General features: G+C 41.9%; 3 protein-coding genes across 8 annotated transcripts; all 3 read left to right on the top strand.

The window, feature by feature from the left end:
* The first annotated feature begins 10169 nt into the window (after nucleotides 1-10169).
* On the top strand, nucleotides 10170-14408 carry LOC117044603 (protein scribble homolog). Its single transcript, XM_033145412.1, has 4 exons — nucleotides 10170-10366; nucleotides 10995-11072; nucleotides 13374-13469; nucleotides 14238-14408. Exons 1-4 carry the CDS (start codon nucleotides 10301-10303, stop codon nucleotides 14388-14390), a joined length of 393 nt encoding a protein of 130 aa, XP_033001303.1. The 5' UTR covers nucleotides 10170-10300; the 3' UTR covers nucleotides 14391-14408.
* A 9339-nt stretch (nucleotides 14409-23747) lies between these two features.
* Nucleotides 23748-71734, top strand: MLIP (muscular LMNA interacting protein). Of its 5 annotated transcripts, XM_033143159.1 has the most exons (16): nucleotides 23749-23973; nucleotides 40986-41129; nucleotides 43006-43356; nucleotides 48012-49598; nucleotides 53360-53431; nucleotides 54643-54708; nucleotides 56287-56370; nucleotides 56475-56534; nucleotides 57732-57776; nucleotides 60335-60379; nucleotides 62656-62784; nucleotides 63499-63687; nucleotides 67593-67646; nucleotides 68738-68885; nucleotides 70034-70074; nucleotides 71407-71734. In XM_033143159.1, exons 1-14 carry the CDS (start codon nucleotides 23908-23910, stop codon nucleotides 68882-68884), a joined length of 3039 nt encoding a protein of 1012 aa, XP_032999050.1. In that variant the 5' UTR covers nucleotides 23749-23907; the 3' UTR covers nucleotide 68885; nucleotides 70034-70074; nucleotides 71407-71734. The 5 variants fall into 5 exon arrangements, with proteins under 5 accessions (XP_032999053.1, XP_032999050.1, XP_032999051.1 ...); XM_033143162.1 differs by lacking the exon at nucleotides 63499-63687 and having other exon boundaries at nucleotides 23748-23973; XM_033143160.1 differs by lacking the exon at nucleotides 70034-70074.
* A 4485-nt stretch (nucleotides 71735-76219) lies between these two features.
* On the top strand, nucleotides 76220-104378 carry TINAG (tubulointerstitial nephritis antigen). Of its 2 annotated transcripts, none has more exons than XM_033143164.1 (11): nucleotides 76220-76634; nucleotides 80045-80108; nucleotides 83352-83441; nucleotides 85847-85961; nucleotides 87146-87269; nucleotides 89429-89579; nucleotides 98148-98325; nucleotides 99378-99423; nucleotides 100163-100286; nucleotides 102617-102662; nucleotides 104047-104378. In XM_033143164.1, the coding sequence occupies exons 1-11, from the start codon at nucleotides 76304-76306 to the stop codon at nucleotides 104161-104163; spliced, it is 1386 nt and encodes a 461-aa protein (XP_032999055.1). In that variant the 5' UTR covers nucleotides 76220-76303; the 3' UTR covers nucleotides 104164-104378. The 2 variants fall into 2 exon arrangements, with proteins under 2 accessions (XP_032999055.1, XP_032999057.1); XM_033143166.1 differs by having other exon boundaries at nucleotides 83352-83430; nucleotides 85842-85961.
* The last annotated feature ends 13704 nt before the right edge of the window (nucleotides 104379-118082 follow it).

Here is a 118082-nt window from a genome sequence, read left to right on the forward strand (position 1 = left end):
CTAATTAGCTGTGACATGATTACAATCCTAGCTATGCCTCCCAGAAATAAGTCCTACTGAAATCAATTAAACTTACTCCCAGGTAAGTGGCGTTCAGATTGCGCCCTGATTCAGTAGTGAACAAGGGCATGGCCAATGCAGTGTAAACAATGTGCAAGAATATTATTGATCAGTGCAAAACTTGGGTTGGCATAGCATCTAAACAAGGTTGTTCCACTCCGGAGGGCAATTGCATTAAGGCCCTGTCTCTGGGCTTTCTGGATGCATCTGATTGGCCAATGTGTACTGAGATTGAGTGTAGGCTGGCAAGATGTAGTGTGCTGTGTGGTCCCTCCACTGAAAAAAATGGTAATACCCTTTCAGATCTGTTACAGGTCGGGGTTGAGGAAGCTATTGATGTGAAGACAGATGTGAAGACGGCATTTGCAGGTTAGAACATCTCTTCTCTTCTGCTCCTTTGCCTTTACTTATATAGGTATTGGTATTTAGGCCACTGATGCCATGTCATCCATGATGTAACAGAGGAACAGGATGGTGTAAACTCTGCCTTGCTTGGTTCATTTTCTCTCTGACTACGGTATATTTTCAATACATCACTATTTTGGCCAGAGTGTGCCCCCCCCCATTTCTGTAGCTACTTATCTTCAAGGTGCACTTAAAACTGTCTTCTAGGGAAGCACAGCTATCCTGGTGTACTTATTAACTCCACACTCTGCAATTTTGGGGCTTGTGCCAGCATTCCTCGCTTTTTACTATCCTAATTCTTCCCCGTTTTAATTTCTTTGCAGACCAAGATCCGAAGGAGTTCCTGATGCAGAGTTCCCTGGTTGTTCTTGTAAAAATGTTAATGTCTATTAACTGGGTGTTTGTAAAAAAAACAAAAACAAAAAAACATCGTAGTAGAATAGCACTAGAAATAATATTTAAAGCTCAATACATTTTTTTTAAATAATGGCTAATAAAGTTGTTGAAATAAAGTGTGCTTGTTTGCATGGTGGTGGTGGCACTGGGCGAGGCAAGCTCCTTTTGGACTGCTTTTTTTTGTTTTTGCTAGCTGAGAGAAGTAGCGTTTATCTCTTACACGCTCTGACAAAAGTGGAATATGAGGTAGCTGCACACGCCCTGTCCTGATTCTTTCTTTGTCATTGAAGCAGGGAGAGAAAGGCCAAATGGGGCTTCAAATTGAATCTTCTATGGGTGTTAGTTTGAGGGCGAGGGGCGAACCAAACCAGGACAAGAAAGGGTGAGAGATGTTATATAGCTACCTCCTTGCATTTTTGGCAGCTGTCCAACAACGCCACTCATTTCCCCCACATATCACGTAAGCGGGAGTGTGGGGTTGAGCTTGTGGGACCTTGTCCCCCTCTTGCATATCTCTTTCTTAAAATCATGTGTTAAAATCATGCGTCACTGGATGGCTGATGCTTTTGCTCGTGGTTCCTTCTCCTTCTACTCCACCATCTGCTGCACTAAGCTGTCACCCTCTGCTTGTAGATTCCATTGTCTGCTTCAAGGTACGACTCTCCTGATGTACATTTAGGTGACATTCTGGCCTTTATGGAAAAAATGCTCAGTGGGCAGAACACAAGCAGAAGGTCCTCGGTTCAGTCCCCAGAAACCCCATGCTGGGCTTGGAAATAACCCTATTGGAGGCTCCGGAGAGTTGGTGTTAGCCAGTGTAGATGATATTGAACTAGATGGACCTAAGAGCCTGACTCTGCTTCCTACCCTGAAGCCCTCTTTGGGATTCACAGCCCTGAAGGAGTTGCAGGGGTGTGCCTTATTTCTGCTCCTCATGCTGCATGGCTCCCTCTAGCTCGCTTGTGCTCTTCTGTAGCTTCTGCGGCAGGGAGCCTTTGCTACGCATGGAGGCTCCCTGCACTGTTGGGAACCCCGGGAGATCGGGGTTGTCGATTGCAGCCCTCGTTTTGTGCTTCCATGGCTATAAGACGTCTGTGGGGGACCTCAGGCCTGAGAGTCAAATGCAGCCCTTCAAGCCTTTTATCTGGTGCTTGGAACTTGCTTCCTGCTTCACAACCTGGATTTTCTGCTTGGCTGGAATGTGCATCTGATTATGCCTCTTGCTTCTCTGGGTGTGTGTGGGTGTGTGTGGTTGCAGAAATGACACTACTGCACAAAGGTAAAATAGCCATCAGTTGCTCCACGCACTTTTCCACCTGCCCCTCCCCCTGGAATGTGAACCTCAGAATGTTGCCCAGAAGGGAATGTGGCCCTCAGGCTGAAAAATGTTCCCCACTCCTGCTGTAATGTCTGAAGGTTCACATCAGTCTTGGTTGCAGTCTCTCCCTAATACCTAGTTACAGGTAGGTAGCTGTGTTGGTCTGCCGTAGTCGAAACAAAATAAAAAATAAAAAAAATTCCTTCCAGTAGCACTTTAGAGACCAACTAAGTTTGTTATTGGTATGAGCTTTCATGTGCATGGTATCTGAAGAAGTGTGCATGCACACGAAAGCTCATACCAATAACAAACTTAGTTGGTTTCTAAGGTGCTACTGGAAGGATTTTTTTATTTATTTTTTGTTTCCCTAATACCTGCTAGCTAAACAACTTTCCACAGTGTTTAGTTAAAGCACTTGGCGCTGATCATCTGTGTTTGTCTCGGCAATAATGAGGAGGCTCCTTACCCACCTCCTGCTTCCATAGATCTCTAAGCTGGTATGGCAACATACTTTCTTTACCAGTTGGTCTGATGATACAGATCATGGGCTTGCCAATTGGTTCCATGCATACTGTGGAACATGGCTTGCTTGCCAGATGGCTTGTTTCTCTGCACTGGGAAGCAAAGGGCAACCGTTTGCCCTGATGAAGGATAAACACCCTGTAGCTCAGTGTCTACCCATCGCAGGGCTTCTCCCTCGCCTTGTGTAAGGGGAAAGAAAACTCTGCTTGGCTGGCTCAACAGCTGGTTGGCTTGCTTCCAGGTTTCTCATCATGGTGATTTCTGTTGTCACTGTGAGATGACTATATGTTCTGGTCAGGTCCTGAACAACAGCTCACCTTAGGCTTGAAGTTACTGGTTCCTTTGAGTCTCTCCTTGTTCTGTCAGCAGGCATGCTTAGGCACCCTGTCTGTCGGGGCTCCTGCCTTGCTGGTGAGGATGGCGGTGGAGGAGGAATTAGGCTACACCTGCTAAATCATAGTTGTAGGCCTGATGGTATTTCCTCCCTTTGTAACCAGCGTAGGTTTCTGAAACAGCTGTGTCTTGTGCTTGAACCCATCTCTTCACTGGTGTCATTTTGGAGCATCCCATTTGGTTTTCCCCAACTCAAACTTGAGTTTAATTCATAAATGGATTACTTCAACCAGCTCCAAAGTTCCTTGAGCGCCACTCCTTGATCATACATTTCCTCTTATCCTGACACAATCTGATGCCACAACACAGGGATGGCTCTGTTGCTCCCATCATCCCCAAAAGATTTTGCATGTCTCTGCCCCAACCCTGTTCCTCTCTCTCTCAGCTATATCTCATAATAATCAAAATATTTATTACTGTCAACCAACCATTAATGAAAATATAATAATCCAGAGAGGGTTCTTCAAAGATTTTGCATTGCTATCAGTTTTGTGAATGCTATTAGAAGTGTAAATTACTTATTACTGAACAGAGCTGCCGAAGAACTAGATTTTACATGAATTGTGTGAATCTCTTAAACACTTAAAGAGGTACTCAGATCAACAGAAAAATATTCCTCAAATCCCTTTTTATGTATTTTGTGTGTTTAAACTAAATGTTCTGTTATGTCAGCCCATTTGGCTTGAATTGCTGTGGGCAAACGGTCAATTTTCTTTAGAAGACATTGGCTAGAGACAAATTCCTTTGACTTGCACTGGAGTCTTCTTACCTAGTGGGAAGTGTGTCATTGTGCCACTGTCTTCGGAGATAATAAATGTTTCATAGGATCCAGCAACTGGAGATGAACTAGGGAAATCTGTTGTGTTTCTTGCAACAGAATCCACTAGATGGTGCCATAACAGACACATTGCTGGAAGTTCCATTCATTGTTTGTATATCACACAATTACACACCTCATATGTGTGTATATGTGTTTGTGTGTGGAAGTTGCATAAATATGTAATTTGCATAAATTAAAGATATTTAATGATCTGATCCAATGCTCAGTGAAGATAATGGAAGGGCTATTGCTTTGGATATGCTTGCCATTTTTTTTGTCTTGTCACAAGTCTGGAGATTTCCTGAGTGTTTGCCTTATTTATAGAGATTAAGACCACCTAAATACTGCTTGTTGTTACCAAATATCCTAGATTTATTCTATAGCCCACCCATTCGCAAGAACTATGAGTGGATAAAAAGAAAGAAATGTTACATGCTGAATTTATCTGCTGTTTGAACAAGTCATGTATTGTTAAGACAGAGGTCTTAACTCAGTCTCAGGAAGACAAAATGAGGCATAAGTTTGTTTGTTTGTTTGTTTGTTTGTTTGTTGTTTTTTATTTTCACCAAAGCAAAATACACACACACAACAAAAACTTTCAAACATCTAACATTCCTCTTATTTTTCCAACACATATCCAAACTTAATGCTACACCCAATAAATCCCCTCTTCTCCCGCACTCCCCCTCACCCGTGTGTGATCTCAATTTTCTTTCTTTTTTCCTTCTCTTTGTTGTGTTATTACCCTTTGATACATAATTCTCTTAGTTTATTATTCTAGTCTTACTCATCCCTGCACGTTTCACATATTATCAATTAATACAACAATTCCGGAACCATGCTTTTTCATGTATTCCCTCATTCCCTCCCATTCTTCAATTATTCTTTGATTTGTGTGGCCCCTAATAATTGCTGTCAGCTTCACCATTTCTAAAAACTCACAGAGCTTGTTTTGCCATTCTGGTATCGATGGTATACTTTCCTCTTTCCATTTTTTTTTTTTGCAATTAATATTGTGGCCGCCGCTGTCACATATAGGAATACATTTTTCTTTTCTTTGGGGATGTCGTTATGTAATATGCCTAACAAAAAGGCCTCTGGTTTTTTACTAAACGAAATCTTTAAAAAAAAATTAAGCTCTTCATAAACCTCATTCCAAAATTGTTTTATAAACTTACACCACCAGATATGGTAAAAAGTTCCTACTTCCTTCTTGCATCTCCAGTATATTTTGGATTGATTTTTATAAATCTTAGCCAATTTTTCTGGGGTGATGTACCAATGGTAAAACATCTTTAACATATTCTCTTTTATCACATAGCAAGCCGTAAAATTCCAGTCCACCTTCCATAACCTTTCCCAGCTTTCTAGTTGGATTGGATGAAAAATGAGGCATAAGTTATGGGTCCAAAGTGTACAGGAGCTTTATAGGAGGAGAAACAAATGAATGCTCCTGAAATATGCTGTTCTTCCTTAGTCTTTATCATCTGGATGTTTTAGGCAGTCATCAAGAATGGCACCAGATATGGCCCAGTAGACTATTATGTCTACCATAGTTCATAAACCCCTTGATAGCAGGTGTTTCTTATGAATTTCCAAGCACATTTGTCTTCAGAAGCAAAAGTAACTTAGAAGTTATTTTTTCAACTCTTTTTGATCTAATCAGTCTTGTAAGGCTAATAAAGGTTCAAGAGGCTTGTGAAGAAGCTGAGCTTTGTTGCAAAGTCCATAGCTCTTGTACAGTTTGATTGCCGAAAGTATCAAAACATTTAAGACGAAATTTGGTAGGTAGATCAGGTGTCTCCTTGGGGACAGGAAGACTGACATATCTGCATCTGGGAAGGTGTGATGTAGTTCTCTTGAGCTCACCCATGCCACTGCAACCCCCCCCCCCTTTTCACATATTACAGAGGTGTGGATGGAAACATCCAAACTGATGTTTCCATTTATGCATTGTGTGAATGATGGGGAGAGGTAGGGCACATGGGAAGGGTAGGGTAAACAAGCCTTGAGATGGGGCAGATAGCCCAAGTTACTGGCTAGGCTCATCTCTGCGTGGCATCTCTCTGTCCAACAAAATAAGAGTTTACCAATAGCTACTTATGAAAGTGCATGTCTCTGTGTGTCCCCCTGCCTCCAGTGGTCCTCTTGTTCTGGCAGGCAACAGCGTCTTCTAATTTGCTCACTATTGTCCAACCTTTTTGTCATCAGATAGTGACTCCATTCATTTCCCACAGCCAATGACTGTCTGACTCCGCAACGCACCTGATAAGCCTGTGCTTGATTGGATGCCTGGCAAACTTGAAGTCATCTATTCTAGCTTGTGTCCAATTAGCAGGCATCCTTTTTGAGTACCTGCATTCTGTGCTGAATTAAACTGTTGTGCTTTTGCTCTTCCATGCAGGACTCTGTTAAATGGCTTCCCAAGTCTCCTAAGCTACATGGCAGTCATAACTGGAATTCCCAGGGTTCTCGCTGGGGCTCTCTGAAGGGAAAGGAGAATGTCCAAGGGTGCAGTCTGTACAAATTCAACTCGTCCAACGAAAAATGGAAGGGAGGGCGGATCAGCCCTGAACAAGAAGCCGAGGAGCTAGAGGATCCTGATGAGGATGTAAGTGCCAATCCAGCAAAAGACCTGCTGCACCCTCCTGCAGCCATATTCAGGCTTGAGGAAATAAAAGAAAAGAACCAAGGAGAGAGAAAAGAAATTATGCCAGCTAATATTGTGGATTCTGAATGTTATTAGGAAGTAATAACATTCACAGATTTTCTAGCAGTATGGTGCCCCTTGAACTCATTGAAATTAGTCCAATACTCATTTACATGATCGCTGCATATCAGAAGTAGCTGAAAAAAATAATGAGTAATTTGAAAGGCAGAAGAGCAAGAGATTCTGGAACAGGAAATAGAGCTTTTGGTGTGAGAGAGAAACTGGGTGGTATTCATCTGAATTTTAAACATTGAAATTAATGGACCTAACTTATGTTCATAATTTCAATGGGTCTGTGCTGAGTAAAATTCACTAGTTTAATTTGACATATATCAACTATCCCTATTGTATGTCCAAAACAGGCAATTTTGTTCTTCAGATTTTCACAGGATGAATTGTACAATACCAATCCTCACTGTTGACTGATAATCTTGGGATTTTCAAGGCAATATAAATTTACCTATAGACATCTGAGTTACTGTCAGAAACTGTTAATTTCAGAGCTTGAGCTGAGATTCTCTGGATTTGTGGAAAACATACAATCCTGGCTGTACCTTCAGAAGTGAGGGTGAAGCTACACAAGCAGCTCTGTCTACCTTTCATGACTTTTCACATTTACTGTGGTCTGGTTCACACATAAAGCTAAGCCATGGCTTGTTTGTTTGTTTAAATTTGCACAGGAGCCTATATCCAAATTCTCTGGGAGTCTCTTTGACACTGGAGACAACCTTCGAGATCAAAGAAATGCTAGAGTCACTTTTCAACAGGAAAGGCAAAAAGTGGCAACCAAGTCGAAACCCTTCCCAGTGGCCAACAGCAAACCACAGGTTCCGGTTGCAGCTGCAAACAGCTTCCCAACGGATGGCAACAGGTTTTCAAAGGAAAGCAAGGAGCAGATCCCAGAAGCTGCAGATACGACGCAGACACCCCTGAAGGTAACTCATGAGCATGAAAAAGCATTTACCTCTTGGTTCTGCTTTCTAGAATGGAATGCTAATAAATGGAACAGTCCGTGTTCATTAGCTCCATTCTACCTTCCTAGGTCGCTAAAGTAGGCCCACACTCTCTGTTACTTTTATACAAGGCAATGTGCGTGAGAGGAAGGCACTCTTTCTAAGTGGAGGTAAAGAAGAATAAGACTGAGGACCCAAAGTTGGTGAATAACTTTGGATAAGCTTATAAACAATAGTTTCCTGTTGTATGTGTTTTCGAACTGGCTTAAAATTTATCAGTGGCTTGATCTGAACGAATTGGAAGATGAACTGTTCAGGGCACAGAGAGATGGCATGCCTATCTTGCTTATGTCTGGGAGGACTTTTCTGCTTCTGTTCTTGCAGCTGGTAAAGACCCAACATTGCTTCTTGAATTAGTAGTTGCAAATCTTAGATTATGAAGGTCAGACCAAATTCCCCCCAGGGATTCCTTGTTGTATTCACCATACTACATATTATAGGCAAACCTTGATTGAACACCCCATCTTCAGAGCTTACTGTTCTAGAGTGATTGTTCTGAGGTAGCACCTTTCTGCATGGGTCCCATGTATAGGACCTTTCTTGCCAAAGTCACATGTTTTAGCATCCTGTGTTCTTAATTTTTTTTTTTGTAGGGAGCTTGCCATTCTACAGCATAGTAATGTTCTGTAGCCTAGTTTGCACACCATAGTAAGCTTAGAAACTCACCCAAACCTGGGAACATGGTTAAGGTCTCTCCTCCTTAATCACAGCCTGTAACCACAAGACAAACCCAAACTGTGGTTAAAGAAAAGAGACCTTAAGCTCAATCCTGGGTTTGAACAATACATTAAGCAAACCTTAGCTTGGCAAAGGAGCAGTAAAATGGCCTCAATCTCCTCCTTGGGGGTCAGCACATTACTGTGTTCATGCTAAGCCCTGGTTTGGCTTAGCACAATGTGTGAACACAGCCTATATATGACATTTATTACAATGAAAGTGAGCTGGATCAATCTCTGACCTTAGACTTGTCAAACTCGACCCACTTGCACTTTTGATTAATCTCTTGGAAGTAATAAATCAATAAATACTGCTTTGGCAGGAGAGGTACGATATAAATTCGATATATAAAATGAACAACAGAAAGTTGATAAATAAAAAATTAACACAAGCCTTCCTCCAGTGTTGCAAAATGTTGTTGTTCAGTCGTTCAGTCGTGTCCGACTCTTCGTGACCCCATGGACCAGAGCACGCCAGGCACGCCTATCCTTCACGTTGCAAAATACAGGGAAATAAAGATGTGAAGTGCGGGGCTGGTAGTTGAAGAGCCTGGTTTTCCAGAGTACTAAAGTGAATGGACAACCTCACAGATAGAAGAAGCCTTTGCCCACTTTAAGACAGTTGCCTTAAGTGTTGGTGGTGGAGGGCAGAGCTAGTGTGCTCATCCCACCCCTATGTCTTTACTTCCCTGCATTTGTAATACCTGGAGAGATCTTCCATTAATTTCTGATGTTGCTTTGTTTCCTCTTGAGTGTTTGCAATGCTTCCCAGTGGATGGGCATCATCCTCAGAAGAAAAAAACCCAGATGTGTTTGTGGGAGTGTTGGGACAGCTTTGGGCATGCAGACCTTACTAGCTTATTTTAAGCTGCATCCTATAGCCACATCCCTTGAAGCAAGCCCCACTGGGACTTATTTGGTGTAGATCTGTAGAGGATTGTGTTGTTGACTAAATTAAGGGGAAATATTCATGGATTAACCTCCCAGAAATTGTGACTTGTGTTACGTTTTCACTGATTACATTTTCTAAATAGACGAGACAGATGTAAGCCATTAAAAATAATTGTTAGAGACGTGAGTGCTAGAAATCTGTGCTTTAGACTTATGCAAAGGAATAATTTGGTAGCTTCTTGGTCAAAGATTGCATTTTTTAAAAATTGAAGCTGGCTTTGATCATTAAAAGGATTTTTTTTTAACGTTAGTCTTGAGTAAATGTGTTTTGAGCACCTAATGGTATACTACTTTGTACTGCCTAATGACATAATTCATTTTTCCTTATTGTTAAATTAAGAGGCTATCTAATAATATGGGGTTGGATCCAGACTGCCCTGCTTGAGGCAGAACCATTGAAATCCATAGTCCTGATGACTAATTCTGAATCTAGACTGCCATCATATACTGCCTACATTCCTTATGCCATCCCAAAATTAAGCTGTCAGATTGCAATCTGTGTCTTTGTGTTGACAGTTGATACAAGTTCCATTGCCTTGCACCCCAGCTCACAAGATGGAGGAAACTGGAGGGAGAACAGGTGGGAGGGTCAATGCTGGAGGGTTTGGGTGAATCTGCTGGGGTTGTCTCCAATTCCTTGGCACTTCCTCCATGACTTGCGTCTTCCAGGAGTCATAAACAAATATATCTTAGAATTGATTTAATGGGGCTGCCATTTATGTTGCATAAGTATTCTTCCGGTTCTGTGCCACCGTGATTGAAAAAGTAATTACTGCAGCACAGGCACTGCTGAGATCTCTGTTCATTTAGAACGAAACAACATTGTCCGTGTGTGTGTGTGTGCGCGCGCGCGTGTGCACTTGTGTGTGTCGTGCATGAGTTTCATTACTTGTTGCTTGTCTAATAAGAATGAATAAGTGCTGTGTTTGCTTGTTAACTGCCTATTCAATATGAACTACAATTCTCTTCCAGATAACGATTACTGTGTGCAGTCAAATGGGGAGTCTTGGTATTAGCATTGCTGGTGGAAAGGGCTCATCTTCATGTAAAGAAAATGATGAGGTGCATTTCATTACTCACACATTTTCCAACTACTAATCCTTTGTTGTGAGAGACCAAAACAGTCGCCCTCCTGTCTTGCCATTGACTCGTTGGAAGTCATTACACGGCAGTCTGTCTTAATAAGAAGAGCAGAAGGATTAGCTTGTGCTGAGCCCCAGAATAATCGCATGAATTGCAACTTCTTGAGAGATGACTAAAATAATTTTTGTTTGTATACAAAGCCCATATGTTGTAAATGCCATTACCAGTATCATTTCCCACCTTGATTCAAGGTGACTCTACTTGCTTCTGTGCTAATGCAAGTATCACACCTGTTCATTTCACAATTTCTCCTTGCTCTTGGGTCAGTGTCTCTGTGTGATCATGCCACAAAAAAAATTTCTGTTCACGTTCTCAAATCTCATCCCAACCCAGCACACCTGATTCTGGCCCTCTTCTCTCCCGAGTGAATTTTTGGTTTAATCTTACTAGCCCGGGGAGGCTGGCTTCAATTTTTGTTGTTGTGCCCACCAAAATAACTGGTGTCCGTATAATTTTTAAGGCAGTTCCCCCCCCTCTCCCTGTGCACTTAGTAATGCGTAGCTAGCAAAATAAACTCCCAGGTCTGAAATGTCTTATTTCTCCCCAGGGAATCCTAATAGCACATGTGTCCAAAGATGGCCCACTTGACTTGGCTGGGGTACAATCCGAAGACAAAGTTGCGGAGGTATAGAGTCTTTGCTTTCATATTTCACTTTATGAAATGTTCTCCTGCACTGCAAAGTACCTTAGGTGGGTTATTAAAGGTCACTTAATACTGAATTAAGCTCATTATGAGTGCCAGAACCCCAGAGTCATCCACGACTGGACCTAATGGTCAGGGGTCTCTTTACCTTTACCTTCTTTCAGCAGTGTATTTTAGCAGATGGCCTGTACTGAAAGAAAATTTCTCTCTTTTCCTGTGAGAAAATTTTCAATGTTGTAAGTTGCTCTTGGTTACTTTTAGTAAACAAAAATGGTGACTAAAATGCTAATGCTAATAATAATATTATGAACCTAAGTCCAGAAGCAGAAGACATCAAGAAGAGGTGGCAAGAATACACAGAGGAATTATACCAGAAAGATATGGAGGTCTCATACACCCCAGGTAATGTGGTTGCTGACCTTGAGCCAGACATCCTGGAGAGTGAAGTCAAATGGGCCTTAGAAAGCCTTGCTAACAACAAGGCCAGTGGAAGTGATGATATTCCAGCTGAACTATTTAAAATTTTAAAAGAGGATGCTGTTAAGGTGCTACACTCAATATGCCAGCAAGTTTGGAAAACTCAGCAGTGGCCAGAGGATTGGAGAAGATCAGTCTACATCCCAATCCCAAAGAAGGGCAGTGCCAAAGAATGCTCCAACTACCGCACAATTGCACTCATTTCACACGCTAGCAAGGTCATGCTTAAAATTCTACAAGGCAGGCTTAAGCAGTATGTGGACCGAGAACTCCCAGAAGTGCAAGCTGGATTTCGAAGGGGCAGAGGAACCAGAGACCAAATTGCAAACATGCGCTGGATTATGGAGAAAGCCAGAGAATTCCAGAAAAACATCTACTTCTGCTTCATTGACTATGCAAAAGCATTTGACTGTGTCGACCACAGCAAACTATGGCAAGTTCTTAAAGAAATGGGAGTGCCGGATCACCTCATTTGTCTCCTGAGAAATCTCTATGTGGGACAAGAAGCTACAGTTAGAACTGGATATGGAACAACTGATTGGTTCAAAATTGGGAAAGGAGTACGACAAGGCTGTATATTGTCTCCCTGCTTATTTAACTTATATGCAGAATTCATCATGCGAAAGGCTGGACTGGATGAATCCCCAACCGGAATTAAGATTGCCGGAAAAAATATCAACAACCTCAGATATGCTGATGATACTACCTTGATGGCAGAAAGTGAGGAAGAATTAAAGAACCTTTTAATGAGGGTGAAAGAAGAGAGTGCAAAATATGGTCTGAAGCTCAACATCAAAAAAACTAAGCTCATGGCCACTGGTCCCATCACCTCCTGGCAAATAGAAGGGGAAGAAATGGAGGCAGTGAGAGATTTCACTTTCTTGGGTTCCATGATCACTGTAGATGGTGACAGCAGTCACGAAATTAGAAGACGCCTGCTTCTTGGGAGAAAAGCAATGACAAACCTAGACAGCATCTTAAAAAGCAAAGACATCACCTTGCCAACAAAGGTCCGTATAGTTAAAGCTATGGTTTTCCCAGTAGTAATGTATGGAAGTGAGAGCTGGACCATAAAGAAGGCTGATCGCCGTAGAATTGATGCTTTTGAATTATGGTGCTGGAGGAGACTCTTGAGAGTCCCATGGACTGCAAGAAGATCAAACCTATCCATTCTCAAAGAAATCAGCCCTGAGTACTCACTAGAAGGACAGATCCTGAAGTTGAGGCTCCAGTACTTTGGTCACCTCATGAGAAGAGAAGAATCCCTAGAAAAGACCCTGATGTTGGGAAAGATGGAGGGCACAAGGAAAAGGGGACGACAGAGGATGAGATGGTTGGACAGTGTTCTCGAAGCTACTAACATGAGTTTGGCCAAACTGCGAGAGGCAGTGAAGGATAGGTGTGCCTGGCGTGCTCTGGTCCATGGGGTCACGAAGAGTCGGACACGACTGAACGACTGAACAACAACAAAGTCCAGTGCTGCTGAAGACTTAACTTTTCACCCAGGCCTTTAAATGAATCTGGTGGCATGCTTCAGTTGTTAGTAGTTAGGTTGTACTTCTGTTTATTTTGTCCTTTCATGACGTCTCTGGTCTGTAACATTTCTACTGTAACTTATTCTGGGGTGACTTTTAATAATGAAGAGTGGGTAAGAAATTATTTGAGTAAATAATGGCCGAGAGAGAGAGAGAGAGAGAGAGGTGCTTTTTTCACTTTTTGAAGAAACATTATGGTTCCAAGTTTCCTCACCTCTTTTAAGAATGCCTGAAAAGTGAATTGGCTATTTTTCTTATTTTTCTTTTTAAGGATGCTCTTATATCAGAACCCAGCACACCTGATTCTGGCCCTGTTGAGACGCCACCCAAAAGTGGACCATTCCAGACAGTAAATCATGTTATAACAGTAAGTGATGATGGAGGAAGATATTTATGCATTAATAGTGCCTGAAGAGGTGTTACTATTATCTTTTTGGTAAAATATAGCTTAATCTCCCCTCCCCAGAAAAAAAAATCCCTGTTCTTTTTATTTATACCCACCTATCCCTGAATGGTAAGTTATCTGTCTGGTTCTTGTACTGAATTAAAAACAACCCACCAGATGTCAGTGTTAGCCTGGGCTCTTATCAGATGGTTTCAAATACATCATCGACTTCCCCCTGTAACTTCACTTCTTGTGCTGAGGGATCCACCAGAAGGCCCTCGGAGCTGGACCTTAGTGTCTGGGCTGAACGATGGGTGTGGAGACGCTCCTTCAGGTATACTGGGCCAAGGGTATTTAGGGCTTTAAAGGTCAGCACCAACACTTTGAATTGTGATCGAAAGCATACATTCTAAAAAATAGAATGAAAAAACCCCAGCAATAGAAAACCATCCACCAAAACCCCATATATAATCTGAGCACAGACCACAGCCATATTTCCACTGTAGATGGGCCTCTCCTTCTAATCTGAGGAAGAAGGATATGAGAATAGACTAGTCCTAAGCTATCCAAGATTTGGGGAACAGTTAAGCATTCAAAGAATATCTGGAAAATGCATGACATTAAAATTTGCAAAGGAGATCTGCGTCAGAGGAGAGTTCTTGGCAGCAAACGAATGTTAGCTTCTTGATTCTCTTGTGCAATTCACTTCTCTTCCCTACCCCCTTCCCTGCATTCTTTTCTGTATCCAAGATACCTCGAATCATCCTAACACGCCCTTCCACTTCAGACGAAGACACGGACCAGTTAGCGCAAGACCCTGATGACTTTGAGCCCGAGGAGACGGACAGTTCAGAAGGCCATCTCTATTCAGACTGTTTAAACAATGCTTTTTACCCCCCTTAATAAATTATTCTTTTTAGAAAAAAACCCACAAACGTTTTCCTGCTGCATTGAATGTGGTTCGTGAACTGCTCAGGTTTATTCATAGTTTTAAAGGGTGGAGCTGGTTAGAATGGGATGGCTTAGGGAGCTAGCTGGGAGTACATTCAGAGGCTTGATGGGCTAGATTACGTTGCAGGCCAGAGGTTCTCCATCTTTGATTTAAGGCAATACAATGGAATTGAATTTCAGCAGCCCAAAATCTACTGGTATGCTCAATTAATATGCCTTGACTGGGATTTATAAAAACTGAAATACTCATAGAATTGTAGGGTTGGAAGGGACCATGAGGACCATCTAATCCAGGCATAGGCAAACTCGGCCTTCCAAATGTTTTGGGACTACAACTCCCATCATCCCTGACCACTGGTCCTGTTAGCTAGGGATGATGAGAGTTGTAGTCCCAAAACATCTGAAGGGCCGAGTTTGCTTATGCCTGATCTAATCCAACCCCCTGCAATGCAGGAATCTCAACTAAAGCATCCATGACTGATGGGCATCCAACCTCTGCTGAAAAACCTCAAAGGAAGGCGAGTCTACCATCTCTTGTGGGAATCTTTTCCATTGTTGAGCAGCTCTTACCATCAGAAAGTTCTTCCTGGTGTTTAGTCAGAATCTCTTTTCTTTTAACTTGAATCCATTGGTTTGGGTCCTACCCTCCAGAGCAGGAGGAAACAAGCACGCACCATCTTCCATCTGACAGCCCTTGAAATACTTGAAGATGGCTCACATATTCACATTCTCCTCTTCTCCAGGCTAAACATGCACAACTTTGCTTCAAAATTCAGCTTCAAGTATAGCTTCAAGTGCATTTTAAAATGAGATATGCTGTCATACAAAAACTTATTTCAAAGGTGATTGCGAAATAACTGGAGAAAAGGCCAACAGATTTTTCTTTCAGTCATTTTACACAAACTCTCATTGATTTTCATGTCATCTTTTTATGGTAAGTTTTTATCTTACCAAAATGTTGGCTATATTCTGGCAGGATTCTAGTATAGGAAAGATAACTGTGAATGCAGAAGACAGAGCCCCCGACATTCTTAAGAAGATTTACTTACACAACAATCTCTCTTCATTTTTTCCAAACCAAAGGGAGATGTTCAGAGAGCTTCACGAAACACAAAAATTTAATTAGCCAATTTAACCACTAAAATGACTAGATAAATACCAACATAATTCAATACTGAAAGCTGCATTAAAAAAAAACATAGCCCAGAGACGTGACATTAGCAATGAAATTGCACAGCAACAGAATTAAAGGCGCATTTTAAAGGGAAATGGTCTTAAAACTCTGGTGGAACTGAGCTAAAGAGAAAAGTGATCTAGACTCTGAGGACCTGGAGTTCCACATATGCGATGCTGTCCCAATGAAAGTGTCAGAAGACAATGGTACATGCAGGAGAGGCTCCATCAGATGGATGGGTGGATTCACAAAGGTCTTTCAAACCCTCATGGTCTTCATACCTGGCTGGAGGCTCCTTCTCATCAACCCTCTATCCTGATTACAGGTACACAGGGTTAAAAACTGGGGTTGTCCCCTGTGAAAATTTATGATCTCTGGAATATCATGAGCAGTCCTTGCTCCTCGCAAGTAAGTTTGAGACACTTAAGATTGCCTGCTGTAAGCTTCTTTAGAGAATAAACTATTTTCTTTTTTATGCTAGCTGTTTCCCCCCTCAGTTCTTTTCCTCTATCCCTAATCTTAAAAACAAAGTCCATAATTTGGAAGCTGGGGTTCTTAAGTGTATTCTTTTGATGATGAACAGAGCATCTCTACATCCTGCACTATAACAAACTTGATTGTTCTAATGCCTCTTCTCAAATGACGCAGCCATTAGGTGAAGCGAGGCCCCGTGGCGCCTCGTCTGTCCTGCCACTTCTGCGTTGATTTCAGGTGATATCTCGCCCAAAGATCAGTGCTGATCTGGGGGCTGTGCTTCTCTGCTAGCATCAAAGGTGGTGGAGTTGGTGGCAATGGTGGTAGGGCAAGGCAGCACTTCCCATGTCGCCTCCAGCAGCAAAGCGGGACATGTGCCGCTCCTGCCTCAAAAAGGATTTTGTGGAGCTGGAAAGGGTTCGGAGAAATAATCAAGGTAGCGAGGACCACCAGCTTGGATGCCTTTAAAAGAGAATCAGGCAAATTCAATGAGGCTATCAATGGATACTAGTCATGACAGCTAGGTTGTACCTCCACCGTAAGAGGCAATATGCTGGGAATCGCAGGTGGGAAGAGTGCTGTTGCACTTAAGTTCAGTTTCTGGACTTCTCGTGGGCCTCTGGTTGACCATTGCATGGAACAGGATGATGCCTTGGCCAGTGGGGCTCATCTTATGTTGATATGCTGTCATCCATTGGAAGCTGACTGGAGAAGGCTGACCCAGCCCAGAGCTCTGATGCTTGCTTAACTCTTTATCTTTAGCATTTCAAGTGAGTATTAGAAGTGGGAAATACTTTGTCTCCTGAAGATTTTTCCAGAGTCGTCAAGAGGCTTGTGGCAGAGACAGAACTGTAGTTCCAAACAGAAGGAAAGGATGTTGCATACATTGGGGGGGGGGGAGGTCTGTGGCTGGGGGGGGGCATACCTCTGCTCTTTGTATTGATAGAATTAAACACTCAAGGTTGATGGTTGACCCATATGAAAGGACACCAGTAATGACAGTGCCAGCTGCTGTGGAAATATTCCTGTACCTCAAGTGGCCGGAAAATGACGCTCCAGATTGAAAACAAGACTTGTAGAGAAACAAATGCATTTTTGTGTACGCTGTTGGACTCTTTTTAGAACAAAACATTTCCTGCAGGCAAATGACTTTTCCTAATTATGAAGACCCACTGAAATTAATGAACATGACTAAATTAGGCCCATTAATTTCAATTTCAATGGGTTTCCTCTGAGTAAAACTTAGTTGATTAGTTGAAACTAAGTTTCTCTATGTCACTAAGAGCTATATTTCCTGTTCTGGAATATCCTCCTGTTTTGCCCTTCAACTTCTTCATTATTTTTCAACTACTTCTGATGTGTAGTGATCACGGAAATGAATATCAGACTGATTTTAATTAGTTCAAGGGCCATACTACTGCGAGAAAATCCATGAATGTTATCGCCTCCTAATTTCATTCGGATTCCGAAACATTAGCTGGCAAAAAATAAAGCTGAGCAGTGCTTTTCTCTTCCCTCTTCCCCCCAGCCTGCCTCCTCCAGTTCCCAGGAGTGGCAGTAAAGAAGGTGGCAGAGGAGGAAGGGAAGGCGGCCTCAGTCGGCAACCCCCCCTCTCTCTGCTTCCCCCAACATGAAGCCATTTCTGGTTACCATACCACAGCAAAGATGGGAATTTGGGACTGTACGTGACAAAGTGAGAAGCTGTGATGATTTAAGGGTTTTTATGATGGTTCTGGCATTTTGGGGCCAGTTGGAGACTATGAAAATGATACGGTACATATGACTTAAGCACTTTCCACCTTTTAATTGGACTTCCCTTAATATACAATATCATGCAGCACAGAATTGCATTATAAACTATGGGTGGAATTCAATATTGTGCTATTTTTGCATGTTCCATCTGCACAAACATATCAGCTTGCCAGATGGAACAATCTTCCTTTCCCCCCCTTTTCTCCCCCCCCCATGAAATGTTCTGGGGGTTCTCCCAATGTCCTTGCACAGGATTTGGGGTACATTAGGTGAATGCTTCCCAAGAGAGAGACAGCATTGCATTACATACAGTGTCTTCCCTGAGCGAGTGAAAGGAGCAACAGTGTGTATTTCACCTATATGTGTTTATAAATGACTGTTTTAGCCTATTTCCAAACTTTTGAACTCACACTATGCAGTATTGTACTGGAACAGTGGAACATGGGTTAGCTGATACTTTTTTGTTCTTCTTTGCTTCATTGTTTTGTACCAGTTCTGTCTTGTACAGGGCCGGATTTAGGTTTGATGAGGCCCTAAGCTACTGAAGGAAATGGGGCCCTTTGTATGTCCAGCTGTCCTTTGTCAACAACAAATTGACACTGTTTCTTGTGTTGAATATATGCTATATGGTAATTTATGCACCTAATAGGTATCTAAAGCCATTTGCACATAACAAATAGGAGCCTACACACCACAAAACACTGTTGCTGTATCTAAGTTTTATTTTATTGGTTTTTTATCTTATATTTTGGAAATGTACATCCAGGTTTTTTTTTTTCTTTAAATTTTTTTGGGCCCCCAAGAGAGTGGGGCCCTAAGTTATAGCTTGTTTAGCTTATACATAAATCTGGCACTGGCCTTGTAGCTGCACAACCATCAATAAAAGAAGCTGAGTCATCCATCCATCAGTCCTCTGAGACGGTGCTTTTGGCTCCACAGTTTTTCTTGTTTTGACCTTGTCAGCTACTCCAACTGAGAACACCCCGGGCATGCACAGCTAATTATTTTTGAATTCCTCTGTTTGGCCCTCATATTTCTACAAGCATAGCCAGACTTCTTCCTTTGCATACTCTTCTGCCTTCTAACCCCAAGGTGGTTACAGATGCATACATTTTCCATACTTGAAGCCTGTTGTTGATAAAATAAGGCTTGGCATAAAGCCGATGGTCAAGTGGTTCCTCTCTGAAAAACATATTATGGATGTTTAGCACTCAAGGTTCCTGTGTTTCTACTCCTTAGAGGCAGACGTAGTATTAGTTAGTATAAGGCATGTGACACTATTTCCCCCCACCCATTTCCCATGGCTGGTTATCTCGCCCTCCTCTGCCGTATTTACAAAGCAAGCAGTATTGTCTGCAGAGTGATGGCAGCAGGTGCTGCTGTCAGAATGTGGCCTGTGATCCCTCACAAGATTAGCTTCCCCCTCGTCCTCCAATTCCACGCCAGCTGAAAGGTAAGAACTGTGACGAAGGCAGCAGGCTCTCCGAGTGCATTTCATTTCCAGTGGGATACTTCTCTGCGCAGAGTTTAATTTCAGCCAAGGGGTCACCGTGCCTCTGCTCAGAAACATGTTTTTATGTCCGAACCATGTGATGCAACGATACATAAACGGGTCTTTGAGCATGTTCAGAGTGCATTCCCCAAACCATCCCTGGTGCTTTCAGGATTATGGAAGAGTGCTTCTTAGACACGGGATGTTTCTAGTCATTCTGAGCTTTGGCATTGCCCACTTTAGAAAATTACCACTTGCTATACTTAAAATGTCCACAAGAAAAACACGAATCGTCAACTCGGCTATTGGGTTTCTGAGATGTTCGTAAGGATGAGAACATCCACCCAGAGTTAAGGGTGGGGAAGAAATCAAACCAATATTTGCAGAGAAATCCATCTGCCCTTCAAAAATCCTCAAGCTCCAAATTTCACAGTGCTGTTCTCGCCCCCACCCCCAGCAAAAAAATAATTATACAAACTTGTGGCTATTCCAAAAAGATGAACACAAAATGGATATGTTTAATGTACCAAGAACAATATCTGTGAGTGTACCCATCTCAGGTACTCAGTAGACACCGACACACACTCCCTCAACTCAGCTTCCCATTCTTCAGTTAAAGCTTTGGAGAAGAGGTAAATTCTCCCATGGGGAGTTTTCAGAGCAGGAAGTGGAGGCAGCCAGGGAGGCTGCACAGTATTGGAGAATGTTTAATGGGAATAAGGACACAGTCACTGCTCACAGGCACCTCGCAAGAATAAGGTAAGCTCAACTGTGAGCCCACCAAAATTCTTAAGTGCCCCAAGAAAAAGGAAAAATAAAAATAAAACGGAAGACTCTTTGGCAGGGGAAGAAAGGTTTTGAGCAATTGGAGGACAGGATTCACCACAGCATTAAGGGATTATTATTATTATTATTATTATTATTATTATTATTATTATTATTATCATTTATTGCTTTTTGTGATAGTACTCACCAGTACAGAGTATGCACAAACTTTATTTTGGCAGCCCAGAACAAACAAATTGTGCCAGCATCACAGTCCAGTGGTCAATATACGAGTACTGGCACACCATTTTCCACTGAAAAACCTGTTCCTCCTCTTCTTCAGATGCATTAGGCACTTGCCACCTAAAAGGTCTCCAAGCAGCTGACTTTGCAAAGGTATAATGTAGCTATCTTTTTAAAATTCATAGAAAACATGAACACGTTCATAGAGATACCCACAATCCAAATATATGCCCCAAAACCAAACACTGCCAGGTTGGGTTTTGCAAGAAATAGCAGGGAAGTGACCTACCCAAAAAAAGGGGGGGGGTGAATTATTTCAATGAAAGCATGTAGTTTACTGCACATAAATAATTCAAGGCATCATATTATCTGGAGTGAAGCTATGGGGGATTAAAAACAAAAACAAAAAAAACCATACACCACAATTTTATTTTATTTATTTTTGAATTGGCATCTAGTAGGCTAGAACGCACGTTTGGTTTAAATATGACACTGTTCACTTTTCACTGCCCTGTTAATAGCATTCATAAGTGTACAGAAATAGGGCATGAGAGACTCGCAGGCGCTTTTAGTGCGATGTGTGAAAACACCCTCAGACAAGTTGTTCCTGCTACTGGGCATGGTCTCCTACTGCTGGCTGGTAGCTGTTGCCCAAATGGCTCTGAGCCGCTTCCAAGGCAGCCCTGCTTTCGTTGGTGTAGCAACCAAAGGGTGTGTTGTTGTTGTGAACCTAGGAATCCCGCTCTGTGTGCCAGGGAATGGTCCCCCTCCCAGCAGAGTTACTAATATTGGACTGCTGACTTTTATCAGCTATGAACTGTTGCCAGGTTATTCTTCTACAGCTAACTAGACATCAGAGCCTGCATCCCATGCTATGCAAAAGGCTTTGCGTGTGTGTCTGTACATATTCAATAAAATACTACTAAACCAGATGTTTTATTATAGGTTGTCCAAATACAAAGGGAGATGTTTTGTAATGATGAAGTGACCTTTGAAAGATTTGAGAATGGTTTTCCAAGATTTAAACTCCTGTTTTTTTAATGTAATTAAATCTTGTTTATTTATTTATTTATATAGCACCATTGATGTGCCACAGAATGAGAAGTCCTTGCCTTGAGCTGCTTACAGTCTAACATTCATTAATAAGGAGGTCAAGAGTGAGAGGGAAGCACTTTGGATATTAGGATAATGGAAGGAAGAATATTCTTTTCATTTCAGTTAAATGGACTTCTGCTTGGGTTGCCTGCATCTTACAGCTTGCTAGCAATTCTGAGGCATTGCTCTTCTCAAGCATCTAAAAGCAGAGTTTAAAAGGTGGTGCTTAAAATACAGACAAGGGACGCGGGTGGCGCTGTGGTCTAAACCACTGAGCCCCTTGGGCTTGCCAACCAGAAGGTTGGCGGTTTGAGTCCGTGTAATGGTGGTGAGCTCCCGTTGCTCTGTCCCAGTTGTTGCCAACCTAGCAGTTTGGAAGCATGCCAGTGCAAGTAGATAAATAGGTACCGCTGAGGCGGGAAGGTAAACGGCATTTCCGTGCACTCTGGTTTCTGTCCCATTGCACCAGAAGTGGTTTATTCATGTTGGCCACATGACCCAGAAAGCTGTCTGTGGACAAATGCCGGCTCCCTCAGCCTGAAAAGCGAGATGAGTGCTGCACCCCATAGTTGCCTTTGACTGGACTTAACCATCCAGGGGTCCTTTACTTAAAATACTACTATATTCTTATTAAATATCCAGCAGTGCCCAACCCCACAAACAAGGTCCTGATATAGGTTTGCTCAGAAGTAACTCATATTCAAAGGTCTACTTCTCTCTGCAGTTGGCCTTTTAATTAGTATTGTCCTCCGTTCACCTTACTTTGAAATAGCTTCTGCTTCTCATCTTCTAACTGGCAGGTTTCCATTTTCATTGTGTTCCTGAAATTTATTCATCTATTTCTATTCCCTGTAAGTAAGTGTGTGTGTGTGTGTGTGTGTGTGTGTGTGTGTGTGTACATGAGCCTTTAATTAATAATTTCCTCTTTACAAGAGAGTGATTGCTCATTATTTTATCTTTCAGACTGCCATTTTGCAACGAGTACTCTGCTCTTTCAGTACAGTTAAAAGACACCTGAAATGAAAATTCTGAAAGTTGTGGGTACTTTTAAGAAATTGTACATGCTTCTCCTTTTACGTATTGCACTGGTATCATGCAGCTGCAATGAATAATGGGACATTTCAATTAGCTAATTTGTTTGTGAGCGAATGAATGAATAGCATATCTGCCTATCTAGCCAAAAAATCAAATATAAGACACTTTGGGGCTAGAACTTACTCCCATGTCTGGGAAGTTTCAATTAATTTGGTTTAGTTCTCCATCACTTTTATATCCACTTCAAATGACTCTTTTGATAGCTGCCTTACTTGAAGTTGTAATCAATATATTTGCATAGATTTCACGCAACTTCCAAAAAGAGAGAGGGGAAAGTTTTGCATATTGCTTGATTGTAATAATGCCTGAGTGCACTTGCTTGCATCGTACTGTAAGATGTGGAGCGAACTTTACCATCTACCTCACTGAGCAATGTAGTCATAACACAGCTTTGGAAATTATCAAAAAATATTCCCACATGTTCTGTGGTGTCAAGTGTTATGGGGAACCTGCTGTTAGGAAAGGAGTCAGAAGCAGGCAGCTCTTTGGATCATGCCCTGTGGATGTTGATGGTGCCAACTTGAATAAAATATGGGGGGGGGGAGAAACAGGTAAGCCCCACCCTGCATAATTGATCACATGATATAGCGTGCACACACTATTTGAATGACAATGCCCATCAACTTTGGGGGGCCCTAGCCCCCTCAAATATTTTATTGGGGGCCCCAAAGGGGCCTCAGCTCCTATGTGTTTGAATATGCATGCGTGTGTGTGTGTGCATCTGAATTTGTTTGCTTTTTAGAAGCTGCCCTCGAGGACAGCACCAAATCCCAAACTCACATTCAAAACATAGTTTGGAAGTTTGAACAATTTAAGTGAAGAACTGCTGCTGAATGCTCTTTTCCCTTAACAAAGCTCCTAAGCAAAATCCCCAAACTAGATTTCGAGCTTTAAATAACAATTCTGGATGTTCTTCTAGGAAAATAATGTCTTAGGTGTTTGATGTCCCTCTGGGCTGCAGCCAACGATTACCCAGGGAGGATGCTATGAGGTGGCATTTTGTTGTCTGGACTTCTATCTCAGACTTGTATCTCTGAGGTCCTTCCTGTTTCATCAGGGAATCCTTAAGCAGAGTTTATTTCACGATCCCCAGGTAATCAAAATTGTGTAGTGCTAATAGTGCCGAATGCTAACCAGCTTCTTTGATGCCAGCCTGGCATTTATTGTTATCTGAAGCTAGTCGCTTGCCTTCCCTCCAGGGTTCTATTTGTGAATTTTCTACGTCTATAAATGGAAACCCTAGCTAACAAGAAATTATCGCCTGGGCAGCCTGATACAGTTCTGTCTCACAACTTGAGTATGTGATGTGGTAGGGTGTCTAACATGTAGCCGGCTAAGGCGCTGCTTTGTGGGATCTGAATCCCTTCTCTTCCTTGGAAATGGAGTTAGGAAAGCACAGACCAGAAGCTTCAGCAAGAAACACTTTGTGGAATCAGAAGCTAAAGGTAACAAGTGGTTTAAAATAATGGGGTAGCTTGGAGTTGTTGAGGACATGGAAGAAATGCAAAGTAGCTCTTGCATGGCTGAGACGTTCCAGTTACTATTTTGATACTTCCTCGAGTCAGTGACCTTGAAGATTAACAGGTTCAATAACAGTGTGTAGAAATTAATTCTGCTGTTATCTCTCAGAAGGGATGATGGGGGTGGTGTTACAGATGCTTCGGTACTTTGGAGTTGCCTGTTAAAATGATAAGGCTATAGATCTGCTCCTGCATTTTGTGAAGTATTCTTTATATGTTTTAGCAAGTCTTTCAACACAGTGCATGCCATCCACAATGTGTCCAATACTGCGTAAGGTAGAGAGGAATCCCAAATGCCCCAGATTTGCTTTTGTTTACGCCATATGTTGACTTAGACTCCGGGGTGATAAATGGAATTTGCTTGTGCCAAATTTGTTTTCCCGGTGGCATGAAAGGGCTGCTTTATTCTTGACCCTGGGAATGGGTAAGCTGTGTTGCCTGTTGCTTCCACCGAATGATGAATTAGAAATTGCACCGCGTCCTTGAGAAGGAAGGCAATACAATTGAGGGATCAGTTTTGTCCCCTTCTCCTATTTCACTGTGAGAATTGCTAGTTTTTACTTTGCTGGCTTTGACTTGGAACTTCCCCCAAACTCCAGTGAAGTAAATGAAATCATTTGTGGACAACGATGCAAACATTTTATTCTACTCGAGGAGTCTTTGTCTGTTAGTCTCAACCCTTCACCTACAGATTATTTTCTCCATTATCGGGGTTTTTTTGTGCTACATTATTTCAGTTCTGACACAGAGATGTGTTCACCTAGTAACCTAGGGACAAGGCCGCTGCCACCCTCAGGCTGAACCTAGAATCCTTCTTTAGAATTAGTGTTTACTTGATGTAGGTGTACTTGTCAATACCTGGACCTATTGGTATGCTGCAGGAAATTGTATGCATAGAGTTCCATATTATATATACAAATTTATCAGGTCATTTTCTCTATCTCTTATACAAAAATACTATACATCATTATGAACATACATAAAATACTGTTACCTATATTTTACTATGTCATGTTATATAATTCTCTTTCTGACATATTAAAAATGCAGCTCTATATGTAAGTCCACCTATTTTTCCAACCTTGCAATAATATCTTTAATACTTTCATTCTAAATTTTAAAGCAAAAATAGGGCTTTAAGCTGTTCAACGAAGTCCAACATTTATTTTCCCATTTTGCTGCAGTAGGTACTTCCATTTTTATTTTCAATTTAAGGGCTAGCAACCTATTTGCCACTGGAAGCAAAAATGAAACACTACATCAACTGCCTCTTTACTTCCAACTTTTTAAATAACAACAACAACAACAACCTAATTCTATTACTGTAGGAATGAAGCTGCTTTAAGATGTAATTTCTCCTTATTCCAAAATAGTGGCCCGTTCTCCCAAAAGCAATATTTGTAATTTGACAGCAGTAACTATCGCCAACAGGCATCCTTTAAATTAGTAATAATATATTGGTGATTTGTTGACAAAGGGTATTTTTGCTGCTGGGTCCATAAATAACCACTGTACATGTCTGGCAGACTTAGGGCTGACAGACCTCCAGGTTTGACCTGATGTTTTCATGTTTGCCTGGCCTCCTCCAGGTGACAGGTAAATGGCTTGACTCTCTAGATGAGCTAGGGTACCTTTAATAATAACAATAAAAAATTCAGACTGTGCATGTAGTTTATTTTATTGCACATTTCCAATATTTGCACATTTATTGCACATTCTCCAGTGCGACATCTGGTTAAAAATATTTCAATATTTATAAGGGAATATATAGATGGATAGTATATTATATGACAGATTGATGCATTTGCTAGATGGTGGTATTGTATGGTGAGGAAAAGTAAGAAATGTTAAAACGTAGAGGGAAACGATATACAAATGATGGGGAGTCATTGTTTTTATTTTATTTTTTTGGTTTTTTGGGGGGGTTATTGGTTATCTTTTTTGTGATTGTGTTTGTATTGTATGATTTGCATTTTTCTTTGTTGTATATTTGTGTGTGAATGTATTCTTTTAAAATATTTTGAAATAAAGTTTATTTAAAAATTCAAAAATAAAGTAAAAAAATACTTCAATATTTTTAAACATAGGGAAGGTTTGTATCACTATTAGAAAATCCAAAATCTTCTCAGATACATGTCCCACCCAAAGGAATCACATCCATTGGAAACAGCTACTTTTTATCTACTATTAATTTCTTTAAAAATTCAGAAGGATAGCAGATAGTTTCTTGCAAAATGGTTCCGTGCCCCGCTAGAAGCAAATACTTAGCAATTAGCATCTACCTGCCACTGTAAATGGTTAAAGGTGTGCTTATTTAACATATATCTGAGCTCTAATTATTGTGGACTGCCATTTTTGCATCTCATTGACATTCAGCTTCACCTTACAATATTCTCTTTCGTATACCTGCTACTTCATTTGTACCCCTCAACTGTCCCAATTTAAGTGGGACATCCCATATTTTTTGGGGGGCCGTGCTCTCATGCAAGTCACTTGGCTTCCACGAGATCTGGCCCTGAAAGACACACATCCCAGTTTTATTCTGGGGCATGTTGAAGGGTATGCTTCATGTATCTAAAAAAGTGGCCTTGAATTGGTTGTCTTTAAGGTACCTAGGATATAAACCTTACCACACACAATGAGACGTACTTCTGGGTAAGACTGCAAAAGAATGTACTGTGAAAGGCCTAGGAAATGAATGTTCATTTGAGGCCTCCTTCCCATTTCTCCTCAGTTGTACTGTTCTCCAGGACCTCTTCCAGGCCAGTTGCGATTGCCCCCCTTTCTCCCTCTTTAAAATAAGCTCCCTCACAGCTTATTTGATGCTGCGAATGAAGACATGAAGTAGCAATGGGATTAGCAACTTGCCCCTTTGTCTGTAGTGTGTCAAAATTTGTTTTCGGAAGACCAGGCACAGATCCACTACAGCTCTGTGCGCAAGAATGAAAATGTAATGGGGGGCCTCAGTGCTTTAGCGGGTTTTCTTCAGGACTGTGGCTGCAAGTCTCTCGTTCTTTCTCTTCTCAGGAAGGAGAGGCAGGCAGGCAGAATGCCCAGTTTGGTAAGGGGCATTAGCCATAGCACTGCTTGTATTTTCCTCCCCAAAGACTTTCTTGCCTTTTAATGTGCCCTTTCGTTTAAAAGTACTCTATGTTACCGCTGCAGCTGCTGCGTCAGTGCTTCAGCTTTGCCCTACCTGAATATTTTGTCATTTCCCTGGCCCAGCGAGAGGTGGGAGATGATTGATACGAAAGGGTAGGATCAAAGGCAAAAGGACTTGCAAGCCCCGCATCTTTAGTGTGACATTTGTTACATACAGTACATGCAGTAAACATATTTTCCATCTTCGCTTTGCACTGAATTTCATGTACCTAAATATGTCAGGCTCCCTTTGCCAATATAATATCCACAGGGAGAAATTGAAATAGATTCTTGCGGGAGATAAGATTACCGTCTGGCACCTCTGTCCAAAACATTTTCACGATGGCATGAGATGTTGGGTGTCCCCACAACACGTGGCTAGCTTCATGTTTTGAGATGTTGCGCTGGTGTGAGAGATTATCAATGAATTTCCTTCCCATTTCTTTATTCGCTTTTACTTGAAAGAACATTTATAAGCTGCCAATTCATTAAGAATCATGGCTATGTACATGAAGATGTTGTAAGAGTATAAAATGCAGAACCAAATGACCACTGGATCCTATCAATTCTCTTTAAAAATTGTCGGCGAAATGTTTGTGACAGGTGTCAGGATGACAGAATTGTAGGTGCCCGACTTCAATATTACTTGATGCCCCTGTGCTAAGAAGCCCTAGTTCGTGTAGAAACCAATGGAGTCTCACTTACTGTAACTGCAAGACAGTCAGAAGAGCTTCTCCAGAAGATTTCAATGATGAGAACGGAAGTCTGCTATAGCGCAAGGATTTCCAAGCTGTGGTCTATGGGCCACCAGTGGCCTGTGAGCTTCATTCAGGCATGTCAGTGGATTTGTGACTGAAGATGGGAGGTGGCACATTTATTGCATTAGATATTTATATCCATTTTTAATTGTATTCCTTGGCCATAGATTCATAGAATTGTAGCGTTGGAAGGGACCACAAGGGTCATCCAGTCCAACTCCTTTATCACTTCTTTTATTTATTATATTATATTGTATTACAATTTGAATCTGAACACACTCAAATGCAATCTTTAAGAAACGATCTATGAAACACACTTAAAACTCACACACCTAGTTCAGCACATTGCAATTGCTACAAGAGGCAGAAAAATCAATCAGTGGTCCACCAATACTGTACCACCAGCAATTTCAGGTGGTCCATGGGGCAAAACCTTTGGAAGCTGCTTTAATAACTGTATTCTAGCCACATAGCTGGTGCAGCAAATCTGTGGACTGGTGTGATTTTACTCTTGAATCTTTGCAGAATATCAGACCCATGGATTAAGTCATAAGAACTTATAATTTGTGGCACGTGGATGGCTTTTCTCATCACAGGTGATTAGGTGTGTAGCTACTTATGAGTCTGCAGTATGTAGTCTAATTTCAGACTGAATTTCAAGCTGCAGTGCAGTACTTCTGAGATCAGGACTGAGCAATAGAGTTGAATTCAGAGTACTTCACAATCTGGATCTTATTCTATAATACAACTTTATACGGTGATCCCTGACTGTTTCCACTTGATGGATCTTGAAGCATTACAGAGTCATCTGAATGAGAGACTGACACTAGATAAAGGCTCTTAATGCCAGTCTCTGATTATCAGTAGCCTACAGCAACAATGATGTTGACTTTCAATACAGAAAGATGTTTCAGAATGCCATAGACACTCCTGGCTTGCTTTGATTAATCATTCTCTTACTATCTGTTGGCAGCTTAGTCAACTTCTGTTGGCAGCTTAGTCAACTTCACTGATCGATGTGTCACAACTTGATTCATTAAGGGCCAGAGGCAAATGTATCTTATTTCTTTCTGGTAGTTGGGTAGGACGAACTACACTGACCTCAAGTAGCACCACACTCCTTGGCTGAAGGAGAAGTCAAAGTTCACTGCCTTTCATTTCAAACTGAACATTACCAGGTGGCACAGATGATAGATAGGAGTGAATGCTGTTTATTTTAGACCAGGGTGTCTATCACAAGGTGCTCTGCTAAGCGGGAAACTCACAATGAAAGTCAACTGAGACATCTTAATAGCATTCCCTGCTAAAAATGCAACTTGCAGCCCAAGATGGACTGGATTTTTTGATGCTTTCTCAGGAAGAGATGGGCAACTCCATCTTTACATCTGAACATTAGCTGACTGATGAAAAGGAAAAGGAGGAGCCAGGGGAATGAGGTTATGGAAAAGTCTGGAATATGTGGCGATAAGTGAATTCTGGAAACCAGCCCTGTTGCTGTAAAATGCTGGTAATTTCAAAAACTGCCTCATGCACCTGAGACTTTTGCTTCCAGTGTCTTATCCAAGGAGGGAAATCACGTAGGCATGGGCATCAAATTCACATGGAGCACACATCATTCTCAACTCTTTGGACTTCACCCTGGAAGAGGAAAAACTTTACACATACCCTCCACCCTCCAAAGCTGCTTGTTAATTACTTATATAACTGAGTTCCTTCAAAGCAACGCATTTTTACAAAAGCAAATGAAATTAGCAAGGCAGAAGCCTATCACTGCCTTGATGTCATCTGTATGACTCACCAACAGGATAGCATGTTAACCCTCCACCGTAGGGTGTGGTACTCTAAGAATAGTGACAGAACTTGACTCCAGCAACAACAGCTATTACATGACTCTCTCTAGTTGACTGAACTGTCACAGTGGCAGCACTGAGGAGAGAAAGAAGAAGACAAGACTCACATATCAATAGTGTGTGTGTGGGGGGCCTTGCATGAATCTCAGTTTAAATCCCTCCCAAAAGGAAATACAAAACAGAGCTCTTCCTGTCCTCAGTGGATAACATTATAATGTTAACTCTATGGCAGTATCCACAAAGGATCGTGCCCTGTTCCTAGGAGATCCTGGGAATTCTGCACAGAGGGCAAGGAATCTTTAACAGAATTCTTGACATCCTTAGCATTCTGTAAAAAAGTGAAAGTCGATGAGCTTTTTTGGGGGGGCCAAGTTATTGAGCCTTTTAAAAGTTTTGCCTGTTTTTAAGGAAATTCACCAAAATCTAGACTTGCGACATCAGTTGCCATACGTCCAGATTTCCCTGGACATTTCAGCAATTTCTGCCCGGACACTGCTTCTGATTACAGTATTCCAGCTATATCTGGGAAATTCCGGACATAGGGCAACCCTAGTTAAGTGAAAGATGCCAGAAGAGAAAGCAAGCAGCCAGTGGCTGCTGTCTGGCCAGACAATCCATCACCACTGGGATCTGGCTAGGCTAGCAGTTGGCTAGAGTGCTAGGCCTAGTTTTAGCCACCCACTGACTGAAGCTGGACCTCTGTCACTGGATCACAAGACATTGCTACAGGCTCAGTAAAATCTCCCAGGACTTGAGGGTGCTTCTCTGTGGTGCCAGCAATTAAGGACAGACTGCTGCAAGTTCTGGGGGAGGGTGGTAGCAGGTGCCCCTGCTGCTCCTGGCAAATTGGTTTGCCATGACCCTAAGAACGCTCCTTTTGCTAAAGAGAGAAATTTAGATATGAAGCAGGGATTTTAAGTAGGTGGGGGGAGAAACTGAGGACAGAGTGGTGGAGAACTGCAACCAACTTTTGGAGTGTGACTCGCTCCTCTGCAGAATACTCCATTCCACCCCAGACCCTGTGATCATCACCTGAGGACCTTCTTTGTTTGCCTCCTCTGAGAGACGTCTGGAGGGTGGAAACACGAGAGACTTTTCTGAGGTGGTTCCCCACTTGTGGAACACTTCCCCCTCAGGAGGCTCACCTGGCGCCTTCATTACATATATATTTAGGTGCCAGGCAGAAACATTACACTTCTCGTCCTTTGGCTAATTAAACAATCTATGGCCTTTAAAACTGAGTTTGTGAGGGGTGTTGTTTTTGTTTGCTACTATGTTATGCATTTGTGTGTTCGTATATTGTAATTGACTATGTGATCTTTGGATGAAAGGTGGAAGAGAAACAAACAAACAAACAAACAAAGCATATATAAGGAACAAGCAGGGATTAAAGATCTACATTGGGAACTACTGTCCCTATAGATTTTGCTGCCTGAGGCGGTTACCTCACCTTGCTTCATAGATGGGGCGGCCCCGAGTCTAGTTGCCTTTTATACATGGAATAGGCATCATATTATCCATTACCAGCAAAATATATTGGAGATGCTTACTTCATTTAGGACCTAGGGTGCCTCCAAGCATGTGCTCAGCTCCAGAATTCGTTTTTAGGACCAAAACTTATCTTGCTCCATCCTGGTTTCCCTTTCAGTTGTCTTACCTTTTAGCAAACTTTTATTTATTTGTTTATTTTTCTGAGGCTTTTGATGTTGTTAAATGGATATGAGTAAAAATAAAAATCCACCTCTTGGTGATCTACTGCAAATTACCTCCAAGATCTACCGGCAGACCACAATTTTCCTTCTTCTGAGCCCTGGGAAAGCAGACTGGCTGTTAGAATTTGCATCTGAAATGTATTCAGAAACTGAGCGTGGCTTCATGTGAAAATAATGTTTCCTTGTATATTGATTATCCCTTGAGTACAGCTGGGTTGACTCTAAGCCTGCATGTGAGACAATTACAAAGCCCCCAACCTTGCCTCCATTTTCAGATGTTAATACCTTACTTCTTAAGTTACTCCCTTCCATTTTAATAACTTTTATTAGTTATTAAACTATGCTGGATTCCAAATTCCTCCTCATCGAATTACAGATTTTATAGTGGCCTATTAAACACAAGGGCACAAGGAGAAGGGGACGACAGAGGATGAGATGGTTGGACAGTGTTCTTGAAGCTACTAACATGAGTTTGGCCAAACTGCGAGAGGCAGTGAAGGATAGGCGTGCCTGGCGTACTCTGGTCCATGGGGTCACGAAGAGTCGGACACGACTGAACGACTGAACAACAAATTAAACACCACTGACACAGCTCGCATGATTTTAGAAAATGGCCAAACTGGGATAGCAAAGAGTAAACAATCTCCAGCAACTCAGCCGTAGAATAATAATAATAATAATGTTTTAAATTAGAATCAGTTGGCTACTTTAAACTGAGGAATAGAATGGGCATATGCTTTCCTTACGGTGCTGGAGGAGACTCTTGAGAGTCCCATGGACTGCAAAAAGATCAAACTTATGCATCCTTAAAGAAATCAGCCCTGAGTGCTCACTGGAAGGGCAGATCCTGAAGTTGAGGCTCCAGTACTTTGGCCACCTCATGAGAAGAGAAGACTCCCTGGAAAAGACCCTGATGTTGGGAAAGATGGAGGGCACAAGGAGAAGGGGACGACAGAGGATGAGATGGTTAGACAGTGTTCTCGAAGCGACTGGCATGAGTTTGAATTTTTCAAAATGTGTTGTTACTCTCTTGCCTCTTGTAAATGAAATAAAAGATCTACAAAAAGCAAAGGAAAATTTAACATTGTCTCGGTTCAGGGATGCTTTACAGACTAAGTCTCTGATGTACAGTGTCCCTTATTTACAAGACTACAGTCATACCTCAGAAGTCAAACGCTTTGCAAGTCGAACATTTCAGCTCCTCAATGCTGCAAACCCGGAAATGAGTGTGAACGTTCTTTGGAACCCGAACGTCTGACGCGGGTTCCGCAGCTCCTGATTGGCTGAAAAATGTTTGCTGACTTCTGATCTAATATATTGGAAAATTTGTACCTATTTTTTTTTTAATGGCTGTGCAGAGAAATACCTGCATGCATGTTCACAATAACTGCTTACCCAGTCCTGGGGAGGGTGACAGTTGTGGCCTGTCACAACAGATCATGGCCTCCAGGAAAAACGGTGGGATGGGTGATGGAATATACTCGGAGTCGAGTGTGAATTTCATGCTCTTTATTCAGCTCGTAGTAACAATGAATGAAACTTTCCCCCAAATGTCTGCTATATATACATTATTTACACAATGGGCCCTGTGTGATTGGCTAATTCCAGGCTGCTCCTGTAGGCCAATCAGGTCGCTGATTCACTTCCACCTGGAGCTGGATTGGGTGGCTCCTGCGGACCAATCAGACTGCTGCATTCTGGATCCTATTGTTCTAGGATTCAGCTCAGGTGAACAACAGTTTGGAAATCCTCGTGCCGGATGCAGAGTAGGATGATAGTTCTTGCCAGTCCCAATTTTAAATTCTGTGCCTTGGGGGCGGGCCTTGGTCCCATGATCAACCCTGTCATGCCTGCCTCCACCAGGAGGCTAAGGAAGGATACACACCCAATGCTTAAGCCAAATCCTACCTACATCTGGAATCAATAAAGGTATGGCCAATTTCAAATCCCAGGACGTTGTCCTTGTCCAATTTGCTCAGCTTAGACCAGCCTTGTTCCCAGGGGAGGGGTCACTGCGAGTGGGACCACAATGGGGCATGGAAATGCTAATGAGGGGAGGGAGCAGAGAAAACCGCGGCTTGCTACTTGCAAAGTGATATGGACAATGCGAAGCAACGTGTCCAGCAGCATTGTAAGAAACCCTGAGCCCCAAGTGTGCTCAGTAAGGACAACAGAATGCTGAATGGTTGTTCAGAGGGGGAAAGTGGAAAACTGAGGAGTGGAGGAAATGATACTTCTGATAGGGTGAAAAGGAGGACAGAGTTCCCACCCTTTTAATGGCTGTATTTAAAAAAGGGAATTTCAGCTGGAGTAGCTTACTTGATAAGCTGCTGGAATTGCACCGCAAAGGTGGAGGAGCCCTGCCTTCTTCCCTGGGGAGAATGCCGAATGGGTGAGCCCAGTGAAGAGGGCAGGTGGCGGTGATGCCGCTGCGATTGTTAAAGGTGATGGCTCTTTCTAGCACCCAGGATAAACACTGAGCTAAAGCTGTGTGACATTTTCAGCTGAAAATGTTTGTGGTTTCCCACTAAGGCAGTTGTCAATTATTTGTGCTAAGTGGATCTATCCCAAAGGGACTAATTACATCGCTCTTTTCTCAGACATAACTGGTAAATGCAGAACAAAATAAAAAATAAAAATAAAATCCTTCCAGTAGCACCTTAGAGACCAACTAAGTTTGTTCTTGGTATGAGCTTTCGTGTGCATGCACACTTCTTCAGATACCAAATGCAGGTGGTAAATGCAGGTTCGTGGTATTCCTTGTTAGATGTGTAAAAAAGGGGGGGGGGAAGAGATGTTAAAAAAAAAAAAAACTTCGGGAAATAGAAAACAAGCCTGGATTGCCTTGGAAAGTTAAGTGGCAGCTCTCCTGTTGATCTTTCTCTTGTTTATAAAAGCTCCTTCTGATTTGATGTAGGTACCGTGCTGTTAACACAGGTCATTAAGATAAAGGTCCTCTTCACATGTTCAACCAGCTGTGTGGGAAATGCTTGCCTCTGGTGCTGTCCCACACAGCTGTGTAGAACCAACCACATAACTCTCTTCCACCTGATTGGCAGCCCTCCAGAAGGGAAGTTGCTGATCGGCTAGGAAAACCATATGTGAGCTGCTCTTCCCACATGGATGATTTACACACAGAGACACACAGGAGCAATACTATGATAGCACTGGTGGAAATAAGCTCCCTCAAGGCTGGGTGAGTGCATGAAGCAGAACAACAAGGTCTCAAAACCTTGGGTTCTCAGCTCCCCTAAAAGAGGAATAGAGAATCTATGGCCCTCCAGATGTTGTTGGACAGTAAACTCATATCTGAGGGCACTCTACTCATGGCACCAGACCCTACAGAATATCACAGGGTGGTGATCTGAAAATAGGCTTTTTCTGCTTTTGTTCCTGTACTATGGAATACTCTTCTCTCAGCCATATATAAAATGGCAACCACCAATTGCTTCAGACATCTTGTAGAGATATATCTGTTTGCTCAGGCTTTTCCTGACCTAGAAGATTGAACCATGTTTGAATCCCTTGAATTCCTAATTTGTTTTTATATGCTGTTATGCTGCTGTTTTATTGGTTTTGGGTTGTATTTTTGTTCTAACGATGCCAGTGGTTTTTATATGGCACAATGCTTAGAGATTTGTAAAACATGAAGCAGTTTATCAATGCTTTTAAGTAAAATAAGCATCAGACCATTCACCATACTGGTTGGGGCTGGTGGGAGTTAGAGTCCAACAACATCTGGGCAACCAGATGTTCCTTATCCAGGTCCTGAAGGGAGCATTAGCATCCTGTAATCAGCTCCTCATCTCCCACACCATTTGCTTGTCTGACTGGAACCAGTAACCTTTGACCAATTGGCTCCGGGACACAGCTATTATTTATGATGTTTTTGAAAAGCAGGTAAAACATGGATTTCTAATAAGCGATAGAGCATTAGTCCTTGGTCCAATCCCTGACAGCATCACCAGGTAGGGTTGGGAAACAATTTTGGCCTAAAAAAAAACCTTCTTCCATAAGTGTACTGTAGTCAATACTGTACTAGGTAGACCAACAGTCCGAATCAGTATAAGGCATTTTCATGTTTTCCTAAGTAGAGACCTGAGTGAGAACTGTCTCAGTGCATTTGAATCAGAGATCTTGTTATAAAGCATTTTAAATTGTCTTTGCAATTATGTTATCATAATGGCAATTTAATAAATATATCATGAAGAATAAGATAATTTATTATAGCGTCTTACATTACTTTCAAAACGGCATTTTCCTCTTGCGCAGATTCCTTGAAGCCAGCTTTAGGGCCATAATTTTAACCGTCAGCTTATTGGTGGGGGGGGGGGTCTGATACACTGTAGCATAATCTTTGTGTTTCGATTTGGAGCAATTTTCTTTAAAAAACACCAAGATTGCTTTGATAGGCACTTTTTTTTTTTTTTACTTTACAGTCACTTGAGTTTTGTTACAGCAAAGCAGCTTTTGTGGCTGACTTCCATTCTGAAGGCCATTGACTTCTCAAACAGTCGGTGCCAGCACCATACGCCTACACATGAATTTTTCAAACTGTTGTTATTCATGCTGTACACAAAAAGTTTTATAGGTCCGAACCAGCAAAGTAAGAATTCTGTGTCTTAAAAGAAGCAATGTTCACTTGCGTTGTCTCCATCCCTTTTCCCATTATAGGTAAAATTAAACGCATCCTTTGTAATTCCATATGATCAGTGCTACAGACTGGTGATGTTCCAAGTAGTCAATTAGGCAAAGCTGTGTGCCTTTTCTAGGTAACACGCTAATCTGTGTCATGATCTGTAGAGCTGTCATCAGGTGCAAGCAACGAGCAGGTGGCACTTGAATCCTTCAGTGGAATAAAAGAAAATAATAGAATAGGTTTTTAAGACAATGAATCCACTTAGTCCTAGAGGTCTAATGTGGCTTTGGTTATGATGTGCCTCCTGGTGTTGCTGAACTACAACTCCCATCAGCCCCAGACCACAGGCCACAATGGCTGGGATTGATGGATGCTGGAGTCCCAACACATAGGAAAGGCCACAGGGCCACCATCTCTGTCTTAGGAGTAAGTTTAAGAGTTAAACATTGTGGCCTGTTTTATAGGGTTGCCATACGTCTGGGATATCCCAAGCATGTCCTTGGGGGGGATATAACCATGGGGGGCTTTTAAATTTTAAAGGGAATGTCAGGATTTTGGGGTTTTTTATTCATTTATTTTGGATTTTTTTGGGGGGGGCTTGGGCTTGGTGGCTCAGGTGTGGGTGGCGTGGGCTGCTCTGCATGGCACAGCCGCTGCCAACCCGAGCGTGGGTTCAGTGGCCCCGTGTGCCCTTTTCCCTGGCTTGGGCCGGCAGTGCCTCAGGCTGTAATCTTTTTTGCTCTTCAAGATACGGCAACCCTACTGTTCGAGCATCAGTATAGGATTTTACCATTTGCAATAAAGTGCTTCTGATCTTCTTTGAAAATCAATGCATCCATCATTTTCTTTTAAACTGTCGCCTCTTAAATTATATCCCATTGAATGACAATAACTTATTTTCCCCAGTTAAATGTTCAGAAATCTATCTACCTCATCTCATAGAATGCTTAAGTGCTTTTACAAAATTATCCATAAAACTTTATGGTTGAACAAACAAATAAATGAATTTCTGTTCAATTTCTGCATTGTGAAAGTTCTAACATCTATTCTATTCTGTCATTTTGCTATTCTGAAATATTTTCCATTATAGGTAAAATGCATTCTTAGTAGTTCAGCATGATAAATGACTTTTTGATGTTTCAAATAGTCACTTAGGCAAAGCGTCCAGCTTCTTTAGGTAACGCAATATTCTGTCTCATTGTAGAGCTGCTACTTGCAAGCAGTGAGCAGGTATAACTTTAATACTTCAAAGAAATGAAAGAAAATAAAAGGATAGATTTTAAAACTTTCACAATACAGAACATTCAAGTGCTGTTTAAGTATGTTTCATTCAATTTACTTGAAATTTTTAATGGATAACTCTGTGAAAGCCCTTCTATGGGCTGAAATATGTCAATTCCTGAATATTTAAACCAAGAAAGAGAGGTTAGCATCATTCAATGGGATACAATTTAAGTGGTGATACTTAAAAAAGAAAAGCATTTTTGCACTATCATGCAAAGATAATCATCAGCTCCTTATTGCAAATGTTAAATGAGAGGTCTACAAATTACTGGGATCAAAGCAGGCCACAGCTTTCATTTGACACCAAAACTTACTACTGTGGCTCTCTAGATATTATTGTCTCCAACTCCAATCACTCCCTGCTATCATGGCCTGTGGTCTGGGATGATAGGAATTCAACAACATCAGGAGGGACACCATAACCAAAGCCATATCAAACCTCCAGGAATAAGTGGATTCATTGTATTTTATATAATGAATCCAGCATATTAAATACTGGGAAAATAAAAGTTTTAATTATCTTAACAGTTTCATATAAATATCTTGCCCAGTGAAAATCTTTTGCTGACACCTCTGGCCCATGACATTAGGAAAGCAGCCATTTTGCCTTTAACAATGTCACATTTTAGCAACTGGATGTAGCTGAACAAGCTGAGCCTTTGTGTCCCAAATTCTTCCTATGCCCACACAAGCTGCCTACTCCTGGAATATCCCATTAATGGAATCTCTGGCTAGAAATATATTTATTCCCTAAGACACAGGCATACATCTACTGTGTTATTTTGTCTGGTTTTTTTCTACATGGCAACCCATACAACATGGAGAACAGACTGAGGCAAGAAATGTGAGAGACAGCGCTTCCTTTAATTTCCTTTAGAGAGAACAGGTATGAAGTCTTTTTAGATGTAATGGCCTATTGTATGTTTTAAAAACATTCTAGGGCTTGAACACTGCTGTAGGTATAATGCTGTTCTGCTAGGATGTTAAATTTTTAAATCATTGTATTGGTAGGTAAAGGTAAAGGGACCCTTGACCATTAGGTCCAGTCGTGTCTGGCTCTGGGGTTGCGGTGCTCATCTCACATTACTGGCCGAGGGAGCCGGTGTACAGCTTCCAGGTCATGTGGCCAGCATGACTAAGCCGCTTCTGGTGAACCAGAGCAGCGCTCGGAAACTCCTGGTATAAATGTTTCATGTTTAAGATAGAAATCCCCATAACATAGCCAGAGGAAGCAAGCCCTTTTTGAACTCACAGTGGCTCGCTTCCAGGTAGATAGGCTTAAGATGAGGCTTTAAATATTGTGCTGGTTTTATGCAGTCAAAAGAGGTGGGTTCTGAAACTTAATAAAGTTGTGGCCAATTTTAATCCCATAGCATGTTGTCTTGAGTCATTATTCCGCTCGGGGGTTTCGGGGGTTGCCTGGGATTGGGGGGACTCTGCCTGTTCCACACAATAATAAATTTTTATTTATATGCTGCCCATCTGACTGAGTTGCCCTGACCACTCTGGGTGGCTTCCAACAAATTATAAAACCACAGTAAAGATCAAAACTAGTTATTGTTTTTTTTTTTGGGGGGTGGATACATCAAAGTGCAGTATTTCATAAAAAAACAACAGGATAGATATAGATTGTGGCTAAAACTCGTGTACACCACTTCCCAAACCACACTTGGATGCAGAGTAAGCAAGTATGTTCACGGCCTATATCTCAAGAAATGTGGTGTTCTCTAATTTACCACAAGACTGCTATTGAGTTCCCCTGTATTTACAAATTTGTGATAGTCTGTTGCCACACATGTCCTGCCCCATATTTTTTTTTACCAGTTGCTACAGAGGCCAAGCATTTTTATTGCTTTCTGTACACATTCAAGCAAACACAAGAATTATATAATATCTGTGGGACAACTCTCTCCACATAATTAGTGCTTAGAAGGACTCAGTTTTGGTATAACACATCTTGAAAGTCTGTGGGTGTTCTATAACCAGCAGTTCTTTTCATGAAAAGTTGCTCGATCATGTTGAGTATTTTAAAAAAATAATAATCAGTTTTGGGCCATAGAGTATTCTTCTGCTAAACAGCCTAGGAATGTTGCATTGGCTCTGGCTATGTAGCCTCAACTGTAAAACTGCATTCTTTTTACAAGGTAATGAAAGCAGCTAACCGAAGGCTTTATTTGCTGGGGAGAGCTTGGCTTAACATTTTCCAATATGCCGGTGGTTAAACTGATGAGATACTTTAAAATGAGTCATATGTCTCTCTTGTAAAATGGTGCTGCTAATTGCAAAAGCATGGAGCGGATCCTTTCTATCTGTTTAGTGTGCTTATAAAACGGAGTATTCCCACTGGATTATGGGATTATGGGATCTGATTATGGCATCACCCCCACAACTGAAACTTTAGATTGACTAGTAAAATCCTGGGGTGTGGGCTGCAGGAAAAGTGGTTGGGGAGGGGGAGAAAAAGAAAGTATTGTGGATTGCTTGAACTGTTCCATCTCCATTTACTTGCTTTTCTACCCATGCTTCTAAAAGACAGACAAACAACAACAAAAACAAACAATTGCTTTACTATCTCACAGTAACATGGCAGGAGCCTGAGGAAAACATAGTTTCCCAGGCAAGGTGTTCCTACAACAAGAGTATAAGAAGGATATTGACAAGCTAGAACATGCGCAAAGGAGGGCAACCAAGATGATCTAGGGCATGGAAACCAAGCCTTATGAGGAATGGTTGAGGGATCTGGGTATGCTTAATTTGGAAAAGAGGAGGCTGAGAGGAGATATGACATCTATCTTTAAATATCTCAAGGGCTGTCACATGGAAGATGGAACAAACTTGTTTTCTCCTGCTCCAGAGAGTAGGACTTGAATCTATGGATTCAAGTTACAAGAAAGAGATTCCAAATAAACATCAGGAAAAGCATTCTGATGGGAAGAGCTGTTCGACAGTGGAATGGAATCCCTCTTAATTTTTGTGGGCTTGTTTGCAAGGCTGGCTTTTTGAAACCCTGAATCTAACTTTTTAAAACACTGAGGGCTTATCCACAGTTACCTTTTCCCCACTCTTTCCAGGCAGAGGTCTGCACTAACACTCCATGTCCAAGCCTTTGTCCTGTATTGTTTTGCTTTTGCCATGAGCTTTGCCCCACTCTTTTAAGCTGAATTAGAGCAAACATCAAATCAGGTTTTCCAAGGGTTGTCATTTGCTCCGATTGAGCTTTAAAGAGCAGGTTTTCAAAAGGGGAGGGCTTGAACATGGACTTCTAAATTGTGGACCATGCCTGGAAAGAGCAGAGGAAAAGTGTGGATAAGGCCCGAGTCAGCAAGGGCAAATTCAGCCTGGGTTGACTAGGGAAAGCTGATACAGATGAGAAAATATGAACAGTAAAGTAGTCAGAAGAGATGATCCTCACTCCAGTTCGTCAGAGAAAATATTCACCTGAAGTTAGGTCCAGTGAAATGACTGCAAGGTGGTTCAGACATGGTAATGCAGCGTTACTATATGTTCTTTGTTAAATATCCTCTTCACATGCATATATATATATATATTGTAGGTTCCTTCTGAATCTGAATTTCTGAGGTTCACTTTTGTTCCTTCGTTTGGAAGGCTTCCAACTCAGTTCTACATTGCTGATACCACAACATTTCTTGCAAACGGAACCGTGGATATAAACTCTCAAGAAATTACTGGGCACAAGGTAGGCCCCCCCTTTTATATTTTCATGCTGATTTATGTTTGTGTAGTCACAGTCTTTCAAGCTGTCTTGAAATAGGTTGGCTGCCATCTGCATAGGCTCTCTTTGCTTGTAATCTTTACTGTTTAGAAGCAATATCTACTGTTGTTATTTTGAGGTTGGATTCAATCACATGCCAGCAAACCTGGTTTCATAATTAAAGTTTATTTTGTGCTGTAGTGCAACAGGCCCACTTTCTGACCCCCCCCCCAAAAAACCCTGGGCATTTTGTGAAAAGCAAGCAGGTGGGGGAAATGTACTGGAAAGTGTAGGATAACTGTGATTGATTTAATGTCAAACAGCATCTCCATAATCAAATCAGATGAATGCTCAATAAATCATGGAAGTCATCTAACCCCACAAACTTTGTGCAAACAAATTATGACAAAATGCTCAACTTGTGGGTTTCCTGGAAGTGATCTTTATTTCAGCATTGCATTAATGTTTCAACCTTCTTCAAAAAATTTTTTAGTTTTGGCTGCATTATAGCTGTCCTTTGTTCTTCATCACACCTTGATGACATCACAACCAGCCAGGAGGGATAGGGAAGGCCTGCCCATTTCAGCCCACCTTTGAGAAGCATATTCATCTTGTAAATTCTTTGGCAACCAGTCACCTGTACTCTCTTTAGTCTTGCAAAGAGACGCTTAACAGACTTGGCTAGAGCCACTAACTCAACAGAGACAGGTTTCACCATTTGGGCACCCTCATTTTCTACAGAACCCTGTTTTACAGATATAAAACCACAGGCTTGGAGGGGACCCCTAAAATGATATCCATACTAATCCCAATCCTAGAGCAATGTTCTGTTAAGTATGCTCTGCTGGATTAAGCAGAATGTCTTTCCAATCATGCCTTCGGTTGTGCTCTTTAAATCCCCAAAGGAGGTAACCTTAAGGAGTGCCGACTCTGTTTCCCCAAGCCAATGTGTTTACACAAGAAGTTCCTAGGAGGTATTCCTGAACGAGCACAATGTGTACTAGGGTTAAGTGTACAGTACATAAGAGCTATTCCCTTGTGGAGTCCTACCTTGTGAAACAAGCCAAGACCTTGTATTTGTTGTTTAAAATATATGGCGCCTTGTTGCACACAGCCTCCAGTCTCTAATTCAGGAGCCACACCAAAGCTGTTTCTGGCATTTGAGGGGTTAATGGCCAAAATCTGCAGGACCACTGAATGGGTCCCTGTCACAGAACAATGATGCTTTGTACTAAAATGCCCACCCTTAACAAGTACAGTCAAGTTCCCTGACTGCAAATCCTTTTGTTTTGTCTGCTCTGTGAATGTCCTGGTTTTGAAGTCCTTTTGTAGCTTCAATGTGTATATGGGGCTTTGCCCCAGATTTTCCCCTCTGAGGAGCGTGGGAGCCAGTCTTTTGGTTTCGTGCAGCCCACAGCCAGAACCCAGTCTCCGTTGTGTCTGCTTTAAAGGGGTCTCGTAGTCCATTCTGCTCGACTGCACCTGCCTCCACCCCAGTTCCTTTATTGCTCCTAATAAAATGTGAACGATTTCTTCTGGAGTCTCCCCACCCCCTGTTTTGGTGCTGCTTGAGAGCGGCAAGTGTCTTCCCTTGTATCAGGCCACATTTATTGGAAAGACAGTGTGTTGAGGGAAGTCGCCAACAGCGGAAAGCTCATTATGTCAACAATACAAGCCCTACTTCATTTGTCTGTGCCGTTCCCCATCTTTTCTGGTGCCTGAGACATTGGACATGTTTTCCAATGCACTGTAACATTAGCTTGTAGTACAAATTCTTAATTCTTTGGCTGGTAAGGAAAACGAGCTATTGAAAGTAAAACAATTGACCCAAGTGTGGTTTGTTTTTGTTATTTTACAATAGGCCGGAGCAGTTCCTGGAGGTCAGGCCGTAGGAAGTGGAAACGAGGGAAACGGCGGCTCTGCCTGTTGCACAAACAGTCGCCACAAACTTTTCCAAGCCAAAGATCACAAGGCAAGCAGAGGGGAAATGGAAGGGGATGACATTTTCAAAGCTGAATTTGTCTTCATTACGGACTCGGATGAGGACAAAAACACTCCACTAGGCAACGGATATGGACATGGAAGGTCTAAGGGTCTGGATGCATCCTGTTTATCTCCGAGTGGCGAATCCAGAGGACATCCGACAGCCCCACAGTTACCACTGCACACTGAGATCTCTTACAGTTCTGTCAGCCAACAGAAACAGTCTCAGGTATCTTGTTTTCCTAATTGTGAGCATGCATGGGATAGGAAATATTGCCATCTCTATGGAAACCTGTCTATTTGTACTATTCTTGGTTAGCCTTGCTGTTTATTCGTTAACCTGCTCAGTTATGAATTAGTCCCTCGTGTATTTTATTGCCTTCCATGGCTGAGAGAAGCTGCTTGTCTAATGGTGTGGTGGTGGAAAAAGCACATGGCACTGCAACATTTTTTTTTGTACCTTCAATGGCACTTTGCTGTTATGACAAATGGGAGTGGTCCAGCCTTCCCCAAGCTGGCATCCTTCAGGTGTTTCAGACTCCCATCAGCCCCTGCCAGCCTGTTCAGTGGCCAGAGATGGTGGGATTTATAGTCCATAATATCTGGAAATCACCACTTTGGAGAAGGCTGGTGTAGACTGTTACTATACTGCTTCACCTAATGATGGCTGAAACAACACTTAACCTGAGTCAGCATTCTACTTAGGACTACTTTACCCATGACAAAAATCCATTCTCTCTCTATATATATTTTGGGGTAGGAGCCATTAAGGAAATAAAGGAAGGGAAGGGATTTTACTAGGAGCACAGCACAGGCTTTATATCCCAAAGATCCCAGGCTCAGTCTCTGCCATTTCTAGGAAACTCTGGTAAAGATTCCTATCTGAAACACTCCAGACTATGCTTGATGGACCAATATAAGGCAGCTTCATAATTCATTTTGATGTAGGACATTGCAACTCTCTTGCATGTGGATCATCATGTGTAAATTGCTTCCCAGTGCATGCAAACAAAAAATTCACATGGCTTATTTGAATATGAGATTTGCAGGCTTTCTGTGTAGGCCTTGAGTGAAGTGCAAAGCATCCTACATATCATTGAACAACTGTGACTGCTTATAGTCTCACAGTACAGTGGTACCTCGGGTTACAGACGCTTCAGGTTACAGACACTTCAGGTTACAGACTCTGCTAACCCAGAAATAGTACCTTGGGTTAAGAACTTTGCTTCAGGATGAAAACAGAAATCGTGCAGCAGCGGGAGACCCCATTAGCTAAAGTGGTACCTCAGGTTAAGAACAGTTTCAGGTTAAGAACGGACCTTCGGAACGAATTAAGTTCTTAACCCAAGGTACCACTGTATTAATCTGAAGCAGCCATAACTATTCACTGGACCAAGCAGTCTGGGAATGCAATGAACGAAACTAACTTTTGCTAATAATCATAGGCTGGATCCAGCGGCTCCCTTCCTCTAGTGGAAGAAGCTGGATCCAATACCAAATCTGCAGGCTTCTTCACATGTTATGTTTTTTAGATGGCTGTACACCTACGTTTATTTTTAACTGTACACATGAAATGGTAAAGGACAAATGTGGCAAGCATTCACGGGGACAGTATTAACCATACACACTAGTTTCAGAGCTGAGATTGGCTGCAGATCTGTCTCAAATCCATTTTGGGGGGCTGCCTAACTTGTGGCACTATAACTTGCAAAATAAGGATTCTGAGGGGGTGGGGAATGTTTCAAATGTAGTTAGTAGACTTGTACCTTATCTGCTTTGAGATATATGTGTAAGGATTGCTTCCTATAGACCAGGGTTTGTTCTTACATCTTGTGTCTACTTTGTTGTTGTTGTTTTTGCTGGAAACCTGAGGTTCATCATTGAGAGCTGGGAGCAAAACTGGGGCTCAGCTGAGCAGACATATAGTAAGAATTAAAGGACAGGGTGCTTCTGGACACATGTTCAAGCCAGGATTTGTGATCAGCACCAGAACCAAGTGTACAATCTCTCTCTCTCTCCCTCCCCTCTCACACACACACCATTCCTGGTTGCCCCTTAAAAATTCATTTTTCAACAACATAATTTAGGAGCAGAAGAGCTTTGTGGTTGTTCCTAATGTAAAAAAAAACTCTTGCTGATCTACTGAAAATCACCCAGAGATGTACCAGTAAAGCTTGACTGATTGACATTCTGCCCATGCTTACTTCAGACAAGCTACTACTCTCAAATGGAACTATATTTTTGACACTTAGTTGCTTGATGTCGACTGCATAAGGCCCCCAGAAATTAATAATTAGTACTGCGATGAATTTGATGATGAATTAGTACTGCGATGAGTTTGGCCAAACTGCGAGAGGCAGTGAAGGATAGGCGTGCCTGCTGTGCTCTGGTCCATTGGGTCACGAAGAGTCTGACACGACTGAACAACTGAACAACAACAACCACAACTGCGATGAATACAGTGTGATAGATCAAACCCCCTACTGGCTTGAATTGCATTCTGGACACTTTTCTGAATTCACTTATGCTTTCTCGACTCCACTTCTACATCTTGGATTTTGCCCCCTGCTACTTGTTCCTAACGGTTTTCAGAACAGTTCAGTGTGTGATGAGACCAAAGCACATTGCGGTGCTCGAAAGATCAGTTTTACTATGTCAAAGACTGTAGGGAAGGGAGTGAAGAAGCTTCTCACCAATTAGCTCTAAAACAATTGGGATTTTGGAAACCAAGAGAATGGTAACAGCAACCTTTTTTAAAAAGGGCAAGAGATCATGATGGCAAATCCCCTGTGTCACTCCCAGGTGCACCTGTCTCTTACTCATATTATAAAACATTATTATTATTATTATTATTATTATTATTATTATTATTATTATTAAATTTGTATACCACCCTTCATCCAAAGATCACAGGGCAGTTTACAACATAAAAACACAAAAATGTATAACATAGTTTAGCCCCAGTTAAAGGCCATAGGTTGTTCAATTAATTAAAGGCCTGGTAGAAGATAAATGTTTTTGCCAGGTGCCTAAAGATATGCAATGAAGGCACAAGGTGAGACTCCCTGGGGAGAGCATTCCACAAGTGGGGACCACCACAGGCCACTCGTGGAGGAGGCACACAAAGAAGGGCCTCCGGTGATGATCGCAGGGTCCAAGGTTGGTTGATATGGGAAGAGGTGGTCCTTAAGGTGTTATGGTCCTGAGCTGTTTAAGACTTTCTATTTCAAAAACAGCACTTTGAATTGGGCCCAGAAATTAATTGGCAGCCAGTGCAGTCGGGCCAGGATAGGGGTAATATGCTCAAATCGTCTTTCAACAGTGAGCAACCTGCCCACTGAATTCTGCACCAAACTATCTTCAGATGCAACCCCACATTTAACACAGTAATCTAGCCTATAGCAGAGCATAGATGACAATAGGTAGGCTGTCCCTGTCCCGATAGGGATGCAGCTGGGCCACCAACCAAAGCTGATGGAAGGCACTCTGCACCACTGAGGCCACTGGAGCCGCAAGCAACACAAATGGATCCAGGCATACCCCCAAGCTGCGCACCCCCTCTTTTTAGTATTATTCAGCTGCACTTTACCTGGAGTCATTCTTAAAGATATAAAATGCTGCTTATATTATTAGTGCTCAGCCAACCAAGAAGAACCTTACTCCTTTAGAGAAATTATCTTTATGGAAGAAACTGGAAACTCGGTATATATGGAATTCCATATGTATATACTGTAATAGGTACTAGTTTGCATCCCATGCCAGTGGGTTAGTCATGATTAATAATAAACAAACAAACAAACAAACAAACAAACAAACAAACAAACAGTTTTTTTTAAATTTATACCCTGCCCATCTGGTTTCCCCAGCCACTCTGGGCAGCTTCCAATAGAGTTGCCGTAAAGGTAAAGGGACCCCTGACCATTAGGTCCAGTCGTGGACGACTCAGGGGTTGCGGTGCTCATCTTGCTTTATTGGCCGAGGGAGCCGGCGTACAGCTTCCGGGTCATGTGGCCAGCATGACCAAGCCGCTTCTGGCGAATCAGAGTAGCGCACGGAAACGCCGTTTACCTTTCCGCAGATGCGGTACCTATTTATCTACTTGCACTTTGATGTGCTTTTGAACTGCTAGGTGGGCAGGAGCTGGGACCAAACAATGGGAGCTCATCCCATCGCAGGGATTTGAACCGCCGACCTCCTGATCAGCAAACCCACAGCGCCACCCGCGTCCCTATATAAAACATAGTAAAACATGTTATATATGCATGTGATATATATTCTGATTTGTATGCTGTTAGAGAATCCCTTAAGCAGTACTTGTTTTCATGGGAAAAGTGCGAAAACATCAGCCAGATGGTGCTAAAGAATGTGCTTGGTGTCCTCAAGTCAGGACACAGCAAAGCTTATGTCTTCACATCAACTTCTTGGGGAGATGTGTATGTATAACTGTGAGCCCATTTGCAGCCATTAGGTCGCTTTGCAATTCCACATAACACCAAGGTGTCTGCTAATATAATCCTTTCTGGGTTTGCATTTTAAAAACCTGAAGCTTTTTACATCTTCTGTTTACAGCCCACAGTTGCAAATATTGTTATTATTATTATTTGTGGGAAAGTGGGAAACAAATTAGTATTGAATCTAGAACACTGATATCTTTCTTTTATGTAAATAAAGCAAAGTGCCAACAAATTATGTGCATGGATTATTTAATATTAAATAGCAATCACTTAGCAATGCAGCACACAGTTATAATCACTGATAATTAAAGGAGGTGTTATGCTGTTAAAGCACATGGCAGACGTAGTGAATGGAAATAGGATGCATAATTTGAAGAACATCACGGTTGCTGCTCTGTATTAACATTTCTTTTCCTTTTCCCTTCTCCAGTTAACTTCTCCTCTGTCTACCTCTGATCATCCTTCTTATAAGCCACTTGTTGCTCATTTGCTTTCTCCAACTAACCTGATGGTAGAACAGGATCCATCTTCCGCTGTCCACCAAGCCTCTTCTCTTCAAGAATCCCACAGCCAATGGCAGTCTGCAAATGGGTCCTCCGTACGCCAGACATCTACCTATTTACAGTCTACTGCTTCTTACAGTCTCCCTTCTCCCATATTGCAAAGACCTTCTTTCCCAAGTCAAAGCCTTTCAGATGGGGCTCAGTTTCCCAGTGGTCTCCAGGCTAGGAATCCTCCCCAGAAATATGAGCCCACCTCATCCCCTTTATCAAGCAAAGACTCGTGCCCTTCTTCCTCACAGGCTCACAGTTCAGCAGACACGCTTCAGAGCTCATCCCCTCCAGCCGCTTCTCCTCTCCCACCCAAGAGGTTTGCCCCCTTGTCTGTGGTTCCCATCTATATCACGACACACTTATTATCCCCTAGTCCAAAGCCTCTGTCTTCTCCTCTTCATGGTTCCTCCTCCACCATCTACAGTGTGAACAACCCTGGCAGCCAAATGTCTTCTAGTGGGAACCTTCTGAAATCTGGGACTAAGTCGCCACTACCAACCAGGCTCTCTCTTCTGACTGCTATTTTGAAGTCAGGCTCCGCTCCGAAAAGACCCTTTTCTCCTGCCTCTTGCCCTGCTACGTTTTCTCCCAATTCCTTGGGATCTTCAATGCTGGCAATAGACCAAAAGTTTAAAATGACCCCTCCGACCCCTAAGAAAGCTGCCTCAGAGTATTCAATTAGGTCCGCCTCTCCAAGCCAAGAGGAATTTCGTCTTTCGGTGTTTTCTACCATGCCCAATCGCATGGCCTCATTTTCAAAGTCCAGCCCTGCTCTTAGAACTAGGTCCCCATCTCCTAAAAGGCACCTTGACACCAGGGCACTTTCCCCTGACAAATTGTGCCCTTTGTCGCCCACCATTTCTTCCTATAGAAAAACAGTTGTGTCTCCTCTGTTACAGTCGAAACCTCCCACTTTCTCCTTGCCTCCCCACGCCCCTAGGAAAGGGGCCCACTCTCCTGCCCACAAAGCCCAAGGGCCTGAAAAGTCTAAGAAGGTGCATACCTATTCCCCCACTTTTACCGCTAAGTCCTATCCACTGTCTCCTCCTGCTGTTAGCCAAAGGGACGCCATTTCCCCCACTGCAGAAAAGTGCTCTCTCTCTCCAACCTTAACGCATTCTAGCTGCCGGTCAAACGGATGTTTACCGCAAGCCATTGTTAAGGACCCAGCTGCCTATCCGCCAGCTCTTTCACCTCATTGGCAAGCTTCTCGTACAGATTCGGCTTCACCCACTCCTCCAGGCTATCACATTAAAGCCCCTTCCCCACAGAGAGAGTCCAACTCTGTTCATTCAAACTTCCGAGCTTGCCCTCCATCTTCAAGACTCAGGACCCCAACAGTACCACAGCACAGATCTCCTGCCACGGTGCACTCACCTTGTTCATTGTTGTCAGGATCCAGGGAGGTGACTTCACCGCTGTCTTTCTCTCTGCCTTCTGCCTCTGAGAATAAGAAGCCCCAGGTATTCAATATTTGCTTGCTTGCCTGCTTTCAGGGATGTCCATCCAGTTTGGTTGTTTGGGTGTCTCATTTTCCTGTTATACACAATATGCAACAATTAGCATAATAATAATAATAATAATAATAATAATAATAATAATAATAATAATAATAATAAATAATGGAAATCACCAGCATTTTAGTGCTAATTTCTTCTAATAATCACATGTAGTTTGACACATTTTTGCAAGCAATTTATTCTAATGCTTCTTTGCATGTTATTTTACTAATACTAATACTAATGTTTAGGGAAGTTTTTAAATCTGTGACATTTTTATGTATTTAATATTTGTTGGAAGCCGCCCAGAGTGGCTGGGGGGACCCAGCCAGATGGGCGAGGTACAAATAAAATAATAATAATAATAATAATAATAATAATACCTCCAGTTTTATGCCTACTTTCCACTAATAGATGTGTTTTTGTAAACACTGGATGGAGAACAGCAATGCAAAAATTGTAGAAGTGTGACATACCTGTGCGTGGCGTACCTGTGTTTCGGTTTGCATGTGGCTTGGAAGAAATGGAAATTTGATAGATTTGGCTTTAAATGTGCACTGAGTCGAACTTCTCCTCCATCCCTACTTGCTTCCCTGCTGGTCTTCCCTTTCTTCCCCACTGCGGGAAAATGGTGCCCAAAGAAAGAAAAAGAGCAAAATTCTGAGCAATATGAATTACTGTATATCTTTGATAATTGAGATAATCCTCATCCAGCAATGTTTTCCAAGCACCTTGAGCCCAAAGTATAGAAAAACTTTGCATATAGGAGCAGTGAGGGGGCCAAGCTAACTGCTGGTGTCAAATTTGTTCAAGGTGTTTAAAACAAAAAAGATATTGTGAGGGGCTCCTAAAGGTTCTCTCGAAACTTTGTGCGAAACTGATGAAGGAATGGTATATGCATCCGAGTACCCATGAATTTCTGCATCATAGGATAACTGTATTTGTAGTTTTGACACCACATGTCATTAGCAGGGTGTGACAGATTGCTCAGCAACTACTTTTAAGGCTTTGTTTCAAAATCCCTTCAGGTGAGCCGGTGACCATTTGACACGCACGAAATCTTTTGGCACTATTAAACCCACACATTGCAGCTTGTTAAAAAGAGAACTTTCCCCCCTTTCTGCATGATAGAATGACAGTTCTAATCTGTGCTCATCAGTAAGTGGAAATAACCATGAGCTGCTCTGGATTAATTAATTTTGGAATTGAATGTTTTTGGTGTGATGCACCCTGTTTTCTGAAGCAAGTAGGGCATTGTCTTCAATCCCACTTTTCAGTCCAATCTATCACAGCGCGATTCAAACTTGCATCAACAATAGGCTGATTTGCACATGCTGTTGATGGATATTATAATTATTGTTGGCAGGAACTAACTTTGTGGCTGGTTCCATAGAAATAGCTTTAATTCAATTCAATTAAAAATGCAGCAGTTGTATTACTGGATACAAATATTTATAAACCATTGTCCATATAAATTTCAAGCATGGTTCATTTTGTGAGGAAGTGTTTCCCCACACAAAAGCAGAACATGCCTCCTTAAAGGCTGCTAATAATTCATGACCTGCTATTAATGCAGTCATCTCACTGTGCAAGGGATCGAAAAGCATGTGATTGTATGCAGCTTGCACAAAATGCTTGAATAGATTTTGCAGACATACGGGACAGAAATCTTTCTGCCACATTCATGTGCATGCACACACAGACACACACTTGTGGCAACCTGCAAAATAAATATATGTGCCACCCACAATTCTCTCACACATCTTATGTGCATTCCAGAAATCACTTTAGTGCATGAACATGCACAGTGGGGTAGTGGGCAGGTGAGGGCAGTTGCCCCATGCATGGTTTAACTGTAATTCCCAGATTCCCAGATTTTCTTTTTTTTAAGAGAGGGAGTAAATTTTTGCATTTGTAGAACCTGATATATGAGGCAAAATAGACAGGTATCATTCATATTTTTTGTGAGGAATTAGCATGTCTTAACACATGGACTTAGGTTTCATGAATAAACAGCATCTCTCATAGGACTGGTATTTTGAGAGTATGGAACTGCTCTCCATTGTGCCTTCAGAACTTCTAATGAGAGTCACGGTTTCAGGGGAACAACTTATTGGGAGGAACACAGGGGAAATCCTCATCAAATAAAACATTTATTCATACGGTAGAAAGAAAAATAATAAGGGGGAAAACAAGCACAATTTGATGCCAGCTTTATTGTTATGAGTCACTAACAACTTATACAGTGCAAATTCATGAGCTGTTGAATCCAGTTTGTCCCTTAAGAGTTTCTCTAATCTGACTCTGATAACTATGCATCCCATGATGCTAGGGAAAAGATACTGGGGAAGGAGAATCAGGGGGGAAGGAATGGACTATGAGGGATTAAGAAAATGAAACTTTTAATCCTTCCTGGTGTGTCAGAAAGAACTTCCAAAGCAGTGATTTGGAAGGAAAAGTGCTTTCTTGTGCATTGTAACACCGACTGTTTGGACCATTACAGGTAGGTAGCCCTGTTGGTCTGCCATAGTCAAAACAAAACAAAAAATTAAAAAAAAATCCTTCCAGTAGCACCTTAGAGACCAACTAAGTTTGTTCTTGGTATGAGCTTTCGTGTACATGTGTATCTGAAGAAGTGTGCATGCACACGAAAGCTCATACCAAGAACAAACTTAGTTGGTCTCTAAGGTGCTACTGGAAGGAATTTTTTTATTTTTTATTTTGTTTTGTTTGGACCATGTGTGTCACATGCTAAGAAAAGCACAGGAACTTACAGCAAGGTGGACTTCCTCAAAAAGCAATGCTTTTTAGTTTTGTTTCAGGGCACTTCCAGACTGTCACTATTTTGGGGTGGGATTCAGTCACATACTGGCAAATTCGGGTTCACCAAATAATGCTGATTTGGACCCCTTACGCAGCAAACCTGTTTCCTTAAGAGATCAGAGTTTTGCACCAAGGAAAATGATGGGGAGATGCACTGGAATGTAGAAGGTAACTCTTGTTGTGACACAAAGTCATACGGACTCCCCACAAACAAATCGGAATGGATGCTCATTAAATAGTTATCTAAGCTCCCTGCAAACCAGTCATGATGAGTGCTCAATATACAGGTTGTCTGGAAAAGCGTTGCTAGTGTGTTTACCTTTTCCTTGGGAGTGAAATTGATTAGATGAAAAGGCCCTTGCCATCTGGTCCAAGGGACTTCACCACCTTCATTGTCTAGCAAACATAGCTAAGGAAGGCAACTGTGAGTCAGAATGGAGAAAGTCACAAACTGGCCTCTCCGACCTCCACCTCCACTTCAGTGGTTGTGTGTCTCAGCTCCATTATATTTGTATTGCTATCAAACTACCAGTGTTGGCTCTCTTTGCAAAGCAAAGAGTTATCGCTATTGCTCTGTGAAAGTGGTCACCTGTCTCTATCTGGGGCAGTCTTCACTGACCCTGTCAGCTAAAGAGCATCCTTTCACACCTGTGGGCTGCATGGATTGTATTTGCAGCAAAGCACAAAATGAATATTGTGTGCACCCTAATAGACAAATGAATGCATGCCAATGAATAGTGAAATGAATGTGTGAGCTACTGTTCTATAAAAGTCAGAACAACATATTCATGTAGCACGTAAGCCCCCTTAATGTTGACAATATTTATAGTTGAGATTTTAATGTATAATGTGTTTTCTATTTCCATTCTCACCGCCCGCCCCCTTTTGTTTACGATTTGTAGTCACACAAGATCAAGACAAGCTACAAGGCTTTTGCAGCAATCCCTACAAACACACTGCTTCTCGAACAGAAGGTTAGTTTGTTCAAAAACCTATTCTAGTGATAGTGGTAATTTTATAATTAGGAGTAGATAAAATCAGTGTTTTAGAAACAATACAGATAATTTTGTGTGTGTGTGTGTGTGTGTGTGTGTGTGTGTGTTTAAACAAACTTATTTGGGGTACCAAAACGTGTGACCAATGCTCTGCTGTTTGTGGTGGATGATTGCCAGCTGTTTAGCCCTAAGTGGAGATAGTCACTCTAAACTACTGGCTACATTTACAGAGCATCCCTCCGCAGGGATACTTGCCACCATTTGTGTGTGCTGTCTTGAAGAACTGGAGATCCGGATTGGTTTCTGTTAGCCTTTCTAAGGAGTTTATCATTACAATATTCCAGGTTCCCCACCATAAGAATTCTTTTTGAAACCCTGGACAGAGGCAAATTTGGGAGAGCGGAGCCGGTTCACTTGAGCACTGGGTGCCATGCCATTGCCACAACAATGACAAACAACAGAATGTCAGAGGAAGTGGAGCACCACATTTTGGCAGCTCACAGGGTGCTGCTGAAACGTTAAAGCCCAAAGTCTTCCACTGCCCTGGGGAGCCAATGCCATTCAGCATAGACAGTGTTGTGCTAGATGGGCAGGATGACTAGGTTCAGAGCAAAAGCAGCTTCGAATGTTCCTATGGGAGAAAGTAAACATCAGTGTGCATGCTCCCTCTAGAGGACAGGTGGGCATAGTGCATCAGAACTGCAGCATGACTAAGAACCAGAAGTCACACTGCCTGTGCCCAGGCCCTCGGATCTCTCTCTTCTTCATTGTGGAAACTGGTTGGGAGAAATTAGCTTAAAGTAACAAGGGAATCTTAAAAAAACACAAAAATAATTTAGGGGAAACTCTTGTTTCCCTAAATTTACTCCTTAGATTCTACTGCTTCTACAAATGTGTGCATGGAGATTAAGATTATAATACTACAAGTGTGGTTTATTTATTTTTTGTTGTTGTTCCCCTGTGGTACTTTGCAAAATGAGTTGGGGTTACGGTAACAGCTGATTTGATGGAATTATTTTCTTTGGGACTTTGTATGCATGTTGCTTTGGGTGCTTGGACAGATGGATGCAATATCAACAAAAGAAAGAAATAGGTTAACAAGTGAATAAAATTCGCATTGTAGTTCTGCCTTTGTTTTTTTATTTTTCCAATGCTGCCTTGATCTCAGAATAATTTGAATTAATCCGTAGGCACTCGATGAACCAGCGAAAGCAGAAGAAGTGGCGGAAAACAAAGCTTTGGATACACATTCAGAGGTGACTCTATTCTTCTCTCTAAATTCCACCCATCCCTATGAAAAATCCCTTTATTTCTGGTCATATCTCTGTTTGACTGATCCTGTCCACAGTGAATAAACGTTAGAATTTGCACTTTTAGTTCGCATCCACACCATTTTACAATTCCCAGTCGCCTTAACAAATTATAGTTCCCAGGATCTTGGGTGGGGGGGAAGCAATACGTTTTAAATGTGCTTTAGATGTATGATGTGGGTGTGATAGTTGTGGTTCCCAAAAGATGCAGGCTATTCCAAAAAGCTGGTAGCTATGTTTTTGCCCACTTCTAATGGAAACTTTGTCATGGTAATAGCTGTCCGCCAGTGGAAACCGATAGCCATGGGAGGTGGCAGATTCTCCTTCACCTGATGGCATTTAAGGAGATGCTGGATGGTCATTTGCCAAGGATGCTATGGTCCAAGGGAAACTAGTGCTCTCCATATATTTTTGGGGGGGCTATAACTCCCATCATTCCTAACCATTAGCCAAGCTGGTTGGGAGTTGTAGTCCACATTGGACCCCTCTGCTGTAGTTGCATTTTGCATTATAGTTCTTGCATTGAGCAGGAAGCTGGCCTAGATACCCCCAATGCCCCCTTTAAGCTCTCTGATTCTAGAATTACAAGGGCATTTCAGATATTTGTGTGACATTTGTCGAAAGACCTAAAAGGGGGTGGGAGATACATGCATGATTTGGGTGGCGTTTGTGTCATGATACATCTTTGGGAGCTTCAAGTGTTGTGTTTTTGTATTCAAGACAAACAAACAAATAACCCAAACACTTAGTAGTGTTGAACTTGAGCATTCTTGCTTGCACTCTTCCTGGAGAAAAATGGAGGTGAAGAGATGGAATAGATAACAGGATGTAACAAGAGGAAAGATAGTGAAGGAGCAGAAAATGAATGGAGGGTGAAAAGCCATTCATTGGGCTTCGCAAGCACACTGCAATTGATAACACAATGCAGTTTGCCCTTGGTAAAGTCAAGAGAAGGGGACCTATTGTTGTTGATTATAATGTGTTCTAAACTACTGAGCCTCTTGGGCTTGCCGATCAGGAGGTCGGTGGTTCGAATCCCTGCCACGGGGTGAGCTCCTGTTGCTCGGTCCCTGCTCCTGCCAACCTAGCAGTTTGAAAGCATGTCAAAGTGCAAGTAGATAAATAGGTACCACTCTGGCGGGAAGGTAAACAGTGTTTCCGTGCGCTGCTCTGGTTTCGCCAGAAGCGGCTTAGTCATGCTGGCCACATGACCCGGAAAAACTGTCTGCGAACAAACATCAGCTCCCTTGGCCAGTAAAGCGAGATGAGCGCCGCAACCCCAGAGTCGTTTGCGACTGGACTTAACTGTCAGGGGTCCTTTACCTTTTTTATAGAAGAGATGCAAGTTGTGAAACAGGACTTGGACAAGATAAGGACAAATTATGCAGTATTCACAGGACAAGCTAATCCCAGTAATAAAAGCAGGAGATTGTATGAAAAGGGGATGGTGAGCTGCAAATACATACTTGGGGTGAAGTTGAGAATCATGATGTAGGTAACCGTCTCTCTTTTAAAATCTTCTAGATGTGCTCCCCTGCTCAGCTCAGGCAACAAACTGAAGAGCTGTGTGCTGCTATTGATCAAGTCTTACAGGACCCCCTGTCTATGGTAACCAGATATTTAAAGCATCTTTTTTTGTCTATATGCTTTCTCCCCAACCCTTTTTGGTTTCTGCAACTGAGCACTTGCCATTTTCAACTCATCCTTTCTAGCGCCGTTGTGATTCGTCTCCTGGCTCCCTGCAGAACATATTGGATTCAGATGCAGGCAAAGTAAGTGGGCATTATTCCCCATGGATACCAGAATGCACGCTGTCTTACCCAGATGTCCACAGCAAAACATTTCTTCCCTGAAAACATGAACAAAACAAGCTAAGGATGTTCAAATTCAAGTTAATATGAAACTGTACTTTTCCATCTGACAAATGCGCAATAGTCTGGGGTCGTTAATACACCCCGTGCTTCATCTTTGACTCCAGTTCAGGGATGGGGGAGGGACTTGTGACCCTTCAGAGGTGGTTGGGCTGCTGCTCTCATCAGCCCTCGACCAGCATGGCCAATTGCCTGGGATAATGATGGGATCTGTAGTCCAACAACAATGGGAGGGTTACAAGTTCTTGCTCTGGTGCGAAATACCCAGAAGGTTTTTCACTCTGTGGGTGGAACTACATACACATAAGAAGTGACTAACCACTAATTGGGGGGGGGCTCATCTGCCCCTCCCCCAAATTTTTCAGGGCCCCATAGATACTCCCCTGATTTTGAAGATGATGATGATGATGATGATGATCATCATCATCATCGGAGGGAGGAGGAGGAGGTAGGTACAGTGCTGTGGTGGACTGATAGGGATGCAATTCTTTCCTCTACCTTGCATTCAATGCCCTTTTAAAATGTGTTATTGGGTTATTCTTGTTTTTATTTTGATTATGTATTTTGTGTTTCTATATTGTGGTTTTATCATGTGAACCACCCAATTTGTTCTGTCTACATTTACCAAATGGGGATAATTATGTGGTCCTATCTAGTTCCTCACGATGGGAGCAATGTGCTAACTAATTCCCAGAAGGAAAAATAAACATATTCCAGTGTAGGGTTAAATAATGTTCTGGATGGTTGACCGTGAATCACTTGCTACAGTGATTGACTACAATGGTCTCATTCAACATAGTCATAATATCTTAACAAGACACCCTTTTTCATGTTCAAATCCTGTGTGTATCTTAAGCAATAATCTTATATTCACCTGGGAGCAAGCCTCCCTGAATTCAGTCAGACTTAGCCTACTTCTGAATAGATGTGCATAAGATTGTGTTGTTACTTGTCTGCATTGCTGTTTGGTGATAACAACAGCAGCAGAAAATTGCCTGAATGTTACAATTTGGCACAAAACTTCTCAGCACAATGCACACAGAACTAGCCAACCTATGTTGCAATTACAATATTAGGCTGATTAATTTTTACCTACAGACATTGATGTCTTCACAGAGACCAGCTGGACGGGAAACAAGATTTGTAAGTAATGTCATAAATGGACTTTAAATTTCTAGCCTGCACTCAGCCTTTGTATCTATTGGCAAGAGCATAGCACAGCCTTGGAACATATAACCGCAGAGTGCGTTTTCTCATCACAGACTGGATACAGCAAGTCGCTACAGATTAGGAAGAACAACTTGGACCTGGGAAAGGTGTTTCTAAAGAGATCTAAACTCTGGCATCTCTTCTCTCTCTCTCTCTCTCTCTCTCTCTCACTCTCTCTCTCTCTCTCTCTCTCTCACACACACACACATTAAGCACTGATCATAATACCTTTACAATAATGCCATGTTCAAAATCACATTATTCGCTGTAATCTTAATTATCTTTGGTCTATCAAATTGAATGACAGAAGCCCATCTCCGGGGAACTGAAAATAAGTGGCTTGAAGGCATTAGCATTTAATGGCATTTTCCACCTCGTCTCCTAGCAGCAGCTCCTTACAGAACAGGCACCTGGAACAGAAATCTTGAAGCCTACTTGGAATTTTTTCATTAGATCCTACGAGGAGCTGTAACAGCTGTAACTGTATTTTTGCTTGTGATGATGATGGTAGTTATAAAATTGCCCCAGCCACTCTGGGTGGCTTCCAACATATATATGTCATTCTGGGATCAAATTAAAATTTGAGACATCTTTTGTAAATCCAGAGCTGCCCCTGGAAAATAGAGAAACTTGGAGGGTCTGATATTGTGCCTAATAGCCACTGGTGGCCTTTTTCTAATCCTCTTTTAAAGCCATCACTTCCTCTTGCAGGGACAAATTTAATAGTTTAACTATTTTCCTCTGTGTAAAGTTGTTGATGTTGCTTACAATTTCAGGTTTGGGGTGTATTGCAAATCTTGCTCTTCTGTGTGTGTGTATATTTTGGAATGAACGAACCACATACAGACATAGACTCTGCTTGGATAAATATGACAATATTTGGAATGAATTTGTACAAAAGGTAGTAGGCTATTAATATTCATATTAGTATTAATAATAATAATAATATCAAATTTACAAAAGAATGTATGGATTAGTGTATTTTTCATACATATTCATAGTGTTTCCACTCCCTTTACATAATTGTGTGCCTTTTATTTCTTTTTCCTTCTGTATCGCTTTATTTGCTTTATACTTGAAAACTTTTCAATAAAATATCTATATCTATCTATCTATCTATCTATCTATCTATCATCTATCTATCTATATATTTCAATAGGAGGGAAATTGATAGGAGGGAAATTAGTAGTAGACTGAATAAAAGCTGGAAATAAGAAATGTTATATGAATTAATAAGTAAATATCTGATGATATTTGGAAACATTGTAATTTTGTCAAGAATTTGTAATCATGAACGATTCCAACTAAGATGTTACTTTCTCACTGCAAATTGTATCCATTTCTCCTGTCATACCATGGCTATTTTGTTAGAATGTGGTGGTGAAGTGCAGAGGTTTTGATGAAAACATAAGTGGGTTTTTCCTTCTATGCATAATTAACTGAGGGAGGGAGGAAGGGAGGGAGGAAGAGAACATCTATTATCCAGGGAAAGGTACTTATTTCAAGACAGGTTGATGTTGCAATTTTAGTCTACATGAGAAAACATATTCATGGTTACTCCTACAATTTGTTTTATTTTCTGGCTCTGATAATAGACTCAGAAGGCTCACTGTAAGAGCTGAAGGAATAAAAATTCCCAGTTCATTTTTTATTTATATTTCTAAGTCCGTGCAATAGATAGCTAGAGAGGTGATGGGGGATTTTATCATTTGCTGGCCTATAATGATTTGAAAAGGGAGTAGAAGTGATCATTCACTCTTCTGAAATTGTCAAACATGTTAAACTACGTTTGGGGCATTGGTCCAGTGGTAACTGCCTGGGGGCTTTCCAAAAGATCAGTTAGTGCAACAAATATGCAGTTGATATTCATTTGCCACAAGTGCTAATAATGCAGTGTTGAAACAGGACTCAAATATAACATGCCTACAATTAGGGAGAGTAGAATCCGTCAGTTTTTGTTCCTCTCAGTTTCTCATTTGTCTAGTCTTCAGTCATCATGAAAATTCACCAGCATTTGCTTGCAAATCCCTCCTAATATTCACATTTTATACAATTTTCCAAATATACACATTTATGCAAGCAATTTTCCCCAATATAATGCATTGTTGAGAATTGCAAAATTTAAAATATAGCTGTGTTTTGGTTCACATATTAATTAAGTTCATTTTTAAAGGTGAACTGAAGTGAACTTTCCCATCCCCCTCTCCCTGGATAAGCTGCTGCTATGAGCATTTTGATTTTTGTGCAATTCATTTTGTTACTTGTAGAAACAGATTTCATTTGGGCTCCCTTTCTCCTTTCCTTAGTTCTTCAATTATTATGCACTGTTGTGGTGCTTATTCTCATAAAAAAAATTCTGACACATCATTTGTTTTCAGGTTGTAAAGCCTCATATGTTCATACTTTTTCCAAAGAAAAACAACGCACTCTTAACATGTCAGAAAGCAATATATGCTTCTAGTTGAACTGATATTGCATGTATTTTATTTCAGGCTAACCTTCATTCATTGCAATATGCAGCACCTGAGAAGCAAAAGGTATGTTTCATGTCTAAACTAACACTCCCCACTACAATAAAATAAAATAGGTTATGGAGCTGAAAATGATTGCATTAAAAACACATAACCGGAGTTAAGGTATTTTTATTTATTTATAGTTATAGTTTCATGGCTTTTAAATCTAAATATGTGACCAACAAATTAAATACAGTCACACCTCAGGTTACGTACGCTTCGGGTTGCGTACTTTTTGGGTTACGAACTCCTGTAACCTGGAAGTGTAACCCACCACACGCGCAATCCGTGCATGCACAGAAGCATTCCGTGTGCTTCGTGCATGCACAAAGCGTGTTTTTTGGGTTATGTACGTTTCGGGTTACGTACAGCCACCCGGAACCAATTAAGTATGTAACCCAAGGTACGACTGTAATAAAAATGCAGCGTCAGAGCAACCCATCGTTCAAGATGAAATTAAGTTGCAGGGGTCTAAACCAAACCTACATGCATGGAATTATTCTACCTAAGGCCAAACTGCATGTTGCATATAGCAGAGCTGTAGCTTCAGGGGGACTAACTGGTTGTGTTTTTTTCACCTGGGTGAAGCCTCCAGAGGGGGCACCATTGAGGCTCCCAGCCTTTGTGAGTGTATGATGCAAATGCGCATGGATGTGTGTGCCAAAATGGTCTTTGACCTGGGTGAAATAAAGATTAGTTTCACTCCTTCATATAGTGCACCTTAAAAAAAAACTGCTAGTGGGTAGATCAACTTATGTTTGCATGTGCAAAACAAAATCTTGGAAGTGCCTCTTCCTAGAAGTGAAAATGGAGTGATAATAAATTTAATGCCTAAACATTTGCTGCCCTGTCTCCCTGCCTGTGGGAGATGGAGCTATGCACCTGAGAGAGTTTCGCAGAACAGTGCCCAGCATTCGGAATAGATCTGAGTGTTGCTTGAAGCTGGGATGTGATTTGTCAAGCAAAATAACTTTGGCCAAGTGGCTTACAAAGAGGCATGCCAAATATATTGCTTCGTTAGGAACAATGTCAATGCAGCAGATTGCTATCATTGTATTTGAAGCTGCTTTGCAGTTACATTCCATTGAATAAATCAGACACTTGAGATCTCATGTTTTCAGTCTGGTGCTGAGCCTTAGGGCTTCATCATTTTATTAACTGCAAAGCAATATTCGGCAGGCTGCTTATTATGTCAATAAAGTGACGTGCTTATTTGTAACTCGAAAACAGGGATTCCTCGCTATTTTTTTAAATGCCTTGCTTTCATTTACAGATCATGAGTATTAAGTAACAACTTGAACTTTGTAGTACTGTTGGACAGGAAGGGGTTTTGGAAAACCTAGTCCCATAGCCCTGTCTAGCCATTCACATGCAATGTAGCCTGCAAGCCTAGAAACTGATAGTAGGCATAGCATTCAGTATCCTGAGAATCTCAGCTTTCTTTTCCTTCGACATCAAGTTTCTAGTCCTTATGGTTATGAAAATGGGCTTTGACAGTATGAGGGCAAATTGTCCCCTGGAAAAGCTTTCGTGGTCCTCTTCTTCAATATGAGTGATGAATTGTTGTGCCACCCACAAAGACTCCTGTGATGTGTTGGGAATAATGGGAGTGATCAGCAATAAGAGACTCCTTTGGGTAGTGATAAAGCGGGATATCAAATCCAAACTCTTCTTCTTCTTCTGATCTTCCACTGAGGCCCTGCTCCTGGTGCCTTCCTTTTTTGGGTTGTGATGCTACAGAGCTTTTCGGGGGGTGACACGCTGGTGCCTACTTTGCAAGCCTTTATATTCCAGGTTAAGACATTTTTATTTACCCGGAAGTGTGTGTGCGTGTGTAAATAAAAAGAATAAATAAATAAATCATGCCTCAGCACACCTTGTGGGTTTTATACACGATCTTTTTTAATAATAATAATAATAATAATAATAATAATAATAATAATAATAATAATAATAATAATAGGTTTTGACTCTCCAGTTGCTGCAGCAACTGCTCAGGGATGATGGGGGTTGTAGTCCAACAATGTCTTTTTGTGCCAAAGGTGGTTTTCAGCTATGATTTATACTGGTTGTGCCAGAAATGCATCAGGGTGGACGAGTGCAGCAGTCTCCCTTTCATACTTAAACGTTTTTAGCTTATGCAAGAAGGGATGCTCATTGAGAAGTAACAAATGTCTCTTTCTAACATGTAAGGGGGGCAAGTTAATATCTAAAAATGTATGCCATTTTCCAAGACATACACACACACACACACACACACACACAAACGTATCTCTCTACTTCTCTTTCCTGAAAACTAGACAAAGCCTGGTGTCATTCGTCCAACAATGGTGAAAGCAAAAATAATAGCGTTAAAGGAAGAGGAACCTGCTCAACCAAACCCGTTCAGAAAGTACCTAGAAGAAACTTTTGGCCTCCAAACTGAACAGGTAAAACTTCTTTCTTTTCCTAATTCGGCGTCAGTGCTGAGATTTTCTTACTGGAACACTGTAGCTGAATTCGTCTTAAGTGGACATTTTTAACAGCCGAAATAACAACCATCGCTGAACCAAACCCTCTTCCCACTCACCCCCAATATCTAATAAGAACTGCCCCCCTCCTATGCTGTCATTGTCACTGTGTGCCTCCCCACTGTTGTTTCATGGGTTGGTAAGAATGGGGAGAATTGGGCCCCAAACCCCACTCAGCCACCAGGCTCCTGGGTAACTCTGGGAGAATATTTGCTATCTCTCAGATGAACCTGCCTCACAGGGTTGCTATGAGGATAGCATGGGAAGGTATCCATTTATGCCACCCTCGGATGAAGCAAATTATCAGACATTCGCCAGCTACTCCTTGTCCTGCTACATTAAGTATTTCTTTCTTTCTTATCCAAACAACTTGTGAACAATTGTGTCCAATCCAACAGGAGCATGAGGCAACATAGTAGATTCTCCCTTGCTGATATAAGCCCATCTTTCATTTTATAATAAACTGCAGCCCTTTACTGTATCTGCTGCAGTAACCGTATTAACATCCATGGAACCATACAGAAATAACAAGTGAATTCTTAATCATACAAAGTCAAGCGAACTGGGCATCCCCTCTGGTCCTCTTGAGTTGTCCAATAACCAATCTCTTTGTCTGCTTCTCTTTCTTTCCAGGATTCATCTCTTTCCCATCTATATTTATATACTAAACCGAGCTCTCCTACTAAGTCCCCATTGCACCCACAGGGGCTCCCTCATGCTGACTTGCTAACTCCTGGTCCATTCAATCATTTGGGTTCCATCTTTGGCGACATCCATGACAGTTCTTATAATCCTTACCGCCGCAATACTTTGTATAACAAGGTGAGAAATGTCTCTTCTCATGGTTTCTGTTGTGTTAATGAAGGGCAAAGTTTTTTGAGACAGCAATTCTAAAAACAAAGTAATTCTATATACTGTGCAAATACTTTGATATAGTGCCCTTTGGCCAAATGGTTTCATAAGAGCATAAAAGTAGCTCGACTGGACCAGACCAAAGTATTTCTAGGGCACCAGGAAAGGTTGGTTTGGAGTGTTTTCATTATGTTTTACTACATTCATACACTTTAAAGTACATTTATCCTATTTTTCCCCTTCACAATATTCCTACCCTGTGCTTGTGGCAGTTCTGATCTGCACTAGTGACTGTGGGCATGGAGTGGCTAAGATTGAAGGTAGACTAAAAAGAGCTTGACACAGGGTCTTCTTGGTAGTGGCACCCACCCTGTGGAATTCCCTCCCATCAGATGTTAAAGAAATGAGTCATTATATAACATTTAGGAAACATCTGAAGGCAGCACTGTATAGGGAAGCTTTTTAAGGGTTGATGTTTTACTATGTTTTCATATATGCTGGAAGCTGTCCAGAGTGGCTGGGGCAACCCAGTCAGGTGGGCGGGGTGGCACATATGTTGTTGTTGTTGTGAGATGTAACAGTAACACACATTGTCGTAGAGGTACAAAGGACTAATTTAAAAGTTCAGATTTACAGCGGAAAGCACATTTGATCCATTCACCCCAACATCTTTATGTCGGTCAGAACCACTTCACAAAATGCACATTTCTACACTGAAACAAGTTATACATTTGCCTAGTTTGGACGTCACATTGAATAAGCTGGGTATGTTTAGCTTGGAGTAGAGTTATTCTCTGTTGCTGCAGGACTTGGAACCAAACAGAGGGATCTGCAGGGAAGCAGATTTAAACATTACACCTATTTGTTGCGGGCTTTGTTCTTTTTTAAAGCATTGTATTATTTGACCGATGGATTGTTTAGTTGATTGTTCTTGAGCCTGCTGTGTGACCCTCTGTGGTGAAAAACAATCTAACTGCTCTATTTTTAAAACATACTTTTAGATCATTTTTTCACCAGAGATGGTGGTCTGTTAAATCTACTAAAACATACTTAAAATATTATATCTATTAAAACACACTTTTAGATCCATAGTAGATCTGCCCCCGCTCCCAGGGTTTTGTGTGGGTGGGTGGGTGGGTGGGTATGGGTGTGCTGTAAATGTCTGGTGTGTAGTGAGACGGAAGTTGCTTTCATGTAAGAATTAAATAGCCTGCATATTGTTGTTGTTGTTGTTGTTGTTGTTGTTGTTGTTGTTTTGTTGTTGTTTTGTTGTTTGCAGATTCTTGAAAGAGCAGATGATGTAAAAGAGCAGCGCCAGGTTTTAATGCAGATGTGGGGGAATCTTTGGCTTTTCTGATGATGCTGGACTGCAAATCCCATCATCCTGAGCCATGCTCACTGGGGCTGACGGGAGGAGGAAAAGTTCAGCAACATCTGGAGGGTCAAAGGTTCCCCACACCTGCTTGCGTGTGTGGAGTGGCACCATTTTCTGCATATGGCATTTTTGTTTTAGTATTGGTTAAAAAGCAGACACAGGCAAAACATCAGGAGAAATCTAGAAATGAATACAGTAGCACCTCGGCTTACGCTACCTTTGGGTAACGTAAACTTCGGGTTGCCAAAGCGGCAAACCCAGAAGTGTTTTGCCACGCACGCATGTGCAGAAGCGGTCTACCGCTGCTCGCGGATGCACAGAAGAAGTCTACCGCTTCTCCTCTGGTTGTGAAAACCTCAGGATCCGGCCGGACCTCCGGAATGGATCCTGTTCATAACTGGCAGTACCACTGTACTATAATGTAAAAAGAAGTGCTTCTCCTAATCATGATTACCGCTAAGTCTATGACCTCCTGACCAGGTCGTATGGACTGTTGATGGGCAGCTTCAAAGTCTCCTTTAGGTTGGTTCTTTATTTTGAAAAGGACTTGAACCAGACAGCTTTCAAACATAAGGACTGCTTTCTGTAAGTCAGGACACACAGCCTGAAATAATTGGGGTGGTGGGGTGGGGCGGGGGTGGTGGTGGTGGTGGTTTACCTTAGAAATAAATTGGATATGCCTTTAGAATTTGTGTGTAAACTTGAAGCGCTTCTTTATGTTTTTGCATTCCTTTCATATCAGGACAAAACAGATGTGCATGTCTTAAATGCCTAGGGAGAATGAAAGTTTGAAAGAGATGTTAGCCTCACTAAATAGCACGGAAAATATGTTGGAAACAGTCTTGTTGCTATGGCATTTGCCAGTTGCCAGCTGGTAGAATTTGATGTCAAGGGCACACAGTTCCTATTGGGAATGAAAAAAAACCTCCCATAGCTAAAAAGACCCACACTCGTACTGTGAGCGATAGCAGGTGATCTACCATACCATTAAAAATATGGAAAGTAAACATGACTCATTCTCTCATTGCAAGAAGAATAAAGGTTTAATTAATCTATTTTGCAATCTTCTGGCATTGCGGCTTAAGTGTCAAGTGTTTTGACATGGAATTGCTGGTCTAGCAAGAACACCGTCAGAAAGCCTTTTTCAATGCCCAAAGAGGAATAGCAACACTTGGGTTTATTGGGGCAAGCGAGGGAGGTCAGGGAGAGAGGAGCCACTGATGGCATACCTACACTCATATTACTCTCAGCACTATCCTTATCTGCATACAAATATTATGTTTATAGGTTCTACTCTAAATTAAAGTTGATTTGGCATTCTTGCAAGCACACCCCCTCCCCTCCCCTTCCGCTCCAAAATCAGACCTTAGTGAAAAGGAAAAGGCACTGGAAAGTGTGGGTCAATTTTTCCTTGATGGAACACCATCTAATCTCCCTGGAAACAAATGAGGATAAGTGCTCAATAAATGGGTTGTTTGCATATGAATAAAAACTAAGTATTTCAAGCCGCATTTTCTGGATGTGGGGTTTCGTTCTTTGGGGGTGGGGAATTGCAACTAAACTTCATCTAAATTAGCATCCTATTTCTAGCAGGGGACAAAACAGCTGGTTATCGAAAGCCCCCAAATCGAAAGCTTTAAACATGAGGATTCCATATAGACAAGAAGACCCTCAACTACAGACCAGCCTTCCCCATCCTTGGGTCCTCCAGATGTTGCTGAGCTACAGCTCTCATCATCTTTGTTCATTGACCATGTTGGTTGATGGTAGTTGATACCCAACAACATCCAGAGACACCCTAAGCCTAGGGAAGGCTGTTATAGACAGAGGAGCTGATCTAATTCCCTTTTAAATTAATCTAAGTTAGTGGCGATCACTATACTGTCTTCCACCGCCTCCCGCAGTTTGGTCAGACTCATGTTGGTAGCTTCAAGAACACTGTCCAACCATCTTGTCCTGTCGTCCCCTTCTCCTTGTGCCTTCAGTCTTTCCCAACATCAGGGTCTTTTCCAGGGAGTCTTCTCAAGTGAATATTTTCCTTTATTTAATCCTGTGGAAAGGGTGAAGAACAACTTTTAAGGCTACTGTTGCAGTGGGGAAGGGGGGGGGGCGCACCTTCACCACCACCCCAAGCAACATTTGGAAGATTGTCCACCACTGATGGGAACCTTGCAAAGTATTGGGGTGTGTCTGAGTGCCTGCACACAGTGCACATTGAGATGCGCTGCAGACACACACTTTCAAAATCTTCGAAGCACACAAACCTGCACATGCATGCTGTCTGTCTTAATGATGGGCATTCTGCTAACAATGCAGCGAGAGGAGTTTTTCAGACATCAAGCTGTCATGCAGGGTTCATGGGCAGACCTCTTTGCAAACGCTGAACATTTATCTTCAGTGAATTGGTGTCCCATTTGCAATATGCCGGGTGTTTTCTCCCCATGATATGCCATTGCAGTGTCTGCTTTGTAACGCTCTTGACATTTCCTCTCTTTTGCAGCCCACTCATCCGATAGTGCCCATTCCAGAAAATGAAGCACTCAGCTCCAAAGAGGTAATGGTAAAGCACTTTGCATTTTTAAATGCATGCAAGGTTATGAGCGCTCACTCAGATTTGTTCTTGTTGAAATCAGGAGAGGATGTAGATGGGAAATGGTTGTTTTGTATGACAGGTTCACATGCATGGGTTAAATCCTTTAATCTCTTTATTTATTTATTTTACTTCTTTATAAAGGCATTCAAATACTTCCTATGACAATCGAGCTCAAGGAAGTGTACATATTTAAATATATAAACGAACACAACAGGGAAACTGCAATGGTATAAGTAAAACGCAACTTATAACCCGAATGACACCATTAATTAATTTTTAGTAATAAACACTGGGAAATGCTTTAGTGCACAGGTATGTTTTTAACAAGTGCTGTGTTTAACAAGTGTTGGCACTTGTTGGAGCTGCAAGGGAGGCGATTCTATATAGAAAGGGGGCCACCACCAAGAAGGCCCTTCCCCTGGTTTTCTCTAACCAAGATAGTGACACAGCCAAGAGTGCAATGCTTGGACAGGACAGTAGGGGCAGAGGCACTCCTCCAGGTATCCTGGTCACATGTTGTTTTATAGGTTAAAGTCAAAACCTTGACTTTCACCCATTATTGGAAACCAGTGGAGTAGCTTCAGGAACTGTGCAATATGTGTGAAAGAGAGCACTAAATGACATACAAATTACACACTTGTGCCTACAAATGAAAAAAAAAAAAATAGTGGTCACAGCATGGCAATAGGTGGGATAGAATTAATCATATAGAAAGGGAAGGGGAAATCCTGCCTGTACCTTTTTTGTGGCAGAACAAGGAGACTGCAGCCAACTCTCTTGTTGCTGAGTGGATGGTTGGCCTGATGTGGACAGAGGCCAACCATGGCTGCCAGGAGTTGTTTAACCTACCAAATTTCTTCCTCAGCTATGACTGGTGTGGGGGCAGGAGGGGGAAGCTTTTTCTAGAGTGAAGCCTTTATTCTTCTTTCCCAAATTGACTTCTAAAACTTCTAAAAGCTATGTTGTTTTTTTGGAAAGGAAAAAGAGAGAGGCAAGCATACCTGTATTGTGTTCAGAATAGCAATATTCTTTCTAACTGGAAAATTTTACAGCTTTGTTCTGCTAGAGCACAGAACAAGCTGGATTTGCTGCCCTACCAGGAAAGCAAAGATCTAAGCAGAGGAAACACTCCAGGCAGTGGCAGAGCTCACTGTCTACCCAGAGGAGACTTCGAGAACGTTTTTGCAAAAACCACCTAAGGTAGATTTGTTTCTTATCCTACCTTCCCCCAAGGAGCTCAAGGTGGCATGCATGGTACTCCCCATCTCCAGTTCATCCTCACAGTGGTCTGTGATGTAGATGAGGCTGAGCATGACTTACCCCAAGGTCACCTAGTGTGCTTTGTGGCTAAGTGGGGATTTGAACCCTGATCCCCCAGGATCTAGACCAGTGTTTCCCAAACTTGGGTCTCTAGCTGCGTTTGGACTACAATTCCCACCATCCCTGACCTCTGGTCCTGCTAGCTAGGGATGATGGCAGTTGTAGTCCAAAAACAGCTAGAGACCCAAGTTTGGGAAACACTGTTCTAGACCAACACTTTATCCCAGCCTTTCTCAACCCTGGTCTCTAGGTGTTCTTGAACAACAACTCCCATCATCATTGACCACTGGTCATGCTGGCTAGGAATGATGGGAGTTGTAGTCCAACAGCATCTAGGGACTCAATGTTGCTAAAACCTTCTATGACCACTGCAATATACTGCTATTTCCTTTTCATGACCCACCTTTTTGATATGTAAAGCATGCAAGGCAAATGGCAGGAGGTCCAGCAGTATGGTCTAGCCATCTCGCTCTTTGCACTCAGAACAGAAACATTGATGACCCTCCAAATGGGTTGCAGAAGTTGCCTAATAAAGACATGATTCTGATTCTGACAGTTGGGATAGCTCAGTCAGTAGAGCATGAGACTCTTAATCTCAGGGTTGTGGGTTCAAGCCCCATGCTAGGCGAAAGATTCCTGCATTGCAGGGGGTTGGACTAGATGACCCTCACGGTCCCTTCCGACTCTATAGTTCTATGATCCACTACAATTTGACTTCCACTGAAAGCTATGTTGTTTCTTCTCACTATCCACGATGGCCAAAAGTAATGAAAGGGAAACAATGAAGAAAACAATGTCAATGGCAGACTAAAAAACCTATGCCTAATGCTGCTCATATTCATTTGCTCCATCTCTGTTCCTGACCTCAGATTAGCATGTGAATTGCAGCCATTTCCACTCCTGATTCCAGTTGAATTCCCTGACATCCCTGCTCATCAGCCATCATAGCATCCTACAGCAGTAAATTCCACAAGGACAATTAGGCATTGTGTACATAGGTCTTTTTATTGTCTTCTCTTTCCTACCAGGGCTGTCACTTGAGGGATGTTCTGTCTGGGAGCTGAAACAGGTATTATCTTTTCCTCCTTAAGCTCATAATTGCCCTTTTATCACTTCTATGTCTAATGAGTACAACAGCGAATTTAATACTACTGAATGCATGCCATGTAGTATCTATTAAGCTTCAAAGTCACCAGCTACTGTAAATTTTTATTTATTTATTAAAAATATTTGTATGATGCTAGTTCATTAAAAGAAACCCAAAGTGGTGTACAGCAATATTGTAGATAATCAGCTATTACAGAAAGGTGATTCCTTAACTTCCTGCATTATCTCGACAGCCTGGGAAAGTTTTCATCAGACATTTAAAGGTTAAAACAGAAGTTGCCTCCTGAATTTCCATTGGACTGAGCCAATGATATGAAAGTCTGAGATTCTTGTCACTGTCAAATGAGTCTCACCAACTTGATCTCAGTGATAAAGCTGTGCTGTAAACTGCCCTGTGATCTTTGGATGAAGGGCTGTACAGCCGTACCTTGGTTTTTGAACAGCTTAGTTCTTGAACGTTTTGGCTCCCAAATGCCTCAAACCCAGAAGTGACCGTTCCGGTTTGCAAACTATTTTTGGAAGCCAAACATCCAACGGGGCTTCCGATTGGCTGCAGGGGCTTCTTGCAGCCAATTCGAAGCCGCGCTTTGGTTTCTGAACGTTTTGGAAGTTGAACGGACTTCCGGAACGGATTCCTTTCGACATCCAAGGTACGACTGTATATAAAGTTCAAATACAATAATTAATAATACAATTAAGCTGGGATATAAGGGTTCAGGTGGTCCCTAAGGTACGTGGGACCTGAGTTGTATTAATTTACAAAGCCCTGAATAAGGACTTTGAAAATGAGCATAAGATGCTCTCAGGCGCACAATTTTAGGATGAAGACAGGTATATTCTTACTTCAGACTAAGCCCAATTAATTCCATTGGACTTACATCTGAGCAAATATATGCACAGAGAATTATGGTGCCTAAATGATGGGATTTATTTGAACACACATTTGAAGCATTCCAATACATTATTTTTTAGGGTAGCAAATATATACTGTATATTCTGGCGTATTCAGATCTCTTTCCACTACACTTAAAATGTTAATGCGCCTTCAATTTCAGGTTCTTATAGTGAATTTAACATCCTTTTCACAAATATCCAATAGCTTGTGTACAGGACCATCTGTATGTTAGTGGCTTAGTAAAATCTTAAGTGGTAATCCAATTCTAATTGTTTATAAATTGGAACATCAATTGATGGAGATTATTAGATATAAATTCAGTCTATGGCATTTATCTCTCTCTCTCTCTCTCTCTCTCTCTCTCTCTCTCTCTCTCTCTCTCTCTCTCTCTCTTTTCAGACATGATTTAGGATTAGAAGTTAATTGTAGGGAATGCTACTTACCAGTCTGCTGCGATGCTGACATGAGATCTATGCTGAAGTGAACTGAAGTGTTGCAGCTTAAAAAATGGCCTCTCTCTGTATACATTGTAAAATATCGGTAGCATACCACAAGTAATCAGGAACTTGGCACCACAAGAATATACAGTGAAATGATTGTTGAAAAATTCTGTATAACTTCCTGAAATGTTTTTAATGCATGTTGCCAAGAAAATCAGCTTCAGCTGATCAGAAAACGATTTACATTTTGAAATGAAATAAAGTTGAGTTGTATATTGTACAAAGCATTTTTTGTGACTCATTTATGTCTGCTGAAGGATTTGTCAGTTGTGTTACTCTATTTAGTATTATTCATTAAATTTATACACTGCCTTTCATCCAAAGATCTCAGGTAGGTTCACAACATAAAAATACAAAATGAGAACACCAAATACATAATAAAACAAAAATAAATCAGTAACCCCTTCCCCACAAACACATTTAAAAAGCTTTAGAATGTTCAATCAACCAAAGGCCTAGTTATTGAGAAACGTTTCTGCCTGGTGCCTGAAGATATGTAATGAAGGTACCAGGCAAGCCTCCTTGGGGAGAGCATTCCACAAGTGGGGAGCCACTGCAGAAAAGGCCCGTTCTTGTGCTGCCACCCTCCTAGCTGCTTAAGAAACATCCAGATGGTGACAAGGTTTGTACACAATAATTTCTGCAAGCAGATTCAGGTGCCCAACCTTTTCATTCAAGGACTGTTTTTTTCCTGACAGTATCAGAAAAGGGAGAGAGAGGGGGGGGGGTTGTTAAGCTTCTAAAGACATGTAAGCCTTTAATTTTATGATTTTCTTTCATTTATATCCCTGCACCTTTCATCTGACATGGGGTCCAAGGCATCATCCATGTTGTTCCAGGCACTAACCTGCTGACATTCAGGAAAGCGCTACACTCACCTGCTTTCAGACTATACCTTTGGAAGCTGATTATTACAGTATGTCACAAATAATTTCTTAATTTTCAGACAGCTCTAAGCCTACACAAACCTGATTGAGCAATATGAAATGGTACAGGGCAAGAGAATCCCAAGACAGGTGACTGTCAAAACTACTGTATGATGGAAAATGAGAAATGTGTAGTAGTCTGACCTCAGTTGGAAAATGTTAAACAGAGGATTGCATTCGGTGACGTTCTACTCAGCATAGGCCCATTGAAATGAATGGACCTGGGTTAGTCATAATCACTGGACGCAACCTAGAATGTCCCAGTCATTTGAGAGAGGCTTCAATAGGCCCAACGAACAAGGTTTTCTTGCATTGTACCTATTTACAGGTCTATTTCTGAATGTATCCCAAGGATAGGTGGAGAATTCATGAAAGCAAAAACCTTCCTGCACGTGGAAAAATACTGGTTGATCCTTACTGTGCCAGTTTTGTATATCCCCTGCCAAAAAAAAAGACATTTAATGGGCTAGTACCTGACATAGTACTGCCTAGGAAAATCATTATCACTTGTTTTCATTGAATGTACAAAGTAAGCAGTGCAAGACAGATTCTGGGAGCAAACTGTCAAGGTGATAAGATGTGTAGCCCATCATCAACCTAACACCCATTGTATGCTCAGAGGAACTGATGAAATCCAGGCTCTGTACACGACACATGTTTAAAGCACACCTCCTCCTTCCAGAGAATGCTGGGGACTGTAGTTTATCCATCACAAAACTATAATTCCCAGCATCCTTAAACTACAGTTTACAAGATTCTTTGGGGTGGAAATGTGCTTTAAATGAATGGTGTTTATGTAGAGCAGAGACAATGGGATTGTTGAAGGGGATAAACATATTGGATATTTTGAGGTCCGAATTCATTGTCGGTTGGACTTGATTAATCATGGCAGTCTAGCCCAGTTGTAGGAGTCTTTATTTATGCAAACAGCCCTCCAACGGTCAGTATTCTGAAAAAAAAGCACCACTGGAAATGAGGAATATTGTGAAGGTTATGTTTGGTGTATCAATGTGCAGGTGCTTTAGTAGCTAATAGGTGCTTCGTTAACTGCTGAAAAATGTAGAAATATGTGTCATTACATTTTATGGCAATTGCTTAAGCGGTAAAGTCTCAGTGAGAATCCATGTAATATACTCCTGTTGCTAATTTTAAAATGATGAGGCTTCAATTAAACTACATGTGATTTTAATGGGCATTTAGCATGCTTAATTAGGTTGTGGCACAATGTTTGCAACGACTTGCATTTTCGGCTGCTGGCTGGCACATCTGAAAGTCCTTATTTGCACTAGAGCATTTGTATGATATAAAATTTATGGTTGTTTTCTTTTTACTGGATTTATGGAGCTGTGCCATTACATAAGTTCCCTGGGCAGATCACAAAACAAAATGCAGTGCAGAATGAGGTAGGCGCACATTCACAGTCTTCTTTGAGGAGGAAAAACTGCTTACCACGAGACGAGGTAATGAATCACTTCTTGCTGCCTGTCACTTCTCCACTCAGTGTTGCTGAGTGTATCAGAATTGTGAAGAAATGCTGTACAACGTATGAGATGCTCTGTCAGGGATGGGGAACTGATGGACTACCAGATGTTGTTGGACTCTAACTCCCATCATTCCCAGCCAGCATGTTAATGGATGGTGGGCTTTGTAGTATACACACGGTGCAGGTTCCTCATCCCCACATTGCAGCACTAACCTTGGGCAGTGCAGTAGTTCCTCGAGGGCCCTCCAAATATGCAAAAATGCCAAGTGGGAGGCTGCTGGATAGACTAGATAAGGGGCAGGTTTTCTCTGTTTTGATTGACCCAACCTGAGGTATTTGCTCTGCAAAAGAGGAGTTCATGTTTCCTTCACCCACCCTTCTGCATGCACCCAGGGACAACAAATATGCTTAGGGTGTTCTCATACACGGCTTGCATTCTTGGCTTGCGTTGCTGCTGTGAGAAAAAGAAGCCGTTTGCCAAGAGAGGCACTTCAGAATGTCCCCATTCTGGCTGCTCCATGAGAGTTTGAACAAAAACTGGATAAATTTTGTGTTTGTGATATGAGGATTCGAAGCTGATCCCATGATGACACAACCTTCTCAGCCTGAATGTGGCTTTATCTCTCTCAGAATGGCTATGGGCCTAGAGTTGCATGCATTTGTGTGTAATATGTAGTTTGGCCAGTAAGGAAGAGGAGGAGGAGGAGGAGGAGGAGGAGGAGGAGGAGGAGGAGGAGGAGGAGGAGTTTGGATTTGATATCCCACTTTATCACTACCCAAAGGAGTCTCAAAGCGGCTAACATTCTCCTTTCCCTTCCTCCCCCACAACAAACACTCTGTGAAGTGAGTGAGGCTGAGAGACTTCAGAGAAGTGTGACTAGCCCAAGGTCACCCAGCAGCTGCATGTGGAGGAGTGTAGACGCGAATCCGGTTCACCAGATTACAAGTCTACCGCTCTTAACCACTACACCACACTGGCTCTCACTCTCAAGTTACACTGGTGGGATATTAAGCTAGAAGTATACTAACCAAGTGCTATTTTTCTAGAAAAAGAGGTGCTGGAACTCATTCTCTTACAATAGCAGTGGCGCCCACCTGAGAGGTGCCGGAACTGAGTTCCGGCGAGTTCCTGCTGAAAAAAAGCCCTGGCAGTATCTAAGAATAGTAGGCTTTAGAACCTCAGGTCCATCCAACATAAGAGTGCATGTATTGCGCTACTGGTGTTGACTGTGATTAAGACTGGGTTATAATTGCCAGCCTTGAGGGTGACAGTAATCTGAGAAGTGTGCCTCAAAGTCAATAGGTTCACGGTAGGTATTCCTCTCCCTTTGGCAGGTTGTTGCCAATATAGCAATAATGATCAACATTAAAATGGTGATGGATACGCAGGACTGCCACATATTAGTAGCAGATCTTATTCTGTGTTCATGTAGCTTTGCTTTAAGCTCTAAAACAGTTAACTTCTATGTTCTTGGGCAAAAAGGATTATTGTGAAAAATCAACAGTATCTGGGTTTGGTGGCTAAAAATAATGTTGTCTGACGTGATGAAATGCTCTTCAATCAATTTTTGTTTCCTGTGCTTTCCCAGACACAGTTTTTCCCCCTGACTCATACAGCCATGTGAAATTTCAATTTCCATTGAATCTTTGCATGCCTTGAGAAGACTGCTTTCCTCCTGCTATATTTGAAGTTGCCTCAGGCAACTGATTCTGGGGTGTTCTAAAAGGGCAAGATATTAGTTATTTAATTGGTTGTATTTTTACTCCTGGGGAGGGGAGGGGTATGTGTGAGAGATTTTCTGCCTCAACTGTCAAAACATTTAGGCCAGCCTTGGGTAGTATCCACCTTGATTTGTTGTTGTGTGTAGAGATTTCCTAACCTACCTCAGGCATAAAAAAATGTATTGAACTAGCCCGGTGAGTAGGAGTATTTTCATGTATTTCAAGATGTCAGCATTTAATCTTGCCAGAGATAGACCCATAAACTGTCAAATATACTTTATACATAACAATGGTGCGATCAGATGTAGTTTTCTAGAAAAGTATTTTACAACTCAGCTCTATTGATGTGCCCAGTTGTTTATTGTTCCAATTATCTGAAAGGATTTCTGTTTATTTCTTCGGACCTTGTGTCCAGCATTTATATGATACTCAATGGCTTGTGTAAAAATCTTGTGTAAACAGGGCATTTTATAACATCTCTGACTAACGGTTAAAGTCCAAATGTTTTCCACATCACAAAGAACATAATTTTCCAAGCTTCTGTTTGGACTTCTTGCTCTCCTTTTTTTTCTTTTTGACCTGCACACTTGATAGAGAACCATTCTGAAAGAGTCCTGCTCAGGAAGACCTATAAAATCTACCATTGGGAAACAAACACCCCCCAAATGGAGATCTATACCTGGCTTTTTGTTTCTTGTTGCTTTGCAGTCATGCTTTGCATGGACAAACTATATGCCTCCAAGAATAATTTTCTGCTGAAAGACCATTCGACGGAAAACAGAGCCAAAAGGACACTATCCAGGGGAAGTTACTGTAGGCTACGAGGCTGCTGTCCAGGCAGAGATGATGGCTGCACCTTTCTGTACTATGCCAGGAATGCAACATGTTACTGCGATGCTTTCTGTTCCTCAGGCTCTCCTGGCTCTGTAGACTGCTGCCCTGATTTCTGGACTGTTTGCCAGGGCCACCCTATTACAGCTTCACCAGTGCTAGCGGGTGAGTTTTAAATATATCTCCAGCTGCATTTGGTGTAAAACCTATGTGTCCCCCTGAATGTATATTGGCCAAATGCTACAACTCCCCCCACCACCACCTTTTTATGAAACTGTTATTAGCAAGTTAGGAGGTGTGTCCTCTACTTGGAGATGCCAGAGATTGAATCTGGGATCTTCTGCATCAAAAGCAGATGCTCCACGACTGAGCCTAAGGACCTTCCCCAAAGATAGAATCTGTGAGCTTCCAAAATTACATTTGGTAGCATTGCTCATTTTAAACATATTTTAATAGAAAACGAAATGTATTGCAAATGACGTTTTTCAAATTTCATCAGAAGTTGTTAACAAAACAGGCTCTTGATTTCACACACTGCGCTGTGACAGATATCGTAAAGTAATTTAGCACGCAAAATTATGTTATGCTTTTACCCCCTGTAATCATAGAGGCCAACGTAAACCCTAACTCAGATTAGATCAGCTGAAATCAATGGACCTCAGTTAGTCATAGATTTGAAGATGAATTCAAAAAATGTTTGGAAAGCCGATACCTGTTTCAGACAAAAAATATTTAAAGGCACCCCCTGAGATCTAATACGGACAAGCTCCCTAGCAAATCTGGCTTCACCCTCCCATCTCTGAAGATGAGTCAGGGCTCTAGATCTATAGAAAGGAATGTCCATCAAAGCAGCAACAAACAAGTGACTTTGCTCCTGTTTAGATGGAATCTGATCCTCCTTTTTTCATTTGTCTTTTTGGTTCTGGCCCTGGTATTTTGGTTTCTAGATTCTAAAACCCTTGTGTAATTCATGGGAACAACAGTGTAGGGAGCTGTCAGTCAGGCCATTGGTCCATCAAGTTCAGTACTGCACACACTACATACTGCATACACTGATGCGGGTGGTGCTGTGGGCTAAACCACTGAGCCTCTTGGGCTTGCCGATCAGAAGGTTGGGGTTTCGAATCCCCACAACGGAATGAGCTCCTGTTGCTCTGTCCCAGCTCCTGCCAACCTAGCAGTTCAAAAGCACGCCAGTACAAGTAGATAAATAGGTACCGCTGCAGCGGGAAGGTAAATAGCATTTCCGTGCACTCTGGTTTCCGTCACGGTGTTCCATTGCACCAGAAGCGGTTTAGTTATGCTTGGTACATGATCCGGAAAGCTGTCTGCGGACAAACACAGGCTCCCTCAGCCTGAAAGAAAGATGTGTGCTGCAACCCCATAGTCGCTTTTGACTGGACTTAAGCATCCAGGGGTCCTTTACCTTTACCTTTTTTTTGTACACTGACTGGCAGAAGTGCTCCAAGGATTTCAGATATCTGGAGATGCTTGGAATTGAACCAGGGACCTTCTGCGTGCAAAGCCGATGTTCTACCACTGAGCTAAGGCCCAAAACCACTGGTAGACTTTAAGAGAGCTATACCAATTTTACACCAGCTGCTTCTCCTCTCCTACTCCAAACCAAACCAGACTCAAATAATATTAAGGACTATAGCAGCAAGTGTATCACCAGAACATGGATTACACATGCGACCAAAGGTCTACAAATTTCTGATACTGCATGTAGTCTTCATGGAATCCATTTCCAATTAGGCTGGGAGAGGGGGAACCAATGTCCCTCTTGGTATTGCTGGACTACAACTCCCTTCATCCCTGACCATTGACCATACTGGCTGAGACTGATGGACGTTGGAGTCCAACAACATCACTAGCCCTGAATTAAGCAAGGCTATCAAAGGAAATAATGCAAGCTCTAACCTGGCTCTAGCAGAATAGTATGAAAAGGAAATGCCGAAAGGGACAGGGCTCCGTTCTCCCACACACCTCTGAAAGAAAAGAGAATCTCTGCTGAGTACCAATAGCAAGTTGGCTCCTTTCAGTTAAATTGCCGGCAATCAATTGAGCCTCATTTCTTCCACCTGGTGTGGAGCTGTATTTGCCAAGGAAACCCCATGGAGGAGAATATCTAATCTCTGCTAATGATGACAGAGGCTCTCTCATTTGAGGCAGCACAGATCAGAAGGACTTTCTGTGAAGTGGCTGTGAAGAGCGGAATTCAGGGAGGCTTGTTCCTCCAGGAAGCTGGAGGAAGAGAAAGACACTTGGCACCTTCCCACCTCAGGCCGCCCACTCTTTGCGGCAATGAGTTGTGTACGTCAGCCCATTAAAGCCTGTTGCTGCCTCTACAAACTGAAAAAATAATACTATGGCAGACCAACACGGCTACCTACCTGTAACTTGAAAAATAATACTAAATCTGTCTCCTACTTAAAAAGGAAAGGGGTGATTGTCTCCTGATCACAAAAAGGTCTGTATAATTTTTTCACCTGGCCGATTGGAGGCACTTTATTAACTATTAGTGGCCTCGATTCAGCAATATTATCTAAAGCTGCAAGTCTCTGCAGTTCTATTGATTCAGTATCCATCGGTTGTATATGGCACTTTAGAGAATACAAGATGACAGGTCCCTGCCCTGATGAGCTTACAATCTAAAATGAAAACTTGGGGGAACAACGGAAGATTGGTAGAAACATGGAGTTGGGGTAAACATGGTTACATGTGAGAAGGGCTGTAGCTCAGGGGCTTAGCTGATGCACCAAGCTGAACTATAAAAAGACCAGGGAGGAGCAAAATGGCCATGATCCTTTCCTCAGGAACCTGTGTATTTGTGTGTTAATGCCAAGCCAAGCCCTGGTTTGGCTTAGCGTTACTTCCAAAAGTGGCCACGGAGTTAGAGAAGATGACTCTGAAATAACAGAGATATGCCACTGGAGATGTTCCCTGGGAGTAAGCCCTACCAAGCAGACTTGCTCCTGAGTAAACATGCACAGGATTGGCCTACACAACAAACAGAGGACGTTAGTTATGACTAGCATAAGTCTGTTGCTCTCAACAGGACTATATCACACAATTATCTTTAGTAGGGTTTTGGTTAATATTCATGACTTCTTCTTCTTCTTCTTTTGGAGACATTCCAGTTCCATTAGTTTTTCAAGTATACTGTGTTCAGAATTAGCTGATAGGAAAATGCATGTTTCATTCCATGTTTATATGGATCTAATGATGCTTGTGTACTCTGCTTAAAGTGAGTACACAGCATAAATTTTTCAGACAGGGGAAACAAAAGAATGATCATTAAACCTTTTTTAGGAATGTGAATAATTATGCTGGAAGCAGAGGGATATGTAAACAGCATTACAAGAATATATTATGAAATCTTTTCTCAATTTGTATGGGCATGATTCACTTATTCATTGAGTTCACTGATGCAGAAAATTAAAATGTCTACTTGGCAGAAACTGGGCAGGGGGATAGAATGCCATCCTCTGCCTTTAAGCAAATTATGTACAATAAATTACCTCGCTGGCATTTGGCTAATTATGGCCTCCTTTTTCTATGTACTGCATTGGCAGGATGCTTCAAAGGTGGTCGGTATTATGAAGAAGGAGCAACGATTCAAGACAACTGCAATTCCTGGTAATTGAGAGAAACAAATGGAATGTCTTCACTCTTGAGATCAGCCTTAGGAAACCAGCTGAAATCTTGTCCATCTCGCAAACTCACTAGCTGGTTTTAGGCAACCCATTCATCTCCTACCTGCAATATAGACAGAATGTGTGGCAAGGATTCCAACAAGATAATGGATGTGAAAAAAACTTCATGCATTTTAAGTCGCTGTATACTGAGAGTATTTGAAATAGGGTTTGGTCATTATTGCACCCATGTTGTTTGGCTGATAGGTGGTTCACCAAATTTATTAATTAGAGACTGTGAAGTAGGAGATCACAGGCTCCAGTTGCCCTTTCAAATTCAGCTAAGGAATTTAGATGGTGTGGGGGTTTCTTCTTGAAAGGGGAAAGAATATTGGACTCTCTGTCAGAAAAACTGCTGGTGCATTAAAATCCATAATTAAAAGCTTGCTTAGTTCTTAGTCATTGATCTTAGACAGATCAACGTGATTGAAGGGGAGTAAAAAAGAAAGAGATCTGAAAAATTGTCGCTTCCCTGCCCCTTAAATGTAATTCTTGATTACATCTTAAGTTAGGGCAACTAACAGGGTGAGCCTATCCATGTCTAAGTAGAAGTAAGTCCTATTGAGTTCAGTGGGGCTGATTACCAGGCAAGTGGGTTTAGAATTGCAGCCTGAGGCAGCAGGAGCATATTTAAACTAAAATCCCACAGCATTTGCCAAGCAATAACCGGACAGACAGAGGGAGAGAGTGAGCGAGAGAGAGAGAGCACATCTACACCTTATTTTGAATGCATTGAAAAGTCCATTAACCTCTCTTTCAAATGGATATTAATTGGGCAATTTTCAATGCATGACAGCATGCATTACAGAGAGAGCAAAGCACTAACATGACTAATTTCTTTATTAGATAAAATGGTCTGTTGTATCTGAGGACCCAGCTGCTGGTCTTGGCTAGATTCCATTCCCAAATCCATCCTAACAATTCAGCAGCAGCATTTGGACTGTGAATGGTTTGGAAAGCAGAATGTACAACCCTAGAATGAATTCCATTTCTATCTGGGGAACAGGTCTGCAGGCATGTGACAGTTTATGATTCTTCACTTTAAGGACATTGTCACAAAGGTGAAAAGGGTAAAGGACAAATTCAACTATAGGTTGCGGCGCTCATCTCCACTTTCAGGACACCACGACAGAAGCCAGAGATCACAGAAATGCTGTTTATCTTCCTGCCACAGTGGTACCTATTTATCTACTCCTGCTGGTATGCTTTCAAACTGCTAGATTGGTAGGAGCTGAGACAAAGCAACAGGAGCTCACCCCTTCGTGCGGAATTGAACTGCTGACCTTACGATCAGCAAGCTCAAGAGGCTCGGTGGGTTCAGACCCTAGCACCATCCATATCCCTAATTCTAACAGGTCTCCCTCAACATAGTGCTTTTTATTAAGAAGCTCTGATGAAAGTGGTGTGGAAGATTTTTCTGAGATAGGGCTGGCATCTGTTCCAAAGAACAGCTATATTCTGGGGGGCAACTGTAAATAATAAACTAGATTTAGAAGAACCCATTCTTTTGTGGGACCCATAAGAGTTACTGAATACCCACTAATCTTGATTATTGATTAAAAAAAACCACCTGTCACCAAGCAGATAAAACAAAGAAGGAATATATGACAGAAGCCCAAATGTTCTCTAGCAGATACACACACACAGAGGGAGAGAGGGAGAAATGAAAAGAGGATTATAAATCGGAATTGCAGGATGGTAAGGCCCAAGGCTAATCCAGTTGCAGGTAGTTCCAAAGGTGGAACGGGTGATACAGGGGTATACTGTGTGTATGACATCTGTATGTTTGTTGCAGTTATACTGATGACTGCAACACAGTTCATGAATCAAGGGAGGATGTTGGAGATTCATTCCCCGTGTCTGCAGTCATGGGATTGTTATCTATCACACGACGGTGTATGTTTTCATTCCACAGAGTGGGAAGTGACGGAGACAAGATGTTTGTGTTACTATGTTCCATGAAGTGGGACTATTGTCCTTTGTCCTTTCTCTTTGCTGTTTGATGCTAGAGAGAGAGGGAACCATGTTGAAGTGCTCCGTGTGTGTTTATATGTAAATAAAGTAGATTAGCCAAGATGCTGAGTTGCTGAGGTCTGTTACGCAAGCTGAGAAGACTCTGCAGATCCCTGGGTGTGCTAATGCTTTTTGGCATTAGTCGCTGTGATGTTCAGGCAGAAGAAAGCTTTTTTATAATAATTTTTATTATATTTTTCAATTAAACAAATTATCTCAAACAAACACATACAAATCCACCTATATCCTAGCTCTGCCGAGCTAAGACTTCCCTCCCTCACGTCAGCAGGTTTTCTAGTCCAATCTAATTGCACAGTTTCTTACTTAAATCCTTCAAACTATGTCATAGGGTTATTTCAGTCCTGCTAGTGTCTTCAAACTTCCACAGTTCAATCTTATGTAGTCAATGAATTTACTCCAATCCCTTTGGAATTTTGAGTCATCATGGTTTCGAACCTTGCCAGTCAGTTTTGCAAGTTCAGCATAGTCCATCATCTTCGTCTGCCACCCCTCAATCATTGGTAATTCCTGTAATTTCCACTTTGGGGCTAATAGTATCCTCGCTGTGGTTGTTGCATACATAAACAATCTTTGGTCCTTTTTTGCAATCTCTTCACCCATCAAGCCTTGCAAGAAAGCTTCTGGCTTTTTGGGGAAGGTGTATTTAAACATCTTTTTCAATTCATTATAAATCAACTCCCAAAACGATTTTGTTTTCTCGCATGTCCACCACATATGATAAAATTCACCATCTTTCTTTCCACATTTCCAACATAATTTGTCACTCATCCTATACATTTTTGCTAGCTTAACCGGTGTTAAATACCATCTATACATCATTTTATATACATTCTCTTTCAAGGTGACACATGCCATAAATTTCATATTTTCATTCCATAATTTCAACCACGCTTCATAGTCAATATTGTACCCAAAATCCATTGCCCATTTTATCATAACCTCTTTCGTTTGTTCATCTTTAGTATACCACTCTAACAGAAGAAAGCTTTTGAAGCTCCCGAACGATCGACCAGGAGGGAGAGAACATGCCAGTCGGGCATGTGTCTCTGCCAGGGTCCTACATAGTACTCCTGCTAACAGTACTATGAGTTTGTAATTATTCTCCACAAACTTTTCCTATGTAAGTCTTACTCTCTCCTTTTATTCCTTTCAGCAAATGCATAAGCAGCAAGTGGAACTGCATAGAAGAAACGTGCCTCGTGGAGCCCAACTTAATTAAGCAAATCAACGATGCCAACTATGGGTGAGAAAAGTCCTGTTCTGCAGCACTAAGATGGAAATAGCTCCCATTTTATTCTCAGAGAAAAAGATCACTTGAGCCTTATGCAATTGCCTTGATATCTCCCCCCCCCCCAGCACCATGTCAACAGATGTGTGTGTATGCATTTATTATTTTCTTCTTTTGTAATAACTCTATGCAGTTATTCCTCTACACAGCATAGAGAAGCAATTTCTCTCCAAAGCTCCGAACATTAGTCCCCTGACGATTTAGATACCGAGAGTGACAGCTTCACACACACAAATTGAATGCTGAGTGCCCCTATGAAGTTAGTTTCCGTTTTCAAGAAGGAGCGCATTGATTTTTTAAATAACTTTATGATTTGATGACTCTTTATATTGAACATATAGGCCACTTATTCCACTAGGGATTTCTGCTCTGTGCAGTGCATCCTTGATATAGCAAAGTGCACTGAGACATGTTACCAAGATTTTTTAATCTTAACTGATCTCATGGGAGACAAAATGCAGAAACAGTATTACATTCTGCTGCAATTCCCGTATCTTGCTGCCTGTGCCTGGCAGGTCTATACATCACAAGCAGCAGATATGTCACAATTAAAAGGTGACTGAATTGAAATCCTGGTTTCACTTTGTAACAACTCCCCCTGCTCCCAAAATGTATGTTTATATCCATGAATGCACACACACTACAGGAGGATAGCCATGCATAAAGTAGGCCCTGTCTCAGGATAACATTTGTTAATGTAAAAGGACTCTTTCTTAAGATAGGAGGAACCTTGGATGGTTAAGTCCAGTCAAAGGCGACTATGGGGTGTGACACTCACCTCACTTCAGGTTGAAGGAGATGGCGTTTGTCCACAGAAAGCTTTACGGGTCATGTGGTCAGCATGACTAAATCTATTCTGTGATGAGTGCCAGAGTGCATAGAAACACTGTTTACCTTCCCGCTGCAGCGTTACCTATTTATCTACTTGCACTGGTGTGCTTTTGAACTGCTAGGTTGGGAGGAGCTGGGACAGAGCAACGGGAGCTCACCACCGTTACACAGACTCAAATTGCTGACCTTCCAATGGGCAACCCCAAGAGGCTTGCAGGTTTAGACCACAGTGTCATCCGCTCACAGTAGATAAGACAAAAAAGGGATGTGTGTGTCTCACCCTATGTATCGTCTGTATGTGTAAGTGCTGTTGCAGCAAAAGATGGCCCCTTGCATTTCAACTGTGAGATTACCATGATCACCGTCCCACCACCATTTTCATGTCAGCAAAGGTTCATGTGATAAACATGATCTTGGAAATCTAAATCATCGTGGTTCCTGGATGTGGGTTTGCTGTGGGTGATACCTAGTGTTAGCTGTAGAGTAGACCCATTGAAACAAATGGACTTTGATTTCAATAGGTCTGCTGTGAATATGGCTAACCTTGGATATCATCACATATGGATCAGGCATTTCAACACTACAGGAAAAAAAATCCTATGGTGGATGCAAGGGGAGCATTTTAAACAAACAAACAAACAAACGAGAAGTAAACCTTCAAGATAAATTCTGAGTGATATATCTTGAGACCGGATGCACAGAAATAAATCTTGTGGTTGTGCATATCTATAGCAAAGCTCAATCTTCTGTGATTAACTCACTGCAATTTTGCACAGAGTACTGGCTGATATAAGCAATATGACTAAGCTATAGCATGATAGTGCACTGAATGATGTGAATTTGTGTGAATGATGAAACTCGGAATACCATATTTATGTTGAAAGCAGGGAAATTGCCTAGAATTATCAAGGTTGTTGTTGTTCAGTCGTTCAGTCGTGTCCGACTCTTCGTGACCCCATGGACCAGAGCACGCCAGGCACGCCTATCCTTCACTGCCTCCCGCAGTTTGGCCAAACTCATGTTAGTAGCTTCGAGAACACTGTCCAACCATCTCATCCTCTGTCGTCCCCTTCTCCTTGTGCCCTCCATCTTTCCCAACATCAGGGTCTTTTCTAGGGAGTCTTCTCTTCTCATGAGGTGGCCAAAGTACTGGAGCCTCAACTTCAGGATCTGTCCTTCTAGTGAGCACTCAGGGCTGATTTCTTTGAGAATGGATAGGTTTGATCTTCTTGCAGTCCATGGGACTCTCAAGAGTCTCCTCCAGCACCATAATTCAAAAGCATCAATTCTTCGGCGACAATTATCAAGGTATATTATCTTAAAAGGGATGGGCAATGCATTCCTTTTTATTGTATGAATGCAGACCCTGAATGGCAAGTTGAAATGCTACCATTTCCCACATCAGTGGAAGATTGTTTCCTATGAAGGTAAATCTTATGAAGGCTTCATTCAAAATCTATGATGAACTGCCCATAGAGCTAAACATGCATGACTAACACACTATTTTTATTTATTTATTTCTGAGGCAGATGGAAAGCCAAGAACTACAGTCAGTTCTGGGGAATGAGTTTGAAAGAAGGTTTCTATTATCGTCTTGGCACATTTCCCCCATCTGCCACCCTGCTGGACACAAGACAAGTCACGGTAGGTTTTTATTTTCTCTCCTCTCTTCAAACAGCAAACTTCAATGAAGCCTTTCCCCACAGTTGTCCTCAAGCTATGCTTCAGATGGATTTGTCCATCATCCTGGGCACGACACTGAAAGAATGTGTCAAGCACAGGCAATTGGCTAACTAGGTGAAAGCCATGATTCTATTATATGTGAAAATGAAATCTTCCTCTGAGGGAAAGCTGCTTACTCAGATTAGCACAAAGAACCACAGAATCATAAAACTGTAGAATTGGAAGGAACCCTGAGGATCATCTGGTCCAACCTCCTGCAATGCAGGAATCTCAACTAAAGCATCCATGACAGATGGCCATCCAACCTCTGCTTCAATACCTCCAAGGAAGGAGAATTCACCACCTTCCAAGGGAGTATGTTCAATTGTCAAACAACAATTGTCATCAGAAAGTTTTTCTCGATGTTTAGTCAGAATCTCCTTTCTTGTAACCTGAATCTATTCGTTCAGGTCATACATGTGACAGCGCTTTAGATATTTGAAGATAGCTACCGATTCTCCTCTTTTCTAGGCTAAGCATACCAAACTCCCTCAACCATTCCTCATAAGGCTTGGTTTCCAGAGCCTTGATCATTTCAGTTGCCTTCCTCTGCACAGCTTGTCAATTATTATTTATTTATTTATTTATTTATTTATTTATTTATTTATACCCCGCCCATCTGGCTGGGCCTCCCCAGCCACTCTGGGTGGCTTCCAACACAATACTAAAATACAATGAATCATCAGACATTAAAAGCTTCCCTAAACAGCTTCAATGTCCTTAAATTGTGGCACCCAGAACTGGACACAATATTCCAGGTGGTCCTATGCTAGAGTGGTCCTATGACTTCCCTTGATCTGACACTAGACTTCTGTTGATGCAGCCTAGAATAGCATTAGCCTAAAATAACATGTAACAATTAGAAAACATACAACACTTGGAAAAAGTGGTCCTTAGAAATCCACTCATACGGGGTCAAATGGGGAAAGGCTGTGGCTCAGTGGCAAAGCATCTCCTTTGCATGAAGAAGGTCCCCAGGTTCAGTCCCCAGCATCTCTAGGTTGGTCTGGGAGATCCTGCCATCTGAAACCCCAGAGAGTCACTATCTGTCATAATATGTATGTTTGAATATAGTTATCCAGTCAAATGCCTTGGGTTTCTTGTAGGAAAACCTGATCACAGAAACAGATTTCCCTGAATTTTTTGTGGCCTCGTATGAATGGCCTGGTTGGATTCATGACCCACTGGATCAGAGAAACTGTGCAGCATCCTGGGCCTTTTCAACTGCAAGTAATGTGTCCCCCACACACTCCTTTTCTTGCACCCTAAATGTATGGGAGAGTCTGTCCATGCTTGCAATAAAATATTTCAGTTAGTAGTTCACTGCTTGCTAGAGAAGGTGTATGTATCTCTTTATTACAGAAGGTTTATTCATCTCTTTACTTTTCCAAAAGTTTCAAAAGGGTTTGTTATTTTATCTGTTTAGGGTAGTCTTTTTCCCTTTGGGACTCTGCTTCTCTTATTTATTGCCTCCCCTCTAATGCCCCCTAAGTGGGGAGGTGGATAGTAAGATACAGTGCTTTGTTCTTTAAAAAAATGTTTAGGGGTACTCTCATTTTGACTCAAGAAAATCACCATTTTATAGTTCAAATCGGGGGAAATAAATACAGTAAATGGACAAAAGTTCAAAGATTTGCAAAATGTTTAGGGGTATGCGTACCCCTGTGTTCCCCCCAGAAAAAAGCACTGGTAAGATAGACTAAAAGACAAACCCAGTCTGGACTTTGGGGTGCAGAGTAACATGCAAATGTAATCTTCCCTAATGACATCAATAGAGTAAACAGCATGCCTATCCCTTTCAGATAAAAAGGATGTACACAGGCGCCCATGCAAGAGATCAGCATAAGACAGGGGTCAGTCAACCCTTTAGAAATCTGTGGGCACATCTGCAACATCTGCTGTGGGCGCCACACACATGCCGCAACCAAACACACACTGAAACCTATTCTGTTGGCGAAAGTAGGATACTTCTTTCAAGCCTAATTTCAATGGGGAGAGGGGAACCCTGTGGGGGCCAGGGAAGGGATCTGTGGATACATGTGACCCTTGTTGGAAGGGAATGGACTACTCTTCTGATCTACAGCAAGTTGTGGATTTTTACACACCAATGGCCTAAGGCCTGGTTGATTTGGATAACACAGCAGAATAGAAATCAGTAGGGGTGGGAAGAGAGAATTCGATGAAAAGATGCTTAGAGGTCTCTTTCCCTCATCAGCAACAGAAAGCGGAAGAGCAGCTTGGCCCTAGCCATTGGCTGGAGACCAACCATGCACTGGAGTTTTCTGCTTTTCCTTCCCATTTACTTCTCTAGGAAAAACCTATCTGTAGCCATGATTAGTTGCCCTCTGGCAGCAAAAAAGGAGTGGCAGGATGCTCTGGGTGGAATCCAGTGTTGCCATTCCGCTTGCTTCATGGCTTTTGAACCAGCAGATGGCTCTGACTGTATGAGAGGAGGAGAGAGGAGTGTTGACCATTTTATCTTCCCTCTAGTGCCCCCTGTACCTCTGTCTCTCTCACACACAAAAATTGTCCCAGACCCTCCACAACACCATGGAAGTTGGCTCGGGGGCCTCCAGCACGAAGGGTGGAATTGGGGGCAATTCCATCTCCTCCTCTTCCATTAGTGGAGGAATCTGATGGATCAAAGGTTGTTATGAGAGTGGAATAGCAGCCCTGGAGCTTCTCTTTGGCTCCAGTCACCATCCAAAGCAACCCAGGTACTAACCTAGAGAAGGGCTTCTCCCACAAAGTCACCAATGGAAGCTCTGGCAGTGGTGGGACACAGAGAAGGAGAAAGGTCATAGCTCAGTGGTAGAGCATCTGCTTTGCATACAGAAGGTCCCAGTTTCAATCCCCGGCATCTCCAGGTATAACTGGGAATGCCTCATATCTGAAACCCTGGAATGTGGCTGCAGGTTAATGTGGGGGATTCAGAGCTAGATGGACCAACTGTCCGACTAGATATGGAGCAGCTTCCTGTGTTCCTAAGGGTCACTCTCAGAAGTGGATGCACATGTTTGTGTGGGAAGAAATCCCAGATCCTAAGCCATACAGGGACTTCTCAGGTACGCTTTAGGTAGGATATACCCTCTAGGCAACCAAATTGGGGCATCTTGAGTTTCTCAACTTCCGTTCCAGGTGGCCAAAGGGATTGATCACATTTGAAGATGCAACCTATCAAAGTCCTAGGAGGCGCATCTCCAATTATGTGGGAATGTGAAACCTTAAAGTTGAGGGCATTCCCTCATAACAATTTGCTAGAATTAAAGGGCACTCTGTGGTTCCATATATATTCTGTGACACAGATTTATTATGTTTGGCACAGAGAAAATTCTAACCATCCAAACAATATAGATTACTTAGTAATCCGACTGCTTCCCATAAAACAGGTGTTGCGGCAGACAGAATAGCAATTGGGTCCAAAGGCCGTTTCACAGACAACCTTTCCCCTCAAAATTTGATCTCTTGTGACACCAGGAGCCAGCTTGGATGCAGAGGAGGAAGCATAAATGGGGCTTGGTCTTACATCAAAAAATATGGGTAAATAAATCATTTACTTACTGTGCTTTTAGAGTTTAAAATAATCCAACAGCAATAATGTTTTAAGAAAAGCAACTTACCGATATATGCCAGGTATGTGAACACCCTGAAGCAAAACAAAAACAAAGTCACCAAACTGACATATTTTAAATTAATGCAAAGCATAAATGCAAACCTGATAAGGTTTCCCATTAACTTACTCAGCATCAATGAAAAGCGCCATATGAATTGCAGATCTATTGTCCAGAGAGTGCAATGTTAATGTATTCACATACTTAAGCCATGCCATTCATATGCAATAAATTGTACGCAGGATATGTGAGTGCAAATATGACTTCCCTCATTGACTCACTGATGGCCTTAGGACCCAGCTACATTAGTAAAGAAACAGCAATCTGAATGTGCTATAAACATGCAACACCAGATGGCACCAGAGAGCAGGAAATTTTAAAACGTTATTTTCCATAGAGATTTTTCCCTCCTTTTGTTAAAACAATCCAATTTCTGACTTATTTATAGAAGTTTTTTCCTGTGTTTAGATCCACCCACAGTTTCTTGGACCAGTTACAGTGCACCATCTGTAACGTTAAAAAAGTAGCAACCTCCTTAGATTGTTACAAAGATGAACGCTATAAAGAAATACTGACGTCACCCAGGCTGAGCCTTAGAAATAGGACTGGTGCAAATATAATAGGATTGATTCCTGGGACGTGTTATGGTCATCAAGCTCTCTAATAACTGTCATAAGCAAATTTCAAAACTGATTTTGAATCAAATTTGACATTTGACCAACAATTCCTTGATTGTCAGGGTCTGTTTATTTGAATGTAGTAGCTAAATCCAGAGGGGAAGTTGTACTGACCTGTTGCCACAAGGTGTTTGCCTCACCTTGCCTCATGGGTGGGCCAGTCCTGATTGTACTGTAAGTTGCTGAAACAACAGTGAGGTCTGTAGCACCTTAAAGGCGAGCAAATATATTAAAACATACATTTTCATGGACTAGAGTTTACCTCAACTCTATGATTCTGTGATTCATTGGATATGTCAGCTACAGTGGTCCAACACTGAGGGCCTTCTGGCAGTTCCCTCATGGTGAGAACGGAAGCTACAGGCAGCCAGGCAGAAGGCCTTTTCAGTAGTCACACCTGCCTTGTGGAATGCCCTCCTGACAGATGTCAAAGAGCAACTCTCTCTCTCTCTATATATATATTAATTATAAAATTTATAGACATATGAAGACAGCCCTATTTCAGGAAGCTTTTCTATTATTGTTGTTGTTCAAAGTTTTACTAACCTCAACTTCTTCAAAAACAATTCCTAAATGTTCAAAATGATACATTGAAATAATTCCATAAGACATATGCCTGTCCAAGACATAGGCTCATCTTCTTAGAAATAAAATGACTTATAATTAGAGCTGATAAGCATGGCGCTATCTCTATCTATATCTATCTCTCTCTCTCTCTCTCTCTCTCTCTCTCTCTCTCTCTCTCTCTCTCTCTCAGTTTTCATTATGATGGTGATGATTTTATTTATTTTATTTTGACAAAGTAATGATCATAAATAAATAAGAACAAAAATGTGCACCTCACCACCGAGACCATTCCATTGTAACTATCCAAACCTCCCAAAATTTCAAAACCTCTTGCAATGGTTTGACCCCTTTCCATTTTAACAGTACAAATTCTACAAACACCTTCCATATTTCCTCAAAATCATTTCTCCTGCATGTTCCCCATTGGGAAGCTTTTAATGTTTGTTGCTTTGTTATTCCTGCATTTTTGTTGGAAGCCACCCAGGTGGATGGGGCAACCCAGTCAAATGAGTGTGTTGTTGTTGTTGTTGTTGTTGCTGCTGCTGCTAAACAATGTAGACCCTAGTCCACAAAAGCTTTGTCAGAATAAATTTGTTAGTTATTTAGATGCCACTGGATTCTTTGTCATCTTAGCAAATTAAAGCACAATCCTATATACCCCGCCCCCATTCAGAAGTAAGCCCTGTGAGGTTCAGTGAAATTTAATGCCCAGATTAAGTGCATCCTACACTTACTTAATTGGGAGAAAGCCCAGTTGACCTCAGCGAGACTTACTTCTGTGTAGACATGTATTGTTTAATAAATGGCTCCTTGCTTATTCATACATCAAAACCAGAATGTCACACGAAGGTTACTTTTACCTGTAGCATATTGTTTTTGGAATTAAGGGTGTGATGGTTTCCTCAGGGCCTACCATGGAGACTTCTTTGCATTAGGTGCGTCTGTCACCTCTCAGCCTATTCTGCCCAGGCATGCTCCCTTCAAGTTTGAGGTTATGCATCTCCACTCTGGAGGCAGCAGCACAGTGCAGAAATGAACTTCTCATGTTCCTAAGGCACACCCTAGTCTCTTAAAGGGAAGAGCCATAGCTCAGTGGCAGAGCATCTCCTTTGTACACAGAAGCTCCAGTCAGGTATAATCCCTGGTATCTCCAGGCAGGAGTAGGAGAGACCCTCATCTGAAACCCTGTAGAGCTGCTCTCAGTCACTGTAGATGGCGCTGATCAGGATCTGAAATCCTTAAAGGTGGCTAAGTAATAGCTCAAATAACATTCATTCTACGCCTTCCTTGTTCCCTAATGCAGTGTTTTTCAACCACTGTTCCGCGGCACACTAGTGTGCCGCGAGATGTTGCCTGGTGTGCCGTGGGAAAAATTGAAAAAATACTTTATATATAGTCAATATAGGCACAGAGTTAATTTTTTTAACATTTTCTAATGGTGGTGTGCCTCGTGATTTTTTTCATGAAACAAGTGTGCCTTTGCCCAAAAAAGGTTGAAAAACACTGCCCTAATGAGCCCGAAATGACAGCTAAAACGGTGTTGCCAGTTTTCTTAAATAAAGGATTTGCTTAAGCACAAGTTCTTTGATCACTCACAGCTCAATATGAGTGGATTGTAGTCACCAAAAGTCATTCTCCTTGAGAAAAAAGAGAGTATGAAAGCTCAGTCTGTGGTGGATGTTTCTGAACATACAAATCATCACTTGCCATTATAGCACTTGAGGAGGGAAGAAGCCAGCATGCCCTCTCTTAAAGAATCATAGGATCATAGAGTTGGAAGAGACCACAAGGGCCACCCAGTCCAACCCCCTGCTAAGCAGGAAACACCATCAAAGCATTCCTGACAGATGGCTGTCAAGCCTCTGCTTAAAGACCTCCAAAAGAGGAGACTCCACCACACTCCTTGGTAGCAAATTCCACTGCCAAACAGCTCATCTGCCCATCAGCTCCTATCTTTAGGCCCTCATAGCTCCGGCGATTCTACTTCTCCTTTCTTCTCGCTTCCACCCAACTATAATAATGCTGCTAGATTCAGAGACTGCACTCCATACACAGGTATAGCAGGACAAGACACCAATTAGTAGACAGTGGAATGGGTTTGGAAGCCTGCATCCAGCAGCCCCCAAACAGATGTGTAGCATCATGTGTCTTGTACCGCACATCTGTGCAAGTGGTTCTGTGTCTGAGCCATTTAAGGGACATGTGCTGAGCATTTGGTTACTCACAGAGTTCTACAGATTTAGGCACATGCTCTTGTACGCTGCAGTGTTTCCTCCAAATCAACATGGTGCCCTCCAGATCTTATTGGACACCAGCTCCCAGCAGCCCCAGACAACAAGGTCAGCATGATGGAAGCTGGAGCCCGGCAACACTGGGTGAGCACCAGGTTGACTATCCCTGATCTAAGGAACTTTAAAGCTAGTGCCATATTCCATTTGTAATTAAAAGCACCTTCTAGATTTCCCCTCTCTAGCTTCACTACCAGACCTTTTCCTTCTGCCATTCCTTCCTTCCATCAGTCCTTCAGAGTTGAAAATAATTCTACCTACTGAGTTAAGTAATCCCCCTATCTAAAGTAATCCTTTATAAATTTGTCAGAATGCTTAAAAGAATATTTAGAAGGAAAATGCATTTTAAAAGGAGAAGCACGTTAGGCTGTTCTCCCTGCCCCATTATTTTCATCTCGGGGTGGGGGGATGTTGTCGCTTTTGTAGGATTTAAATATAAAGTAATCCTGTGTTGGTAACAAAGCCTCATCAGCACTAGTAATTATGCATGTTGTGACAATGTGACAGATCTCCGAGATGAAAATTAGAACTCCCTTTCAATGGAGAAACCTAAAATTTTACCTGCTTGTTCACTGCGGTTTAAACGTCCTATTTACTTAAATGTGACTGATGCAAGACTCATTTGTCAGTATTGCACTAACTGTAGTTATTTTATGCCAGTGGGATGCTAACTTTCTACATTGATTTGACAAGGCTCTTAAGAAATTTAAACACCTCAAAGCGGCTCCCTATATCAATATTTAATTATCTGCGGTGGTTATCCTATACCAACAAACCTGGAAGGGAATAAGCCTCATTGACCTCAATGGGACTTGCTTCCGAATAGATATGTATAAGATTACGCTTATACATCTGCAGGATGTTCTGCAGGAATAGATTTGGCTGCAGAGCTTACACAGTTCAGAAGCCAGAGTGGTGTCCCATCTGGCACCTTAGGACATTACCATAGCTAGTGGGCCACTGTTGTGCTGAGCATTTTGGAAGGCCCATCCTACTAAATGGAAGGTATCTCTCCATGGTTTAGATTTAAGGCACCCAACAGCCCATTATTCTCCTGTTTCAGTAGCAGGGACATGGATGGGGACCTGGACAAGAACTGCCTGTTGAGATGCCCTATTGAGAGAGATGAAGGGCCTCCAATTAGAACAGGGATGGCTAACCTGGGGCCCTAGAGACGAGGAACGGTATAAACAAGTACAGTTTTAATGAGTGGATAAGCTCTTTTTCTCCAGCCCTTCTATGCTACCTTGTCTAGCATTATTTTCAATGACCTCCAGTCACTGAGAACTTTTGCGTAGAATGAGCAGTTCAAGCATACCGCTTTTCTAACTGAACACTTATGCTGACTAATACTTTAAAGTCTTTTAGAAGCACATTGGAAGCCTCAGAAGATATCTCAAATCCTGGAAAAGAAGAATCAGTAATTGACCTTTCTTAATGTCTGTTCTGGGCATTTGACTAATCTGTCTGAAGCACATCTTTTCCCAGAGTCTTAATAGAATTATGGTTGAGCTAAGCCACTTGACTTTCACTTTTTCTGGCTTCCATTGCTGCTGGGTTAACTCTATCCATTGGTTAATTCTCAGGGTCCCTTACATGTGGATGGATTGAAAAAACTCACAACCAGTGGTTGCATAGCACACATTAACCTTAGTGGGGTCACCTGCCTTCCTCCTAGCTGGCCACTCCTCAAAAAACCTGCTCTGGATCCATTGGTATATATAACTACTGTCCAGTCGCAAATATCCCCTTTCTAGGGAAGGTAATGGAAATGGTGTTGGCAGGGCAGCTGCAAGCATTCATGGATGATACTTACTATTTGATCCCATTCCAGTCTGGGTCCAGACATGGTTGTGAGACTGAATTGGCCTTCGTTGTTCTGCTGGATGACCTTTGTTACGAAAGGGACATGGGAAATGCAGCCTTGCTCTTCCTTATCTGGCTCTCTGCAGCTGTTTATACCATCAGCCATGGCAGGGGCACCAACTATATTGAGGGGGTTCAGTCCCCTCCAATATTGAGGGGACTGCGATCCCCAGTCGCTGGGCAAGTGCTCACACACCAGGCAAGTGAAGATCACCCTCCCCATGCCACAGCCCCTGCTGCTGCCACCAAGTGAGTGCTCGCGTGCTGAGTGGGGGCTGGATGCATCACATGACACTGCCCCCCCTATGGAGGGGGGCAAGTCGGCGACCCTGAACCACAGTATCTCTATTGACCTGGGTTAGCAGCATGAATTTGGGAGAGATTTTTTTAGCAGTGGTTCCCATTCTACTTGCATGGTTGGATTCAGAGAGTAGTAGCAGATGCACTTTGAACCGTGGCACTTTTGCTGCAGGGTTGTTGTTTAGTTGTTTAGTTGTGTCCGACTCTTCGTGACCCCATGGACCAGAGCATGCCAGGCACTCCTGTCTTCCACTGCGTCACGCAGTTTGGTCAGACTCATGTTGGTAGCTTCGAGAACACTTTCCAACCATTTACAGGTAGGTAGCCGTGTTGGTCTGCCATAGTCAAAAATAATAAAATAATAATACTAATAATAAATCCTTCCAGTAGCACCTTAGAGACCAACTAAGTTTGTTCTTGGTATGAGCTTTCGTGTAGTATGAGGTTTCTGAAGAAGTGTGCATGCACACGAAAGCTCATACCAAGAACAAACTTAGTTGGTCTCTAAGGTGCTACTGGAAGGATTTATTTTTTTATTTTTTATTTTGTTTTGACTTTCCAACCATCTCATCCTCTGTCATCCCCTTCTCCTTGTGCCCTCCATCTTTCCCAACACCAGGGTCTTTTCCAGGGAATCTTCTCTTCTCACGAGGTGGCCAAAGTATTGGAGTCTCAGCTTCATGATCTGTCCTTCCAGTGAGCACTCAGGGCTGATTTCCTTCAGAATGGATAGGTTTGATCTTCTTGCAGTCCATGGGACTCTCAAGAGTCTCCTCCAGCACCATAATTCAAAAGCATCAATTCTTCGGCGATCAGCCTTCTTTATGGTCCAGCCCTCACTTCCATACATCACTACTGGCAAAACCATAGCTTTGACTATACACACTTTTGTCGGCAAGGTGATGTCTCTGGTTTGTTTGTTTGTTTGTTTGTTTGCTGCAGGGTAGTATTTTGTTATTCGAGGTTTTGGAGCACTGCATGGTTGTTGTGCTGATGATGCTCAGCTCTTTCCCCGTAATACTTAAATCAGGTGTGGCTATGAAAGCATAGTGCAAGACCAGTGTCTAGATGGATGAGGGCCTTCAGACTGAGCTTGACTCATGAGGCTCCAGGTTGTATACAAAGTTAGAGCTACTCAAAGTAGATCCGTTGAAAGTAATGGGCATGATTAACTTCAGCCCATTAATTTCAATGGATCTTCTTTGAATAGGACTCAGCTGGATGCAATCTTTTCAGCATGATTCTGGTCCTTTTTTTTGAATTCAGTAAATGGCCTTCCAGTCCCAGCTGCATTTCTAAATCGAATTAACTAGATGAAAGCCGTAATACAGAAAATGATTTGCCATATTATTTGACGATCTTCTTTTTCCCTGAAAGGGTCAAATGCCCTTACCGTACCTTATTATTTTATTTAATGTATTATGCAGGTATTCTCTGGCGACTCTAAAATAATAGATGAGCCTCCCCCCTTCTGCTTTGCACCAGGCAGCTTCTACCCTGCCTTTGCCATTTTAATCAATGACATGCCAAGGAATTAACACACAAATGCCTTGCACAGAAATAAAATGATGTGCAGTCTGTCCATGTGTCACATGAAAAAGAAAGATCCAGCTGCAGCAAAGGGATACACAGAATAAACCTGAATTGCCTGGAGGCTGCAGTCTCACTTGGCCGACAAAAACTTGTAAACCAATATAGGGCAGATCAAAGAGGTGTATGCCCAGTAATAGATACCCACAGGCTCCAACTGAATCTTTAAACTCACCACCACCACCTCCTCAACCAGCATTATAGCACACCTGCCATTACCTGCGGCAATGGGAGTCTCTTGTGTTAATCTCATAGTTCTTAGTAGCATCCATTGGTGTCATTTGCTGGAAGTAGGCTGTTCATATTACAAGCAGCCTGTTTGTGAGGATTGTTGCATGCCACTCTGGCAGGGATGGGAGACCAGTTGGACTACAAGTCAGTGGTGTAGTGCAGGGGACACAGGGGTGGTTGCTCCAGGTGCAAAATTGTTAGGGGTACAACATTTCAGCACCTGGTGCTACCTCAGTACAGCTGTGTGCTGGCAACCCACGCTACGGCACTGCTACAAGTCCCATTAGATCCCTGACCATTTGCCATGCTGGCTGGGGCTAAGGAGAGTTGGAGTCCAACAACATTTGGATTCATCCGTACCCAGTAGGAAGTGTGCATGGGTTTCCCTTTCCATGATGTGTTCCTGTGCATGAGCAGAAAGCAAGTGAAGGAAAGAACTTTCCCGTAAAATTCCAGATCAATCAGACTTTATTCAGTAAAAGTCTTTGTTGACCTTGAGTGTGTATAATTTGTTGTTCATTATTGCTACAGGCAGCCTATATCTCTTTTGTACAGTGAATTTAAAAACCAATGGAACAAATTATTCTTTACTGTTCTTTTCACATGGCAGAAATTGATTGACACAAAAAAGAATTAAATACAAAATCATGTTTTCTACAAGCATTTAACACATAAATTACCTCCAGCAGATGCATGTGCGCGTGCACACACACACGAAATAATGTTTGCCATAAAATGGACTTCTAAGTGATTAAGGGGCAATTGAGCATGCTTAAAGGTAAAGGTACCCCTGACCATTTGGTCCAGTTGAGGGCAACTCTGGGGTTGCGGTGCTCATCTTGTGCAATAGAGGATTGCCCCCTCTCCCCATGCACTCCCAAAATTTGGCTCTGGCAGGTTCAAGACAAGAGGAATTAAAAATTAAAACACAGAATTGAAAAAAATAAAAAATAAAAATGTGTCGTTTGATCCCAATAGGCTGGTGTCTCATGCTTGCTACCCATTATTCTGGAATCAATCTGATCCGGCTGCTTGTGGGGTTTCAAGCGTGGCTGATGCTGCTGGGAAAAGGCAGGCAACGCGACCATGTCCAAATGCCTTAGAACCATCCAACCGTATTTATCAGTGCGGTTCTCCCTACAGAATCTCCTCACAGGTAAAGTGCAGACAACAGTGACTCAGCTATACAGCTGCAAATAAAACATTTTAAGTGTGTTTTAAGTGCAATATACAATGTGACACTAGACGGCGATGGCGAGCCATGGAAAATTCAATGTATTTTTTTAAAACGTTTTTTAAAAAAGTGTTTTCAAAGCGGTTTTTATATGTGTCTAGCTTCCGCCTAGGTGTCTGGTATACATTTCTTGAACTACGGAATGAACCATAAAGTTAAAAACAGATAAGGTAATGGTAAAGGGACCCCTGACCATTAGGTCCAGTCACAGACAACTCTGGGGTTGCGGTGCTCATCTCACTTTACTGGCCGGGTACAGCTTCCGGGTCATGTGGCCAGCATGACTAAGCCGCTTCTGGTGAACCAGAGCAGCGCACGGAAACGCCGTTTACCTTCCCGCCAAAGCGGTACCTATTTATCTACTTGCACTTTGACGTGCTTTCGAACTGCTAGGTGGGCACGAGCAGGGACCAAGCAACGGGAGCTCACCCCGTCGCAGGGATTCAAACCGCTGACCTTCTGATCGCCAAGCCCTAGGCTCTGTGGTTTAACCCACAGCGCCACCCGTGTCGTAAAAACAGACACATGATAATTTAATGCATTACTGCATTACAGGACTGCTATAATATATGTGAAGTTCTTTCAAAACTTTACAGCACTGTATAAAAGTTAGTTATTGTATAACCACTGTGAAAGTAAACTTTGTGTCCCCTGAAAGGAAGCATTCGGGTAAATTTCCTTAAAAAACACACACACACACAAAACCCAATGAAATTCTAGAGATGAAATCTTTAGTTTGAAACAACAGTTGAGGCACTTGTAAATTCACTAATGCACCAATAAGCATGGAAATTGAAAAAGCATTAAGTGGCAGCTAGTCATTCACATTTGCCTGTGCAGCCGGAAGATCAGACCATTTATCGCAATAGTTAAATGTAGCCAGTTGTAAAAACTTTATATCTAACTCATTCTGAAATGTTAAATGTGGGGAAATATATGCAAAAATAGTATATGTCTCTTCCCTCCACTTTTAGGAGACAGACATAATGAAAGAAATTAAGGAGAACGGGCCAGTGCAAGGTAAAGAAAAGAAATGCTCTTGATTGCAAAACCAAAACCAAATTATTGCATCCTGCCCACATATAAAACTGTGTAAGGTCCTTCGTGCCAACACCACATGTCATGCCAAGCATCAAACAGATGTGTGTTAGTGCTGCTTACCTCTGTTTAGAGCAGGCTTCCTCAAACTCGGACCTCCAAATGTTTTTGGACTACAACTCCCATGATCCCTAGCTAGCAGGACCAGTGGTCAGGGATGGTGGGAATTGTAGTCGCAAAACATCAGGAGGGCGGAGTTTGAGGAAGCCTGGTTTAGAGGGAGGGCTCTTAAAACACCCCCACCAGTACTATAATGGCAATGTCATCCCTGCACATGTTGTCTTCCTTCCCCTGGTGCTTAGGAACATGGGAAGGTGACTCAGACAGTCAGGTCGTTGGTCCATCGAACTCATTGTCTGCACTGATTGGCAGCTGTCAACCAGGATTTAAGAAAAGGCATCTTTCTTGACCCTATATGGAGATGCTTGGAATGGGGAAATGAAAGAAGTTGCAGGAAACACTAGGAATGGGAAGACAGAACTGCTTTGCTTCCACTTACACCAATGTTTTACACTTACCTTATTTGCTTATGTTTCATACTTTGGACATAAGCAGGCTTCCTTGTTAATCTATGACCTGTCGGTGACGAGCCATAGGTAAAATGGGAAGAATAAAGAAAATGAATATTAACTTTGCTTACTGGTTCCTTTTTAAAATCCAGCTCTCATGCACGTGTATCGTGATTTCTTCCTTTACAAGAGCGGGATCTATAAGCACATTCGGAGGACAGGTGGGCAGCTGCAACATGAGCATCAGAGGAGAACCCATTCTGTCAAGATTGTTGGGTAAGTGATGTCTGAAAGCTTAGCAGCATGGATCCCTGCTGTATCTATGCTGGAAGAGTATCCTGCAGCATGGGACCATGGACACTAAATGGCAGACTTATATTTGAAGTAATTTCGGCTTCTGAAGCATAGGGGCGGGGAATATAATATGGACACCTTGCCTTCAGAGCTATAGCCCATAAAGTGGACACAGTGGCTGGACATAGACCTAGGCCACATCTACACCATATATTTAAAGCACTCTTATACTACTTATTTTTAAAATATTTTAAGATTAGTTTTTACTCTTACACTACTTTAATGGCTATGACTTTCCACAAAAAAATCATGGGAATGGTAGTTTTTAAGGGTGCTAGGTATTGTAGCTCTGTGAGAGGTTTCCTAACTACTCTCAGCATCCTTAACATGCCACGGTGCCTAGCATTCTTTGGGTGGAAGCCACAACTGTTCAAGTGGTATAAGAGAGCTTTAAATGTATGGTGAGGCTATGACTCTTGGACATCTCCTCCTTTCCATTGTTTTGCGCAACAACTACTATTGCCCCGGTTGATGCTAACTCTTAGGACTTGAGAGTCTTCCAATGAATAAATAAAATGTATAAAACTCTACTTTAAAAGTAATTGCTTCTCACCATTATTGATATGCGGTAGAAGTGGAGGTTTACGGATCATTGAGTGGATCGTTAATGCTACAAGCCTGCAATTAAAATACATTTCCAGTGCCCTTAAGTTTCTTCACACTTGCACTTTAATTCATGATCTTATGTATCAGTGGGTATCAGCTTCCCAAGAAATTGCCTTCTCTGTTTTTTTTAGCTGCCAGAAGGCCAAGAGAGGCTTAGTGCAGCTAAAACAGCATCTTCTGTGAGGGCAAGCACTTCACAGCCGTGCCTTGCCCTCTCTGTAGCTTTTATGAATTCCCACAACTTTCTTGCCACTATTTCTCTGGTGCCAACTCGTTCCAGCACTAGGGGGAGTTATCCTGATACATCTTGGGATAAGATTGTTGGAGGCCAGGCAGTCCCGTCAACCTCCATCCCTTCTGAAGTCCACAGTGGTTTGTGATGGAGTTGCATAGATGCTGCTTGGATGTGGGTGCAAGGTTGCTAGTGTTTTACATAACTGAGCAAGCATCTAAGTCTGGCCCTTAGTGAAACTAGATCTCAAAAGGGGGTCATCACAAACTGGCTGCTATGGACACTGAGGTCAGGGAAATCAGGAAACCTAGCTTTGCTGAAAGTATGGAGTCTATTGAACTGGAACCCTCCATGCAACCAATTTCAAGAGGGATTCATCTGGTCAATGACAGCAGAAGGCACCATGGTATCTGCATAGCTGGTTATTGAATCCTTTGTTCCTTTAGAAGTCACTCCTTTAGTTAGAGGTTGGTGATAATCCATTCTACAGTCATCAGAATCAGTATCCGTAAAGGTCTGCAGTCCCAGTTCTGCTAATTTGATCCTGAGCCAAGGAATGGGTAGCTTTGGAACTGGAATAGACATGCAGAGGGCAGAAACTTGGGAAATGTCTTCACATTTACTTACTCTCGTTCTGTTTAGCTTTTGTTCAGTGAATTGGCAACTTCCCCACAGAAGAAAGCCCATTAAAGAAAATAAGAAGCTATTTCACTGACAAGAAGACTAAGCTCTAACATTGCCTGCAATTTCCATACTAAAACTGAAAATACACTTCTCATCAGCATAGCAATAAGCAATATACTTTATATACTTTCAAATTCACTCTTCTGTTATGATTTATATTGATGGCTCACCATTTAAAAAAACATATCAAAGGGTGTACACACACACACACACCAGTAAAGTGCCTTCTCTGCTTTGTGGAGACACATTTTTTTTGGCCAGAGTTCACACACTGTTGTCTTCATATTGTTGGCTTTGGTGTTTTTAAAGCGTCTTTTGCTATAATTTTGCCATGCATTTTGAAGTACCTGTGGAAAATGAGAGTGCCTTCTCTTGGGTTGGCAGTCTTCTGGACAACTTTTCTTTAAAAGGAGTGTCAGTGGGTGTTGAAAGGGGAGAGAGCAAAAAAACTAATGTGTGCTAGACACACTTTCTGTGTGTACAGATGACAGTGATTCACAGCTTCTCATGCTGCCTGCGTAGCGTGCAGGTGTAGACAGTTGCAAAATGATGTCTGCAAAAGTGCTTTTAGAGAACACCAAACTGTGGTGCTTCAAAGCTTGTACGCAAAGGTGTACACAGTCAAAAGCTCCTCCTTTGATGTTTATTTCATCAGCCCCACCCTGATGTACGGGGTGTGTGTGGAGAAAATATATATAGCATGTCTGATGAATGCCATCTCTTTGCATAGGTGGGGTGCACTGCCAGATGCAGAGGGACAAAGGCAGAAATTCTGGGTAAGTGTACCTGGGCAGTAAGATAGAGCAAAGACAGAGGACCCCAATCAAAGAAAATTGTTTGTGCTTAAGTTCCATTGAAAATGAATGGGTCAACTTGCAAATTAACTAACCATCCCTTTCAGTGGAACTTACTCAGGCATGACTATCTTTCTCTAGATTGGGGTCAAAGCCTTCCTTGCTCATGTAAATCATCTAAATTTATCTTTCCCTCCTCCTATTTTACTGTTTCACATTCATTGGTTGCGTCAAGTCCATGTGATCTTCCATGGCTAACAAAACTGGGGGCTCACATTGTGGTTGGGTTACCAATAATGCCAGTCGTTCCTAGCAAAATGTTGTGGTTTTCTTTCTGCTTTCTCACCTTATATTAGTATAGCAATGTTTGGTGGCAGAATGAGTAGACGTTCTGCTGTTTCCAGTGACTATCAATGGCTGCTAGTCATGAGGCCTATCTTCTGCCTCTACAGCTGGAGGCACAAATGCTTCTGAATACCAGTTGCTGGAAACCACAGGAAGGGAGAGTATTCTTGTGCTCTAATCTCACAGGCATCTGGCAGATCACTGTGAGAACAGGATGCTGGACTAGATGGGCCACTGGCCTGATATGGCGATATGGCAAACTAAGAGATCAACTACTTTAATCTTCTCATACCACAAATATGGATGCCAACCATACCTATTGTCATGACCTTCAAGGTCTAAAACATCAGTGTTTTTTTAAAAAAATAATATCAATTTCCTTAGCCAGCATAAACAGGATGCCTCATAATACCTTTCTCAAAAAGCAACAGGATAGATGCAGAATAGATATGGCTAACATTGTAAGTGAACTGCTTCCCAAACCAGCTGTGGGAGTGCACTGGATGCAGTGTGTACACAGCCTTAGACTACCACATGTCAAAGAGAGTTCAGTGTGTGTATGTGTGTGTGTGTGCGTGTGTGTGTGTTAGCCAGGAAAGACTGCAAGTTGGATTGGATGGAGAGAAGCTGCTTCAGCCCTCCCTCCAGCCATTCCCCAGCTCAAAATAACCCTTGACAGCCCCATTGGACAGTGGACAAGAAACCACCCAGAGCAGGGAGTATTAGGTTACAAGAAGGAGATACAGAACAACTTCAGCTCATGTCTTTTATAGCATTTAGTCTACTCTTGTAATGTCTGGGTGCTGTCAGTGTATGCTAATAGGCTAGATATACTACAAGTTTCGCTCCATATAAAGTAGTTCTTTATAAGATATGGGGACAAGTGGCAGCCCTTTTGGAAGAGGACAGTACTATTATTGCCAATGGCAATATGACTCCTTTTCTCCTTTCACTGCATCTCTGCTTCACTACAATCTGGGCATTCACAGTAACAAAAAGTTGTCTCTTTCCCCTCCTGTAGATTGCTGCAAATTCCTGGGGGAGCTCCTGGGGAGAAAATGGCTATTTCAGGATTTTACGTGGAGAAAACGAATGTGATATTGAAAAGCTGATTATAGCTACTAAGTGTCACCTTTAGTTGGTTCTCATTTATATCATTATTACACTCCAAAAACTTTTTATATACCCAGAATGTACCATCTATAATGTCTGTGTGCATCGTTATGTTTTCTTTGTGTGGCTGTTTTACCTTCACTTAAACATACTGCATTTCTGTGTGAATTAAAACATGGCTGTACATCCAGCATGATCAAATTCTGTTACTTGCTTTGCTTCCAGCTCCAGGGATATTGGCAGCCTTTTTCTTCATTAATGGCAGCACAAATGAAAGATAGCATATGTGTATAACAGCCAGTTCTCAGAACCTCCTCCTTCTGTAACAGCTGTGTCATCACTCAATGGGTGCCAATAATGACTGTGATGCCACAGGCTGCGCTTGGAATATATATGCAAATATACCTGCTACTTGTGTATATGGTACCCAATTAAGGCTGTAATCCTATGCATTCCTAACTGAGAATAAGGTAAAAGGTAAAGGTAAAGGACCCCTGGATGTTAAGTCCAGTCAAAAGCGACTCTGGGGTTACAACATTCATCTCACTTTTCAGGCTGAGGGAGCCAGCGTTTGTCTGCAGACAGCTTTCCAGGTCATGTGGCCAGCATGACTAAGCTGCTTCTGGTGCAATGGGACACCATGATGAGTGCCAGAGCACAGGAAATGCCGTTTACCTTCCTGCCACAATGGTACCTATTTATCTACTTGCACTGGTGTGCTTCTGAACCTCTAGGTTGGCAGAAGCTGGGACAGAGCAACGGGAACTCACCACCATTGTGTGGATTCAAACTGCCAACCTTCCAATCGGCAAGCCCAAGAGGCTCAGTGGTTTAGACATAAGATGCTGCACGTGAATACCATTTGAATGACAATGGTCGTCAACTTTTTGGTGGGGCCTGGCCCCCTCAAATATTTTATGTGGGGGCCCAAGGGACCTTGGCTCCTAGGAATTGGCTCCTATGGATTGCACTGTAAATCCCATAGATTTCAATGGGATGAGAAAATCAAACATGTCTATTTTTTCTCCTGAATTGTGACCAATGGCTCCCATCCAGCTCTTGAAAGCAACTGGTTGTAAGGAGTGGTAGTTCTAGATACATGTACATAAAAATTCAGCCACTCTGCTCTTTCCGGCCCAATGAACATCCCAATGCAAATGGAGCCGTGATTCTAAATCCTCTATGCTTGCAGAAGGCTACTTTGCATGGCCCTCTCTTGGATAGGTGTCATCAAGCTTTGTTGTCATCAAATGATTCCACTCTCTGTTCTCCATATGCCATATTAGCAGCACATGCCTATAGGGGCTTGCGCAGAAGTAAGTCCTGTTGTATTCAATAACACTTACCCCCAAATGAGTGTACTTACAATTATTGCCTAATTCTCTGGGTCTGCAAAAGAACCCACAATGTTCCAATAGCATCTTGCCAAAATAGGATTGATAACTACAGGTACCTCTATGCAAGGACTAATTTGTTCACATTACAACATGCCTCTGGGTGAGAGTGATTATTTTATTGAAGTAGACATGCTGGAAAACAGGTGTGTTTTCACACACACACAAATGAACACACTGATTATCAGGCCTTGCGACACATACAGTTAACAGTTACAAAACTGCAGTATAGTAATATAACTATTACCTTAAATTAGGAACAGAAACCCTCTATCTTACTTCCAGAAGTACTGTTCAAATTCCAAGCCAGTAAAAAGAAAGTATCCAGTCCATTCCAGCATGCAAAATCCTTGCCACACTTTTGTGGCTGCAAGCCTATTCAAATGATTTACTGGGTCATCAGAAGAAGGTGCATAAGAGGCTGTTGGTTGAATTTCCTGTGGGCCTGGAAAGGAGTTTGCTTCTCTTAGGTTAGCCAAACCTAGTGGGGTGGATTTTAGCCTTAATCTTTCCATCTCTTGAGGAGTGGCCATAATGGGCAAACTTCTGGTTTGTTTGTTTGTTTGTTTGTTTGTTTTCTTTCTTTGCACATAATGGCATCATAATTTTTATAAGAACCACTTGCAGATGCTGATTCAGTGTGATAATAACTAGAGTTGTTATTGTGCATGCCAATGGCACAGTTATAATAAGCAGTGGAGAATGGTAGGTTTAGAAAGAACCTTGTACAGTATTTTGTATCAGGGATTTCTGATCCCAGCTCCTTCCTTTTCCTATTACCTTACATACTATCTCTCAAAACAGCCTTTCCCTTTGATACAAACAGATAAGGAGCAACAACAAATCTTGCAGTGTGGACCCAAATGCATGCCATATTGACTTGAATCAAGTTGCTCTAGACATTATCGGGATACTTCTTTAGCAATCATTCTTAAATCGCATTTCAGGCATCAAGAAGAGAAGTCTGGCTGTTGTCAGTGTGAGGCAACCTTTGGAATAATTGCATATGTCAGTTTGAGTTTTACCTCTTCAAGCTTCTCAACTGCTTGAAACCAAATAGGCTCATTTCCCTCAGATGTTTTCAAATCCAATTGCATTCATATGCTTTATTTGAGAATATGCCTGAGTTAAACCTCTGCTTATAAAACCATCCCCTAAGCTTTTGCTGATATATTTGAAGGCTAAATGTCCAGATACATCACTATAATACAAAAGTCTGCCAAGTGAGGGGGGAGGGAATAAATGGAACTGCACACTTGGAAAGTAAAGAAATAAGACTATCTCATCATTTAAAGAAAATGGGAAACTCTATCACTCAGAGGTGGGTGTTAAATTGAGCAATAAAACTGTCTGTTACAAATGTTTGCAAGATTAAGGCTACAAACTTCCCGAGTGCCAGAATAAATGTTATAGGAAGCCCTGTTTGTTTATTCGCATATCTACCCCATTCATAAATAAAGCAGAAATCATCATCTAATTATATTATTATTTATTAAATTTCTATACTATCCTTCATCCAAAGATCACTGGGCGGTTTACAATATAAAAACACAAAAAATACATACTGTAACAACAAACAAAAACATAAATTCCCCACACAATCGTTTACAAGTCCATAGAATGTTAGTCAGCCAGAGGCCTGGTTGAAGAGAAACATTTTTGCCTGTTACCTAAAGAAATGCAATGAAGGTGCCAGGCAAGCCTCCTTGGGGAGAGCATTCCACAAGCAGGGAACCAACAGAGGAAAGGCCCATTTTCGTGTTGCTGCCCTCTACAGCTCTTGTGGGGGAGGCACACGAAGAAGGGCCTCAGATTATGAGGGTCAGTTTATGTGGCGTGAGGTGATCCTTGACAGTGCCACATTACCACATAGGCAGAGCACCGGACTACTGGCCCCACGCCTTTTAGGGGCCCCGAGACAATGGATCTAAGTAATATTGATTTGATCTTGAAAGAAAATTACAGTCAAGCTTTTTTAGTTCATTATTATCCCACTAGAGTGCATGCACAGGCCCCCACCCCGGGATTTTGTCCGGATAGGATTTAATCAGGGCTGCCATATGTCTGGGATTTCAAAGGCGAAATTGATGTCTGAGGGGAATTTCCTAAAGGCACTGGAGGGGGGGAAGCTCAACAATTTTGGGACCTTCCTAAAAAATGCTCAGCAACTTTTGGGGTGTCCTGGTTTTTACTTTTTGAAAGATGGCAACCCTAAGCACTGCTTCTTGCGGTATTGCAGTCCTGAGCCGTTTAAGACTTGGTATTTATTTTTTATAATAAATAAATGGGTGACTAAGAGAACCCTTGTCTGAGAGCTGGACTGGAAGAAATGGGGCACAGAGGAGAAGCAAGGGAAGGGGGTGAATTTGGCACCTATTTGGGTGGAAAATCTAAAGGCTCCCCACATCAACAAGAAACATGATTGCCTCTAGCACATTTAGTTTCTCAACGAGTTTCATTGTCTCCATTAAGTATAAGCAGGCTGAAGATCACAACCATTGATCAAGGGGTGGAGAATCTGGTGGTGTCTGAGAAGGTGTTGTACTCTGTCTCCCATCACTCCCAGTCAGCATGACCAAAGATAAGGGGTGATGGGTGTTGCAGTGCGGTAGCATCTAGAAGGCTACAGTCCCTCACCCTTGCCTTATGTTAAGCAGTGCTGCCTATTAAAATTCAGCAATGAAGTGCAAATGTATTATTTCTGTACCTAGTGCTTTCTCTTTTTAAGCAGGTGGCTGTGATGAGTCACCGCGGTGAACTGTGCCCTGTGAACAGGACTAAATGAGGGACATTTTGTCAAAAGCGTACATACAAATGAATAAATAAGCAGGCACCTTCCTGGAGCCAATTTTGATGTTCCTTTGATTGCTAAGTAAAGAAAAGTGTGTGTCTGTGTTTGTAAACACTTATGTGAAAAAACATAGCAATTAGTGTCTATGCGACTCGATGTGAGAGACAGGTTACTGTTGGAAGCAATAATTACAGAAAAGAGATGATGAATAGCTGTGCTGTGACATTTACAGATAGCACCTGCCTTCATGTGAATATCATGGGAAAGCTTATGGTATGGGAGAAGAACATGGAAATTATGTATTCCTCCCACATTCACCCCCGATTAAGATTGCTAATATTCTGTGGGAGTATTTAATTTGCATACTAGAACATTGGTTTTGGACAGTTAGAGTGGATTAAAGTGCTCTGTTGCCTAGCACAACAAATGTGCACGCACGCATGTGCCCCCTCTGTAAAGAGGTCTGGAGGGCGGCAACACGAGAATGGTCCTTTTCTGTAGTGACTACACATTTGTGAAATGCTCTCGCCAGGCAGGCTAACCGGGGGCCTTCATTAAATCTCTTTAGGTGCCAGATGAAAATGTTTCTCTAGAATCAGGCTTTGGGCTGGTTGAACATTCTATGGCCTTTTAAATGCATTCGTGGGAGGGGATTATTGGTTTGTTCTGGTTCTGGTTGTATATGTATGCTGTGTTCTCATTTTGTATTTTTATGTTGTGAACTACCCTGTGATCCTTGGATGAGGGGAAGCATACCAATTTAATAAATCATCATAATCATAATCCAAAGTTTCCATTGATTTCAGGAGAAGCTACATCAACCATGCACTGAAACTTTGATTTTAGCTTATGGCATTGTTGATATGAGAGTCTTGTAGAAATGCCTTATCTATGGGGGACACAGACACTAGCTAATTAATTCTGAAAGATATCTTGGGCCAACTGAAAATACACCCCTGCCCTAAATTTCCAGTTATAGTTTTACAAGATGTGGGCCTCGTTGTGCTTCATTGAAGAGGAAACTCAAATTGTCTTTACAGGTTACTATGATCTCGGGTTGCTTATTTGGGCATCATCTTGAATGGGATAGTTCTCACACAAGATACTAAGGAATGCAGCATTGGGTGGAGGAAGATGAGACATATTTCAAAATTCCAAGGGCACTTCCAGACTGTCACTAATTTGCATGTGGGATTTAACCGCACATCAGCAAATTTAGGTTATGCAATTACTCTGGTTTTCGCATTCTTGCACAACAAAGCTGACACCCTGTGCCCGTTTTACAAAAAGGGACGGGAGAAAAAGTGTGGGATAACAATTGTTTGGTGCAACTTTGTCTAACCTCCCTGCAAACAAATTGGATTGAATGCTCAGGAAACAACAGACATTGCTTCATCTCCCGCAAACATTGCACAAACAAATCAGAAAAAGTGCTTAAAAAGCAGGTGATCTAGAAGTGACCCAAGATTCATGTTGGAAACTGAGCTGAAAGCCAATATAAAGCAGGAATGCACTTCCAGAAAACATAAGTCCCAGGGTATGGTCAGAGGCAGAAAGTGTGCAGAGCCACAAACATTACCTCTGCCTTTGTACAATAAAGCTACATCTCAGACATGCACGACTTAGAGGTTTCTATACACACCTCTCTCCACTCTGGGTGGATCCAAACAAAGGGGGGAAACCCGCTATAAGTAAGTCAGAAATTAGATCATTTTAACAAAAGAAAAAAATCTCTATGGAAAACTGTGTTTCAAAATTTCCTGCTCTCTGGTGCCATCTGGTGTTGCATGTTTATGTCACATTCAAATCGCTGTTTCTTTACTAATGTAGCTGAGTCCCCAGACAAGTAAAAGGCAGGATGGAGAACACATTCCAGCCAGGCAAAAGCACTTGAGGAGGAGACAGAGGAGAGCTGGTGACAGGCATGTTGTGAGATGGGGCAGGAGAGAGGCCTGGAAGGCTGCATCTGGTCCCTGACGTTCTCCACTCCATGGCTAAAAGTTTCTTCTGTCAACCCACCTCTACACATGTTCACTTGCCATGCCAGAGACCCAGGGGCGGATTTAGGTTTGATGATGCTCTAAGCTACTGAAGGAAATCGGGCCCTTTATATGTCCAGCTGTCCTTTGTCAACAAAAAATTGTCGCTGTATTTTGTGTTGAATATATGCTATATGGTAATTTATGGACCTAATAGAGATCTAAAGCCATTTGCACCTAACAAAATATGTATTTTATCAAAGTAATTGTTGAACTGAAATACAATTAAGAAGAAGTATTTTAATAGTGAAATACAATTAAGAAGAAGTATTTTAATAGTGAAATAGTTATTAAGCTCTAACTTAAAATGATTTTTTTATTCATAACAAACTTAATAATGCAAACACATTGGCATTTGGCAATAACAAAAGTTCCTTTACAAACACAATTTACAAAGACTCATAATTTTTTGGGGGGGGACCCCCAAAAGAGTGGGGCCCTAAGCTATAGCTTGTTTAGCTTATATGTAAAGCCGGCACTGCAGAGACCACAAGCTTTGTGGGTGCTTTTACTGCCCTCCGCTACTTTTGCATTGACAAGCAGGGTCAATGCTAGGAATATCCAGAGTAAAAACACACCACCAACAAAGCATTAGCACATTCTCCTTCCATTGCCTTCCCCTTCTCACTTCTCAAGAGGCAGTCACTATGTCTTCTGGAAGTAATTCATGGATCTAAGTACCCATGGGGCACAGTGAATGAGAGCAGTGGAGCTGGGGCAAGAGAGGAGCTGGTGCATCACCCACTTCCACCTCCTAAACAAGGTATCAGAACCAGAGAGTGGGAGGAGAGAAGGGCCAGTCTTCCTTTGATCTCGTGAGCCACTGTCTTCTGCTGCTTTAATTGCCGTGTTGTTTAGCAGGATTGTTCCGCTGCACATTTTAATCATGGCTGTTTATGTTTTAATGAGATTGCTTTATTGTTTATTTTAATTATAGTGCATTTTTAATTATTCTGTGCTTTAACAATGTGCAATTGGGTGGTTTTTTAAATTTGCTTTGAAAATTGCTTAGGGGCATCTGAGTATTAAGTGGAATATAAATTATCCAACGTCACTTCGGTCTCCCACATTTCCTCTACACCGATGGCACAGGGAAGATCTGTTCCAATCAACCTAGACCAGGGGACAGCAAACTTTTTCAGCAGGGGGTCGGTCAACTGTCCCTTAGACCTTGTGGGGGGGGGGCGGACTATATTTTGAAGAAAGTAATAATAATGAATGAATTCCTATGCCCCACAAAATAACCCAGAGATACATTTTAAATAAAAGCAAACATTCCACTCATGTAAAAACACACTGATTCCCGGACCGTCCGCGGGCCGGATTTAGAAAGCGATTGGGTTGGATCCGGCCCCCTGGCCTTAGTTTGCCTACCCATGACCTAGACCATAAGAGCTGAACATTGTTTATTTGTTTCTTTGCTTTTAACCCTCTGGTACCTGCTCTTACATTTTCAGGTCCATCTCTGCGAAGGGTCCTTGTGACTTTGAGGGGTTGAAACATGTCACCGTAATGTCTTTTTTCTTTTTAAAAATTAAAATTGGCATGCTCGTAACTCTAGGAAGCACCAACTGGCATGAACTGGGCTCACAATGAAAGTTCAGTTTTTGGTATTTTATGACGCAATCAAGTGCTAAATAAATAAATATATCAAACCCCAAAGATCAATCAAATTAGTCTGCATCTGCATAACTGGCAATCTTACCTACCTGAGTGCAGCCCACTAGGGTCTCAGAAAGCCACCTGCTTCCTACCTGGGACTTTTTTTAAAGGGTATGTATCCATCCGTGCATCAAGTAGCTTCCTGCAATAAGTGACTGGAAAACTATGTTCCAGTTTGTGCATTAACAAATAGCTCTGACGGCAGATGAGCAAGGGTGCATCTTTACTGCCATGCAATAAAGTCTACCCCCAGACAGATATCCACCAACAGCCCAGGTATTGTCCCTGGAGTTATTCCCTATTCAAATAGGGATTGCCAGTAATTTGACTGCTATTTAGCCATTTCTCCACTGATTCGCCTTTTGCTTATTCATGTTTATAAAGCAGTCATACGTACAACTCATACATGTCAGTAATGGATGAAGCGCATAAAAAGCACAGATTGTGGTGGTATAGGTTGTTCAAATAGAATGCTATGTGTCCAAAACACATGGTGGTTTTAGGTTCCAGTCCTTTACACTTACCTGGGAGCAGGCCCCAGCAAACGCAGTGGACATCCAGTAAAGGTGAATGTTTGTTGGAAGGTTCGAGGTGGAGAAAAGTAAGTGCTTCTTGATGCAGCAAATAGTTAAACGATGGAGCAATCTCCCACAGGAGGTGGCGATGGCTGCCAACCTAGATGGCTTTGAAAGAGAATTTGACAAATTTGTGGAGGAAGAGAGGGCTCTCAATGGCTACTAACCATGATGGCTATGCTCTGCATCCATCCTTGAAGGCAATAATGTTTCTGATTATCAGTTGCTGGAAACCACAGGAGGGGAGAGTGCCCTTGGGCTCAAATCCTGCTTGTGGATTTCCTGTAGGCATCTGTTTGGCCACTGTGGGAACAGAATGCTGGACTTGGTGGGCCATTGGCCTGATCCAGCAGGCTCGTTCTCAATAGACCATCATAAGATGGCACTACTTTTGATTTTAAGCTCAATTGCTAAAAACGCCTTGCTAAAGACAGACTTCATTCACTGGGCTTGTATGTTGTGCATTGAAATTTGCCTGGCCATTGTTATCTTCATCAAGTTATAGGGTTGCAATCAAATGATACACCATGGCATGGTAGCATTTACCCAAAATGTTCTGTTCAGTGTAATTGTTACAAAGGCTTTTTGATCATATGTATTATTTAAGCACTAAAATTAGCATCTGGGGTGATATTGATAGCAGAATTAAGCTGTCTTTGATCTGTCTCATTGCTCTAAGCACAGGAGCAACTTTAATGATAGTTTAATCTGTTTTGCTGGGAAACCATTCATTATTTTCTTTCACCGTGTAAGCCAGTCTGTAATTTTGCACTATACTACATGTCTCCAGGGTAATTTCAAAAGGATAACATCACACTGGCCATTGCCCAACTCCCTTGGGCTACTGTGTGAGTGGGGAAAAAACGGTAGTTAAACTTGAAGTTAGGAAACACACTGATTGCATATAGCAACGTAACTCCTGAATTCACTTTGCAGAAGATTGATCAGTCTGTATTCCAGTACATGGAGAGTGAAACACTTTGCTTTTTCTAAGAAATACAATCTGCTGTAACAAATGGGTGAACTTTTTACAATCACAAGACCAATTATAAAGTGCTTGACGTGTGTAATTCTTTTTCTTTCTTTTTTTACATTTTCAAATGCGACTTGTGTTATTACCCCATTATTTCTACTATTTTCAAGAATCACAGAAGTGTAATAATGATTCTGAAAATTTTTGAGTTTGGCAGGGAGGGGGAGACAGTTCGGGGCAGTGCTGATTATATATTTTAGTTTATCATAGTCTGACCAAACTAAGTCTTCTAGAGCAGATTATACATCAGGATGCTTAGTTTGGTCAGAATCAAGTATACACTTCCGGAGTTAACGCGTTAGATAAATTTAATAAATACTACTAATAAAAATATATGTCACAAAATTAGACACAGGAACACCTATATCAACCTTAACTAGTGACAATATTGTCTTTTCCAAGGATACCCTTGAAGTTTCTGTATGCCACATATTCTCTCCCTCTTTGAAATGCAAAATAATGCAAATAATTTCTCTGTTAAACAATTCTCCACTGGGGTCATTACAAAAGGCTAGTGAAGTTGATTTGAGTGTTTATGCCTTGACACCTGCTTTCACAGCAAAAACAACAACCAATTCACAGTCCCATCAGTGTCCCTAAATAATAATAAAAAGCCTGCACTAGATACAGTATCAAAACAGCAGTGAGAGAAATAAAAGGCAAATGTCATTTTAGAAACTCTAAACATAACATCTCAGGAGCTTGTCAAAGCACTAACTGAATCGTAAAGTGGTTGTTAAAAGTGCTGTTTTTCATCTGTTTCCCTTTATGTTTGCTTGCTCTGTTGTAACCTTTTCTGATATGTTTTGTGATTGTCTATTTTATTGCAATTTTTCATGGTTTCTTCAGTGTATTGATGAAAAAAGAAGTCAGGGAGCAACTACAGAGGGGGCGGGAGTTGAGTTCATCATAGATTCAGATATCTGAAGAAGTGTGCATGAACACGAAAGCTCATACCAAGAACAAACTTAGTTGGTCTCTAAGGTGCTACTGGAAAGAAATTTTTATTTTGTATAGATTAAGGCTATTATCCTATATTATATATCTGGAAGTAAGCCCCATTGAATATAAGGAGGCCAACTTCTGAGACACGGGTGGCGCTGTGGGTTAAAGCTGGTTTTGTGGAGGGAAACACATCAAAATACACTATTTTATAAGGAATGACATGACATATACAGAATCGATATGGATTTTGGTTAACATCGTGTGTAGACCAGTTTCCAAACCACCAGTGGTGGGAGAGCAATAGTTGCAGAGTAAATGGGAGTGTGTCTACACACTTAGTAGCTGAATATCAAGAAAATAAACAACTATCTGACTTTTAGAAGACATCTGAAGGCAGCCCTGTTTAGGGAAGTTTTTAATGTTGTAGTTTTATTCTGTTTTTAGTGTTCTGCTGGTAGCAGCCCAGAGTGGCTGGGAAAACCCAGCCAGATGGGCAGGATATAAATGTTGTTGTTGTTGTTGTTGTTGTTGTTGTTGTTGTTGTTGTTGTTGTTGTTGTTGTTGTTGTTTTTCACTATTTCCAGATGCTACTCAGACTGCTGCGTATGTTCAATTTGCTGCAGTTTTTCTTTGATCTCTCTCCCCACCCTTACTGATTATTAATGTGTTTGGATGTGTTTGCACATTGATTAAAGCCAGTGCTATTTTTCTAGAAAAAGAGATGCCAGAACTCATGGGCGTAGCCAGGAATTTTGTTAGGGCAGGGTGCTAGACTCTGTTAGGGGGGCAGAGCTTTTGTTGGGGGGGGGGTGAACTGGTGTGATTGGTCAGTTAGTTAAGTACAGTGGAACCCCGGGTTACGCAACCCTGGGTTGCAGACACTTGAGTTAAGAACACCCACAACTCAGAAGCGTTTCTGGAGCGCGCATGACTTGCGCGCGACCCCCGGATGCGCAGAAGCACTCAAATCGCGCTACTTCCGGGTCGCGTGTGTAACCCGGGTTTCCACTGTATTTCTTTTGTTTTACTTGAGCTAGGGGAGGCATGCAAAAACTTACCTTGTTCTCTTAGGCTAGATCTAGACACTTCAAAGAAGTGATTCAGTTAAACGCGTTGTAAACTCATACAGGGAAATCCAATAGGGAAAGACGGGACTCCACAGTGCCATCTGGTGTCACAATGTTATATCACATACAGTGGTACCGACAGGTTAAGAACTTAATTCATTCTGGAGGTCCGTTCTTAACCTGAAACTGTTCTTAACCTGAGGTACCACTTTAGTTAATGGGGCCTCCCGCTGCCGCCGCATGATTTCTGTTCTCATCCTGAAGCAAAGTTCTTAACCCGAGGTACTATTTCTGGGTTAGCAGAACCTGTAACCTGAAGTGTCTGTAACCTGAGGTACCACTGTATACAACACATAAAACGCTTTCTCTTTACCAATCTAGCTGAGTCCAGAGAATGGCAATGACATCCACCTGAGAGGTGCCAAAACTGAGTTCCAGTGAGCTCTGGCTGAAACAGGTCTACGTTTTCTGGGATTCATGGCACTAACCTGGGATTATCAACACTGAATAGTCACTGTGTCATAAACAGGAACTACTTTGTGGTGTATTAGTGTAAGTATGTTTGTGGTCACTAGAGGGCTGTACAGTTAAAAGAGCCATGTGGAATTAGTGTTGCTGAACTTGTCCTGCAGGCTGCCATCTGGCTTCATGCTACCTAGAAAGCAAGTGTTTCATAACCCCACTATGCTGAGCACTCCCACAACGTGGGTGAAAAGAGAAAGGAGTGGTAAAAGCAGCAATACAACAAACATAAATCAATAAAAGAGCACAGAGTCAGAGCATTTCAACAATGCACTATATTCATCCATGCCAAGGGGAATTTTGCAAACATTTCTGTAAGAAAGATGCTTATCAACCAGACCAAAAGACCATATTGTTCTACTTCCGGTTTTCTGCTGCAGCCGACCAGAAGCCTCCAGGAAGCAAAGCATGATGAAGGTCACGGGCAACCCCTGTTCTCCTTTGTGGTATCCTGAGATATATTGCTTCTGGACAAGGAAGCTCCATCTTCGCTAGCATACCTAATAGTGTTGATAGATCGTTCCTCCATGAAGTGTTTGAAGTCAGCGGCATCCATCAGACTGATTTTGTGTTCGCTTCTTGAAAGCCTGTTTTGAGCATGAAGGAAAAGGAAAATGTTTGTCAAGGCTGGGAAGCCAATCTTCTTCAAGAAGCAGAACATGGACTGCACAGAAACTGAATCTCAAAGCAACTCATTTTACAACCAAGATAAGCCATCACAAGTTACTTGCCGCTGCATGACGAAAACATCTCAGTCCTAACCTGCAGGGTGTATCTAGAGGCCTGCCTCTTTCACATTGCTTAACCAGGCAGAAAAATACCCGGCAAAGATAAGTTTTACCAGTTCTAAACAGTAACAGACCCTCCAACACTACTACCAGTAATTGTTACGATTTATCGTACATTAACAATTTTGTTCAGAAAGTTTGCCAGGATCACTTCAGTTCAGATCATATATTTGGCAAAAGTGTGAGGGGTAGAAAATCACCAAGGAGCTAGAAAACAATGACTGAGGCCCCATCTGCACCATACATTTAAAGCCGTATCATAATGCTTTAAGCAGTCACTGCTTCCCCCAAAGAATCCTGGGAACTGTAGTTTGCTAAGAGTTGTTAGGAGACCCCTGCTTCCCTCACAGGGCTACAATTCCCAGAGCAGATTAACAATCAATCCCTAGGAATTGTAGCTCTGTCAGGGGAATAGGGGGCCTAACAACTCTCAGCACTGGGGAACCAGTGTGGTGTAGTGGTTAAGAGCGGTAGTCTTGTAATCTGGTGAACCGGGTTTGCGTCTCCGCTCCTCCACATGCAGCTGCTGGGTGACCTTGGACTAGTCACACTTCTTTGAAGTCTCTCAGCCCCACTCACCTCACAGAGTGTTTGTTGTGGGGGAGGAAGGGAAAGGAGAATGTTAGCCACTTTGAGACTCCTTAAGGGGAGTGATAAAGCGGGATATCCAATCCAAACTCTTCGTCTTCTTCTTCAACGACACTTCCTAGAATCCTGGAAAATCAGGGTTCTAAAATCTCATTGAGAGTCTCCATAAGTGCAGCTCCTCACTTCACAAGTTCAGCTTATGGACGCCAATGGAAGCAGCCGGCTGAGAGAGAGGCAAGGGCACGGCTAGTGTGCTTCTCCCTGAAGCCCCCTCCCCACCACTGCCGCTTTGAGTGTCAATTCAATTCCTAATCAGGATGCTGAAGAGAGCTGATGCAAACACTCCATTACAAATTTAAACATACCTTATCTGGGATTGCACAAAGTTTTGAAGAAAGAAAACCAGCCTTTCTCAGCTATCAGATACGGTAATTGCACTAAAATATTTTGTGTTTCACTTCCATTATATTTTTTCCAGATTAAGAAGCAGGAATATTATGCTTTTGATTTCTTCCTGCCAGACGTCATACTCCCCAAATG

The sequence above is a fragment of the Lacerta agilis genome, chromosome 3 (assembly GCF_009819535.1).
Source record: "Lacerta agilis isolate rLacAgi1 chromosome 3, rLacAgi1.pri, whole genome shotgun sequence".
Classification (NCBI taxonomy): Eukaryota; Metazoa; Chordata; class Lepidosauria; order Squamata; family Lacertidae; genus Lacerta; species Lacerta agilis.

Excerpts from the sequence above, each read along its gene's own strand:
- LOC117044603 (XM_033145412.1), top strand. The coding sequence starts at position 10,301 with ATGGGGAGTCTTGGTATTAGCATTGCTGGTGGAAAGGGCTCATCTTCA. Across the intron at positions 10,367-10,994 it reads CATGTAAAGAAAATGATGAG|GGAATCCTAATAGCACATGT; the intron begins GTGCATTTCATT and ends ATTTCTCCCCAG. Across the intron at positions 13,470-14,237 it reads CAGTAAATCATGTTATAACA|ATACCTCGAATCATCCTAAC; the intron begins GTAAGTGATGAT and ends TCTGTATCCAAG.
- MLIP (XM_033143159.1), top strand. The coding sequence starts at position 23,908 with ATGGAGTTAGGAAAGCACAGACCAGAAGCTTCAGCAAGAAACACTTTG. Across the intron at positions 49,599-53,359 it reads CTGAGAATAAGAAGCCCCAG|TCACACAAGATCAAGACAAG; the intron begins GTATTCAATATT and ends TACGATTTGTAG. Across the intron at positions 54,709-56,286 it reads CTTTGGATACACATTCAGAG|ATGTGCTCCCCTGCTCAGCT; the intron begins GTGACTCTATTC and ends AAAATCTTCTAG.
- TINAG (XM_033143164.1), top strand. The coding sequence starts at position 76,304 with ATGGAGATCTATACCTGGCTTTTTGTTTCTTGTTGCTTTGCAGTCATG. Across the intron at positions 87,270-89,428 it reads CTGGGCCTTTTCAACTGCAA|GTGTTGCGGCAGACAGAATA; the intron begins GTAATGTGTCCC and ends CCCATAAAACAG. Across the intron at positions 99,424-100,162 it reads GGAGAACGGGCCAGTGCAAG|CTCTCATGCACGTGTATCGT; the intron begins GTAAAGAAAAGA and ends TTTAAAATCCAG.